Source organism: Mixophyes fleayi, chromosome 12, assembly GCF_038048845.1.
Source record: "Mixophyes fleayi isolate aMixFle1 chromosome 12, aMixFle1.hap1, whole genome shotgun sequence".
NCBI classification, from domain to species: domain Eukaryota; kingdom Metazoa; phylum Chordata; class Amphibia; order Anura; family Limnodynastidae; genus Mixophyes; species Mixophyes fleayi.
The window spans coordinates 7,297,992-7,442,170 of record NC_134413.1 but is presented as its reverse complement, the minus strand read 5'-3'; the positions used below and the strand labels follow the sequence as shown (position 1 = coordinate 7,442,170).

The 144,179-nt window shown below is 41.2% G+C and overlaps 4 protein-coding genes across 6 annotated transcripts in view; 3 read left to right on the top strand and 1 right to left on the bottom strand.

Annotated features, from left to right (window-relative positions):
• Positions 1-12,079, top strand: part of LOC142109144 (uncharacterized) — a 12,242-nt gene extending 163 nt beyond the window's left edge. Inside the window, exons 2-4 of the mRNA XM_075193210.1 lie at positions 6,614-6,641; positions 7,559-8,741; positions 9,487-12,079. Of these exons, the coding sequence (XP_075049311.1) occupies positions 7,695-8,741; positions 9,487-9,498 (1,059 nt within the window). The 5' untranslated portion in view covers positions 6,614-6,641; positions 7,559-7,694 and the 3' untranslated portion in view covers positions 9,499-12,079. The remainder of the gene's footprint in view (positions 1-6,613; positions 6,642-7,558; positions 8,742-9,486) is intronic.
• Positions 12,080-25,375: 13,296 nt separating this feature from the next.
• On the top strand, positions 25,376-46,972 carry ERO1A (endoplasmic reticulum oxidoreductase 1 alpha). The gene is made up of 16 exons (XM_075192804.1): positions 25,376-25,581; positions 25,979-26,098; positions 28,225-28,308; positions 29,671-29,709; positions 33,827-33,909; positions 34,118-34,194; positions 36,517-36,637; positions 39,257-39,303; positions 40,160-40,171; positions 40,802-40,828; positions 41,454-41,546; positions 42,524-42,770; positions 43,177-43,246; positions 43,727-43,813; positions 43,896-44,029; positions 44,937-46,972. The coding sequence occupies exons 1-16, from the start codon at positions 25,459-25,461 to the stop codon at positions 44,992-44,994; spliced, it is 1,422 nt and encodes a 473-aa protein (XP_075048905.1). The 5' UTR covers positions 25,376-25,458; the 3' UTR covers positions 44,995-46,972.
• Positions 46,973-50,057: 3,085 nt separating this feature from the next.
• GPR137C (G protein-coupled receptor 137C) lies at positions 50,058-67,339 on the bottom strand. The gene is made up of 7 exons (XM_075192887.1): positions 66,866-67,339; positions 63,269-63,312; positions 62,111-62,333; positions 60,670-60,816; positions 59,186-59,311; positions 58,730-58,854; positions 50,058-56,090 (listed from the first exon to the last, which is right to left on the bottom strand). The coding sequence occupies exons 1-7, from the start codon at positions 67,181-67,183 to the stop codon at positions 55,949-55,951; spliced, it is 1,125 nt and encodes a 374-aa protein (XP_075048988.1). The 5' UTR covers positions 67,184-67,339; the 3' UTR covers positions 50,058-55,948.
• Positions 67,340-67,589: 250 nt separating this feature from the next.
• On the top strand, positions 67,590-119,426 carry TXNDC16 (thioredoxin domain containing 16). 3 transcript variants are annotated; one of them, XM_075192885.1, is made up of 23 exons: positions 67,590-67,760; positions 70,819-70,926; positions 81,289-81,365; positions 85,971-86,036; positions 87,261-87,461; positions 87,571-87,653; positions 88,778-88,839; positions 89,311-89,385; positions 90,929-91,050; positions 91,264-91,354; positions 93,494-93,650; positions 94,076-94,242; positions 95,541-95,601; positions 95,690-95,798; positions 97,834-97,980; positions 99,673-99,732; positions 103,625-103,793; positions 106,572-106,708; positions 107,348-107,432; positions 111,317-111,455; positions 114,325-114,485; positions 116,852-117,042; positions 118,258-119,426. In XM_075192885.1, exons 5-23 carry the CDS (start codon positions 87,308-87,310, stop codon positions 118,506-118,508), a joined length of 2,421 nt encoding a protein of 806 aa, XP_075048986.1. In that variant the 5' UTR covers positions 67,590-67,760; positions 70,819-70,926; positions 81,289-81,365; positions 85,971-86,036; positions 87,261-87,307; the 3' UTR covers positions 118,509-119,426. The 3 variants fall into 3 exon arrangements, with proteins under 3 accessions (XP_075048986.1, XP_075048987.1, XP_075048985.1); XM_075192886.1 differs by lacking the exon at positions 70,819-70,926 and having other exon boundaries at positions 67,590-67,756; positions 107,351-107,432; XM_075192884.1 differs by lacking the exon at positions 70,819-70,926 and having other exon boundaries at positions 67,590-67,756.
• The last annotated feature ends 24,753 nt before the right edge of the window (positions 119,427-144,179 follow it).

Genomic DNA, 144,179 nt, shown 5'->3' with positions numbered 1-144,179 from the left:
GGGCAGCACTTCTAAATAACTCCAGTCTGGTTCCCACTGCAGGTAAAGTTTACACAGGGCTGGGAGCCGGCTAACCTTACATAACACACTTATATAATACTTTTATTTCAGTTTATTTACACATGTAAATCTCCTTTCGGTTTATTATTAATATAAAGCTGCCCACACGCGTTGTCTATTTCCTCATATTGCTTTTATATCATCAGATCTTACTAAAGATCGTTCCGAGATGTGATTGAAGTTAATTAGGTATTGGGTGCACCAAGTGTTCAGCATTTACCTGAATAACTAAAGTAGCTGCTATTTATAGTAAAATAATGTGTGTGTGTGTATGTATGTATATATATATATATATATATATATATATATATATATATATATATATTTTATTTTATTTTCATTTTGTGGGAGAGAGTGTCATGATTCAGATCACTATTCTGATTTTGATTTAAACTAATTATCATTTGTTGCACTTGTTATAGAGGGCCAGTGAGCCTAAATTACAACTTGCCTTTTTTAAAATAAATATTCAAGCAAAAGCTTAAGTTAAAAGATATGTTTCTGAGATTTTCCTACAAAACAAAATCATGGTAAGTAATGGCACTTATGGAAACTGCAGCCATCGACTTTTGAGCTGATAACGGAGTAATATTTTGTCTATCTAACGAATGTAAATGCAATGTCAAATATCTTGAGGTATGGGAACTTTTACATACATTTCTGTATATTAATGAATATTAAAAACTATATATAAGGAGATATGTATTGTAGGTTAACTGGCCCAATACAGCAGTTTATAAATAGTTTATTTCTTACAAGGAATTGTATCAATAATTTTAATGAGCATGTTGGGCAACTGGGATGTGCTGATTGCCATGTATGGAGTCAGGAAGGACCATCCCCCAAATAAGCTGGTGCTTCTGGTGGTTTTTGTTTTGCAGTCCTCCGGATCAGCACATCCAGAATTTAGAAATGGTTAAACGTAATGGACTTGTGTCTTTTGGCAAACTCTACAAATGTAAATATTACTGATGGAAGGCTTACCTGCTTGGGAACAGTTTAAACCAGTGATGGGCAGCCTGATAGAATTCAGGGGCCACGTGGACTGCTCTCTAACCTTCTAAAGGGCCACACATTACCGTTAGTCTCAGTAATAAGTTAAAATTAGGTTTAATCAAAGAAAGAGACACCTATCTGTAATAACGTATCGGCAGCATTCTGAATAAGTGTTACTCTATAACAAACAGATCTGACCATAAAGCAGGAAGGAGCTGGGGGCCGCAGGTGAAGGCTGCATGTGGCCCTAGGGCCAGTTGTTGCCCATCGCTGGTTTAGACCAGTGTCTCTTAAACCCAGTCCTCAGGAACCCTAACAGTGCAGGTTCTCCATATCTCCTTGCTGGAGCACAGGTGTAATCAATACTGACTGATACATTGTAACAGATCCACAGGTATAATCATTACTGACTGATACATTGTAACAGATCCACAGGTGTAATAATTAGTGACTGATACATTGTAACAGATCCACAATTGTAATAATTACTGACTGATACATTGTAACAGATCCACAGGTGCAATCATTAGTGACTGATACAATGTAACAAATCCACAGGTGTAATCATTACTGACTGATACAATGTAACAGATTCACAGGTGTAATCGTTACTGTCTGATACAATGTAACAGATCCACAGCTGTAATCATTAATGACTGATACATTGTAACAGATCCACAGGTGGAATCATTACTGACTGATACAATGTAACAGATCCACAGCTGTAATCATTACTGACTGATACAATGTAACAGATCCACAGGTGGTATAATTATTTACCTTGTCATCTGGAAAACCTACTCTGTTAGGGGGCACTGAGGACTTAATTTGAGAAACACTGTTCCTTCAGTCTGTTATCTGCTTATGGGGCTGAGCTAATTTATTAGACAGAAAATTAGCTTTTAAATGAACAAAAGGGATTATTTAATTAAAATGAGCAGTAACTTGATGCCAGAGCAGGCCTGGCCAAACTGGCTCTCCAGTTGTTTTCAAACTACAAGTCCCAGCATATCGTGCCAGCTATAGGCTGACTCTCAGCTGGCAAAGCATGTTGGGACTTGTAGTTTCACAACACCTGGATATCCACAAGTTGGCCCAGCCGGTGCCAGTATTTACATGCACATAACCTGTTACCTTTTATGTATTTCCCATCCTGTAAGTACGGTAACTGTAGGTGCACCAAGCTAGAGAACGCACTAGTAATCCCAGTTTATACAATTAAAAAAAATCAACGTCTCTTTACTTTGTTTTAAAACCTGAAATATTTGTTAGTAAATAGGTCAAGATACAATTTATAGGATAGCCGGGGAAATGAGTTCTGGATAAGTGGTAATATTGTCTGTGAGGTGGGTTAATGTGAGATAACTATAGCTCCATTTCTATATGCACTGACCTGTTACATCTAGTTCTGCATCTACAGGTCAGCCTGGGTGTAGTCTCTGTCTCAGGATAGTGTTAGCTCATGTGTAATATCAGATTTTTTTATTTTTTTTTATAAATGTAACTTATATCATCATCATCATCACCATTTATTTATATAGCACCACTGATTCTGCAGCGCTGTAAAGAGAACTCATTCACATCAGTCCCTGCCCCATTGGAGCTTACAGTCTAAATTCCCTAATATAGACAGACAGACAGATAGAGAGAGAGACTGAGACCAGGGTCAATTTTGATGGCAGCCAATTAACCTACCAGTATGTTTTTGGAGTGTGGGAGGAAACCGGAGGAAACCCACGCAAACACAGGGAGAACATACAAACTCCAAACAGATAAGGCCATGGTTGGGAATTGAACTCAGGACCCCAGTGCTGTGAGGCAGAAGTGCTAACCACCATATATATATATATATGTATATGTGTATTCAGTTAAGCAGGTCTCCATACTCTCTCCCTTCTCCTCAGCAATTTGCCATGTTAGGAAAGAGGTGCTTCTTTGTCATTCTAGGTCAGAATGACTGACCACTTGGCAGATGTGCCTTGCAGAAATGCACTGTGTAGATTCATACACTGGAGCAAGATGGTTATGTTACAGTAGCTTAAATGACTGCAATCTCAACTCTTATATGTGTTTTAGGTCCCAGTAAAATCTTTGGGAAGCTTAAACTCTGTCTGGAATGGAATGGGTAGCGGACACCTTAATTTGTAACAGAGCTGCAGTCAGGGTAACGCTGAACAGTGTATTTTATTGCAATGGTTCATTCCCAAAAAAATATTAATTTGGGAGGTTAATGGTCCTTTTAAGGTTTGTGGCTTCTTGGAGCAATCTTCTAGCTAAAGTATTGGATTCTCAAATTGGTGGAAAATATAAATTCTTGGTATTAGGTGATATTGAAGTATCAATTGGTGCAAACAAGGATCCTTTGCACGGGTATTTAGTGGTGCACAAAAATTTCAAACTGGTTTGAAATTCAGTCGAATGTCCCAAACATTTTCATGGTGCATTTAGACCCCAATTCAAACGGTGGGTTTGAAATTTGTGTCTTGCCTTTGTGGTTTGCGTTAAAATGAGTGTTTTGGTATTTTTTTGTAAATAAATAACAATTTTAAAATAATAGCATTTTAACTTTAAAAAAACAAAAACATTTATGGCCTCGAATATGCTCCACCCTGTCGAACCTGTACTTTTTTTAAAAAAATGTAAAAAAAATAATTTTGTAATGGTTCTGAAAATTCAAGAAATTCCGGCGGCTTTTAGAACTTATCGGTTGCGGCGGCTAAAGCATCTCTGCGGGTAAGTAAGTCAGCTGTCTGATTGGATCTCTAGGTTTCTATATAACAATATTTCCATTGTTAACTAAAGAAAATAATAAATGGACACCTCCTTCTTTATATGTAGCAGAATATAGGTGAGAGATTAGATAAGCTCGGAATGTAAACTTGTGGACTTTGTTCTCTGTAACATTTCTCATTATTTCCATATGGCTGCGGTGACCTCCAGGAACAGGTTGGATTCTGCAATTGATACTTTCTTTAGTGATAGCTGAGTACTTTAGGTTCTGATCTTCTTGAAACTGCAGCAGTCCCTGTCTCAAAGAGCTTGCAATCTATGTAGCGGAGGAAGCATAAGGAATAAGAAACAAAATACCTGGTCCAGAGAAATGGGTAGGATATTAATAACGATAATTTTAAAAAGTCTGCCGAAGAAATAAAGAACAAAATTCAGAGACAATAATGGTCACTGGGTGGTAGAAAATATTTTGGAGGAGAGGAGGAAGCCATCCATTCATTAGGAACTTGTGACCACTGAGCCATGAGGCAATTGATGCCTCGTGTCACAATAATATCATTAGCCCTATGATAGACTGAATTACTGCCTTCCCTGTGTTTAGTTGACATGTTAATAAGTGGATGAGAGATAATATAATATTGACACTCACAAAAAAACTTTAATTTTCAACTCTTTTAAACAATTGCCCATCTGTTCTATGTATCCCTCGAATCTCTCACATGTGACCAAAAAGAGTTCGTAAATACAATTACAAAGTTGCACCTGTTGATTCATACTTCTATTTAAACTAAACATACATAGATCACTTTGGACCTAAATAATCATCAGTCTGATACTAATGTTGCACTTGGACGATTATCGTGCTTAGTAAATAGCCATTTCCACGGCTCCAGAGTGTAGTTTGGATACGGAGATCTGCTGATGAGTTGTGAATAGAATCATGATGTCATGTCTAATTTAACCGGACAGCAGAGCCTGGATTACTAAGGGTTGGGCGCTTCCAAATTTAGTCTAGTTATATTTTGCCTCTAGAGTTACAAAGCATCCATAATAAAAATAGATTGAGGATTATTTGGATTGGCTTTCAAAACATGGTCCTATTTATTTTCTCTTTAACTGTATCCTGTCTTCCTCGCGGTCAAAGCGGTAAATTTATCAAGCTGCGGGTTTGAAAGGTGGAGATGTTGCCTATAGCAACCAATCAGATTATAGTTATTTGTTTATTTAGTACATTCTACAAAATGACGGATACAATCTGGTTGCTATAGGCAACATCTCCACTTTTTCTTAAAAGCAAGAATTTATTGTATTACTTGTCTGTTTCGCTTGTTATTTTTAAAACTTGGTGTATCTGATACCTAGAGACGGCCTTTTTGTGGTCCAAAGCAATATTCAGACTATATTTACTGAGACCTAATGAGGCGCGTGAATGTTAGTGTAGCACAGACAACGTCTGCCTCCAGTTTGGGTTGACGACTGATCCACTCTAAATGCTCCTTCCGTACGTGACATCCCTGCATTTGAATTCGGATCACATGAGTTAGTTTTATTTTTAAGATGGTCAAACTAGTTTTTTTTTATTAGTTGCATAGTTGACATTTTTACAGGGCTGCACCCCAAGGTTTACCGTAAATAAAACAAGGCAAGACTTGGCAGTCCCGGATTGTTCACAAAGCAGCGTAATAATAGTTATAGAGTTGCCGGGGAACACGTCACAGGGCTGGAGTGTACTTTGGTTAGTGAAGGCTTATCACTCACAGAAAGCACAATCTATGTGCTGCGGAGAGTTTCACTGTGTGAATTTAATGCTGCAGCGGGAGGTCTACAGCCGTTGACCTTAAAACATCGGTGTAATTATCATCATCGTCTTGATTATGTACCCAGTCACAGGAGGCAGGCTGTATAGCAGGCCTGGACAACCTCTGGCTTTCCAGATGTTGTGAAACTACAAGTCCCAGCATGACCTGCCAGGCGTCAGCTGGCTATTGGCTGGCAAAGCATACCAGGGATTGTATTTCTGGGCTCTGTCAGAATAGATCTTATATATGTTTCTTATATACTGTGTGTAGTATTTGTAGACTGTGTATACTTATAGACTATAAGAATTGATGTGGAAGGCGAGTTTGGAATCTCGTTTGTCAAAATCTAGCATCCTAGGCATCTTCTGCCAACCCCTAAAGACCTAATTATACCCTAAATGACTTTAATATTTGTTCCTCAGCAGCGTCTACACCATTTGTCATTTATAATGTGTGCAGAAAAAAATACTTTTAGTTTATTGACCGCGCACTATCTAGTTAACTCTCAACGAATTGCCCATAACCACAGTACGTTATTTTATTATTTAGGACGTGCGGGTCTTGCTCCAGTGTCGGGGTTTAGATTGGCGAGATCGGTTGATACTTTGTGCTATCGGCCAGCCTTCCGCCATTGTCCTGTATCTTCTCTCTGCATTCTGCTCAACCTGGATTTGATACCAGAAAATCTTGTTTGTTATATGAACCAAGGACTTTTTAAAGTGCACTCGTCTGCAGAATTTGGAGGCAGTCATTTTGTGCTTAGGCTGCCTTTTTGTTAGTGACTAGGAACCGGTACCTCAGTGATGTCATTGGTTCCTGGTAAATATTATATAATATAATATGCTATTGGCTGCACCCACAAAAAATGGCTGCCTCCACAGGGCAGAATGTTTTTTTTTTTGTTTTTTTTGCTCCCTCTTGAGGTTTTAAAAGTGAAAATATTGAAGCAGTGTTTTTAATTTTCATATACATTGACATTTTTTTTTTTTAGTTTCTTTTGTTTAATAACCATTTTATTTGTCTTTTAGAACAATGTCTGGAGCAGATGAATTCTCGGTAAGTTCTAAAATGTCACGTGTGCGATTTGTGCTGTTAGACACTGAGGAAAGCTCTCTGAACTGGACCTGTCAGCTACTGACAGTGAGGCAGCCATTTTGTGGGAGGAGCCAGTGGTCAGCTGATGCATTTTCTAGGAACCAATGGCGTCACTGAGATGTTGCCTGACTTATTCTTGTCAGTTGTTGGCTCCTAATGACTAGCCAGGCTGCATTCTCAGGAACATTAGTCCTGCCAAGAAAATGGCCGCCTCCACGGCCTGTTTTAAAATGCTAAATTGCTTTTAAAGATTACCCTGTCTTTTTCCACACTGCGCTAGAATTCCTCTCCTCATGAACTTGTATTGCAGTGCTCCTGCAGTGATTGTAGGAGGGGCTCATTGTCTGTGTATATTGTATTACCTCCTCTGTGTAGCAATCCAACACGGTTATCTCAGGAAAGACATTCCTCCCTCATTACCTTTTGCAGCAGAGCTCCTCAAAGTGACTGTATAGGAGTCACACATGATCCTTCCTAGTTTGACATCGCCCTCCTCGTTACCTTGAGTGACAGTGCCCTTTGCAGCTACTATAGGAGATGATTGTTAATTATGTCTGTGTATTCAGTTCTACTCCTTGTTAGCTTGTGTAGCAGCACTCCTCACAGTGACTGTATGGGTAGAGATGGGTATATGACTTCACTATGTTCACTATGTTGTTCTTTATGGCACAAACGTTAGTTTTCCAGGTTTGTCCTAGTTATGCCGGCATATATCATTGTGTCAATGATATAGTCAATAAAGTTATATACAATAGGCCGTGGAGGCTATCGATTAAGCTGGGGCCACAAAAGTTCTGAAAGGCTTTATGTGGCCCTTGTATTATCTGATAAACTGATCTGAACATAGAATGACATTTCTTTCTTCCTCCCCCTTTAAGCTGGAAGATGCTTTACCAGATAAATCATCTAGCAAAACACAGACTGTAAGCAACCAAAGAGACGGTCAGCAGCCAGGAGGCTGGCCCGGATCAAACCCCTGGAGCTCTGGGCCTAGCGCCCCGGCTGCCACACCTTATGGTCAAGGTCAAGGCGGGCAATATTCTGGGGGTGGGCCATATTCTGGGGCCGGACCTCAACCAACTGCCCCAACACAGCCATATCCATCTGGACCCCAGCCAGGAGCACCAAATGCCCCGTATTCTTCAGGACCCACCGGGCCGTATCCAGGAGCAGCACCTGGGCAACAGCCTTCTGCACCAAATGCCCCATATTCTTCTGGACCCACCGGACCTTACCCAGGAGCACCTGCTGGACAGCAACCACCTGCACCAAATGCCCCATATTCTTCTGGACCCACCGGACCTTACCCAGGAGCACCTGCTGGACAGCAACCACCTGCACCAAATGCCCCATATTCTTCTGGACCCACTGGACCGTACCCAGGAGCACCTGCTGGACAGCAACAACCTGCCCCATATTCTTCTGGACCCACTGGACCTTATCCAGGCGTACCAGCTGGGCAGCAGCCGACTGCACCAAATGCCCCATACTCTTCAGGCCCCTACCCAGGAGCTCCTGCTGGGCAGAACCCAACAGCACCAAATCCCCAGTATCCTTCAGGACCTACTGGTCCTTATTCAGGAGGTCCTTCTGGACCACAGCCAGGAGCTCCAACTGGGCCCTATCCTACAGCACCCGGGGGGAAGTATCCTGCTGGGCCCTATTCTTCAGGTCCTTCCGGAATGCCAGGATCATATCCTAACCCTTCTGGATCTTCTGGTCAACAATACCCAAATCCTTCAGGACAAGGTCCTTCATCTGGTGGTTCTTATCCTGGTCAGTCGGGTCCTACAGGACCTTCACAGGGTGGGCCTTGGGGCTCTAGTCCATGGAGCTCCCAGGGTGGGCAATACCCCACTCCCCCAAATATGCCATACCCAGCCACTTGCCCGTTCCCAAATCCTGGTGCTGCGTCGTCCATACCATGGGGTAATGTACCCGCTGGCCAGTGGGGACCATCAGCTTCATTTCCTGGAGGTCCTGGATCATACCCAAATCCAGGATCCTATCCTTGAAGCTGCCCGTTTCCAGAGATCTCTTCCAGACCCAGCCACCTACCTTGTGAGTACTCTCTCTCCTTTTTCCTGATTAATAGTATTTTCTGTCACTGTTTACACTGTAAAATGTAAAAAGAGAGGCAGCTTTGATATAGTCTGAAATATATATATATTTAGTATACTGGGACTTTTAGTTCCCAAAGAGCAGAAGAGGCACAAATTACCTAAGCCTGCAGTACAAAAATTTAACGGGAGCTATAGGGTCAAATAGAGAAGGTAGAAATGATAGCTGTCAGGTAAATTGGGTGTGGTCCAGTAGCATAAAGGTCTTGTCATGGTTGGTTTTTGAGGCGAAGCTGGGAGTTATGTGGGGACTGTTTTGCTGCACAAAAGGATATCCGAGAAGGTAAATGATGATCCGGAGAGATATATAGATATAATATATTTCCCTAAAAATACTTAAAAGACGAGGCTCCGTTCTTTGAAACAATGGATCTCATCATAGGATTTAAGGGAACAGAGAGAGATTTTGGGGGTATTTTATATCCATGTTCTGCTATTAGTGAGTGTACACATACACTGGGGGTGGGGTCAGGCAAATGCCCATTTGTTAGGACTGCCCAAATGCCCACACAGCATGGCAAAGGAGGTAATTATTGCCATATCGGCCTTTGCCACTGAATGGTGCATCGGACCAAGGCGGAAAAACGGATGCCAGGCAAAGCTTAGTTTTTATTTTTCATATTAAATTGATATTTAAGTTTTTAGAGACTATGTGCATTGTAATAGTTTCTGTTTTACTTTTCCAGATCTCCCTGTAATGGAAAAAACAACAACTTTTTCTACAAGAATTGTCCAGACCATCTAATGACTTAAGAAAATGATAATGAGATTATAAAGAGAAATATGTTTAATCAACGGTGGATTTGAAAGTCGCCTAAATCATAAATGATAAGATTGTCCGTAGACAATTTAGGCCTGTTTTCTATAAAGGAACGAAGCCCCAAAATTTATATATTTGAAATAAAAAAAATATATATATATATTTTTTTTTTTTTGCCCTCTTGCTAATGCTGTGTCTGAGCTATACTTTACGTAAACCTCTACAGAATGTAATAGATAAAATAATGTATGCTGTTCTGATATTGCACAATATAGGTAGAGTATTTCTTTCTGATCTTGTTTCTCCTGCATTTTTTTGAAATATGCAATCACTGAGCTTTAAACATTACTGCACGTTGCCAAAAAGTTTAAACGACTGTCCTAGAAGCTGATGTGTAACCGATCCTTCGTCATTAATGGTCCCTCCTTTGGGGAACCGAAGCAGCCAATTAACAGGGAGGTGAGTGGGGTAATTATTAAATATGTAAGCTCAGGAACTGAATTTGGAGTGTTTTTTTGTTTGCTTGTCCTGTATCCAATAACCAGCGTGATCTGACACCTCCCAGGGCCTAGCGTGCCTTTTTGTGTTTTTGGTTTGTGACCTCACTTAAGCTGCACGTTCTCCTGTTTGCGGATGGATCATAAAGAGATCAATTAGGTTCCGATAGAGCAGATCTCAGCACTGCGGCTTCTGTTGTCCGTGTCAACAAAATATTGCTCGGGATCAATATCCAGTTCTGGTTGAGCTCCGGTCTGACGATGGCTGCACATAGGACGCTGGGCGATAAGCACATCCGATCTGGATGTGCCCAAAAATGTCACAATTGACCATCCAAATTGCAGCCTAACCATCTGATCTGAATTCCTAGAAAGTTAAATATACTAATGTTGCCCAAATATGCAAATCTACTGTAAAACCATAGCATTTAATTAGACAGAATTTGCTGGCATACACTGGTCACGCTGCCTGGCCTTCGGGCATCCAGATCTGGGTCATAGGCGCACAGCGTCTATGGGCACGCTAACTTGCCCTAGTCTGAATAAAGCTCGTTGCTTTTTACTTGCTATGGGTTTTAGTGCACATTTGCGCCTTTTCAGCAATGTCCTTAAATAAGTCTCAGTGGCTGCAATTTTATGAATATTTCCAATTATCTGTTACTTCCGGGGACAAATATTACAGCTGTCACCCGACTCTAGTGGGCTCCGTATCTGAGGGGTAACAGTGTTTACATCCAAATTCATTCAGAAATAGGAACCATCTGTAACAGGAATTTCATTTGTCAGTGTTACTAAACATTACAGATGTAATTAACGCAGTTTCTTTTTGTGGAGCTTTAATTAAGTCATTACGTGGATTGAACGAACCTAGTGTGCTTTTAGTGAGATGCTATAGATAACTGGTGCATAGGAAAAATTTGGTGTTGCCTAGAACCTATTATATTATACGACGTGTATATAGTTGAAGTTCATAAAATAAAAGCAAACATCCAGTTGGTTACTGTGGGCAACAATACATTTTTCCCTTGCACCAGTTTTCATTATTCTTGACGGGAGCTGGTTTTCAAGTTGACATCTGACTTTTCGCTGTAGAGAACTTAGCTCCCGCTGTGTATTTCAGTATGTCCATACTGTACAGGTTTAGAAGACACAGAGGCTGACCCGTTCTAACGCTTTGGACTGGTCTTAAAGACTTAAAAGTAAATGTATCAAGCTGAGAGTTTCCGGTGGGTTTGAAAAGTGGAGGTGTTGCCTATAGCAACCAATCAGATTCTAACTGTCATATTGTATAATGTACTAAATAAATGATAACTAGAATCTGGTTGCTATAGGCAACATATCCACTTTTCAAACCCAACAGAAACTTTCAGCTTGATACATTTATTCCTTAATGTTTTTTTTTTTTTTTCTTAAGACTGATATCTTCACTTTCTACATATCCTGTGCTGCTTATCTTACTTATCCTACGAGCTAGATGGACTTTGGGAGAAATTCTTGAGTATGAGACAATCTGTGTATATTAATAAGTTACGGATGGTGGGATTGCCGTAATGTTCCAATCAACGCTTTAACGCAAGTTGAGTATATTAATAACCTAGGAGTGTGAACAGATGTGGGAAGATTATATTTTTTTTGGGGGGGGGGAGGACATGGCCTGAGAACCAGAGGCCAATGATTGTGAGTTTTAATCTCTGACTGAGGATACAGAAATGCAGACTGTCATGTTAGACATACAGGGATAAAACTATTTATAAAGTTAAATGTCCAGTTAGATCTTCAGTTAGTTAATGTGCCATAGTGATGTTGCCGTTTCCTAGTGAATTAAAAGGCTGCAATCTCATGAATATTGACTCCACCCACAAAATGGCTGCCTCCAATGTTGGCAGGTGACACGTTTAATTTAAGTTTGCCAAATAAATATTTTGTTCCCATAGAGGGTACTCAAAGTAATTTTTTTTATTTTCTACACATGCCCCCTGCCCCCCACCCCCTCTTTCACATAGTGGTCCCAATGTAGATTTGATCCCCATGTAGCAACTCCAAAAGGGCTTAAAACAAAGCCCTGCTTGAACTCAGGTGATTGTCCCACTTCTATGCCATTGGACGTCCCTTGTCTTGAACCAAATTTCCCCTCGCCCACCAAAGAGGTAAGTTGTAGGTAGGTGCCACATATATTGCACATAAATATTTATGGTGTGTGCGACAGAGGTTTACACGTTGCATTATTGCTGAATTAGATATACTAACTTAATTGGGTGATTATTGCTTTGAAATGTTACTATATTCGAGAAACTTTTTTTTTTTTTTTTTTAAATCGGCTTGTATAAATTATGCACTGTATTTTATAACAGTAATTCAATAAAGTTTGCTTATGTAATTGAGTTGTAATTGGTGCATTTTCCTATATATGTGAAGTGAAGCAGAAAGTATGTAATGATTTCTACCCAGTTTATCTGCTCTAGAGATGAATTTGAGTTTGTTATATTTTTTTCCCTCGCTGGAGCAAAAATATATCTCTTGCTATTGAATACTTGCCCACAGGACCAATTGTCCCGGGAGAGTCCTGGGTATTTTGCACCCAAAAGAGGCGTGGCATTGCCCCAAACTAGTTTGAATTAGGGTGTGGCTTAATGTGTCCTGATTGTCCAATGCAGAATTTTGCCACATCTGCCACTATTGTAATGAAATACAGTAAAATTAAAGTGACTTCTGTTCCGTTTTAAGCTACAATACAGGAGCTTCCACTTTGAATAATGAAAATGTTTGAGGCGACTTCATAATCTGTCCAGACCACGTGAGAGTTATTTTATTCAGATGTAGTCTCGAATCAAAATTACATTTTTATTCTCTTTCCAAAGTTTCCCATCAAACAAATAATACTGAATATTTGTAATCTGTAGGGAAAGCGATGTTTCATATCCACCAGCGCGAGGAACCACGGACGTATCCAGATTACATGCCGAGCTGTCCAGATAACAAATCGATGTGATTGCGTGGACAGCGTTTCATAGAATCCGTGGCCACTCATTCTTGTAGACACTAATATCACTTTCCCTACAGAATACGTGGAGCCAGATGCAGATCTCTGGGGTGATGAGATTACAATTACCGGCTACTTTTATGATCCATAAATACAACATTTGCACCCCAAATGTCAGTAACAAATTATGCACGCGTAAAAAAAGCGCATTAACCTGTATATGTGTTTAGTCAGATACATCCTGTTGCGCATCCCTAGCGCATGTGGGTGGTGTACGCACCACCGTAGCCTAGAGAAAGAGACGTTCATTGACCACGATAGTAAATGCTAAAGTTGCTTTATCCTAATTGAGCATAATATAATAATATAATAATGTAATAAGTGTTATACACGAGAGTATAGTATCTAGACAGTGCTATTAATGTGAAAGATGTATTTACCATATAAATTATAATTTAAGTAATTTATATTAAATACAATAAATTAGTGTATTTTTTTTTTTTTTTTTGCTGTTTTTAAAATTTAAAGTGAAACTCGTCTTTCAATCTCCTGATCCAAATGGAAATCTCCATTGAGCTTGGTGTAGAGGAGGTCACATGACTCGGAATCTTACTCTCTGCTCGAGAGCGAGGTCAGATCAGGACGCAGAGCTTTGGCCCTCTGACCCCCTGTTACCCACCACCTCTATATAACCTTCCCAAAACTAGAAGAAAATTACACGTTTGGTATCAAGTTAAACAGGAAGATTAGTGGAACACAAATAGCATACAGTATCCCTAGGAAGACTCTGCTTGAAGATAATCATTGGATTTATTTTTGTCAAATTTTTAAAAACTCTAATAGATGGGAATATCGAAAACTGTGACTAAAATAAAGCCCCATGTGCCACAAAATATAAAATATAATATATATATATATATATATATATATATATCTTTTTTCCCTTCTCCTTAAAAGTAACTTTTTGGTTTAGCCCAGTGGATTCCAAACTTTCTTAGTTTGAGGCACCCTTAGGGTCTCCATAATTTATTAGAAGGCATCCCTAAGCCAAAATAGTTACCAAGTAGTCACCAGCCTTGCTTACCATCAGCCCTGGCCGCGGCACCCAGTTTGGGAACCACTGGTTTAGCCTCATCCCCCCTGTTAACAGGTGTAGCAATAGCGACACCTGCAGGATGTTAGAAGGTACTACAAGAGCACTTTCAGTGGGACAGATGTCAAATGATCCATTACTGAGGAACAGCACAATCCCTTCTGCATCATGGAGCTGTCAGTTCCCCAGATCAATAATTCCGTTTATGATATTTATAGATGATAAACTGCATAAACCACAACAGACCAAAGTCCCAAATTTTCAGGGATAAGACCAGTATTAAAAATATATACTTACAAAATGTGTCCCTGGGAATGTCCCTATTATTTTCAACTTTGATCAACAGTACAGTACACGTTCTCCTATTCATGTCACATGCATTGTCCTGAGGATGAAAAGCTCACTAGACAACCGTATGGTGTCTCAATAATTGTATTTTTTCAACATAAACAAACCCAAAGTATCTAGTCTGTCTGTATATTATTGTTGGTTATCAACAGTATTTTTTTTTTATTATTATAAACTGGTTTATTGCCAGAGAGTCTCCCGTAATGATGTAAAATGTTGAAGAGCAGGAGATCCTGTTAAAAACCTTCTCAGCATCAAAAGCAAGAATAATGGCCGAAGTCTTCCTGGTATTGATGACATGAATCGGATCCTGGTGTTATCTCTGGCCTGGTGGCCCAGGCTGAAGCCAATCTGGTCATAATAGACATGGAAGGGGAGTACCGAATTCAATCTATTGACATGCAGGTTTTTTAGACCCAGTGCAGAGGACACTGTGCTAGTTGTACCTATGGGATGTAATCTCCGTATCATCCTTATACTGTATGTTGTATAAATGGGGATCTATTGAATTGGCGTTCTGAAAATACATCGGAACTCTGATTAAAATATGTCCAGTCTCATCCTACCTGCCCTCTATAGTGCTTTACGATGAGGTCCCCTCAGTTGTTTCTTATGATACTTATCATGCAGTACACACATAAATAACATTTGCTGCATGACCTCAACCCCCCCCCCCCCCCCCTCCTGGCACATTACTGGGCACTATCACTACTACTAGTGTCACATTACTGGGCACTTATCACTACTACTAGTGTCACATTACTGGGCACTTATCACTACTACTAGTGTCACATTACTCTGCACTATCACTACTACTAGTGTCACATTACTCTGCACTATCACTACTACTAGTGTCACATTACTGGGCACTATCACTACTACTAGTGTCACATTACTCTGCACTATCACTACTACTAGTGTCATATTACTGGACACTATCACTACTACTAGTGTCACATTACTGGGCACTATCACTACTACTAGTGTCACATTACTGGGCACTATCACTACTACTAGTGTCATATTACTGGACACTATCACTACTACTAGTGTCACATTACTGGGCACTATCACTACTACTAGTGTCACATTACTGGGCACTATCACTACTACTAGTGTCACATTACTGGGCACTATTACTACTACTAGTGTCACATTACTGGGCACTTATCACTACTACTAGTGTCACATTACTGGACACTATCACTACTACTAGTGTCACATTACTGGACACTATCACTACTACTAGTGTCACATTACTGGGCACTTATCACTACTACTAGTGTCACATTACTCTGCACTATCACTACTACTAGTGTCGCATTACTGGGCACTATCACTACTACTAGTGTCACACTACTGGGCACTATCACTACTACTAGTGTCACATTACTGGACACTATCACTACTACTAGTGTCACATTACTGGGCACTTATCACTACTACTAGCGTCACGTTACTGGGCACTACTGCTGCTGGCACACTACTGGGCACTATCACTACTACTAGTGTCACACTACTGGGCACTATCACAACTACTAGCATCACGTTACTGGGCACTATCACTACTACTTGTGTCACATTACTGGACACTATCACTACTACTAGTGTCACATTACTCTGTACTATCACTACTACTAGTGTCACATTACTGGGCACTATCACTACTACTAGTGTCACATTACTCTGTACTATCACTACTACTAGTGTCACATTACTGGGCACTATCACTACTACTAGTGTCACATTACTGGGCACTTATCACTACTACTAGTGTCACATTACTGGGCACTATCACTACTACTAGTGTCACATTACTCTGCACTATCACTACTACTAGTGTCACATTACTGGACACTATCACTACTACTAGTGTCACATTACTCTGCACTATCAGTACTACTAGTGTCACATTACTGGACACTATTACTACTACTAGTGTCACATTACTGGGCACTTATCACTACTACTAGTGTCACATTACTGGGAACTATCACTACTACTAGTGTCACATTACTGGGCACTACTGCTGCTGGCACACTACTGGACACTATCACTACTACTAGTGTCACATTACTGGGCACTATCACTACTACTAGTGTCACATTACTCTGCACTATCACTACTACTAGTGTCACATTACTGGACACTATCACTACTACTAGTGTCACATTACTGGGCACTTATCACTACTACTAGTGTCACATTACTGGGAACTATCACTACTACTAGTGTCACATTACTGGGCACTTTTGCTTCTGCTGATGAAGATTTGCGTCAAATGAGCAGCAAATAGGAAATATCCAATTCCCTTCCTAGATGGGGATCTTTGCCCTGAACATGTGCGACACTATCATCCATGTCACGAACGCCCAGCCTGTGCCAGATACAGCAAATTGAACAGCTGGCTGTGACTAGCGTCACCTTAGTTAATTAACAATGAATACACCTTTTCTGCCACCACAAAGGATTTATTATGGTGTCCTTACGTTCACCAAAACCACTTATTAAAGTTTCACACTTACATCATGTACACATGTAGCATGAGCCTTCCTGGGCATCGTAAGTTCATAAAGAATCATGGAGAAACACATTAGATTAAATATGTTTAATCTGAAATATATTTCCAAAGCTTATTTATAAAAAGGTAATAAACCGACATACAATAGGTTGCACATAAGTTTCAAAAAATAAAATAAAATCAGAGTACTACTTACGAGGGAGTCTTGCTGTGTGTGAGGGAACACGATAGAAAAGTCTGAGACATTTCAGTCTTGATAGACCCCTCATGAAATGCACAATTTGATGTCTAAGGCAGAAGATTTAAAACCGTTCTTACAGGCTCTTCTAGGAATTTACACTTTCAATTAAGACAGATTGATTCCCAAAATGACAGAAGTAAATTATCTCTCACTAAGATAAATGTTTGGGCACCTCAGATAGTCTCTCATCATCATCATCACCATTTATTTATATAGCGCCACTGATTCCGCAGCGCTGTACAGAAAACGCATTCACATCTGTCCCTGCCCCATTGGAGCTTACAGTCTAAATTCCCTACTATAGACACACACTTACACACAGACAGAGAGGTAGAGACTAGGGTAGCCAATTAACCTACCAGTATGTTTTTGGAGTGTGGGAGGAAACCAGAGTACCCGAAAGGAAATCACGCAAACATGAGGAGAACATACAAACTCCACACAGATAAGGCCATGGTTGGGAATTGAACTCATGACCCCAGTGCTGTGAGGCAGAAGTGCTAACCACTGAGCCACCACCGTGCTGCCCTCTCATCTCTGCTCTGCTTGAGTGGCTAGATGCTTTACAACTTTGGGGCCTCAAACTCCCCCGAGATCCTTATCTATCTGGCTAGTTTTAAAAGACTCTTTGTTAATTGCACAGGTCACCTAGGTCAGTCAGCAAAGCATACTTTGAGAGGTTACACAAAATATACATTGTCATGCATGTATTCAACAGGAAATAACAATCCGTCATTAGATATACTACATTTCTTCACAGTCCACAGATTCAGTTGTAACAACCAGAACTGGCCGTGTCCGATCAGCTCTCTGTGTGTGTCTGATATTCGTTCAGACATATATATAAGGAGGGAAAGTAAAGGAGATATTACATACTGCAAGAGGAGCATAATGTGTGTCTTATTTCATCACATGACAATAACAGAACATGATATATATATATATATATATATATATATATATATATATATAAAATCACTTCCCTTGCACTAGCATTGTATCACGACTCATTTATGGTCACACCCAGTTAGGACAACACCTGCTGATGGTCTGAGCTTACATATGACTCACCATTGCTGTATATGGATATATTACGTGCTGGATCCCAGCTGCAGTCAGACAGGAATCCTGCACGTATGCTGGACCTTTGAATCAACATGATGAAACATCAAGACATGGATGTTCTATGTGTTTTACTTCCACATAATTGTTATGAACTTGCTCAGTTTCAATTTCTATAATTCGCTGCATTAATAGTCCCGTAAAGAAAGTTCTGTGGAAGCCGGAACTATATCTCAGCGCTCGCAAATAACTAGATTATCTGATATCAAACTGTATAATTCATAGAATTGTTTCAGAGATTAAGTCCAGGACGTGGTTAAGCCACTTCCTATTACCCCACTTCACTGCTGGTTTAACACAGTTCTCAATATTGTGGTCTTAAATTAAACTGTCAAGTTCTTCACTTATTTACAACATTGCAAGTACATTTCCGCCACATTAGTAACAACATATGAAAACTCAATTTATTATTTTAAACCTGTCTCCCTGTCCCTTACCCATGACAGGAGTAACCAATTAAAAGAGAGCAAAAAAAAAAGGGAAAAAATGTACGTTTGCAATCTTATTATAAGGTACTATTTGTCATTTGTTCTATAGTTCCTTCTAAGGGAGAGAAAGGGAAGTGGAATCGTGATGAAATCTGCCACATGGAAATGTATGTTCTGAGAAAATGATCCCCTTTGTGAAAACAGGTCTAAGAATGCTATATTATATCAGGTCAGATAACTTCCTTACCAGCAGCGATAAAGGTCACAGAGTCTGCGGCACATGCGTTACAGCCCCCAGACACCCATGGCGGAAGATTGACTAAAGCTGGGTACACACTACAGAAATTTCAACCAACTTTTTATGCCGAGCGATTTTACATGCGATCGATGTTCCGATCGCTCGGTCCATGGACTGCATACACACTAGCCTTGTTTAGGACTATAAAGGGAAGAGCGGACGTCCCGTTAGCGACTTTTTACAGCCATGTTGTCGTGAGCAATGACTGTAATTTCGTACTCACTGTTGTGGATCGGACGGAAGTTTATACACACTACACAGCGGAAACGAGATTGTAACGAAAATATTAAACGGTACGACCAACCAAATGAGGCAACAATCGTCCATTTGGGCAGACTTTCGACCATCGTGTCACTGCACACACTGACCCGACTTTTGAACGAGCGGTCGTATGTCGGCTGTTTGAGACGATTATTGGATGAAAACTGTGTAGTGTGTACCCAGCTTAACACTGGATACATACTACAGGTTTTTTACCCAATTATTGTGCCAATCACACGATAAATAAACGATAGGTCCGATATCGCATTACTGTGTACGCTCCAATGATAATGTTTTATCGTTCCAATGTATTGTTTAATTTGATTTTATAAACAGACTAAAAATCTCTATATATGTTGGAAGGATGTCGGGCAAATATGGCAGTGTGTACACACTCACGACCAGCAGTGTAGGCAGATATCTGTACAGTGTACAGCGTCAGGATCTTTTCAGCAGATGGTTATGAGAGATGAAGATCACAGATCTGACGGTAAATGGTGTAGGTGTGTACACAGGAATCAAGACTTTCAAGTTGTCGGTAAAATGGTTACAGATATCTCATCGTAAGAAATTTTCTGCAGTGTGTGTACACAGCCTTATCCCCCTCCAGGGGCGGATCTAGACTTTATGTTTAGGGGGGGGCGATTTTGCATAATCACGCCCCTCCTTTGCTCTGATTGGCTGGCCTGCGTTAACCCCGCCTTCCGCCCGCGATTGGCCCCGCCCCCTCCCGTTGTGGTCGCTGGCTGGGACCACTCCTATTGGCTGGCCCACATTTAGCCCCACCCCCCGCTCACACTTAGCCCCGCCCCTCCCATTTTAATCGGCGGCTGGGACCTAGCTTTTTGCTGCTAGGGGGAGGCGAATGCCCCGATCGCCCCCCCCCTGGATCCGCCACTGTCCCCCTCCAGGTTCATTGGAGGTAATTGCTTTATCAGAAGGTGAATTGTAGAAAGAACAAATTAAGGAGATACTTCATGTCGCAAAACATTAGTTTGTACATAAGGAACCTGATAGGATATTGTGGAAGACCTGAATACTTCTGTCTCATTGCCGATTCATTCCAGGATGGAAGATCTCATCAAGGATGAGTGATCCCAACCAGAGAAGTAATTCTTTCTCATTAAAAGAGTAACCAAGAGGTACCCTTTAATGGAAAACCAGACAGGATGCTGGTTTAGTCCTCTGAAAGTGTATTTGGTCATTATGAGTTTGGCTCATTCTTACCTATCGATAATGATGTTAGGGACCATATAGAAAGGAGACAAGACACAATCCTATAAAGAGCCTATACTGTGGCAGTCGGGACACGTCATCCAACAATGGCTTCTAGGTCTTTAGCTAGAAGGACTACATTCTGGATGCAAGACCTTGAGGAGACCCTATACAACCTTACCAGGAGAGAAGACATTATCGGGTCTCTCAGCATTAAGCTGACAATTTTATTTTTATTGCTGAAGCCGCTGCCTAACAGCGAAGTCCGTGGCGTAAAGTTACTATCGTACGATTTTGTGTTTGGTTTCAAAGCCGTCACCTATTTTTAGATTTGCTATCTTGCGGTTTTGAGGCCTCCGATTGCATGCAATGTGTGGCGGATTTAAAACTCCAAAATTGCCTGCGGTTTAGGGCGAACCGCCTGGTAAAATGGTTGGAAAACATCCGGTATTACCATACATTAGCTTCTAGCCCAGCGCCACTCAGTGCCACTCAGCTCCTAATCCGTCGTCTGTGAGCACAAGTATAAAATATGCTTAACTCTATGGACTCAAGTTGTGGTCATGCACCGTGTGACAAAGTTTGTGCACGTTGCATTTGTATGCGGTGCAAATGGACATCTGACTCTAAATCACGCCTTTAATGCACAAAAGTTACTTTAGAATGCAGTCATTTGACCCCACAATACAGTGACTGATTTTATTTTTTTTCATGATACAATCACTTTAAATAACAAGTTTTAGTCCGCTGTGTTATTGCGCTCATCAAGTCATTGAGCTTCAACTACAGTTATCTAAATGAGCATAGCAAAGACTTATTCATAATAATATACCTTAGCTATGTAATCCCTTAATTATCCCTTCATTATAATCTATATCTTATAATTAACACCATGTATTGCCTCACCCTACTGTTGCCTCCAGGAACCAGGTACTCCCTTCATAATCGATTAGAGCTGCCTGTACCTTTAAACTGTTCCCCCAGCCCACCTCTGGATTCGGCCCACCTTAGTCATTTGCAGGGGTGTTACTAGCCACTGAGAGCAGGACTGATCCTTGTCTCAAACAGGGTGCTTTATCTTATACATTGTAATATTAATATAGATTTCCATGGTGCGTTATCCTGATAGAGACCGTAATATGTGAAAATCCCAAGAGATCAGAAGTTTCTCAGACACTCAAACCGCCCCGTCTGGCACCAACAATCATTCTATGGTCAAAGTCACTTATTTGAAATTTCTTCCTCATTCCGGTGTTTGGTCTAAACAACCTCTGAACCTCTTGACCATGTCTGCATGCTTTTATGCACCTGACTGGCTGATTAGATATTTGCATTAACCAGCAGGTGTACAGGTGTACCCAAAAAAGTGCCAACTGAGGGTATGTTTTATTGTATTAGCCAGCTTTCTTCCTGGTGCTCCAGTTTCATCCTGCAGTCCAAAGACATCTGAGTATGTTCATTGGTTTCTTAGAAGACTGACCCTTGTGTTTTTGATTGTGTTCTTGCGGTAGAGAAATTAGATTGTAGGGTCCACTGAGGCACGTGCATTTGAATACAGTGATCTGAATAACAGTGCTGCGTAATATTGATGCTATATAAAGTTAACAAAGGTTAATAGTAATAACAATAAAATATTACTGATAATAATAATAAATATCATATAGTTTCCTATTAAATCTCATAAAACAAAGATCGGTTGTGTACCATAAATATAGTGGACCGTTTACTTTCCCTAACATGCAGTTCTTAAGAAAACGTTATACTTTAAAATACTTTCGGACACATATTTGACTCTCCCATTCCCCCAACGTGGTAGTGCAGCTTTAAGAGGAGCCATTTAATTTACTTATAATGTACAAATATGCATTAGCTCAACATCAACCAATCAGCCATATGCTTTCTTTGTCTGACTTGCACTAAATCAGTTAGCACTCTCCTGATTGGTTGCCAAGGATTACTGGCGTCTTGCTCGTAGTCAATAACACCTATTGTTTTTTTTTGTTTTTTTTACTGTTTTTTTTTATGTATTTGTGTTTAATTAATGTTATAGGAATATCTATATTTTCAGTGGCATCCGAGTAGTTAACAAGTACCAGCAATTTTATTTGTAGAATAGTCATTTTACAGCAGCCATAGTAATGTTATAGCGATATGAATAAAGGTTATGTTTTCACATATTTACTCTAGTAACTAGTCTCTATAGTAGTCTCGATGTTTAATTACATGTTCTTTCCGGGTGAATTAACGATTTGTAAAGTAAAAGCAAACACAAAGGACAAACTGTCTACATCGGAGGTTTTTATATCAATAAACATAGCACTGCTAAGCAAAATTAATTAGAGAACAGCTCAGTTCTTTAATTATCTGTCTGAAATAGTTGCAATCTGACAATTATACTACATGCTCCTCCAATGGCGGAGTCTCGCTGCATTTTTGTTGCCTAGAAACCACGATTGACTGAGTTACCGGTCTCCATTTATATACAGGGAATACATTGCTTGTAATTATTACAGAAGAACTCAATTTAACAGGCATGACTCATTGTCTTCAGCCTTTACCCCATGGGAACACGTCCAGATTTTACTTTAATTTTTCTTTTTTACTTTGAAAAACAACTATTATCTTATATTTTTAAATGAATATCAGTTTATACCTCTCCCTGATGCCAATTTTGTGCCACCCCCCAAAGCCTTGCGCCTTAGGCTGCAGCCTATATGATAATTAGGGTCCTTGTCCTACTTGTGGACAGTGGAAAACTTATCCTGCTATATTGTCATAGATAAGTGACTGCAAGATAGAGGGTTGTATTCATGATTTCCAACCATTAGTAAATTTACTAACAGTTACTGAAAAGTAAGTGAAAGTTGGCGCTTCGGTGAATATACAGAGGTCAGTAGAACATCCTACGGATTCTACTAAGCTGCACATAACGTACTCCAACGTTTGTGTATCGATTTTTATGATTTTACAACAGTAAAATTGGAGGTTGTCAATGCTTTTCTTAAAAAAACAAAAGCAAAAAAAAATTATTAATATTTTTTTTTTAAGGGTTGGCTGTATTCATTTATATAACACAGTACTGGTAGTTCTGCCATTGGCTGGGGAGGATTGGAACATTGCTAAAAGGCCATAAAGGAGTGTTAAAAACCCTAAATTGCAGGATTGATCACAAAGCTTATTAATACTGAGGTGCTCCCCCTCCATTGCATTGGAATTAGGGGGCAGTATATAAAATATATACAGGGGCGCACGCAGGATTGCTAGGGGGGGGGGGGTTCCCCCCCCACCGAATAAAAAAAAGCCCAAAAAAAAGCGAGAGCAGCAGCTTCGTTTCGGCAGCACTGTACTATCCAGCAGCCGCGGCGCTGTCAAAGAAGCGTCCGCGGCAGTGCTATATACAATACAGCTTCGCCGCGGACGCTTCTTTGACAGCGCTGCGGCTGCTGTATAGGACAGTGCCGTTATGTGGGGCACTTCGTTAGCGGAGGGGGGGTTCTGGAGACCCAGAGACCCCCCCTGTGTGCGCCACTGATATATAAGTAGGCAAGGTGGTGGGATAAAAGCGATCCTTCTTACCTGGCACCCTGTATTCTGGGACCCTCTCCCTGACCCACGATTCCCACCCACCTCCCCTGGCACCTTGTCCCCTCCTCTGGGATTCTGTCCCCTGGCACCTTGTGCTCTGGGACCCAAGTGTTACATTTAGGAGAAAGTTCGGACCTCGGTATAGAAACTTCTTGGGGCCTATTGCACAGCTCATGAAATAGCGCAGTGACACCAGGTTTGGTGGCTCCTCCCACTACACCAATAGTCCATGGCCCCCTAGGCAGGCCTGGGCCCCGGCACTTTGTACCTCCTGCCCCCCTCTCAGCGCCCCCTGGCAGCATGCTATAACAAAGAAATCTAGCAATAAAGCAGGAAGGAGCTGGGGGCCACAAGAGAAGGCTCTGAGTGCCACATGATGCCCTAGGACTGCTTGTAGTCCATCAATGTGTTATAAAACATTATTATTACTATTATAATTATTCAGGATACTGCATAACAATTCAGTTACAGCCTGCATGTACACTGTGCTGTGCAGTTAAACAGAACATCCTAAATAAATGATAATAATAGTAATAATAATGTTTATAAACACTGCAGGGATGCAGCATGTGTCACATGTACTGACAGCTGTATATTATACCAATCCCTGATATATATATCCGGATACAGAGATAGATATCAGACTATTACTACACATCAGACGGGCAATCAGGTTACAACATAGCAGAATGCAGTGTGCTCATCATGATGCAACCTCTGCAGCCGCAGCCAATCAGAGGAGACCACCGCTTGGTGGGCGTGGCGTCCCCGTGTTTATAGACACGTCCTGAGCTCTGCGCTGCGGAGTGAGTGACAGCTCTGACCCCGCCCCTCGCCCCGACCCCTGAATGCTGAGCTCTGCGCTGCGCAGTGAGTGACAGCTCTGACTCCGCCCCTCGTCCCGCCCGCTGACTGCTGAGTACTGCGCTGCGGAGTGAGTGACAGCTCTGATCCCGCCCCTCGCCCCCTGACTGATGAGCTCTGCGCTGCGCAGTGAGTGACAGCTCTGATCCCGCCCCTCGCCCCCTGACTGATGAGCTCTGCGCTGCTCTAGTGAGTGACATCTCTGACCCCGCCCCCTGAGCTCTGAGCTACGCAGTGAGTGACAGCTATGACCCCCGCCCCTCTCCCCGCCCCCTGACTGCTGAGCTCTGCGATACGCAGTGAGTGACAGCTCTGCCCCCGCCCCTCGCCCCGCCCATTGACTGCTGAGCTCTGGGCTGCGCAGAGAGTGACAGCTCTGGCCCCGCCTCTCGCCCCGCCCCCGGACTCAGGGCCTCTTCCTGGTTGTGGCTGAGAGCTGGGACTGATGCTGCTGCAGAGACCCGGGATGGACCTCAGCTCCCTCCTTGTCCTTGTCCTGTGCTTCCTGCTGCCCTGGAGGTCCCAGCTGCAGGGCCCCGGCTCTGCTGCCCATGGCTGCTTCTGTCAGGTGACATCAGATGATACAATGTTACTTCATATAGTCCCTTAATTCATATATTAATTATCTTATATAATGTGTTGTGGGAATAGCAGCTACAAGCTTCACAATCTGCATAATCCTGACTGCATGGGGCCAATTTGTATCTTGGATTTACCTCCCTATTGACTAATATTGTCCTTGGCTACATTAACAGTCTCTTCCTCTTAGAAGTGTCCACTATAATTCACTGCTGATGTGTTATATATATATAATTGTATGTTTTATATATAATTGTAATGATAGATGGAACCCTGGAAAATGAATTTGTGCTTTATCTGATGTTAATGTTTTACCAAGGTGAGCGCACAGTCTGCGGCTTGTTTGCATTGTGTAACACTACTCCCCCCTCATTGTGTGTTTTTAGGTCGCTGGCTACCTGGACGACTGCACGTGTGATGTGGAGACTATAGATGGTTTCAATAATGAGAAGCTGTTCCCTAAATTGCAGAAACTGCTGGAAACTGACTATTTTCGGTACTACAAGGTAACCCACCTGCCCTCTCATTGGCTGGAATGGTAGTTGTTACTTGGTGGGAGCTCTCGGCTGTGGGTGGTGGGTGTGTTGTGTTTAGTTACTGTTATTACATTTGTTCTCAGGAATACACCTCATGTATGTTCTAATATGTTACGTAAAACCAGAGAAAAAAATAAGCCCACGCTCTGTTAATCCCATATTATACATGGAACCAGCTGCATTGTAATATAAACGCCCTATGGGGCAGATTTAATTAGTAAAAGAAATTGTTGCATTGTGTCCCAGAACGGCCGTGAGATACTATGGGGCTTCTGCTCGCACTCCCTAGAGGTGCGAATGTAAGTAACGCATATTTTTTACTGTATTAACGGTAATTAATCGTGGTGCGATATTCTCAGCAACATCGCGGCCAATTGAATCTGCCCCTATATGTATACAATGAAATACAGTTGTCAGCGCTTATCCTAACACTGCACATGTGTGTATCTAGCAAAATGAAAAACATGAGGTATTAGAAATATATGTAGGATAACTCTGGTATTTTGATCCTATTGGAAAGGGCATACAGTATAAGGTGCATTGCATGGCTGTGTTTCAGTTTATTGGATGTTTTATCAGGATGTATGTGTCTGTGTGTAGAATATTGGGATCACTGTACGTTATAAGGATGTCTGTATCCTCAGAGCTCTACACAAAAAACCTCAGCGACGTATAACGTGTTTTATATATTAACACCAGTGATGTGAAAGTGTAATTATCACACCCTGCTGATGACTGACTGCAGCTGTTTATATTACAAGTAATTCTCCGATTATATTCAGAATTTTTACTTTTTTTTTTTTTAAATCGGTTTTATATGTATAGTACAAGTCACCTAGGTATTTGTGATAATATACATGTCTGGAAATCTGAACAATTTTCTCATAACCTTATGTACAGTAGAAGTTTGTTCTTTATAATTTACAGCTTGTGATTTAATCTCTTGTGTGTCTTTATGTTTGTTATATCGGGGAGATGCTTTCATATAGAAGGAAACATAATTCTATTCGTCCACACGTGTGTGTGTGTGTGTGTATACTGTATATTATAGTGTGTATACTGTTATATATATATATATATATATATATATATATATATATATATATATATATATACTATATATATATATATATACTATATATATATATATATACTATATATACATTAATATACAGTATATATGCATATTTACACTGTATATTAATGTGTATACTCTGTATATTGTGATGTTGGTGAGTCATCACTAAAATATTAAGAGTGATGTCACTGCTGTGTAACTTTTTATATTTGGAGAGTAGTTACGTCCCATGACTCATTATAGTGATGAATATATCTGCCAGTGAGGATGAAACACTTGGTTGTAGAGGTCACATCGTACATGTATTTTGTCTTGTTTCAATTTGAATATTATAAGGAACCTCTTCTTTTTTTTTTTTTTTTTTGTCGTTCCTGTAAAACTCCCTCTGCTGCGTACATGTGATCTGTACGGTCGCAGGATATAATCCCTGTTCCTGTAATACAATACATATTATATTATCATCATTCTTCTTATCCTTGGGGCAGATATGAACATACAGTGATGATCGTACAATGATACAGATGGTAGGAAGTGTAAAGGGAAGTTACTGGTTATTATAACCGCCTGGGCTTCCTGTGACTGTGCGGAAAACGACCTGTTTATTGTAATACCCCCAAAAAAACGTAACTGCTAACGTTACTCTGTAAGGAGAAGTCACCTGAGGAGTTATGTGACCGTATATAGTCTACAATCTACAGGTCCTGAACTCGGAGGTGACGCTCGATATTTATATTATTCCCTATATTATATATGTTTAATGGGAAACAAACCAGATCACTTGTGTAGCCAGATGTGTTTCCTGTGTATATTTATGTCCCAGGATATTTTCCTAAATGTGTCCTGTGCCGTCACTTCTCTCCAAACGTGACCGTTACAAGAGGGTCTACACTCATATCTATGTATTGTAACCAACCAATAATCCACTATGACGCTTGGGCTGTATGTGCATGGGGTCAGCATTGACAAATATACTGGCTCAAGCTACCTGCGTAGCTGAAATAATGTTTTATATTTATAGGCCAATCTGAAGAAGCCTTGTCCGTTCTGGAACGACAGCAGCCATTGCGGGATCAGAGACTGCGCCGTACAGCCGTGTCCGACTGTAAGATTGTTATTCCTTCTGCTCTGTGTATAGTGTTGTGTAATAAGTTTTATATACAGACTCTCGTGGTGCCGAAGCAGTGATGATTTTTTTTAAGTGCTTGCTGAGGCAGCGTGTGGGACTCCAAGGCATGCTGGAACTTGTAGTACCCCAACAGCTGGAGATCCACACGCCGCTTAGGCCCGCTGTAGAGTCCCCTAATTCCCTCAGTAAGGTAGGGCAGGTAACCTCCCATGTAGCAGCTGCTGTTGTTCAGAAGGTCCCGTGGGAACTGTAGTTTAGCAACAGATGAGGGAGGGGGCTGGACGACCTGCAGTTTCGCACTTGTAGAAAGATTAAAGCTCTGAGGTGGTTATTAGCAATCTGCCTTTTCACAGCTTTGTTATTTCATAGATATTCCCTGGTCTAATATGGATCAAATGAAAAGGGCGAAATATCCGTTGTTGTTTTCCAATAATTCCCTGTTTTTTTTTTAAAAACTCCATAGTAATTTTGTGTTTAAATGATTTAGTTTTTTTGCAATCCTTATTATCCAGTCCTGTATCTCCTATGAGCTCTAAGGAAGGTCTGGCTAACCTGTGTCTCTCCTTACGTTGTGAAACAACAAGCCCCCAGCTTGCTCTGGCAGAGGGTATGCTGGGACTTGTAGTTTCACAACACCTGGAGAGCCATAGGTTGGCCTGTAAAGCCTTTATTTCCAGTTTCCTTCATATCTCGTTAATGTGGGGTAAAGGATAGGAGGGGGTGCGTTTAAATTTTTATAGCCCCCTATTTTGTGACAGCTCATTTTGCATTGGGTTTCTGTGTCCCCCTAATAGGCTTCAAAGAATTGGTTTAACGTTACATATAGCATTGTTATTTAGGACATTAACATAAGTTTGCAGAGAAAAAAGTTCTGTATTAGATGTCTGACCGTGTAATCTGCTGCACAATTAAAATATGAAGTGGGTAGGATATGCTTTTGGTACTCCGATCGCTGCTGAACTACATCTCCCACAATGCTTTGCCAGTTGGTTCCCAGTGGATAGGTGACCGACCAACCGGGATACCAAATGTTGTCCATTGTAGAAGATATCTATTATTTTGTGATTGGTAGCAATAACTTCTTACTGACACTAATAAACTACAATGTACCAGACGAGAGGTTTGCACCCTATGTAGGATTGCAAGTTATGTATTTAGATTTTTGTAGATATTGTATTGCTGATGACTTATATATATTTTTTTTTAACATAAGTCTGTCCATTTTCATGTAAAGATTGTCAGCCCTGATGGCGAGTGACTGGTTTCCATGTTAAGACATAATACCAAGTGACTGTGTAAGTTAATAGCTATGCGTTAATCTCCTATCTTTATTTTTAGGATGCTGTTCCGCTTGGCATAAAATCTCCTGGTTTTAAGGTATGTGCAGCTTAACTTTTAATTTCTACATCTTTAAAATCATATTTAAACTTTTTATTTTTTGACCTCTAATTTCCAAGTGAATTCGGCTATATATTGTGACTTGGTAGATGCATGCGTTGCATTACAGCCCTATCTGGAACCCAGGTCTTACCGTGTGGTAAGACTAAGACGCCTTCCATGAGGAATCTGCTTTGTCAGCCATTTTGGCCTCTGCTTCTGTTATTATTACTCTATAACAATGGTGTCACACTGGTATTTTCAGTGAAGGTAGGTCTAGCTAGGAAGCTCAGCATACAGCGGCTGTGGAGAAGTGTGTATGCTGTTATATTATATTCCGGGAATGCTGTATTCCTGTCACATGACCGTGCGCCCACAGATGGTGGAGGCGGCCATTTTGTCATCTGGAGCGATAATCCGAAGATCACAGCCTATTATTGCTCCGTAAACCAGTGTCCTCACTGAGTCGGTTTGTCACTGTCGTGTAATGGATCGTTGGTTACGATTTGATAAACATTTCTTCATCTCTTTAAAATGTTTGCCCTAGGAAGGTCCCTGTGAGACATCACTCATTTATTTTCTATACAGACTGACCTAAAATGCCGGTAATATATAGACACTATCCAGTAATCCTAAAGTACTGGGTTAGTTTGTCCTATTGTGCTGTCCAAAGTCCACTCCTTGCTAATTTATTTTTTGGCTAAGTCGGTTTCATTTGTTATTTCTGTCATGTTCTAACGCCATAAGAATGTTGTCAGACTTGTGTGATAATTCTTCATTCCATAAAGCCATAAACGTGAATTAAAAAAACAAAAAAACCCAAAAAACAATCCCCAGTCCTGAACTTCTAATTTCATGGTCGTTTTTTTTTTGTTGTTAAAGGGGGTGCATTGGGGAAACTCAAATCAATATAATATTTCATAATCTTGTGGGGATTTTGCTTTTACAGTATGTGTTAGCCTAAAGCTGGGTACACGCCTATGTAATATTACTTCAGATACAGTCTCTGGTGGTTTCACCAACGACTGAAAGTCCCGATGATCATGCCGATTCCTGTGTACACACCTACACCATTTACCGTCAGATCTGTGATCTTCATCTCTCATAACCATCTGCTGAACAGATCCTGACTGTACACTGTACAGATATCTGCCTACGTTGCTGGTTGTAAGTGCGTACACACTTCCATATTAGCACATCGTTCCATCGTTATGTTGAGTTTTAGGAAGTTTATAAAACTAAATCAACAGATATGATTGTGGGGGTGTACACACTAATGCAATATCTGAACAAACTGACGTTTAACGTTTGATCGGCACGAGAATTGCATGGATGTGTACCCAGCTTAGGCGTTGCAAAACTTCCTTTAATATCTGTGTTTGACACTGTATCACCCAATGATCTTGTGCAAGACTACAGATTGTGAGGACAGGGACAAGAGCCTAAGGTCTCAGATCAATGTAGGTTGTTGCATCAGGAAACTGTGGCAATTACTGCAGTGTCTGATAGTGGCGACTTCCGCTAATCGGCACTACAAGAAGTACAGCCAGGCCGGGGGTTTTGTCATTTAATGGGTCTAATAATATAGAAGTTAATTTCTACTATTTTTAGAACCCTGGGGCTCAAAGAGGAACCAGGTCTTTAGAATAAACAAGATGTCACAGATGCGCTCAGTAACTTGATAAGATTAAGCAGATGATGAATTTTAAATGAGGCTTCATGTGACGTTCTCAGCTGACCTGTTACAGATCTACACAAGAAGCTGCAGAATCGCTGCAAAATGGAATGAGGTCTCCATTTACTGCAAAACTAGCTGGCAGCCCGTTATAGACTTTATATATAGGGCCTATTAGTGTTGGACTGGTTGATGGTCGTCCTGGTGATCATCTGACCTTTAATGGCTGTAGGTGATGTTTTGCTTCTGTTACAGAATAATCACCTGACTGATCAGGATAGAACAGTTTTATTCCATGTCTGACCAAGTCCAGATGTCCGATACTGAGGGGCATTCATGAAACTTGGTGCACAGGAAAGCTGTTTTTTGCCTTTGGCAGCCAATGAGTGTTTCACAAACCTGATACTCGGGTAGCCCTAACAGTACAGGATTTCCATATCTCCTTGCTGGAGCACAGGTGTAATCATTACTGGCTGATACAATGTTACAGATCCACAGATGTGATCATTACTGGCTGATACAATGTAACAGATCCACAGGTGGTCTAATTAAGTCACTGGTCACCTAGAAAACCTGCACTATTAGGAGGGCTGGATTTGGGAAGTGCTGGCACATAGGAATAGACCCGTTAGTGAGCAGGTTCTATTGAGGGGATTGCGGGTCATAGATATATAGATGTAGAGATTTGCCCATTTTTTTTCTTTCTTTTTAAAAGATTAACTATTTTATATTCTGATTGGTGGTATCTTTGTGTGCACACAAAACCACCCCTGTCTGAAGATGATCGTTTATGGCTTGATTTGAGTCTACGCTTGCAAAGATTGGTAGAATGGTGGCTTAATGGTTAGCACTTCCGCCTCACTAACGCATCATGAGTTCGATTCCCGACCATGACCTTATCCGTGTGGAGTTTGTATGTTCTCCATGTGTTTGCGTGGGTTTCCTCCGGGTGCTCTGGTTTCCTCCCACATTCCAAAAACATACTAGTAGGTTAATTGGCTGCTATCAAATTGACCCTATTCTCTGTCTGTCTGTCTGTGTGTGTGTGTTAGGGAAATTAGACTGTAAGCTCCAATGGGGCAGGGACTGATGTGAGTGAGTTCTCTGTACAGCGCTGTGGAATTAGTGGCGCTATATAAATAGCTGATGCTTATGATCCAAAGATTTGCGCACTCCCCCCTTTCGCCTAAATACTTTGAGTGTGAATGGACAGATAAGATCATTGCTTATTGACTAATCACTTTTTGCGCCATCTTTTTGTAAATTCCCTATTGACAAGTCCTGTCCCCTTTCTGCGCAAAAAACACACCTGGATATGATGTCCCCCCCCCCCCCCCCCTTGTACTAGTAGTAATGTGTTAATAATAACAGTGCATACATTGGCTACAGCACTTGAAGGTCACAGTAAACCTAGATTGTTTACTTAGTTTTCAGGTAATCTAGAAAGGTTATGGAAAGTTATGTTGCCACGTGGATTAAATGATTGTTTTGGAAGCTTATGAAGGAGAAAATAATCTCTCTTTTCAGGTGAAAACTAACTATAGTTAAACCATGCGGACTTGTGGGCAGATGGAATGTGTCTGCTCGGGTATTCAGAAACCGCTTACATATGTTGCATGTGAATACCAGTTCATATTTCTTCTTGCACAATCCTTAGCACACTCCATCAGCCCCGCACCATGCAATCTCCCCCTTTTACCGCGTTTTACTTAATACTCACTTCTCCATGTTGCTATAAGTGTAATACAGTAAAGGTATTATGTGTCTGTGCAGGAAAATCCAGCAATCAACCGGAGTAATAGGGTGGGGAGAGTCTTGTCTAACCTGGTCATTCATGGGCTTATGTGGAGTTTAAATGGACTTTATTAACTTGTTGCCACTTGCCCCAAAACTATTGTTCCACCTGTAAGGTTGCCTCCAGACTTCAAGTAGACTTTTATCAGCGTTGTCGTGTTTGCGGCCGGCCGTGCGACATTTGGGATTTATTCGCGATTGCCCAAACTGGCTTTGTATCTCTGGAAGTAAATCACTTTTACAGACCTGTCCCCAGCAATACGTGTACAGTGACGGCTTTTACATGGACCAATTGCAGACTTTAACGTGGCCTCCTGTATGGTTTCTAGAATGTTTTCTGCATACGATAGTGTTATATTTAGAGGCGTAGTCGGCAGTGAGTGCGTTGTACATCTTGTTTGTTATAACCTCCAGCAAACGCCACCTGCCCCTTCGCAGCTCCGTAATGGTTATATAAATAGATATTTACATACTGGAGGCTGGTTTGTACCTTGTTACATACGTCACATTGGCAGTTACAGTACCACAGTCACGAATGAACTAAAATTGGTCATTGTCCATAAGGACCCACTGTGAAGCCTATCCTGGGGGTGTATTTATATTCGCTGTATAATAAACATCAGACTAATGAGTTCTTATATTTTACAGTATACAGAAGCTGCCAACTCCGGCAACGGAGAACTGGAGTGTGAGAAAGAGAAGCGGCTGGGAGCCGTGGATGAGTCCTTGAGGTGAGTGAAGCTGCGTCTGACCACGAGGGCCGGTGATGAGACCAGCGGTAGCAGTGTGTCTGGTCTCTCTCCGCCGCGTCCCTTTCACACTTATATCGTGGTCGATTGTCCTCTTTCTGCTTCTTCAGACCGGCTGTACGTGATACCTCACAGTGCAGAGCTCTCTATGTAAATAGATTTAGATGACTGTTTGGATCTCTGTTTGCAGCGATGCCGCCCAGGAAGCGTTCTCACAGTGGAACCAACACGACGATTCCTCCGATGATAACTTCTGTGAGCTTGATGGTAAGTAGCGGGTCTTAGATAAGATCGCAGAACGGTCCGTGCACCAGGCCTAGGTCATACGCTGATTGTCTTTGATTGTTTCCGTCTCCTATGTGCTCTTCACTGTTATCTGTTGTAATCTTTGCTGATTTAGGCAAACTGTTGGCGTGTGCTCTTAGTCTGATACTACACGGGGTGCGTGCTCTTAGTCTGATACTACACGGGGTGCGCGCTTATCTAGTAATGAGCACACGCTAAGCATGACTTTATAAAAGCAGTTTTTTTTTTCCTTCCTATATCTGTGGCTTTGATATCTGTCTCTTAAAAGGGGATTTCCACCACCACAAGACTTTAAATTAGTGCTTTAGTAATGAAAAAAAAAATAGATATCCTGTCACTGAAACACTATGTTCTCAAGTGGCTGATCTGTGGTCCAATATCCGCATTCTGTACAGAACCTGCTGAGGGTTCTAAAAGAGAGCAAACAACAAACAGAAATGACAGCACTGGAATACTGGATCACCACCAACCCAATAACTGAATCCGCAATGCTGATTGGCTGCTCGAAAATCATTTTATTCCATTACATATAACAATGATTAAAACATATATATGACTTGTACCAATACCCTGGTGTATAAACCACACAAAAAGAAAATAGATCATAAAAAATATAATAAAAAATAAAAATGGTTAAACATGCATCGGAATGCTATATAACCAAAAATTTAAATGTTCTCAATTATCACTTGTGTAAATGATGAGCCATAAAAATAGATGCATCACAATAAATATACTAGGTGTGTTAACCCTTTATCTCCTCCAATACTTGTAAGATTTATCTTAATGAGGTCAGCAGCTGAGAATTAAATGCCTTCCTAATAGCAGATTCATACACGGTATGGTGTTATAGCTAATAGTGTCAAAATACCACATTGCTGTATACTTCCATGTTAAAATAGACCTGTGCTCATCCACAATCGATTGTTAGTTAGTATAGAAAGCGGAATGAACTTCTGTGAATATATCACCTACACCTTACACCGCTGATATACTTGTGTCCATCTTAGCTCTATTAGATCAATGCCGATCATGAATATAAGCTGGGAAGTGTATCCAGTTGATAAGCAAGTGGTAATAAATATATCAAAGAGTTTGTGAATAATGTGTTACTTTCCTGCAGCCATAGATCACCAATTCTTGTAATCAGGGAAATCAAACACTTCCTCCGAACCGGCATCCAAAGTGGTGCTACGCGGCTAAGAGCCGCTCTGTAAATTGCTCCACTCGGAGGTGGGCGATAATCAGTGCTGACTTCCCTGAGTGCCTCATCGTCTCCTAAATTGAAGGGACGTAATCGAAGGCATCTATCTCATACGAGTTTTCAGTTAGTGTTTTGTGTAGCCAAGATGTCTCCTTGCTGACGCGTTTCTTCACTTACAGGTGTTTTCATCAGAGAGCAAGTAGAGTCATAGTCGGAAGCAAGTCGTCTTTTGTAAACTAACAGATTACTTCATCATCTGTTGCAAATCAAATGTCTCGGCACAGATATGTGTTTAAATCATCATAGGCAAACCGAGAGGGGGTTTCCTAGTGCCTGGAAACCCCCATCCAAGCCTGGGGTACTGTATAATTGAGGTGGCTGGACCTTGTCCCCGCTTCACACGGCTCTGCTTGAAAAGGGAGAGCTGTGTGCACCTAACAGTAGTGCACACAGCATTGTCCATGTATATTATGGGGATAGGAAGAGTTGGAGAGCAGCCAAGCACTGTCTATAATTATAGCTACGCCCCCATGCCTGCTGGTCACGCCCCCTGGCGGCGTGGTGTGGAAACCCCCCCTCTACAAATCCTGTGTTTGCCCCTGATCATGGCTAATTCATTTATCAATCATTTCATAAAAAACCTAAAATATAAACATATTTTGAGAAGTATATGCAGCCATTAAATATGATGTACTAATTGTTGATTGATGTCTAAGTTTTAACCCTAATAAAACCCATCACTTAGTAATCACACTACTGCAACTTTTTATTACCTATACTGCTGTATCTTTGGGGCATACCTCTGTGCTTTTCACTCTGTTATAGAATGAGAGTTCGTTATTCTAACTTTATCTTCATTGGATATATTACTATCCGGAGAACAACTTTGTCCTATATGCCAGGGCAGTGAAAATAAACTCTTCCTGTTTTTAACAGATGACTAAAAACATCGGAGAGAAAATCACAAATATAAAAGAATGTATTTATTTGAAGTTGTAGAATGTGTACAAGTCAATAAAATCAAGTTGTATGAAGGTGCGGTGGGAGTAACTGTCCGTACCGCCTGTGTCTGCTTTCAGATGAGGAGTCTCCGGATTCGGAATATGTCGATCTTCTCATTAACCCCGAACGATATACCGGGTACAAGGGAGCCGACGCCTGGAAGATCTGGAACAGTATCTACGAAGAAAACTGTTTCAAGTATGTGACAAAAAAAACAACCTAAAAACTAAAAATAAGTGACGAGTCTTTTAAATGTGTAAAAATAATGATTAACTTTATATATATATAGATGTGATTTGCTAATACTGGAGTTTCAGGATTTCCCAGAGTTCCCTGGTTTATACGGGGATCACATGACTTTAGAAGCCATGTTTGATCTCTGGATCTGCCTGTACAGTTGCTCTAGTCCATTATTGTTTTTTAACGTCTGCAGATTGGAATTGGTTTAGCGTGACCTGTGTTCTAGGCGTTTGCTATTTATTTTGGTAGCTGGTGTAAAGCTTACTGTTTGCATACTGAAACAAACACACTTCCCAGCAGTAATTTCATCCAAGTCAAATACAGAACAATGACAAGGACACCCGAGAGCCGTAACCTAATAAAAATAAATAAATGACAAATGACAGGATATATCAATCTCCTGCTTCAGTGATACAAGCCGACCTGCCGCAATATCTGTCTATTTTGGAAAATTGATTCTGAGATTGTATCTCAAAAGAACCGTAATGTAGTAGATGGATCGTTATCGGACATATTGGTAAATTTGGTGGGGAAAAGACGGCGTTATCTGGCCCCTTCTCACCGGGTGGGCTCCTGTCTCTCGTGGACACATAGTACGTTGATTCTGTCCGCCCGTGTGTGGCCGTTTCGTCTTTAAACCTTTCTTCTGTCTAAAGCTGGTCTCGTACGTTGTCAGAAATCTGTTGTTGGAGAATCATCCAGTACACTCAAATCCAAATGCTAAAATCAATCATAAATCCGTTCTTCTTGGCTGGAAAATTTTCATTTGAAAATCAAAGTACAGTGAGGTCGGTCGATGTGAATTAAACGCTGATTGTGCCATAAATCAAATTTATTCTACGTGAGGCGATCGCAGCGGTAGAAAATAAGCAGCTGGTGAATGGGACTGAAATTGGGATTATTGCATAAAACAGGCCAGTTGTTCAGATGGGGGGACCTGATTGTCGTTTTCTTACCTGGAACCTTGGAAAACGTAGCTGGCATAGTATTTATATGGTGAATTTGGAACTAGCTAGAAAGCGTATATAATATATATATTTTTTGATATAAACATTTGCATTTCTGGGATAAAAGGCTAAATTTAAAAAGGCTTCCGATTTGTCTTTGAGAAGCTTTCCTAAAATCACCAGGTCAAAAAGGATTTTGGTGACTCCTTTACTTCCTGATTTGTGCTTATTGAGATTGGTGAGGTTACAGCAGGCACTGATACAGACATCGGGTCCTGGGATATTTCTACCTTCATGGTTGAGCATTGGGGCGCTAAAACTACGCTGAAGTTAAATGTTGTTTTAAATTATAATTTGTTGCAAAAGGAAAATTCTAAGAGTAATTAAGGGCCATATATAATATTCAAAAAGGAGTAGAGGACAAATAAGGGAATTTCAGGGATGAACACAAGGGGGGTCTCTAATAACCAGCGCACAACTCCTCGTATGGTGTAATCTCGTCAACCTTTCAGAGTTTTGCTTTAATTTTCCATGCGTCACTGTAGTGATGAAAGCCAACATCTGATTGGCTGTTATCGGTTACAGCACGTGTGGATTCATGCCTAGGATGGAGGAGTTGGTGTTTTGTTTTTTGTTTTTTTGTTTTTTCTGTAAAAAGAAAAAAACGCTCTTTAGTTTGAGTGTGTTTTTTAAATTTATAGTTAAAAATGATTTAAATGCTCAGCTATGTAACATAGTGCACTGACCTTCACTGAATATAGAGCAGATTACAATTGTGTTGAATTTCTCAACCTTCCAGACGTTGCCACATTAATTGCACGATAATATAGTGTATTGCGTCACAAATGCTGACACAACGGCATGAGATAGGCAGAGGTCGCACAGTCCTGGAGGGGAAGTGACCTTGTATCCTCTCCAGGACTAATCCAATCCCAGACTGGCAGGAATACGGCCGCCTGATCTGACTGTACCTAATACACAGCTGTAGTTATCAGAATATGAAGCTTTATTTAATAACATATGGTGCAAACTCTCATTCGTCTAGTGCATGTTAATCATATAGACACTTGTTGTCATGGTCTAATATAGCTTATAGCATATCTTCTATTTGCATTCAGGTAGGTCCCTTTTGCATCCCCTGTCCCCGTTGCCCCTGATCTTACTGTGCGTATCCTCCCATTGTCTAAACACAAACAGAATGTACATTTGTAAAATGAGATTGTAAGCTCCATTGGGACAGGGACTGATGTGAATGAATTAACCATCTCTGAGGGTAAAGCACTGGGATGTGCTACCACTGCGTATTAATACTTAAATTAAATTGGTTATCCACCCAAAAATAGAAAAATTATATATATATATATATATATTATTATAATTATAATCTCGGAACATTTATGAGCGCTGGTGCATAAGATAAACGGAGATCTCGCACAGAACTACCAGTCTAATTTGTTTTTAACAAGAACTAAAGTTATGATAAACACCTTTTTCTCATGCACCTGTTTTTTAATAAATGTTATAAAATGCAGGTATTTAGTACAGAAGCAGATATGTTTATGGTGACAGAATCATCTCACCGTTCCATGTATAAATAATCAAAAATGTATAATTTTTATTTATCCTGTAGGCCAAAAGCCGTGAATAGACCGCTGAATCCAATGGCGTCTGGACGAGGTACGTTTTTATAATCTGGAGAATGAATTATGTTGGTGCTACATCTCATCCCTAATTATTACTGATTTAAGACCTAATAAAACTTTCTTCTACTCTGCCATTAAGAATCTCACATTCGTACCCCTGGTTTTGTTTTGCTACAGACGTGAATGTGTTATAACACATAAGAAAACAAGTAAAAGTGTGCACTGATAATGGCTTCATAAGCCTGCAATTGTGTACTTAGATTCTTGGGTTTATTGTCCCTTTAAACTTGTTATCTGGAACTATAATAATCCAACGGGTCAGCTAAATGCATTGTGATTTCCTCTCCATGGGGCTATAAGATGACAGGTGTCTGGCTGAGAAGCTGGAACTCTATCCTAGTATTGCTGTAGGTAACGAGTGGATGTATGGTTTGAAAAAGTGGAGATGTTGCCTATAGCAACCAATCAGATTCTAGCTGTCATTTATTTAGTTCATTCTACAAAATGACAGCTAGAATCTGATTGGTTGCTATAGGCAACATCTCCACTTTGTCAAACCTGCAGTTTAGTAAATACACCCCTTATTGAAACTCTTAAAAAAAAGGAGGATGAAGAAATTCAATACAGCATTACAGCCTCGCAGCACTGGGGTCATGAGTTCCATTCCCAATCTGTGTGTAGTTTGTATGTTCTCCCCATGTTTTTATGTGTTTCCTTCCACACTTCAAAAACATACTGCTGACTTAAAAAAATAAAATAATGGGTGTGTGATTTAGATTGTAAGCTCCAATGGTGCAGTGAATGATTCCTTATCCTCTATACATTGCTGCTTGTAAACAATTAATAATATACTGGAGTATGTGACCTATTTTTTTTTGTTTTGTTTTTAGGTGAAAATGACGGTAAGCAGATTATCATTTTATTATTTTTTGTTTTCCCCATAGAACTTCCCAGGTAACAACTTATTGAACCTAATTTTTAGGCCCCCTCATGAGCCAGGCTCCATGACAGTACAGGCCTGTAGAGGGCGACAACGAGTCAGCCTGTGCGGACGGCTATTATTGCTGTTTCATTTGACATATTAAATTTTGTTTTTTCTACGTTTCTGTTAAGCTACAAAAGAAGAGCTTTGTGTGTGGAGATGTCTCATACTGGTGTTTGGGAATCTCAAAATGAAATAATTTAGGTGATAAATTTTGGGGAATACGCTGATTTTACAGAAGTTACTTTTATTTAATAAGCGGTATTAAATTATGTGTTTTGTTTTGGTTTTTTTTTGTGCCCCTAGTGATCTGTTCTGGTCATTTTTGCCCCCCCTTACAATAACTTTGTAGTTTAAATCCCATTGTCCCCTTGTGAGCACAAGGTAACTTTATCTCCCTGTGTCTAACATGCTAAATATTGGATTGTAAGCTCCAAGGGTTTAGTAATTTTACCTGAGTGCAGCTATGGGCAGCAGAGTTTGTTAGTTGGAGATTATTATACATTTTCAGCGAACGTATCACAAGATGTAACTGGTTATTTCTTTACAGAGACCATGTTCTACAGCTGGCTGGAAGGTAAGTTCCACAATTTATTGGTAACTGATAATAAGAGGGGTATTAGGCAGAAACCGGTATCTTACCTGTGAGGCGCCTCCGTTCCTGCACACACTCTGGCGGTATTGGGTCATTGTAACCAGGAGTTAAAACTAAGATTTACAAGTGTCAGACACTCTGCAGAATATATATGTTAAAATGTAAATTAAACAGAGCAACGTCGCACAGATCTATAGTATCTTACACTTTATTCATATAGAAAATCGAATCCTTTGCAACGGAAAAGTGTTGGCACAAGTTTGAGATGTGCATGCCGTAGTACCGAGGGGAACAGATGAATTAATCCTGGTGTAATATAAAACTATGGTTATTCACCAGATTGTTTGGCGTCGGCTACATACACTGATGTAGTAATCTTCCATAGATGTGTGTTTTGCCTTAAAGAATATTAGTTAACTACACGCGGTGGCCATAATTGTGCGGTAAATAAATAGTACTGAGAATTTGGGCAATCCCTTTTATTAGGAACTATTTGTATTGAATGGCTGAATCCTCATTTTGGCTATTTAAGCTTTTCTTTTTTTTTTTTTTTTCCCGTTTAAGTCTCTTACAGGCTTTTTAAACCTTTTTTAAATTCGTCTTTCAGGCCTATGTGTGGAGAAAAGGGCTTTCTACAGACTGATTTCTGGTTTACACGCAAGCATCAACATTCATCTGAGTGCACGATATCTTCTGCAAGGTAAGGAGAACACACTGTTCTCTGCATGTAGCTGTCTGATCTGTGTAAATGTCTTTAAATGGAACGCTCCAGAATATTTGTTTAACCCGGAGTAAAATTCTTCTTCGTGGTCCGATGGTCCCTCGATATCCTGTTACCTCTAGGGTTTCCCACGTTGTCTATGAATGGGTATACTGGTTAGTCTGTGTCTCTTCAACTATTATGGAGCTGAAAAGCCCAGTAAAATCCCACTGGGATGTGCAAATTAGTTAACAAAAATCAAACTGCGCAGGCGTCCCTCCGCCTCCACTCTGTCTATTCTCTGCACAAATGTGCGTGCAAATTCTTTCCTCCCGTTATGTTGCACCATTGGTCAGGGAGGTACAATCGTTCTAAAGAGGAACCATATTTGGTTATTTCAGCAGGGAGTGGAGGGAGCTGAACAAAAGTATTTTGAATAGATTTGGAAGTTCTAGGACCCTGTTATCCTAAAGAGGTTGTCTCTGCAAAACGCGTTGGTCACTTGTTGCTGGTTAACTGGGATTTGCTATTTTTACGGTGGAATCTACAAATGTTCTACATAGGATAATATTATTTATTTGGTCTTTTAAATCTCGCACTCACTCACTTTCTTGCTTTTATAATCTGTGTGATTTATTGAAAATACCTTATGTCTGCACCCTCCAACTTTTTGATTATCTCCCCATATATTATGTTCTACCGCTGGGACTGCCTGAAATCAGAGGAGCGTTGATTTCAGAGGAGCATTTATATGTTGGAGTTATGCACACTGATTTTGTGTGTTAACACTTGTTTTAAATGGCTGCTTTTCAGGACTTTCTGGATATTTTTGCAGATAATAGAGGCTTCTTTATGAAGGAAGAGTGTAGGGAAATTAGGATCCTAATTCTATATTTATCCTGTAACTGCAGAGATTAGATGTAAGATAATGGAGTAATGATACCACAGCTTATTATATATCCATTTCCTCATTGCAGACACTTGGATGAATAAAAGGTGGGGCCACAATGTGACCGAGTTCCAGAACCGCTTTGATGCCACCCAAACCCAGAATGAAGGCCCCAGGAGACTGAAGAACTTGTATTTCATTTACCTGATTGAGCTACGGGCCATCTCCAAGGTTCTGCCGTTCTTCGAACGTCAGTCTTTTCTGTTGTATACGGGAAACAAGACTCAGGACCTGGCAACTAAGCAGCTTCTGATCGATATTCTTCAGGATGCGAAGTACGTCCAGCGCTGTGTGACCATTTATTAACCGGAAACGTCTCCTTTATGATGTCCATACACAGACCGATCCGGCTGCTAATCCTTACTGTTAGTGTGAGGGCAACGTTGGAGTAGACGGACTATGCAGTCATCCTCCGACTGGATTTAATCTCCGTCCCCTCTTGATATCTGATAGGTCTCTAAATCTGAGGTGCGGCCGTCCTAGGACCCTACACTGCGAATTGCGGCCAACTAGGTCATTTTAGAACTAAACGGCTGTGAATCGCAATGTGTACGGGCATCTTTATTGGAGAGAACGTCACTAGCGAACTTGGTTCTTGAGGGTCATTGCGTTTGTTTGGTTTTGCCAACCGCAGGACTGACGCAGCTTCTATGTCTAAATGATTGTACTTCTTTATTACAGAACTTTCCCTCTGCACTTTGATGAGAATTCCCTGTTTGCTGGGGATAAGAAGGAAGCGGATCGTCTAAAGGTAACCAAACCCTTGTCCTACTGAAATAAATGAAGGGTCCACCTACAAGACTGTTTGGCAGCACGGTGGCTCAGTGGTTAGCATTGCAGCCTCACAGCGCTGGGGTCATGAGTTCAATTCCCGACCATGGCCTTATCTGTGTGGAGTTTGTATGTTCTCCCCGTGTTTGCGTGGGTTTCCTCCGGGTGCTCCGGTTTCCTCCCACACTCCAAAAACCTACTGGTAGGTTAATTGGCAGATATTAAATTGACCATAGTCTGTGTCTGTGTGTTAGGAAATTTAGATTGTAAGCTCCAGTGGGGCAGACACTGATGTGTGAGAGTTATCTGTACAGCGCTGCGGCATTAGGTGTGCTATTATATTATATTATATATTTTTTTTATTTTTTTTACAGTAATGTAAAATGACCTATTGATTTCCACCCCGTTGTTGTAGTTCTGCTCCTGCAGCAAATGATCGCAATTTAATTTATTCACATAGGCGGATTTCAGGCAACATTTCCGAAACATCTCACGGATAATGGACTGTGTTGGTTGCATTAAATGTCGCCTTTGGGGAAAGCTCCAGGTCAGTATCTTGGAATATACTACATTACAATATACCTGTGTATTGTATTAATGTAACATCTCCTTCCTTGTACAATCTGTAGACTCAGGGATTGGGCACAGCCCTGAAAATCCTCTTCTCTGAAAAACAAATTCAGAACATGCCCGAAATAGGACCGTCTTACGGATTCCATTTGAAGCGTCAGGAAATTGTGGCCCTTCTCAATGCTTTTGGAAGGTCAGTAGGTGTGAAGTCATTTCAGATTCTCCCAGCACAAGACCAAATCTCTGTTTACTTAGAAAACTAGTTTTGGTGTTTGTTCATTCGCCTTCGTCTGCCTTCTCCCTTCAGGGGCAGACGCAGGATTTGTAGAGGGGGGTTTCCACACCACGCCGCCAGGGGGCGTGACCAGCTTGCATGGGGACGTGGCTATAATTTTAGACAGTGCTTGGCTGCTCTCCAACGCTTCCTATCCCCATAATAAACATGGGCAATGCTGCGTGCACTACTGTTAGGTGCACACAGCTCTCCCTTTTCAAGCAGAGCCGTGTGAAACGGGGGCAGGGTCCAGCCACCTCAATTATACAGTGCCTCAGGCTTGGAGGGGGTTTTCCATGCACTAGGAAACCCCCCTCGGTTTGCCTATGCCCTTGGTAGCACCTTGAAATATCGGGGCGTCAGCTCGGCCAGCTTAAATGATATAAGGGTCCTCCTACACCATGACTTTTGCTGCTTCCACAATATTTCATATAGAAAGTTCACTGTATTTACTAAACTGGCAGCGCTGATCCCCCAGCAGTCCCCAGAACAGAAGAATAGTCCAGGGGGGTAAATGTATCAAGCTGAGAGCTTTCCGGCGGGTTTGAAAAACCAATCAGATTCTAGCTGTCATTTATTTAGTACATTCTACAAAATGACAGCTAGAATCTGATTGGTTGCTATAGGCAACATCTCCAATTTTCAAACCCGCCGGAAAACTCTCAGCTTGATACATTTACCCCCAGGACTACCTGAGACTTCCTTCTCAAAAAATATTGATTCGGTTTCCTCTGTGTCAAGGTAACAGGTATCGTTACTTGCTGGATGTTGTATTGGTCCCATGTTTGTAGGCTCACGCCCTCTTGACTTCTATCTCTTCCCGCAGAATTTCTACAAGTATTAAAGAATTGGAAAACTTTAAAAGACTTCTACAGGATTTGTGACGGAGAAGGAAGACTCAGGGGGGACGGAACTTTGCACTATCCTGGCCCGCGCATATTTGACAATAAACCTTGGTCAAAGTCTGAGAATCTACATTCTCACTGTGAAAACTGGTCCTTGAAGGACCTTCCTGTGTATATTGTAAAATAAAAAATGCTTAAGATTTTCTATCTACTATGACTTGTAACTGCAGCTCTACGGAATGTCCTAACCAAGTACTAAGCACCTCTTTGTATATAGGATAGCTTTTGTCTATTCTAAGAGAGAAACAAAAGGTTTTGACTAGTTTAATCCCATATGCCTTGACAGTTTCTGTCCGGTATATATCAAACCTCTACCCCTCCAGTCCTCACCCAATTACTTCTATACAGAACCCTAGTGCCCCCAGCCCAATTATTACCAAATGGCCTATAGTTGGGACCCTTTGATACAACTGATTTGGAAGTATACTAAGCTGATTGGATGAGACTTGCGTCTATTTTGCAATAAGCCTCGAACATCCCAGCTTGCTATAGCCACCGCTTCTAGATTAAGTAAAGACTGGTGCAGCCATAAATAGGAATACTGCAAAGTGACAAGTTCTGTTTAATCTCTATGTGTGAATACTGTGTAGCCTTTGCAATTTCTCTTTAAATTTTATTTTTTTCAAATATTTTTCTCTCCGGAGTGTGTTTGGGGGAGAGACGGGTGGGTGTTGTATACTATTGGTACTCAGGGACCACAGTCGGGTCAGATTTTTCGGATACCCCTGTTGTTGAAGTGCGGTTTAATAAATGAGCGATTGTTCTATTGGCTGAGATCCGTGCAGGTAATCTTTCATTTGGAGCATGCTGAGGTTGCCCTCTAGTGGAGAGTATGAGATGGCACATAACTGCATTGTAACGGAACATTTACTCATACCTTAGAGGAATTTATTAAATTAGTATCTGCATGTAACTACAATTGTTTTAAAGGGGGCATTTTTATTTGTTCTCTATTCCAGTTTTAATTTTAAGGATTTTTGTTAGTTACCCTAACTCTTCAGGATTTAACAAGCTGTTTTAATGGTGTCTGTATTGAAACTGGTTCCTTTTTATCCATCCATATTATTGCTTGTTTGATAATGTTTGTAGTAAATTACAGATCATGTGTAATTGCTACAGGTTGATTTTATGTTGCGCTTTGTTACTGCTGAATGGTTACAGGACTCTGCATTCCAGCCTGATTGGGTCTAGTTACAAATAATAAACCACCAAGGATCAATGTTTCATATAAACGCGTAACATCTACCACATTTGAAACACATAAAGCCTTAGCGTGTTGCCAATGTGTCTAAGACACCAGACTCTTCAGACTATTATGTGCACTTACTGTAAAAGGTGGGCTTATATTTGTTTTCCCTATACCAAACCAGAAAGGGAAACCTGTACTATTATCTATCCTAGATTGAGTGATCTATATGAGGGTGTTAGGAAATCTTGTGCACCAGAAAAAGGTACTGTGATTCTCAACAGCCAATGATGTTTACTTGCACTTTAGCAAATGACGCTGAGAAAAATACAGTAAGTGATTGGCTGCTGTTCCCCAGTTCTTACCACTAGGACTGATAGAGTTGAACACAGTTTCACATTTATGGCTCTCCCAGTTGTAGAATTGCAGTGCATGCTGGGATAGAGAATTCCTTGAGGTCCCTAATTCAGACTACTCAGTTTGTTCTGTAACTAAACCATCATCACTGTCCATTTTCCGACTACTCGTCCCATTCTCCATTATGTTGTTTCCAGCTCTGTGTACATACAGAGCATCTATGATGCCTTCACAATGCAACCACAATCTTTCACGTTGTTCTGTCTCTAGATTGTAAGCTCAGACGAGCAGTCGCCTACATTTTGTATCTGTCTGTATGCAATGTTTGTGTATTTATTACCCCTGCCCCCTCTCATTCCCCCAACTACAGAACTGTAGAGAATGTTGGTGCATTGAAATAAAAGTTGTTAATTTAATTATTGATCTGTGATTATACTGAGGGCAAAAATATTGCTTGCTCAGGTTTGCAGGATCTTGTAATATAAGGATAATACATGATGCAAGTTTATAAAACAGAAAGGGAGGGTGTTCTAACTTAAAGGGATATTTTGGCCCCCTTTGCCTATAGTAAATTGGCTCCATTACCCCCTCTCAGCCAGTAGTGAAATTGCCACCTCCTGGTATGTGGGTGTATATTTAGCTGCCCAGTTAAGGTTCCAGTTTCCCAATGCAGCATTACTAGTATAGATGTGTTCCAAAGTTCAAAGAAACCATGAAAGAAAAACATTTTAATCTTGACTCATCAACACTTATATAGCGCCAGCAGATTCTGTAGCGCTTTACAATTGGGAACAGTAATAAATCAATACATACAGAGAGATAAGAGGGCCCTGCTCACAAGCTTACAATCTATGGGACAATGGGAGTTTGATAAATGAGGATAAGTGCTATATATTACATATTGGTCCAGTCAGACTGCAAAGGTAAAAAAAGTGCCTGGTGGGCTGTATGATCCAGTCGCACAGCAATGTTGGTCAGAGGGTTGTCATCTTGTAAGAGGATGGTTGAGGAATATTATAAGCTTGCCCAAAGAGGTGGGTTTTCAGTGAATGTTTGAACACAAGAGCAAAGTCTTATTGTGTGAGGGTGGTAATTCCACAGAGGGTACAGCCTGAAAAAAGTCCTGTAACCAGGAATGGGCGCATGTGATGAGCCATGGAACAGAGGTGTCCAGGTGGGAGATATTGAGTCAAGTGAAGGGATGCATGTCATAGTCTAGTATGTTAGAAGTATTTTATATTGGATTCGGTGAAAAACAGGCGACCAATGTAAAGACAGTGGCTCAGTAGAGGAAGAATTATTTGCAAGGAAAATGAGTCTGGCTGCTGCATGCAAAATAGATTGCAGGGATGAGAGTGATTTGGAGAAGACCAGTAAGGCAGTAATTGCAATAGTCAATGCTGGAGTGAAGGAATTAGTTTTCCTGGATATTTTTTTTAAATGTATGTAACATGATTTAGATAGAGTTGATGTGGGGAATAAATGACAGTTGTGAGTCAAGGATTACACCTAGGCAGCGAACTTGCAGGGTGGGATTTATGGTCATGTCAACAGAAATAGAAGTGTCAGATATGTAATGTCTGTAGGCAGGTTAACTGTTTTAAAACGTTTAAGTGGGCAAGAGGCCATCCAAGATGAGATGGCACGACACCACTGATGGCGAAAGATCAGGAGAGGATAGATACAGGTATCATCCACACAGATGTTACTGAAAGCCAAAAATGAGCTTTAGTTTTCCCAATAGAAATGGAATAGAGACCAGCTAAGGACCTAGGACTGAGCCTTATGGTGCTCCAACTGAGAAAGGAGTCAGAGGTGGATCCAGAGAAGTTACCACTGAAAGAGCAATTATATAGGTACAATAAGAACTGGGATTCTAGTGTTTGTATGAGGAGCGAGTGATCAACAGTGTTGAATGTAGCAGAGAGATCCAGGAGAATTAGAAGAGAGTAATCCCCTTTAGTTTTAACAGTGCCCAAATCATTGACAACCTTGGTCAACTTAGTCTTGTTAATAAAAGCCTGACTGAAGTGGACTCAACAGGAATTTTGCAGAGACTGTGGGGCGAGTGTACGCAATTCTCAAGAAGCTTTGAGGGAGTTGAGAAATGGGACAGTAATTTTCTGCACGGTGAAGACAGCGAGTCATCCACACGTATGAACAAGTAGGAGAGATAAGGATGGTGACAAAACGCAGATGCGAGAGCCTCTTTCAGTAGCGCTCGTTCACACCCGTTTTGTGATAGTTCTGAAGTTAATGGGGAAAAAAAAAAAAGTGACAAACTGCCACAACTCTTTTAAAAAGCCAAGTGATGCTCTATCTTGAAATCTTGGGAACAGACATTAGTTGGTGGGGTGGAAAGAAGCGGATTTTAAATGAAGGTCTAGTTGCATTTTACCTACAGCATATTAGCCTGGTGGGAAATGTGAGGGGAGCCTATGCGCTTAGGGCAGCCTGAACCAGGCCCTACATTTAAAAAATATATATGCACCCCCCAAATTTAAGGGGGGGGGGGTCATGGTCTGTGCTACACAGAAATTGCATGGGTTTTATCCACCTGGGGTAATCTGTAATGGCAGATGTGAGAACTAATGGATTCTCAGAAACCGCTCAGCAGATAATTACAGCTTTAACGGGTATTAAGTACAGGTTGTGGCTTTACAGTTCACCAGGAGGATTCCCACAGGAGGGCCAGTACATTGTATCTGCCAAAAGCAGAAAGGCAAAGTCCTATCAAATCACAACCTATTCATGGGACAGACCTGTGGCTCCTAATTGCACCCCCTTCCAATTCCCAGTCACAGGTTATATTCCTCAGTATTACAATGGTGGTGGGGCTAAAGGAGGGCAGACCAAGTGGCAGGTTATAATAGACAGGTCATAAGACCTAGATATCCTCCCCACGGTGATATGGACCAGTGATTTACTCTGTAGCAGGTGCTCAGGAGTCTAATCCTGGTTACTAGTGGAACAAGACCATTGTTGGCTAAACATACATTTAACCCAGATGTCTCTTCCTCTTCTACCTCTAACTTATTAACCCACCGTGGGACATTTAAGAATGTCCTGTCCGATTCTATTAATATAAATATGCAATAGTGCGTTACCCACATGCACAACAGTAACAAATAAAATCTAGAACAAAAAGGTAAAAGTTTAAGATCGAGGGTTGTTGTGAGTTTAATCACCTGCATTATGTGGTCTTACGTCCCACTAACCTCAAGGACACCAGACCATCTCAATAACCAATCACTCAAGAGTCTCCTGCTAAAGCTGTCAGTTATATTAAATATTACCCAAGAGCTGACACTTAGGGATGTATTAATCTTTTCACACTACATTTGTGTTAGTAACCACAGAGTCACACTGACACGTTAGTTGAGGGCACAAGATGGTCAAAGTAGGCCTGTCGGCTGCAGACGTCCAAGTCTTTCCTTAAATACATTAAAATGTAGATTTGTAACAAGCAGTAAGTCACACAAACAAGACACGGAAAGAGTTGAGTGCAGATAAGTTTATTTCAGTACGTAAATACTTCTTTACATGTTTAGTGTATAGACCTCCCATACATTCATTGGCCACTGTACATATACAAACCAGTGAGTAGAGGACATTGGTAAGTCTCTGCTCACAGAGGGGTCTGATTACATTGACCCTGTGATGGTCACCAAGCACCATTGCAAAGATTACAGCACCACCCCCACCTCCCCCAGTTTTGTAGCTACAGTTTGTGTATCCAAAACGTAAGAGACAGGCAGCCATTTTGGAGGTCCAGAGGCAGCGATGTTACATTCCAAGCCAAATATTAGTCCAGCCCACAAAATGGCTGCCCCCACTGTGTGCCTGTAACAAGTCTCTTCTCACCAACACAAGCAGGAACCAGACAACTACCCTGCCTTATTAGCATAGATCAACGAGGTAAAAAAAAAAAAAAAAAAGCCTTGGCGTCAATTTATACTCAAAAAAACCCAAAAACCACACATTGCAGAAGACTCTTGCGCTCAAACGTTCCTTAAAGTGCACTAAGTGCTTCAGATTTTGTATAGAGAAAAATCCAATGTTTAACTCTTTGGCGACTTCTACCACGATACATGTAGGCCAGTTACTCATCAGATCGGATGAGGCACAATGTAAGGGTTCCTAGGCTTACCTCCATCATTAAACGCCCCCCATGTCACTTCTAGAACCAGATTACAGCAGGCGTAGTCAACCTGCAGCTCTCCAGCTGTTGTGGAAGACCCAGCATGCTTTGCCAGTAGATCGCTAGCAGGGCATGCTGCGCCTTAGCAACACCTGAAGAGCCACGTGGCCCAAGTCTGGTTTACAACTTGGTCAAAATTGAAAAACATTTCCTGGGTTTTTCCATGCAGAAACAGAGGTTTGTGCATCAATATAGCTATAGTTACAGCTATACAGCACTTGTTATATCCTAAATGAACTGTGCCTGGAAGATGAAGTTGTCTGAAGGTGGCCAACTGATGTCAAACAGGAGTTTGAGCATACCAGTCAATTAACTGTTAAGGGATCAAAACATGGATCCAAAAATTAGTGCAAAAATTACTCTCCAGGTACAGGATAAAGGGATATTTAAAACCACCGCCTCTCTGACCAGGAAGCTAGTGTTGGAGTGCTAGACTCTCCTCGGTGTAACTGTATCCAGCCAGAGTATTTTAGTTTTCAAAACGCTGTGTGGTCACCGACCTGCTCTAGCGGGACCGGACAGGTGGGGGTTTGGTCTGGGAGCGGCGTTCCCAATTTGAAACTACGCAGAGGAAGCGTCGTCACTTCAGAATGCTACGGATTCTGATCGCTGAAGTTGTCTGTTGGGCATTGCCCATAGTGCAAGACTGAATGTAAAAACCCCCTCACCACACTCTGCCCCCAGTTGTGAATCAGCCAACACAAAGAACGTTTGTTTAACATTGTACAACCAAAAAGAAAAAAAACCACCAATAAGAAATTAGGCCTTGTTGGCTCTGCATTAAATAAGCTTTAAAATGAGAATCACATCCTTCTGAAAGTGTACCAGTGGTGGCAGACATTTTGTGGCTGACCAACCTGTGGCTCCACAGATGTTGTGAAACTACAAGTCCCAGCATGCTCTGCCAGCTATCAGCTGGCTATCTACAGGCAAAGCATGCATGGGCTTGTAGTTTCACAACACCTGGAGAGCCACAAGTTGGCCAGACAATGACTGCCTCCATGAAGGCTCATCCTCCAGTCAAGAATATAAATACAACATGCAAGTCTATGGTCATTGGTTGGATTCTCTAGACGGCTACACAGTATTTCTATATAACCTCCCACACACTGTATGTTGTTCACAGCTCTGGTTTGTAAAGCAAGATTTACAAGAATACTCGTTACAGCAACAAATTCCTTCAAATAAAAAGTCAAAATGGCTAAAGAGGAAGTTTTACACGGCCTAAAACCCACAACATTACTAATAACTGGTATTGAAGTACGTCCATCTACGCACTGAAGGCGGCCATGTTGTAGCCTGAACCCACCTTCACAGCCCTTCAATTCATAGACTATACCACTGTGGCATGAACACAAGGGTAACAGTGTATTATGCTGCATTTTCATTGGCTCAGCTCATAAAATATCTGCCTCTGAGCGTCAGCAACAGGCAAGTTATTTTTTTTTGGTCGCCATCTGTAGCTTGTCCTGAAAAACGCTTCATATAAAATTGTGCTTTTGAAAAAGCTGCAGATGGGAATTGAAAGATAAATACAGAATTTGGCAGCTCAGTTACCCGTGTTAAATTAGTCATGTGACCAGCATGCGGTAGATGACCAAAATTTGGCAGCCTTTAGGCAGAATTACATCTCATGAGGACCAAGCTTTAGGTAAGATAAGAAGCTGTAATGCAACAGTCATTAGTAAGGGGGTAAAAACTATTGGGGACAAGTTTCACCCCACAAAGAGTTCAGACATTACTGGGCAATTACATCAAACTTGGAGGGTACGAGCCAGTATCTTAGACATGCACTACAGCCGCTTCTGGAGGGAAGCTATAACATAAGGCAATGTTCTTTAATTATAGAATCGAATAAGTTAGTTCACATGCAAGACGAGAGGTGCTCTAAGGTGGCACAAGACCTTCAGACAGCTCTCACCGGAAGAGAAAGTACAGCGGACAAAATGAACAAGTTCCACCACTAGAATCCTTATGACGCTATGATCTGACAACCAAGAGGGGTTAGTAATAACACATTACCGGCTGTTATTAAAACATAATCAATCGGTAAAAGGCTCACACAGATGTGAGGGACGCAGGGGAGATTTTGGACGCCAAGGAAAGGACTAAAATTAAAACTAATATAGCTAAAAGTTCAATATCTGAGGGTCAAAGTCGTCCCACAAGATATTATACAGGTGGTATCCTGTCCCAACACTCATACGCTCTAATCTTCCATCCTCCTCCGACTTATGCTGCAGAGACATGATGCAATCAACTCTAACCAATATCCAGAAACACAATAAATTCTGCCAAGTGTCAAATTGTCCAAGAAAACCGTCCTATTGAAATTCAAGAGAAGACCGTTCCGGACTCATCAAAGTTGCCTTTGGCTCAATAGCAGGGCACACAGAACGTGTACACACCAACGCAACTGTACGCTCATCTATGGCTTAAAGTGAATTATTTAGGTTCTATATAGATGCAAGTTTTGTATGTGAGCACCCTCTGATTTCTAGCAAACTGCAGGACAGGATGCATCTTCATGCATATGCTATACTGCTCTATAGGTGCTTATGGAGTGAAGATATCAGTTATAAAATAAGGAACCATTAATTATAGAACAGAGTAAATTAATTTACTTGCACAACAATGTGTCCATAGGTTGGTGGCGTGAAGTATTTTGTTGTATTTGTCAGCTTATGGTTTAGGAGGGGGAAGGTCATCGTACAAGACAAATGTAAAATGACAATATGGCCCCTTAAACGGATCATGAATTTTGGCCCAGTAAGTTATTACACATCCAGCTTGAGATGTACATTTTATTCCCCTCTACCCAGGCCCACACCAGAGGTGTCCGTCACCCCCATGTCTAGGATCTTGGCACATATTAAACACTGCCAAATTGCATCAAACTAGAAACAGACTGAGCCCCCTCAGAAAGACATAAGGGTTATACTGCCAAAAAACAACAATAGCATTTGTTTCCTTTGGACCAATCACAGGAGACCAAACCCAGCTACATTTTAGCCGTCTTACTAAAGATTAGAACTAGTTCGTAGAGTGTCCCCAATCTCCTTCTCTCCGTCACTTTGATAGATCACCACACTGGGATTCAGCCAACACATGCAATCTATGAGTACATAGTACAAAGACTGGTTAGTTTTTCCCCTGGACCTGTAGATCCTATACAATGTTTAAGTTACTGAAATGGAATCGTCAGTCTCTACCACCTCCCGTTTCTCTGTAGACACCCTCTCAAAAAAAACCAAAAAAAAAAAAACCCACAAAGTTTAAAACAGAGTGAAAAGGGGCAATTGTAGGAGATTAAGCTTCCCATATGGCCAGCCTGTTAAACATACAGTAAACTCGCTGAGATATGGTCTTATGTAGATTTATCACCTGCGTTTTCAAATCTGGACTGAGCCCACAAGATAGCTGCCATCATTGTGCAGTTTAATGCTAAACCAGTTTGTGTGTTACCATTTCAATTTGTCTCTGATTTTATGGAGGACCAGCATACACGTCCTGCAGGGTAATAACTAGGAATCATTAGGAGCCAAGTGTAATATACGCAGGCTAAAATTTACTGCATGTTCAACACTGACACCTGCAGGTTATAAGTTGTACTACAATCCAGTTAAAGCCTCATGTTTGAACAGGAAGACCTATTATACAAGATGCCTAGACAAGGAAATCCTAAAATCCTGTTTGAGATCCCACATTAGAAAGATTAGTTTCTGGTAGACAAGTCTACAGATGGGATACTCATATTCCCAGATCATACAGGGTCATCATTTCAACTACAACATTACACTGCAATAAGTAGTAAGTCTACAGGACCAGGCTCATCATTTAAAGGGCAGCATTTAATGAAGCTATAACGACTGAATTCAATGAAAAGCTTCTTAACTACAACATGTCCCCCTTCCACCCCATACAAAATGCTCTGCACCTGAAACAGACACTTAAATTCAGCATTGGTAACAGCTATAACTACATGAGACTGGTGATGTTACTTAGCATAGGTCCCTGCAATAGTCAATTAAATTGGAAATTTGGGAGCTGAACATTTTTTTTACCAGGCGGAAGGGCTCACGATGGAAGGCAGAGCAGCCACAAACATTCAAGAGATGGCTAAAAAGACGACAAAGTCCAGTTTTCAGGAAATTAAAGTTGTTTGTGCATTAATAGAGGGGGGGGGGGGGGGGAAATCACTTTAAGATCTGATCGTCTCTGCTTGTTATGTGCAGGATCTGGGACCTTTCCTACACAGCCTGAGAAACTGCAGCAACTTCAATTTCTAGGGACAAGCTGCCAACTAGTGTCCTTCATTCATAAGTCATAAACTACATCTTTCTGAGGCTGCACACAAAAATACAAAATCACTCTGGTAGATAAACGGCTTTATATGGATAGACCTCATCCATGTACAGTAGGACAGCGACCTGGGGAACACAGCAGGAGAATCAGTTTCCCTGTTGTACACTAGGGGCAGTGTCTGTACTGGGGTAGATCAGCCACAAGAATGCATCATCCATTGTTTAGTTGGCATAGACAGCTCCAGGTTACCGCAACACAAGCGCTGTGGGCAGTGCTCATAGAATGTAACCACCACAGGGTCATTAACCCGGTATTCACACTGCCCGACGTACGCAGACAAACAGCCGCAGCGTTATACGCACGACTACGAAACGCCAACTATAAGCAGCTATGTTGTGCGTTCATTACAGATCTGCCCCAGATGTTTTAAACACAAAATAAAGTTGAAACACTAATTAGAGGGCAACTTCATTATAAATAGAAAAACAGACCGTGAATCACGTTGAACTGTTTGCCTTCAATTGCGGTTTAATGTGTATCCTTTTTCAAAATGTCTTAAGTCGGTAGAAATTAGTCTTTCCACATGAAATACATATGTGAAGAGACAAAAAACAAACAAAACCAAAAAAAAAAAAATATATGTTACATAATTCCTTAAGTGAGGGTCACCAGCTGCCGTTACGCTCCTCCAGTCCTCTAGTACCTCCGCAAGTCTCAAGGACGTTGCATCCAAGACCAGGTTTCAGCCTCAGGAACGGAATGTGTATGCGCAGACGCAGCGTTATCTGAACGTAAACAAAAAGCTATCGGACGCCGCTTACGGCGTCCCAAAGAGTGCAGGTGTATCGCCCCAGCGGCAGGGGGGGGGGGGTGGGGAGGGGGCGTCACGCCAGTGTGTTTGCTCCACATGTGAAGAGGATGGGGGTCCCTGATGGAGGTTCGTTCAGTAGAGATGGTGCCAGGGCGCAGCCACTGGTCGGGCATATTGCTCCATACCACCCAGAGGATTTTGGGGTGGACGACAAGCTGTAGAAAGAAAAGAAATTAAAAAAAAATAAGGTTCTGTACAATCATTGATATACAGTTTATAGACTTTACTTCAGATTGAATGACAATGCATGTAAACTGTAAGGAAGCTCCAAGACTTAAGACTTAACCTGTGAGCCGACATGAACCACTTTAATCAAATAGTTTCAGATAAAATGATTCACAGTAGCTTTGATTATACAGGTATATCAGTAACCCAAATTATGCAAGATTAAAAATAGTCAAGATTGCTATAAAGAAACAGGTAGATTAGGTTTCATTGTATTAAATAACCACTGGACGGAACACATTTCATAGAAGTGTACAAGTTGTATGTATGTATATATATAAAAAAAAAACCACTATGGAGGTGGTTTGAAAATGACCAATCATCTGTCACTACAGAGTGCATGCAGCAGACATATGTGCGCAAAACCTAAAGATATAACCAAGATAATCATATCCCACATTCAATATAGTGGTTTGGTCAAATGCTAAAAACTACAAGGACAGCTAATGAGGCCCCCAATTGCCTATTTCTTACACCCATCTCTATGCATCCAGTTCCTTATTTCTTCCTTGTAACTGAAGAAGGTTCTTATCCTGTCCTCCGACCTTTAGAGGCCATTTCTTCACACTGAGGAGAAGAAACTGTTGTGTTTGGGCTTAGGACTAGGTCTTCCTTTTTGAAGGATCAAAACCACCTTGAGAAAGAACCAGATCCAGTTTTGGTTCCACCTAGTCATCCTGGATCAATAAATAAGGATCTGACAGTAGAGATTGAAAGATGCTTTGTAAGGGTTCAGGGAGAGCAACCCAGGCAGAACCCAGAGTAAGTGAAACCTTTATTTCTAGGTCAGCGCCAACTTACAGGTCATTTTGCGGAATCTTTGTATTAAAGAATGTTCTGCTAAATTTGTTACCATAGAACACACTTTATATAGGAGCCCTACAAGGGGAGAATTAAAAAAAACCCACACTTCTTTCAGTACTTCTGGGACCAACGTCAGAGGGGAGACCACTAAACCAGCTTGGACATCTACTTCAGCAGCAGGATGTCCACTGTCATTGTTTGAAACCAGCAACTTTCTATTCTGGACTACAGACTATCGCTGCCTTTAGACCCTTCCAGACAGCTGGAAGCAGTAGTTCATCTGGGGATGTTTCCCACGGTCTACAGATCCGCTCTATAGGTTGTCATCTGGAGGGATCACAATGCCATTCTGGATGGCCCAAAGAATACTCCTCTGAAAGTGCCTTCCACAAGTCTAGGGAGGCCTACGACAGAGCACATTTCAGGTTACAGGAGGAAAGAACACATTCCTGAAGGGGGTCTTGTGGAATTAAGCCCCTGTTTTTGTTCTGGGCATGGGGAAGATTTCCTGGTTTAGAAATTAGGACCATGGAAGCATTTTTTTGGGGGATTTTTTTTGCCCCATACTTTACTAGGGTTGAATAAGAACCCTCTGCTTCTGCCACCTCTTGGGAGATGCCCCCCTCCCAAACAAAAAAGGAGCAGGATGAAAACTAAAAGGAGACTGGAGATGATCTAATCTCTGCCCAACACCTGATGAGTGAACTAGCAGCGATGTGGAAAGAGGGGATATGTATTTAACACACCAGCCCCTCTAAATAGTTGTACTTAAACTGCATGCTTGTGCACCTTGCAGAATGAGTGTTAACTGTACTGATTTGCATTCAATTATAAGACAGGCTGGTGGAAACCAGGTCCGCTATTTACAGACACTTCCTCCGGAGAGGTCATGCAATGTTGCATTCAAGTGAAGACTGACGGCATCGGCAGACAAACACCGTCTGGAAACACCCACTAATTCCTCTAAACAGGAGCACAAGTGCTATTAAGCAGATCTTTGTTTCTTCTGTGACACCTGAACAGCAGCACCAAGCTGTAAAGTCATTTTTAGTTAGAACAGGATACAGATATCAATGTGCAGAACACAGTGTGGATGGCAGCAAGAACCACAATATCAGTTTGCTTCATGCCCTAGTAGATTTTTTGTTTAAGTGAGCAAAGCCACAGGATGTGCACCCTCACCAACTGGTAACAGACAAATATATGAACCAGAACATACAATACACTGATGAGGAATCAGTGTCAATATCTTTGCCAATGCAGGATGCATGCAAGGACAACAGAGGGGTTACACGAGATCTTGTAAGTTCAGCACTTCAGGTATTTTTCTCTTTTGGGAATAATCACCCTGTTCCCCAATTTATCATCTCACCTCCACCCACTTGCCCTATGTGTCAAATGGAGATTTAATGGTGCAACACTCAATAGAGTAGGGTAAAATGAAATACAAGCAGAGGTCAGGACATTTAAATTGACCGGTTTACCCCAGTGTTCAAAGATTAAACTTGAGATTCTGGGGAAAATTGTTGAAGCTACATAAGATTTTCTCTATATTTTTTAATGCTCAATGACAAGCACTATATGGATCTTTTGAATGTGTCAGAAAAACTTGGCTGGAATGTTTAAAGTCATATGAGGAAATAACCAGGATCCCCCCCTCCCACAAACAGATTCTTTAGCTTTAAAAGTTGTTAAATAGCGTCTCACATGGATGTTTTATGCACAAGTTAAACCTTGAACACACTAAGCTTTAAGACAGACTCACCTGCCTCTCTCCCCTCTGGGGTTTGCCAATCTGGGCAAGTCTTCATCGCTGTCGTATCTCCTGGGATTGTCAAAAAAGTATGCTCTTGACCCAAAGCTGTGACTATTTACCATGCCAGCAGCTTCCTGCAGAAGGAGAGAAAGAAACTGGAGTAAGGGACCCTTATGTATTCACAATAATACCCGTCTAGTGCGGCTGATCAGAGAGTTAAAGACGATGCTCTGGGTAAGTACATAACCCATGGAGCACTACACTAATAGTTGTTAACTGGTAGACTTTATGCAACAGGGGGCATTACATGCTGAACTGATACTCAATTGGGGGGTCTAATGACTTAGGTGTAGTGCAAATAATGGGGATTGGAGTGTTGCCATTTAGAGATGGCGTTTGTCATGAGGGAAGTTTACAATTTGTGGTAACATTTTGTCGTCTTATGTCATTAAGACCACATCTCACCAAGTTCTGGCCCAGCTTCTTGGCACGGAAGAAATAAGTCATCAAGCACATGGGCAGGAACTCACAGAGTAGAAGAACGATCACAAAGATGAGATATTCCAAACCAATGGTCCCCTCAGTTACCACCTAGGGGGTGAGATGGGCACGTTAAGTTCATGCGTCAATCGTCAAAATAATTTCCTTTGTCCATCAGATGCAGATTACAGGGGTGGATTTACTAAAACTTCTTAAAAGTGGAGGCGTTGCCCATAGCAACCAGCCAGATTCTCTCATCTAGTATATTCTAAGACAGGAGTTAGAATCCGATTGGTTGCTATGGGCAACACCTCCACTTTTCATGTATGTATGGACATTCTAGAAGACTTACCCCTACAGTGTTACATTCCTGGCAACAGAACGTATGACAGATCTAAGGCAGGTCTTTAAACAAAAACAAACAAAAAAAAAAAACGACAGAGGCAGAAGTACATAAAGCACGGACAGAGAAGGACATTAATTCTAAGGTCAGCGACACTATACTATAACCAGCTTATATCAGACACATGAGCCCAGGGTTTCTGTTCCCTTGCACACAGTGTAAATAGCAGGTTACAATAGTAGTTTGCCAACACCCTTAAGCTGGGTACACTACCGAAATTTCGACCAACTTTTTATGCCGAGCGGTTTTACATGCGACCGATGGTCCGATCGCTCGCTCCATGGACTGCATACACACTAGCCTTGTTTAGGACGATAAAGGGAAGAGCGGACGTCCCGTTAGCGACTTTTTTACAGGCATGTTGTCGTGAGCAATGACTAATTTCGTAGTCACTGTTGTGGATCGGTCGGAAGTTTATACACCCTACACAGCGGAAACGAGATTGGAACGAAAATATTAAACGGTACGACCAACCAAATGAGGCGATAATCATCCATTTGGGCAGACTTTCGACCATCGTGTCACTGCACACACTGACCTGACTTTTGAACGAGCGGTCGTATGTCGGCTGATTGAGCCGATTATTGGATGAAAATTGTAGTGTGTACCCAGCTTTAGAGAGAGAAACACAGGGTACATTATGCAACTGCCTAATAAACATGTAATAATGTCTACTTATAGACCAGACGCCTGACTGCATTTCTACTTTTAGGATAAAGATGCATCAGATTGCACTAGCTTAGTTTTTGTATAAGACTCCCTGAAAACAGGAAGCGATTACTACAAAGTTACATGAGATTCCCCTCAATCATCTTCTCCAAGATAGATTTTAGAGGTTAGGACGGCTTCTATGCCAAAATTAAAAGGGACCAAGGGCTGAACAGCATCCACCCCCCCCCTCCCCGAATACCAGATGTATGGGGGGGGTCACAAGAGAGGTAGGAAGCTGTGTTACACACATATCAATGGTGCTTTGGGAGTTAGGATAGGTCTTGTCCTTGAGCAGAGTACTATATATCTAGGGGGGGCCTTCTGTACCAATACCAGATGATGCTCAATTACTTACGTGATTATGGACCCCATTAAAGCCATAGCTGAAGGGACTTGGCTTGTTTTCTGGCTGGATGGAAACTACAAAGTTGTACAAAGCTCTCAACAAATAGAGAGTGCAGATAAATGAACCAGTCACAACTGCTTGGTTTCCAGACGTGCCCTAAGCAAGAACAGAAGACAGAAGTGGGTCAAAGCTTTTAAAAAAACAAAAATGCACAAAGTGTTTAATCCAGAATTACGTCATGAAAGCCGTCGGGCACAGAACCCATTTGACAGATTCTGCAGGTACTGAAAGCCGTTCATCTTCCGCCCCCTCGGGGTGGAGGGCGCCGATGACCGGAGCTAGAACTGGCCTTACAACCCATGAGCTGTGCTCGTTTACCTGCACATCGTACGACCATTCCGCCACCAGTCATCTGAACCCGTTGCCAAAATGGGTTTTATTGCAGAGCTAAATATCCTGCCTGTCCATTAATACCAGACAGAGGTTATTCAGCGTACTAGTGGCAGTGTCCGCATACCTATGAGACATTTAGCACCATTAGACTATTAAAACCTGTGCAATTGACAGCAAGGAGTATAGTGATTAAATGCTATTAAGACAAAACACACATTTTTTGGTGACCCCATAACCACTCATATTTATTAGTATTTGGGGACATTGTGTTTCCCCACCCAAATAGAACCTTGTTCCGTTCACAAGTAAACACATCGGGGAATGACAATGACAATGTGCCTGCAAATAATCCTTTGCTTACTGAGAAATGTATAATTTGTGGAAGCCGTTCCTGAGAGTGGATAAGAGGGGGCATCATTCAGACACAAACCAGATAGTCTGTAGTGTCCACTGGGAGAGTATTTTACATTAATTTGCTTTCCAATTGGTCAATGCAACTAGATGGTGACCAATATAGGCAGCGTATGTGCAGGTATCTTCACTGCACTGACTAAGTGAAGCCAAAAGATCTGAGCTTGCCAAATGGTAATAACCATCCACCTACTTGTGGCTAAATTAGGCAATGATCCACCACTCCTGTGCTCAACCAGAACAGCAGGATTAGTCTGTGTGGCTAGTTTCAATCTGTGGCTTCCTGCTGCCTCCATTCCCCTCCTCACATCATGTCACTGCCCCTGTCACATGCAGCCCTGTCCTCACGAACACATCACTCATCTCCTGATATACTCTGTGCTGCTGGAGGACCCTGCACATTCTACTTTGCAGTCATCTCATTAGCCAAGGCCAATTGTTCATATATTTCATACTTCAAGGACTGACCATGACCATGTAGAGATCCCTCCCCCACCTGTTGGAGCATTAACCCATTAACCCCCCCCCCCTCCACCCCAAACAAAATCCCAAATACAATCCATTATAATAAAAGGTCCTGAAAAAAAATAAAAAATAGGTAAATAAATAATCCTGATTGGCATAACATACAATAAACAATGGTTACCTTAGACTCTAGATAGACATATGCGGGTGATGTGTTAGCGATCTTGTAGGTGTTATTGGCCAAACAAACTGAACAGGCAGCAAAAAGAAAGTCACTAAATATCATCCTAGTCATGGTGATCCATCCGTGGGGGTCATCGGACCCACTCCCGAACATGATGCAAGATAAGTTCACTATTAAGAAGGCGAGACCAACGAGGAAAAATCCAAAATGCAGAGGAATCCTATAGGAGGAAAGAGACATTCAGTCATTTAAAGGGGAAGAAAATGCAGCCAATACCATTTACGTTGTGATATAATGAAGGGACAATCCTCACCCACCCCCCAATTATAGAGCTTTACTCAGTTTCTAAGATTATGGCATCCACAGACTTCAAACCTACCAACACTTCAGAACACTCAAGGCTTTTTCAATACCAGCCTACTCCACCTTCTTCCCAGTGCTTCACACTTCCCCCTGCAGGCCCCAAAATGTTATTCCTTCATTCTCCTCTGCAATGCCACCAAGAATGAAGTTGAGGCTCCCATCTCACCCCTGGCACGTTCTTATCCTACTTTAAACTCAGGTTCATCTCACCAGACTTAAAGCCATCTCTTGACCCAGCCCTTCTCCAACCTTCAGCCCATTTCTCTCCTCCCCTTTGCCTCCAAATTACTTGGGTGGCTTGTGAGTACCACCTCACCAACCCTGCTCACTCCAGTCTTGTGCAATTGGCTTCAAATTGGTCTTAACCCTCTACATTTCTCACTGTAGACTTCTCTTGTAAAACTATACCACCTCTGATGACGATACCCCAAACCCACCTCACCTTTAATGAGCCAAGACCTTCTCTGCAATCTCATGTAACCAACTGTGCCAGCTATTTTCACATGGATGCCCCCCTAGAGGCATTTCCTCTACTCTAAACACTAGTCAAAATCACAGTTACACGAGTCTCCACTGCCTTAATCATCCACTTTACTCCTCACATCCACCCTCCTTGCTTCTTGTTTGCTCACCTGCATTATCTTATTTGTATGTCCCAGTTTCATCAAAGTATCAATTAATTACAGTACTAAACAAGATTGTATTTGTTTTGTTTATGGTCTTTGTAAACCATCTGAATATGCAAATAGGAGACCGTGACAGTAGTTATCTGGATTAAATTGTGAAACTTACTTGTATCTATTGAATTCTGGAGAACAGCGGGCTTTAAAAATAACCTGTAGGGAAATAAAACCAAATGCATTAAATATTGTGCCATGGCCCCTAGTATAGTGTTCTCTAGAAGTCAGACACATACTGAGAGAGATCTGAATACAGAACTTTGCTAGAACTTAAGAGGTAAGGAAGGTCAGTTTATGAACGGAGCAGATGATTAGAGTATAAAGCATTTAGAAGTGACAGTATGCAGGGTTTGGACATAGCACACAATAAGTGGGGCACTTGGAATCAAAGCAAAGTTACATTTAACCTACAGTACATATCCTAGACTCTTGTAGAGCCATATGGTGAAGCCTCACAAGTTAGGCACTGTGTGACGTTTGCATCAATCTTTACGGGAACGCAACCCATCAGTTTACCAGGCGAAAGAGGGACATCGCAGACATGAACCACAGCGACAGGCATGCCTAGTGAATGGACGGCTATATTCTAATATTGCTTCAGCTCACAAGATAATTGCCTCCACGTTACGTAGCTTTCATATACAATGTTGAAATGTCATTGGCTACATTATGCAAATGAGTCAAATTCAGAAGTACAGTGTTAAAAAAACAAAAACAAACTGCCCTTTGTCAGAGGAGGTTTGGAAATATGCTAGAATATCAACAGCAAGAATTTGGAGTAAACAAGTCCTGGCCCGCATTCACCAATAAGTACAGATCCATTTCATTTATCCACACATCATATTGTTGAGATTACACTTGAATGGCAGCTTTTTAGGCATTACAAGACAGCAATAAGAATCAAGTTAGTCAGTTCCAAATATATTGGCAACAATGAATTTCTCATTAGATAACTCAATTTCCTCTGAAGATAAAAGTTGACATTAACAGTATAGGGTCCCCACATTTCTCTACCAATACACAGAACCTTTGTATAGGATTCTGAATTTAATACTGTAGTGTATATCCTTTGAAGTCAGAAAATGAAGAGACAGGCTATTGCCAAAATTGACGCCCCAAATTTTGGCCAAAATAACAGCAGTCAGCTTCCTAGTCATGGATGAGCTTTCTGCACCTCTAACAGCTTGGGCCACTGTTAAGCAAACTGCTCCAATTCTCTAAGATTTGAAGGGTGTCTTCTCCTAACTGCTGTTCTCTGATCTCTCCACAGGTGCTCTATGGAATTTAGGTCAGGACTCATTGCTGGCCACTTCAAAACAGCCCAGCGACTTGTCTTGGACCATTCCTGGGAGCCTTTTGAAGGGTGTTTGAGATCATTCTCCTCCTGGAAGACCCATGACCTTCAACTAAGACCCAGCTCTCCAACACTGGGTTAAATGTTGCGCTTCACAACGGCCTGGAAATCTCCATATATCATGCTATGCACACATTCATGGCACCCAGTGCCATATGGCGCACAGCATCCCCAAAACATCACTGAACCTCCTCATAAAACCGGAGATCATTAATTTTTTTGCTTTGAGACAGTTAAAAGACAAACTACCAAAACACTAAGGCTGAAAACCCCCACTCTACAAGAACAATTGTGTTTTCATGACTACTTTGTGTCTATTATCCATGCTATACATTTCCTGCTACAGAACATTAAGTTGTTGAGAAGGTCTTCATGTATAACAAATGGAGATTAACCATTTGGTTGATTAAGAGGACTGAAGGCAACGGCCAAGTGTCATTAGTGCAGCTAACAACCATCCATTACCAAGACAATAGGCTGAAATTACTCATCAAAAACCACCATTCAATACCTGGCATGCTGGAAGTGACGGGTGATACACAATACAGGAGGAGGCAGTAAGCAGCTTACACTGGAGTTAAAATGCAGCAACAACAGAATACAAGGAGATGGGTGACGTGATGGCTGGAAGGAATCCAGAAGGACTGACACAGGGGGTCTATCACTTTGTAGGGATGATTCGTTTTTGTTGAGGGTACTGTGTCTCTGGCTATAACAAAGAGCTCCATGTCCTTCCTCTGGCCTGCCAGCTCTACATCATTTATATCCGAATCTTTATCCTTTAATCACCTTTAGCAAACCTATCAGATAAGCTGTGATATGGTCAGTACTTTCTCAGGATTTCACTTTTAAATATCAAAAAACTGGTTACAACAGAAAGCAATCTCTGCCTGCATACTTTACATGAGCAGCACAGATTTAGTCCATAGCTCACTTGACTTAGGGGGGTGTGGAGGGACGTTTATGAAGATTTAAAGCCGCAAATGGAAGTAATCCATAGCACTAGGCGAGAGAAACCCTTAGCCCAAAGCACATTACATTAATATAGCCTACAGTCTAACAGGACAACATCTCACAGGCAAACAATCACATTACTAGCTTGGCTATGGGAGATCACTTAAATATATATCTCAAATAAGGATTTGTTTTTTTTTCTTAATGAGTTTCCTCTCTGCAGATCTCTTCAGTGTAGCTGGTTGCTAACCCATTTGAAAATATTTGGGTACTTTACTGAACCTCTTATGTAGATGTATGAAGTTACTTTGTTCTATGGATTGATCATAATTTGCAAATACAATTTTTTTTAAAGTAATTTTTATTGGGTTTTTTCAAAACAAAGAGATTGAAACACACCAAGAGAATGTATAAACACTGTATACATATGAAATTCAATAGAGTTTGCAAATACAATTTTAATAGTAGTATACAGGACAGCACATGTAGAGTCTTGTAGGAATATCAATAATACCTTTAGTCCCAAACTGCATAACATAATGTATAAGAGGAGCTCAGTAAACAGATGGTTAGCAAATACGTAAAGTGGAATTATCAAAAGGGTTAGTAATCCTTAAGAGATCCACAGAAAGAAACCTCCAGGGGAAACAGAGACAACACTACCCTGCTCTGGAAATAAATAATTGGGAGACAGACTTCAGAGAGGTTGTGCAGCAGCTGACGACAGGTCCATAAGCACATTTACTTTGAGCAGGATCTATAAACACATCTGTTAATCTGCAAGAAACTAGCACACACCCTCCATGCAGGTCAGTACATGAATAATCTTTATTCCAGGGTGAGCAGAGAGTCAACCAGTGATGTCACTCAATGCCACACAGATTTACCAGTGACAAATAAGATGTTGATGAGATAAACCAGGATCAATAAGGGACCATCACTCCCCTTTATTCAGCATGAACATAGCACGCCTCCTGCAGGCTAGAGGACAACACACACAGCTCACTTGTGAGCAAAGTTAACCAGTGATGTCACCCACTACTGCACATAGGCTAACAAAAGAAATTAAAAAAACTTGTCTAGGCTGATGAATGAAAATAGAATCTACACAACAGTATTAAACCTTATATTATAGAGGGAGTTAGCACGCCCCCTGCAGGTCAGATGATGAACTGCTAATTTAAAGCTCCAGGATGAGCAGAGAGTTAACCAGTGATGTCACCCATTGCTGCACAGAGGAAAACAAGAAGTTACCTGTGAGGACAGAGACTGGGAGAGCAGATTAGGAACAATAAGGCATCACCCCAATGCTCTATGCTGGAGGTGGCTAGCACGCCCCCTGCAGGTCATAGGGGGAACTACCACCCCCAGCAGAGTTACCCAGTGATGTCACCCACCTACCTGGGAGAAATAGAGGTTGAGGAGACACAGGGTGAAGAACTGCAGGCAGATGGGGGAGCAGTAGAGCAGCCAGAGAGGAAAGGGCTGCAGGTCCCCGGCCAGGGCACAGTTGGTCAGATGGAAGGAGAAGAGGACGGTCCTGAGGGCAGCCCAGAGCAGGCACAGGAACAGCAGCAGGCTCTGGTAGCTCAGTCTCTTCTGCTTGTAGTGCAGGAGCAGCCAGAGCTGCACGTAGACCACCAAGAAGAGCAGCGAGCACAGCACCGTGCACAGCACCGTCAGCCCCAGCTCCACTGCCCAGGGGATGGCAACTTTCATGGTGAGTCAGGCAGGAGGGTGCATGTCTGTGACACCGTGCTCCCCCCGCTCTCCTGCTCTGCAGTTCTGCTGCCTCTTCAAAAACAACTCCGCTGGAAGACATCAGCTGAGCTCCGACCATTTGAGGCGCTCGCCTCTCACTCCGCGCGCAGCTGATTGGCCTCTGGCGGTGCCGCCCAGCAGCCCTGATAGGACGTGAGGCGGATCAATCAGCACAGCGGGGGCAGCCTCCCCGGCTCATGGACAGTGAGCGGAGGTGATTGGACAGATGCGACCCCGCCCAGCGGCTAAAAGGGATGTCATTGGGCACGTCGCACGCCTGTCACTTCTTTGTCTCGGGTTAGGTGCCGCCCCCCGCTGGATTTCGATTGGTCACGGTTGGTGGGTTCTGGTGAGCGGTGGGCGGGGCGTTACCTGGAGCTGTCAGTCTGGCAGTTAGTGGTACCCGGGCTGCTGGGTGAGGTGGGGGCAGCCCCGGGGGGCAGAGGGCAGCGGGGAGCTGCGCACGCAGCCGGCTGGAGGCAGGAAGTGGGGTCACCAGGAGAGAATGACGCCTGTGAGGAGACTGAGGAGGTGAGTGAGCTGTGGTGATGGTGGTAAGTCTGGTGAGACAGTATGGGGTCAGTGTAGGAAGATGGCTCATGCCATGCAACTCATCATAGTATGTCTAGGTGCCAGCATGGGGTCAGTGACAGGAAGATGGCTCATGCCATGCAACTCATCATAGTCTGTCTAGGTGCCAACATGGGGTCAGTGACTGCCCAGTGTAGGAAGGTGGCTCATGCCATGTAACTCATCATAGTCTGTCTAGGTGCCAGCATGGGGTCAGTACAGGAAGATGGCTCATGCCATGCAACTCATCATAGTATGTCTAGGTGCCAACATGGGGTCAGTGACTGCCCGGTGCAGGAAGGTGGCTCATGCCATGTAACTCATCATAGTCTGTCTAGGTGCCAACATGGGGTCAGTGACTGCCCAGTACAAGAAGATGGCTCATGCCATGCACCTTATCATAGTATGTCTAGATGCCAACATGGGGTCAGTACAGTAAGGTGGCTCATGCCATGCAGCTCATCATAGTATGTCTAGGTGCCAACATAGGGTCAGTGACTGCCCAGTGCAGGAAGGTGGCTCATGCCATGTAACTCATCATAGTCTGTCTAGGTGCCAACATGGGGTCAGTGACTGCCCAGTACAAGAAGATGGCTCATGCCATGCACCTTATCATAGTATGTCTAGATGCCAACATGGGGTCAGTACAGTAAGGTGGCTCATGCCATGCAGCTCATCATAGTATGTCTAGGTGCCAACATGGGGTCAGTGACTGCCCGGTGCAGGAAGGTGGCTCATGCCATGTAACTCATCATAGTCTGTCTAGGTGCCAACATGGGGTCAGTGACTGCCCAGTACAAGAAGATGGCTCATGCCATGCACCTTATCATAGTATGTCTAGATGCCAACATGGGGTCAGTACAGTAAGGTGGCTCATGCCATGCAGCTCATCATAGTATGTCTAGGTGCCAACATGGGGTCAGTGACTGCCCAGTGCAGGAAGGTGGCTCATGCCATGTAACTCATCATAGTCTGTCTAGGTGCCAACATGGGGTCAGTGACTGCCCAGTACAAGAAGATGGCTCATGCCATGCACCTTATCATAGTATGTCTAGATGCCAACATGGGGTCAGTACAGTAAGGTGGCTCATGCCATGCAGCTCATCATAGTATGTCTAGGTGCCAACATAGGGTCAGTGACTGCCCAGTGCAGGAAAGTGGGTCATGCCATGTAACTTATGATAGTTTGTCTAGGTGCCAACATGGGGTCGGTGACTGCCCAGTGCAGGAAGGTGGCTCATGCCATGTAACTCATCATAGTATGTCTAGGTGACAACATGGGGTCAGTGACTGCCCAGTACAGGAAGGTGGCTCATGCCATGCAACTTATCATAGTCTGTCTAGGTGCCAACATGGGTCAGTGACTGCCTCATACAAGAAGGTTGCTCATGCCATGCAACTCATCATAGTCTGTCTAGATGCCAACATGGGGTCAGTGACTGCCCAGTACAAGAAGATGGCTCATGCCATGTAACTCATCATAGTCTGTCTAGGTGCCAACATGGGGTCACTGACTGCCCAGTACAAGAAGATGGCTCATGCCATGCAACTCATCATAGTATATCTAGATGCCAACATGGGTCAGTGACTGCCTCGTACAAGAAGATGGCTCATGCCATGCAACTCATCATAGTCTGTCTAGATGCCAACATGGGGTCAGTGACTGCCTCGTACAAGAAGATGGCTCATGCCATGCAACTCATCATAGTATATCTAGATGCCAACATGGGTCAGAATCTGCCCAGTGCAGGAATATGTCTCATGCCATGCAACTCATCATAGTATATCTAGGTGCCAACATGGGGTCAGTGACTGCCCAGTACAGGAAGATGGCTCATGCCATGCAGCTCATCGTATGTCTAGATGCCAACATGGGGGTCAGTGACTGCCCAGTACAGGAAGATGGCTCATGCCATGCAGCTCATCGTATGTCTAGATGCCAACATGGGGGTCAGTGACTGCCCAGTACAGGAAGATGGCTCCTTCCATGCACCTTATCATACTATGCCTAGATGCAAATAATTACTTATCAGCCTTGTCCAATCTCAGCCCCTCCAGCTGTTGTGGAACTACAAACCCCAGCATGCTCTAATGTTAAGTTCCCAAGCCATAGGTTGCTCATTTTTGGGTTATATGCCCTTGAATGAGAATAGTTCAGCATGCTTCATTCAGGCATACTATATATGTATTATATATATAGAGAGAGAGATAGTAATATAGTTATTGTGCCACTTTGTATTTCCAATAACTGGTAAATGTAAAGCTGGGTACACACCTATGCAGTCTTACTTCAGATACAATGTCTCTAACGATTTGACCAACGATTGAAAGTCCCGATGATCATGCCGATTCATGTGTACATACCTACACCATTTACCTTCAGATCTGTGATCTTCATCTCTCATAACCATCTGCTGAAAAGACATTGTCACATTATTGACCGTGATTTTTAGGAAGTTTATAAAACCAAACCAGCAGCTGTGATTTGTTTTGGTGCGATATAACATGATCGTGGGAGCGTACACACTCCCGCAACATCTGACCAAACTCTCGTGAATCGTGTGATCTGCAGGATGCAGGATCTGCAGGATGATGGCATAGATGTGTACCCAGCTTAAGATGTAATTTTAAAGCCGATTTTTCTTAACTCTTTGCTGTAATTGTTTTGCCTTAACACATTACAAACGCTTCAAGTTAAATTGCAAAATTATAGCGGACATTCAAAATGAATCCATAACTCTAGTATGTCATGTATAGTCAAAATATATCCTCAAAGCTTAAACAAACTAAGTATAGTTTATCAATAATTGATAAAAGCTATCAAGGCCTTAAAATGTAAATTATAAATGTATTATAAAATCAGTTCTAGGCAATTCCAAATAGCTTGAGTTTCTCTTATATGTCTGTACCCTTAGCAGAAGTCCTCTAGTGTTTAGTCTTTTACCATTACTTTATATATTTTCTTATACACCATCTTTATCCTTTTATTCCACAGGATAATAAATTTAAGGAAAGGGATAGAGGACGTGTATATGAAAAGCTGCTTTTCTTTTCTCCCTTTCTGATTTTACCCTGTTCCTCTGATTTCTGTATTGTAGTGGGGAAATCTAATTCTTCAAAGCATTCTGCAAGTAAGTATGAATCCAGATATCATGTAACATAGTAGTATAAGATTAAGGAAGACTATCATTGCATGTAATGGCAGTACTCATGCTTCTTTCCAGTTAGAGCATCTCAAAATATAATCCTCCAATTGCTGCTGTACCTCTTCTGACTAGTCAGTATGTTGAGTTAGAGCCACATAATCTTTCTGCTTCAGCACCGTCACCAAGTATCTCTGGGGACATACCAGACAAGTATAGTGCTTCTTTTGTTCTGTGGAGGAATTTGATTAGCTACATCTAGACTTTCTGCTCTTTGGACCTCAGATAGTCGTGTCTCTTCCATTTCCGTCAGATGTACGTACATAAGATAGCCTTGTTCCATTGTCTATTTGTTTCTCCGATGTGAGACGTACTTCCTCTTTCTGGGTCTCCAGTTGATCAGACAGTGACCCTGGATCATTCTTTCCAGGCTTTCATCCAAGCCATTTCAGTGTCATGGGTTTGTTCCCTAATTTCTCTGTTATGAGGTAAGGACCCTCCCATCCTGCATCCTACACTCCTGACATTTTTACCACAACCTGTTTTTCAACAACAAAGTTTTTAACAAAGTCCACCTTGTTGGTGGTTGCTGTACATCTGTACAAGGTCCATCTTGTTGGAGGTTGCTGTACATCTGTACAAGGTCCATCTTGTTGGTGGTTGCTGAACATCTGTACAAGGTCCACCATGTTGGCGGTTGCTGTACGTCTGTACAAGGTCCACCTTGTTGGTGGTTGCTGAACATCTGTACAAGGTCCATCATGTTGGCGGTTGCTGTACGTCTGTACAAGGTCCACCTTGTTGGTGGTTGCTGTACGTCTGTACAAGGTCCACCTTGTTGGCGGTTGCTGTACATCTGTACAAGGTTCACCTTGTTGGCGGTTGCTGTACATCTGTACAAGGTCCATCTTGTTGGTGGTTGCTGTACATCTGTACAAGGTCCACCTTGTTGGAGGTTGCTGTACATCTGTACAAGGTCCACCTTGTTGGCGGTTGCTGTACATCTGTACAAGGTCCATCATGTTGGCGGTTGCTGTACATCTGTACAAGGTCCACCTTGTTGGCGGTTGCTGTACATCTGTACAAGGTCCATCATGTTGGCGGTTGCTGTATGTCTGTACAAGGTCCATCATGTTGGCGGTTGCTGTATGTCTGTACAAGGTCCACCCTGTTTGCGGTTGCTGTATGTCTGTACAAGGTCCATCTTGTTGGCGGTTGCTGTATGTCTGTACAAGGTCCATCTTGTTGGTGGTTGCTGTATGTCTGTACAAGGTCCACCTTGTTGGCGGTTGCTGTATGTCTGTACAAGGTCCATCTTGTTGACGGTTGCTGTACATCTGTACAAGGTCCACCTTGTTGGTGGTTGCTGTACGTCTGTACAAGGTCCACCTTGTTGGTGGTTGCTGTGCGTCTGAACAAGGTCTAGCTTGATGGCGGTTGCTGTACGTCTGTACAAGGTCCACCTTGTTGGTGGTTGCTGTGCGTCTGAACAAGGTCCATCTTGTTGACGGTTGCTGTACATCTGTACAAGGTCCACCTTGTTGGTGGTTGCTGTACGTCTGTACAAGGTCCACCTTGTTGGTGGTTGCTGTACGTCTGTACAAGGTCCATCTTGTTGGTGGTTGCTGTACATCTGTACAAGGTCCACCTTGTTGGCGGTTGCTGTACATCTGTACAAGGTCCATCATGTTGGCGGTTGCTGTATGTCTGTACAAGGTCCATCATGTTGGCGGTTGCTGTACGTCTGAACAAGGTCCATCCCTTAGTTCTGTGTTGAGCCGGTAGCCAGAGAAGATTAGTTGGAGAGTGAGGGTCAGTCTAAGATTTTCTATCTCTGGCTATCTTAAGCTTGAAGAATGGAGATGACATAATGATGATGATGATATTAGTTGGGACGATCTGAAAATACCCCAGCAGGGGACTGATAAGCCCCCATCTAAATTCGTCCTCATCATAACATCTCTGTTGACGATGCAGGTTATTAATTTTGTATTGGTGCGACCCAACCAAGATATCGAGTATTTGTTCAATAATTGAACACCTTTTCTAAGTGTTGCATTGTGGATTGTAATTGCCATTGTTTTGGGAAGAGGAGGGGGGTAATGTGAACCCTAAGATATTGTAGGGAACATTTTTGAAGTTGATTTCAAGTAACTTGACAATATTGGTAGGACTATTGAGCGTCGCTGTCTTGCTAAAATTTTATTTTTGCATCCCAAGATTCCATAATATTTGACAAGGTGGTTGAACAGGTTGGGGAGGGATTGAAAAGAACTGCTTACCGAAATACAGTGCGTCACCTGCAAATATAGATACTTTGTAATCTTGGTCTACCGCCCATATCTTTTTTTTGGAGAAGACTAATTGGGCCATGGGTTTAATGCAAAAGTTAAAAAAGAGGAAGGACAGGGGGTACCCCTGTTTTGTGCCGTTAGCTATTGGAAGCTGCCTGACTGAATGAACTGCAGAGACCACTGTAGTTGTTGGACCCTTATAGAACACAACTATTGTTTGACTATAACTTAGAGTGAAGTCGGTGGCATATAGTAAAACCTGCGTGTATCTTCAGTTGACTCTTATCGAACGAACGCCTTTACTGTATCTAGGGCCAAGTGTCCAGTGACATTGAGCATGAATGTATTAGTTAACAGAATGTTACAGATATTGTCTATTATGCTTTTCTGGCTGCTGTATCCTGTCTGATCTGGGTGTTTCAAAGAAACCATAATTCTGTTTAGCCTGGAAGCCCAAAGTTTGCCTATTTTTGTTGTCATTATTAATTAGCGAAAAGGGTTGGTAGCGCTCACACATAAGAGGGTCTTTGCTTGGCTTAGGACAAACCACTGTGTTGGCACGTTGGCGGTCTGGATGCATTGTAACTCAACTGTGAGATGGGCAGCTTGATCCGAGGTTAAGATGGGCAATTGACAGGGAGTCAGGCAAGATCTTATCAGCAAAGTTTTGATAAGTTCTGTTTTTTTTCTCTCCATCATATAGTTTTGCGTAGTCAATGAAGCAGTTAATTATTTCTCCTGAAGTGTTTGCCGAGTTGTGTTTTTGGATGGGAGATATAGTGTTTGCATTAGCTTGGATTTAATAAATGCACTAACATTGAATCAAGCTCGTTGCTTTTATGATAACAGGGACTCTAGGTAAATGTCGTGCCCTTTATAGCTGTCAAAAGAATGACTATTTGCCCCTTGGCATCATGAGTTCATGACGGTATTCAAGTAGAAAGTTGACCGTATAAACTTGAGAGGTTCTGAATGTCTCCCATCTTTTCTCTCTTAAGTCTAAAACTGGTTTTAATAAGGATATCCTTGATGGCTGCCTTGTGGGCAATACTATTTCTGTATCTGTTTGAAATACGTACAGTCTCCTCCCGTCCCTTCCTGGGAAGTGTAAAGGTCAAGCAAAAGACTCATTTAGTCTCCATAATTTCTGTGTGCCATCCAGTTTAATATATTTTGACCATTGCATTGTTGGACCAAATAATTGGATGTAGTTTGACATTCCGGAGAAAAGAGAATCATTCTGTATTCAGGAATAAGTCATTGTTATGAGTGTATGAGTCATGAGGAGTGAAGCAAAATCAGTATTCACTGGTGTTTGGGTTAAGGAGTCTCTATCTGTACGTTGATAATATATTATGAGAGATTCTATAGTTTTAGGAGCTGCAGAGTGGACATTAATCATAGACTGTGAGGATTCAGTGGTTCAACTAAAACTGGGTGCACACTACAGCTTTTTCATCCAATTATCGCGCCAACACACGACACGCAACCGTTAAGTAAGATATCGCGTTAGAGTGTACGCTCCCACGATCATGTTTTATCGTACCAAAACTTATCGTATCATTTGGTTTTATAAACTTCCTAAACATCACGATCAGTGATGGAACGATCTCAGGCAAATGTGGCAGTGTGTACGCACTAACCACCAGCAGTGTAGGCAGATATCTGTACAGTGTACAGAGGCAGGATCTTTTCAGCAGATGGTTATGGGAGATGAAGATCACAGATCTGAAGGTAAATGGTGTAGGTGTGTACACAGGAATCTGCATGCTGATAGGGACTTTCAGTCGTTGGTAATATCATCACAGAAATCGCTTCTGCAGTAATTTTCTGTAGCCTGTATCCAGTTTTCCTCTCCTCCTAAGAGTATAGGGCTCATCTGCGAGAGAAGAAGTTGTGGAAGAATTTTGCTTGTTGTGTGTTGGGATCTTAGACATTTATAATTGTTACTTGTGGTTGATGTAATAATCCCAATAAAATAATTTATCTCCCCTGTGGGTCTTTTCAGAATTTTGTTTTCTGAACATATGTGGATTTGGGGATTAGTTTAGCTAAACCCTTCGTTTCTGTGTTGTCTGAAGCCTCAAATATCTGTGGATGGTTACGGTGCCAAAACTTGGGTTCATGGCCTGTTATATGATGTGTCTTCAGCAGGAAGATGATACCAGCATGGTGTGGAGCGCAGTCAGGACGGACCTGAGCTCTTTTTGGTGGGCTGTTGAGGCCTTTGATGTTGTGGGAAATGATTTAGGTCTTTTCAAATGTTCTCCCAGGCTGTGGTCTTTTCTAACTTGAACTTGAACTTGAAGACATCTCTTGGATCTACAGTGGAGTTTGTATGTTCTCCCCGTGTTTGCGTGGGTTTCCTCCAGGTGCTCCGGTTTCCTCCCACACTCCAAAAACATACTGGTAGGTTAATTGGCTGCTATCAAATTGACCCCATGTTCTCCTGCTGTCCTATAGTGAAGGGTCTGCATAAAATGTGTGAGGACATCCAGTATGACACAGTTCGGTAAATGTCTTTATTGTCTAGTGCAGGCTGAGCCAACCTATGTCTCTCCAGGTGTTGTGAAACTGCAAGTCCCAGCATGCCTTGCCAGCTCTCTGCTGGCTATCTACTGGCAATGCATGCTGGGGCTTGTAGTTTCACAACACCTGGAGAGCCACAGGTTGACCAAGCCTGGTCTAGTGGATTTGTTGAGTTGATTACTACACCCATAAATTATTAAGTAATTGTTCAAGTCCTCTGTATTATGAGGGACCTCCGTCAGCCTTAATATTGTGGCTTTGGGACCTGTTTTCTAGGGATAATTAAACCCCCCATAGGGCAGCATGGTGGCGTAGTGGTTAGCACTTCTGCCTTACAGCACTGGGGTCATGAGTTCAATTCCTGACCATGGCCTTATCTGTGAGGAGTTTGTATGTTCTCCCCGTGTTTGCGTGGGTTTCCTCCGGGTGCTCCGGCTTCCTCCCACACTCCAAAAACATACTGGTAGGTTAATTGGCTACTAACAAATTTACCCTAGTCTGTGTCTGTCTGTCTGTGTGTATGTTAGGGAATTTAGACTGTAAGCTCCAATGGGGCAGAGACTGATGTGAGTGAGTTCTCTGTACAGCGCTGCGGAATTAGTGGTGCTATATAAATAAATGGTGATGATGATCCCAGATCTCTAATTTGCATTCTCCCAAGTTAGCAATCATGTCATCAAATGTCATCTGTGCAGGCAAATAGCTGCAGTCCTTGGTTAGCACACTGTACAGTAATATTGTTATTAATGGCTTGACATGATAAAACATTTCCAGGTCTTCTTGGCTTGTTGCATGACATACTGACACATCTCTTTATAAGTCCACCTCATGCAGAACATTGGTTACAGCTACTTCCATACACTACTCTGTCAGCAGCTTCAGTCTATGACTCAGCAGAACCTTTGTTTTTCCTGTTTACAGAACTAATGTTTTTAAACAGCCAGTAATACAGGAAAGCAGAGCTCCACATGCGTTATAACGTACCACAGATCAGTGACATCATAGGGAACAAGTTAGTGCGGCCTGTCGCCTGCCTGCTGATAAATGTATGTATTAGATGAGAGCTAAACCTTTACATGAACAAACTTCTTAGAGCAAAAATAATATATCTAGTGCACTGCACATAGCAAAGTGATAGAATAAAGTGGTATGTTGTCCGTACAGCATCACCGGTGTCTCAGGTTAACACAGCAAAAAAACAAAATATATTTACATGTAAATATTGTGAAACGTTTATCCGACATACACAGTTACTTACTGCGCACTAAAGTAAATATTTCCTGTGTTCACTATGGTAAAAAATAATAAACGGTGAAGATTTTCTATATAATAGATGTCTGTATATAACATCACATATCTCTATATAGCCAATATACCTCCGTAGAGTCTCCTATGACCACATAGCCAGTATACCTCTATATAGCCTCATATGACCATATAGCCAGTATACCTCTATATAGCTTCATATGACCATATAGCCAGTATACCTCTATATAGCCTCATATGACCATATAGCCGGTATACCTCTATATAGCCTCATATGACCATATAGCCAGTATACCTCTATATAGCTTCATATGACCATATAGCCAGTATACCTCTATATAGCCTCATATGACCATATAGCCAGTATACCTCCATATAGCCTCATATGACCATATAGCCAGTATACATCTATATAGCCTCATATGACCATATAGCCAGTATACCTCTATATAGCCTCATATGACCATATAGCCAGTATACCTCCATATAGCCTCATATGACCACATAGCCAGTATACCTCTATATAGCCTCATATGACCATATAGCCAGTATACCTCCATATAGCCTCACATGACCATATAGCCAGTATACCTCCATATAGCCTCATATGACCATATAGCCAGTATACCTCCATATAGCCTCATATGACCATATAGCAATGTACCTCCATATAGCCTCATATGACCATATAGCAATGTACCTCCATATAGCCTCATATGACCATATAGCAATATACCTGCATATAGCCTCATATGAACGTATAGCCAGTATACCTCCATATAGCCTCATATGACCATATAGCCAGTATACCTCCATATAGCCTCATATGACCATATAGCCAGTATACCTCCATATAGCTTCATATGACCACGTAGCCAGTATACCTCCATATAGCTTCATATGACCATATAGCCAGTATACCTCCATATAGTCTCATATGAACGTATAGCCAGTATACCTCTATATAGCTTCATATGACCACGTAGCCAGTATACCTCCATATAGCTTCATATGACCATATAGCCAGTATACCTCCATATAGTCTCATATGAACGTATAGCCAGTATACCTCCATATAGCTTCATATGACCACGTAGCCAGTATACCTCCATATAGCTTCATGTGACCAGATAGCCAGCATACCTGCATATAGCTTCATATGACCATAGAGCCAGTATACCTCCATATAGCCTCATATGACCAGATAGCCAGTATACCTCCATATAGCTTCATATGACCACGTAGCCAGTATCCCTCCATATAGCCTCATAGGACCATATAACCAGTATACCTCCATATAACCTCATATACCCGTGCAGTTTCAATGTGCCGGATGGTGTCCGTCGGAGCAGCCATGGTGGCAGTCACGTCATTGTCCTCTCTTTGCCCCGCCCTGCTCCAGCCTCTGTTCATTTTAAAGCAGAGCAGGGGGCGGAAGTGAATTGTTGAAGGTTCAGACAACATCACAAGAGACTCTGAATGGCCCATAGGCCGGTTGCCCCTCTCCCCAAAAACCCCCTAAACAAAATTAACATGATTAGTGAAGTTCAGTTTGGAAGACATTGTCCCAAACCCTGATACGGTGGAAGCACGAGTCTCGGCTGGTCTGAAACTGTTTGTCCTGCATTGAACAAGGCATCTCCTAGGCAGTGAATAGTTGGTCTGCAGAAATGGTAGAAGTCAGTATTTGTAATTAAGCTACTCACAGAGCTACTCACAGAGCCACTCACAGAGCTACTCACAGAGCTACTCACAGAGCTACTCACAGAGCTACTCACAGAGCTACTCACAGAGCTACTCACAGAGCCACTCACAGAGCCACTCACAGAGCTACTCACAGAGCCACTCACAGAGCCACTCACAGAGCTACTCACAGAGCTACTCACAGAGCTACTCACAGAGCCACTCACAGAGCTACTCACAGAGCCACTCACAGAGCCACTCACAGAGCCACTCACAGAGCTACTCACAGAGCTACTCACAGAGCTACTCACAGAGCCACTCACAGAGCCACTCACAGAGCTACTCACAGAGCTACTCACAGAGCCACTCACAGAGCCACTCACAGAGCCACTCACAGAGCTACTCACAGAGCCACTCACAGAGCCACTCACAGAGCTACTCACAGAGCTACTCACAGAGCTACTCACAGAGCTACTCACAGAGCCTGTATATACTGGGTGTCTGAAACAAGTCTTAATGGTATTCTCATTTTTTTTTTGCATTTCGTTCTGCTAATTATTTACCATAGTAGCTTCTGCCGTACACTCTCTAGTAGACAAGTGCCCTCTATTAAGTGACAGATTCCTAACATTACAGTGTTAGCATTGCAGTGGAAAGAATGTACTTTTCACTATTGAAAATGGCAAAGAAGCAAAACATCTCTTGTAGAATGAAGTGTATGTTTACAGACCTTTATAGAGGTGACGTGGGTCCTGCCACCTATGGCAGTACTCGCCCACATCTCGCCCCACTTCTGTCACATCACTCCGCTTTAAATGTCGGAATCACTGAGGGCAAATAAAGATTACTTGTTCAGAAACGTTGCTAACTCTCCCCTATTGGTGATTTAAAGATTTGTCCTTGGAAATGTCCCAATTTTATATTATTGACCAATAGCACAGTGTATTACCTCTTATTTTACCATCTATAAGTCTATGTTTAGCTTACTAATCTTCCTAACATAAACAGGCAATCACGCACCACAACCAGTTTAGCCACAAATCAAATTAAAGGCCCACTAAAATCCCAAAATGTAAACTTTCAGATACGGTCTATAAATGTAAAATACTTTGTACAGCGATAACCTCCGATGCGGCTCGGTTATAAGTTAAGTATTGCAGCCCCGACTCCATTGCAGGTGGCTCCGACTGTCCCCATATCTTTGGACATTGTCCTAATGAATGTGATACACTATAAAAAGCTGACATTGCAATTATTTCAGTTGCTGTTATTATTAACTGCTGTTATATTCCTTGCCCTGCCCCTGCTGTGTATAAGTTCACACATCTACACTGTCTGCTAGTCACCTATTTGTATAGTGAACATATCTTGTTATAACAGTAATGCCATAAAAAATGATGTGTGATATTTTGTTTGTTTTGAAGTTTTTCATTTATCTTTGATGTTTTTCTTTAACCTGCTATTACTGATTTACAGTCTGCTAAGTGTCTTACAATTACTCTAAAAACTACATTCTCATGACAAGTAGAGAGGCTTTCAAACTCCATCTTCTCAGCCTGCACTTTCTCAGCACAATCCCCCCTTCTACTCCATTCTCTTCCATCACCTGACCACTGAGGAGCTTCCTGACTGACTGGCTCTAACTCAGACATCTGATTACATTCTCCTAATGACTGTGCTTTAGAGCTAAAACCAAATGATGGAATTAGTAACCGTAATTTAAGGCAAAACAAACCTTAATAGGAGAATCACTGCTTTAACTTGGTTTCTTATTGAAGATAAATTACAAATATTCTTTCCAGTCCCCTTTCTAACCATTTCATTTAGCTTTGTGATGTGTTGGCTGTATATATTTGGACTGTCTATCATATTAAAGGCACCCTTATCCTATGTTTTTTTTTTGTTTCTTTTTTTGACATTTTGCAGAACTTTTTCTAGCATCTATATAAGTGTTACCAAAATGAAGCAAGTTACTTCTCACTAGATTTTAATTGTGTCTCTGTATATATTTCCGTTAATTTATATAGTGTACATAAACATAGACCAGAGTAAATTGTTTGTCACCATCTAATTAACCTACCAGTATTTTTTGGGAGAACATACAAACTCCATGCAGATAGGGCCCTGGTCAGAATCGAAATCGTAACTCCAGTGCTGTGAGGCAGCAATACTAACCACTGTGCCAGAGTATAAATAATCTCTTTATCTACTTTGAAAACCCTTGTGTAAATCTTATTCATATTTTATAATCTCCTCCCAATGCAATGAATTATGGGTGTGGTTTAGTGGCAGGGGGTGGGTCCGTGAACAGGGTAAGAATTACCGGTAAGTAAAACTGTTTAATGATTGAGTGCCTGTTAATGTCCTTATGTCTGTGTTTCTGTCTGCTGTATAGATTAAATGTGTGGTAGGTTCAAGAATGTTTTAAGTGGAAAAATAGAACCTTTCAATTTCATTGTATTCATTGTATACTTCCACCGAATATCTCTCTCTCTCTAGATATATATATATATATATATATATATATATATATATATATATATATAAACATAATATAATTATTTTTTTTATCTTTCAGGCCATTGAATGATGATGGTTGACGCGGCTTCTGTTCTCGGAAAATAAGATGCATATTTGTGTATTTTTTACAAATAGGTAAGGTTCACAGACAGTGACATATTTACTATGGTTAACGTACAGCTTGGAATATATGTTGATAGCAAATAGCAGCTGTCCATCTGCATGGTAACTCAACATCATTGCTTACATGATGTGTATGATCATCTTATATGTAGGATGTGCCCATGTAGTTTCCATGTTGTTTGTCTGTAACGCTGCTACTAAATATAGAGTACACGCATGTACGTTTTTCAAATTCATCATTCATGCTATTCATATAGCGCCACTAATTCCGCAGCGCTGTACAGAGAACTCATTCACATCAGTCCCTGCCCCATTGGGGCTTACAGTATAATTCCCTAATACACACACACACAGACAGACACACACACACACACACATTAGGGTCAATTTGTTAGCAGCCAATTAACCTACCAGGATGTTTTTGGTGTGTGGGAGGAAACCGGAGCACCCGGAGGAAACCCACGCAAACACGGGGAGAACATACAAACTCCACACATCTAAGACCATGGTCGGGAATTGAACTCATGACCCCAATGCTGTGAGGCAGAAGTGCTAACCACTAAGCCACTGTGCTGCCCGTATTCAGCACGGAATCCAATATTGATACATTTTGGGTCTGATCTCGAGTTAGGTTCAAATGTTGCCTGAGTGCAGAATTTGTCATCAAGCACATCACTTTACACTACGAGGGGTGAGATACAAACATGCAGGGCAAATACACACGTACCAGCCAGGTCTACTTTTACACTGCATTTTAGGCTGGGCTAGGCCACATCCCCACTACAGACCAATACTAGATTATTCATTTTACTTTTTCCAACCTGTGACTATAAAAAGAAAAGCGTAGCGTCCGTTTAGCGACGTTTTATTAAGTGATCTAGTAGCCACGCAGACCAGGGAACTGAGAGCCACTGTGGCCCTCGTCCTCATAATCTCCATCTATAGGACTCCCAGGAAGAGACGTAAAATAATAAATCAAAAATATAGTATAGTATTTGCTAAAAATGTTTATTAATACAATTTATATTAAAACAGCTTACTGGAAAAGTGCATAGCGCTGAGTATGTAGCCAGCCTGTCTGGATTCTTTACCAGTCCGTAATGCCCGAAACACAGTCCTATAGCAACCAATCAGATTCTAGCTGTCATTTTGTAGACTGTACTAAATAAATGATAACTTGAATCTGATTGGTTGCTATAGGGAACATCTCCACTTTTTCAAACCTGCAGTTTAGTAAATATACCCCCTGGGGTGAGATGTTTCACAAATCCTATTTCTCCTCTGCAGAACAAGGAATGTCCGTGTGTCATCTATATAAAGACTTCAACGGGGAGATAGGAAACAATCCTTTATTTATTTTTTATTTGGGTTCTTGTTCACGTGTCACAAGTTCACTGAACAACACTTCAACATCTCTTCTATATTCACAGATTTATGACACTTGTAAACACAGCAGGTGTCTTTGTGGCTGCTACTCTGTGAGAGTTTATATACAGCGTGACTGAAGTTCACCAAAGGGACTTTTATGTCGGTGTTGACTAACATAGCGCCTATCGCACGTACATCTGCGTTTACTTATAATATCATTGTTTACATGAATACCATTTGCAACTTTTTTCGCTCCTAATACTTTCTCCGTTTAATAATCACCTGGTAAATGAATCACTGGTTCATTAAGGCAGGCAAAACGTCCGTAATGTGCAATTTATTTTGATAACGCACGTAATTTGGGCATTCGTACACCCGTGTTCAACTACTAGCGGATCTGAAGAAACGTCTCTTGCTGATTACGGATGTACGTCCGTTCTGCCTGTGCGGCACTTGCCGTATTTATCAGACACAACAAACTGCAGGATACGGACTATACATAGTTGGAATATAAAGCATAGAATCATAACATATTTATGACAATTCTTTTTATGCTAGAACTACGACGTTGTACATCCCTTTGAAATTGTTTAATAAGATTTGTGCATTAAGTACATCTATTATATATTTATGTATTTGCATATTTATATATACTTTGGTACAGATATAATAATATATGTTTGTAAAGTGGAGTGTGCAGTGTGGTGGTGGGACTCAGATTGGTTACAATTCATTGCTTTATTACACTTTGCTCGTTTTCTCTGTTTTTCTGTTTTCCCTGATTGATGAGATGATCCCATACGTCTAAACCAGGGTTTCCCAAACCCAGTCCTCAGGGCTCCACAACAGTGCAGGTTTTCCGGATCACATGTGACATAATTATACCAGCTGTGGATCTGTCACAATGTATCAGTCAGTAATGATTACACCTGTGCTCTAACAGGGAGATATGGAAAACCTGCACTGTTAGGGCTCCCTGAGGACTGGGTTTGGGAAACCCTGCTCTAAGGAGTAGACCGTAGTGGTCCTGCACAGTAAACCTGCTAATGTGCGCATGTTTCTTGGTATATTTGGTACACATGTGGGAACATTATTTGGAAGCAATACACTGTTAGGCCCCCATCCCGTTGGTTCTTATATCTGGTTTTGATTTATCTGGACTTACCACCCGGTGATTTTGGGAGTGAGCAGCCACCTGTACATGTGGAGTGTTTTATAATTATCGATGAACTAATAACCGGATTATTTAGTAGAGCGCCGATTGTATCTATTTGTGGATTTCTAATAAATATATATATATTTATATAATTATTGGTCCTGCGATGTACGTGTCAGAATTTCAGCCTCCTGCTTCTGGTCTAAAGACCTGCATTAAAAAAAGTGCATCAAAAAGCAACAGAGAACGACAGTGACAGGAAAGCAACTATTATTAGAATTTAAAATATATTTTTAGTAATCACTGACTATATCATTTCAGTTATGGCAGAAGCTTAAAAAGCAGAAAACCAACCTCATTTTTTGAGAGATTTGGCATTTCCCTACTGAATGTAGAGAGGAACTATACATATATAGATAGAGACATAGATATATATATATATATATATATATTATAGATAATTCTTATTTTAGCTCCTGGATTGTAATAATGTCAGACTGACATTATTCATTCACTTACTTTATTACATTACATTCCTAATCCAGGTTTTAGCTTCAGACTAGTTGAATTTGTTTGGTTTTAGATCATTTGTAGCAATGTTACTACAAGGTTACTCTTGGATGCTTGAAGAACATCATATATATCAAAAAGTAACTAATGGAATGAAATAAACACTAACGACAGAGATCAGTAAAGTAAAGTTTGCCTTTACAAGCCATCGCCGCTTTCAATTTTTACTGCAAAGTCTCCAATTTCCGGCCACTTGCAGAAATCGAAGGATCATACATTTACCCCCAGATGTAATATTCAAGCCCCGTGCATCTGTGAAGTGGGTGCATACTTTCAGATAACATATCCAGTAACTGAGTAAAAATACTTTTTCCTGTATTAGCTATAATCTCTATTTCCTGTTGAATATTTTTTTTTGCTTTCTTAAGGGATATTCTACTGGAAAACATAAATTGTTTTGTAATGTGGTTTGCAAAGTAAAACAGGGATACTGCCATACTAGTTTTTAATTCCTTGGTTAGCACAAGGTGATATTCTATAACTTTGATTATAGTTCAGCTGTTTGGAACATCAGTCAATTTGTGAGTCTGTGGAAATTTTATATCAAGTGCTCCCCTGCTTTCAATTGTCTGTATTTTTAAGAGTATTAGATTCTTCATAGGGCTAAATTAATTTCTAGCCAATCAGAACATTAGAATGCTCACAGGGCTAAATCAACCTTTAGCCAATCAGAGTATTAAAACATTTTGGGGCATATTCAATTACCCACGGACGTCGCGGCTGCACACGCCATTAGTTAATACGGTAATGAAACAACGTGGATTTCCCTTCGCAATCCAATGGGGGGTGAAGGGAAATCGGCGATGTTGCGGTAATGTGGAATGTCTCCGGAATGGGAGTTAAGGGCACTCCGCGGGTAACTGAATATGCCCCTTAAGCTCAAAAGAACATTATACCCAATGATGATACAATGGTATTTGTTCAGGAATTTCCCGTTCATGCAGCTTGATCAACCTGCAGCAATCTGATGATGACAACGTTCACCTCACAAAAGTTATCTGAACAAACTGCAGGGAAATTTTGGGCACAATATTATTTAAAGTGGAAAAAACTATTTTCATATATCCATCTTTACACTGTATATTACATTTGTTAATGGTCAGTATCTGCCATGTGTATCGCTGTACCAAGCGGAAATTAAGCCGTATTCATAGATTTCAATGGACAGGTACCGCATGGACCATTGTGAAAATGTCATTACCAAGCAGTTGGTCTCAGACAAACCATCGCTCACACATGGAATCCCCTGGATGTAGGTTGAAGATAACGGGGTAGATTTCTGTAAAAGGAAAAGTGGAGGCGTTGCCCATAGCAACCAATCAGATTCTCTCTGTCAATCTTCTAGTACACGCTAGAAAATGATAGCTAGAATCTGATTGGTTGATATATCTACCCCAACATGTGTTGTTTTTGAAATACACATTTTTCAGAATAACGTCTCCTTGCAAAGTTTTCTTCTATTGAAATAAATTTATTTTATGCTGTGCAATAGTTTTTCAGCAACTCTGTGCTTCCACTTACAGTTCTTGATGTCTGCATCAAAAGATGAAGCTGTTATCGATCCAGGATCCTGGTCACTGCTGAGCTTGGTGAGAGTCTTTTTATATATGTGACTGTGGGGTCGATTCAATACGTCCGCGTTATTCTAGGAATAACGCGACCTGTGCACTATTACCGTTACTACTGTAAAAGTGTGCAGTATTACCGTTAATACGATAATTTTAATGCTGATTTTTGATTGCAGCCCACGGGACCGCGAGCAAAAATCAGAGTTAAAATTACCGTATTATAGGTAATATTATTAGGGCTGCGTTGTTCCTACCTTAACGTGGCCGAATTGAATTGGCCCCTATAGCTGAGGTTTGGAAAGTCAATGTCTTCGTAAACAACCAGAGAGTATTCAGAATAGAGGTGGCCATATAATATTAATAGGCAATATCTACCCCTGTCCATCCCGCCGTAAATAGTGCCTCTCACCCGCATTTAGAGGCAGGTAAAGGTCCTGGACACCTCTCATAACACTACAATTGCTGCTGGAAGTCCTCCAGTAGCTGTGTAGTGAGTACCGCACCTGTGGATGGATGCAGCTACAATGTCACAGACAGACATGTCACGCTGGGTATGTTGCTAAAATCTTCTCTGTTACATTAATTTAAGAAACTAAAGGTCATGCAGAAGTTCCTTAGTCTGCTTCCTACATTAAGAGCATGTTCAGATGTATCCATAAGCAAACCGATGGGGGGTTCCTAGTGCCTGGAAACCCCCCTCCAAGCCAGAGGCACTGTATAATTGAGGTGGCTGAACCCTGCCCCTGCTTCACACGGCTCTGCTTGAAAAGGGAGAGCTGTGTGCACCTAACAGTAGTGCACACAGCATTGTCCATGTATATTATGGGGATTGGAAGAGTTGGAGAGCAGCCAAGTACTGTCTAAAATTATAGCTACGCCCCCATATATGCTGTTCACGCCCACTGGCGGCGTGGTGTGGAAACCCCCCTCTACAAATCCTGCGTTTGCCCCTGGTATCTGCTATTTTTTCGTTGTTGGCAATAATACAACACTACACAATGGTATGTTTGCATCTATCCCTCTTTCAGTGCATCACAATATTTTGCTTTTCCACGGTAATATCTTCCCAGTATTGGCAGCTATAGTCGTATTGTAGCACTTGTTTTTCCTAAGGGAAATTAATGTTTGAATGTATTTATCTTAGTAAATAAATAACAGCATTCTTTAAATATAACCCAGTTCTACCCAATGATATTATGTTGTCATTATTTTATGTGTCTTTGTTCCGTTGTTTCTCCGTATTAGCGCCTTCGATTCACATCGCTGCTGCCTGATATCCTCCCAAACTGAAGATGATGATTTGTCCGGGACTCTTCCTGCTGCTTCTGAGTGTAAATGGATCCTTTATGGTGAAAGCAAAAAATGTTCTCCATGAATTAAGCACCAACAGCTACTCCAGCGCCCTGGTGCCGGGGAGAACGTCACTGCTGTACTTCAGCAGCGCTGGTGAGAGATCAGTCTCTGGTGGTCCCATAAAATGCTGGACCCCCTGTTAGCTGAGGTTCACAGTCTGTCGTTATCACATGGATATATAGTATTATATATTACTTTTCAGGGGCTTCCAATAATGTCATTTTCCTGGAAGAATTACAGAAGTCGTCTGGGGCCCTAGAGGATTATGGGATTTACGTAGCGAAGGTAAAGAAACTCTGATTATTGTTAATGTTTTGGAATAAACGCAAGAACGACACGTTAAATGTGTGATTGGCTGCTGGTTTAGTGTAAATTGTATATCTTAGTACAATGTAAATTACTGAGCCCTCAAATGTAGGGACACTGTTTAATTCAACAACATTTGTCTGCGAAACATATAGGGATAATTTTAAATGGCAATGTGAGTATAATATCCCTCTAATTATTTGTGGACTGAATACACTCTATGACTCTTTTTTGTCATAGAGGGTGCACTGCATTGTCTTACCCATCTTTGGATTTCAGTGCAGCTCTGCTTTTATTCAAGCTGCTCAAAGCACACTGCCATATTTCTGCAAATGTCCATTTCACTTCCAAAGTTACCAACGTGAGTGAGTAAATAAGGGACAATGGCAGTGTCATGGTGTGAGAAAGGGAATGGAGGATGCCACAGACTGAGAGTTATATAGTGGAAGGAGCAGGCTCCTCCAGCAGCACAGAGTATATCAGTAGATGAGTGATGTGTTAGTGAGGACATGGCTGCATGTGACAGGGGCAGTGACATGATGTGAGGAGGGGAATGGAGGCAGCAGGAAGCCACAGACTGAGAGTTATATAGTGGAAGGAGCAGGGTCCTCCAGCAGCACAGAGTATATCAGGAGATGAGTGATGTGTTAGTGAGGACAGGGCTGCATGTGACAGGGGCAGTGACATGATGTGAGGAGGGGAATGGAGGCAGCAGGAAGCCACAGACTGAGAGTTATATAGTGAAATGAGCAGGGTCCCCCAGCAGCACATAGTATATCAGGAGATGAGTGATGTGTTAGTGAGGACAGGGCACAGACTGAGAGTTATATAGTGGAAGGAGCAGGGTCCTCCAGCAGCACAGAGTATATCAGGAGATGAGTGATGTCTTAGTGAGGACAGGGCTGCATGTGACAGGAGCAGTGACATGATGTGAGGAGGGGAATGGAGGCAGCAGGAAGCCACAGACTGAGAGTTATATAGTGAAATCAGCAGGGACAACAGAAGTGACTCTTATTACAATTGATGCAGGGAGATTGGGATGTCAAACCTCTATATTAAACAAATTTCATAAATACAACTTGTTATATGTCTTTATCCATTAGGTTAATTGTATCAAAGAAGACATGCTAAAGTTCTGTGCGGAGGAGAGTGCGTATTTATTCAGGTATAATACAAAACAATCCATCAATAAACTGACGTCTGCATATAAACCATTCCACGCGCAGGCAATGTACTGTGTCACAGATGTGGCGATAGAGAATAGTGATTGGGCAGCCATTTTGTAGCCTGAACCAATGTTCATGTGAATCCAGCCAATCATCAGTAATGCCGCTAGTTCCCAGTGAGATGATTGATTTTGCCTTCATGTGACTTCTGATTCATTACCACAAGATGGCTGCCACAGTGTGTAGGCGCACTGTAAGCACCCAATTATAAATTCAGGTGAAGAACGGGGAAAGAATATTTATTAACCTATGGATGTTAATTTATGCTGCTTCAGCTATCACCACTGTTAGTAATAATTGCTATATTTTGAATACTCGATTGATCCACTGTAGTTTAATGAGCAGCTAATTAATGACAAACATGAACATAATAACGCTGCTTAATCACTTTACTATTTCTTGTTCTTTAGGGGAAATAAGTTATTGAGGGAATTCCCCACAGATACGCTGTTTGATGTCAACGCCATCGTTGCTAATGTTTTATTGTGAGTAGATTCAGAAATCTGTATTTTTTTTCCGCTACTTGTTTTCATTAATCCTAAAGTTCCAAATACAATCTGTTGTTTCTCAGTGATAAATGTAACATAAATAGGGTAATACCTGGTTACGGTGTTAGTGATCTGTGACAATATGTGAAAGGAAACATTTTCTTGATTTTAATGAATATAATTTGAGACATTCTTGGAACTGATGTTGATGTTTTATTTCTACTATTAAGCTGATAGTTGACCTTTTTTTCCCCCAACATTTTACACACAAACGGTAAATAACATCAAATTTGACATTAGCACACATTTTTTGATGTTTATTGGTACAACTTTACCGACAAAAACCCTGACTGAGGGGTAGATTTATCAAACCTATTAAAATAAATAAGTGGAGGTGTTGCCCATAGCAACCAATCAGATTCTAGCTCTCATTTTCTAGAATGCACTTGATAAGTGATAGCTAGAATCTGATTGGTTGCTATGGGCAACACCTCCACTTGTCCTTTGTAGAAGGATTGATACATCTACCCCTTAATGTTTGTAAACATGATTTAAATTGCATTTTTATTTGTTTTGATATTAAAAATGTTCATTTAAAGAGTAAATAAAGCCGCTATATGAATTTAGTATGTAGGATGTGTGTTACTGAGGTGAATAATGCTGTCATGTTAGTAGCGAGGGGCTTCTCTAATTAGCAGAGTTTGAGTGACAGCTTTGCAGAGTTACTGTGCAGAAATGCTCTGTGTGGATTGGTGGAATCATACAGAGGGGCGGGGCTAGTGATGTCACAGCTTTTTAACCTATTAAAGATCCTATCAGGACAATGTACTAAAGATGTGGAAATTGCAGGAATATGAAAAGGATTTATACCCCCATCCTCCACCTCACAAACACATTCACTTAAACATAATTTTCGAAATGTAGAAATGAGTGGAAGTTATTTTATTCCTACCCCCATTGACCTCCTGGATTGTGATATCACTGATTGCTTTTAAATTATAGGCTTATTTAAATAAAAAATAAAAAAGGTCAGGTTCAGCCCATAAAATATCTACCTCCGCTGTGCGCTGTGTAAACGGCAGACGCTGTATAGCTTAATTCTCTCCTCACTTAAACCTGTTTCCATCTCGTCACCAATGGCTCCACTCGTAGCTTATCATTGTCAATATTAGGACGCGGCTCTCACACTTATTGAGTGAGTTGATTGATTTACTGTGTGTGTCCTTTCACAAGGGATAATATTACATTAAGCTACAGGAAATGGTTACATTATTCATGCAGGGATAACATATTTTACTAGGTTCATTTATTTAGCCCAAATGACTCTAGAAACACTTTATAAATTGATTGAGCTACGTGTAATAAATATTTAATAACAATGTGCAATCATACGTGTCATTTCCTCACTAGCAATTTCTTTTAAAATAGTTCCCACGTGTAATATCTACAGTGACCAGTAGGGGTCAGCGCAGGAATATTTTCTGTTATTTGGAACATTATAAGAAAACTTTAGGCACTAATCCAGGCGCCTTTCTTCCAGCGTTCTGCTTTATAATGATGTCAAATATGTCACCTCCATTCTGGAACTACAGAAATTAGAAGATGCAATGAAAGGGAAGAAAGATGTTGTTTTTATTTATGTCCAAGCTATTGGGACGCCAGGTACTGTATAATTTATATCAGGACTTTCTGAAAATGTGCAGTGGTTTAATTCATCACATGAATAAGTCTCAGCTAATTTTGAATGTTTGAAAGCTCCACCGATGTCATTATATTACCGCATCTGTTACAGTAATTATACACGCAGTCATTCATTAATTCTAAGGTGCCCTTTTATTGTTTTAGTTTATTGTCCTTTTTTGTATTTGTCTGCAGAACACCGGTCTGTGATGGAAGCTGCTTTTGTGCATGGATCCACATACCAGTTCGTTTTAACTACAGAAACCAATTTACTGAAAAATATAAGGTAAGCACTTTACTTGTAGTGAGAGGGACGGGACCACTGAGAGGCGGGACCACTGAGGGGCGGGGCCACAGACTTCTGATGTGGCCCTGCAGTGAGAGGGGTGGGACCACTGAGGGGCGGGACCACAGACTTCTGATGTGGCCCTGTAGTGAGAGGGGCGGGACCACTGAGGGGCGGGACCACAGACTTCTGATGTGGCCCTGCAGTGAGAGGGGTGGGACCACCAGTGGCGCACGCAGGGGGGGTTTCTGAGTCTCTAGAAACCCCCCCCCTGCGCTAACTAAGTGGCCACTGTCCTATACAGCAGCCGCGGCGCTGTCAAAGAAGCGTCCGTGGCGGTGCTGTATTGTATACAGCACCGCTGCAGACGCTTCTTAGACAGCGCCGCGGCTGCTGTATAGGACAGCGCTGGCGAAACGGAGCAGCAGCTCTCTCTCGGTTTTTTTTTTTTGGGTCAGCGGGGCGAAACCCCCCCCACCGACAATCCTTCGTGCGCCGCTGACCACTGAGGGGCGGGACCACAGACTTCTGATGTGGCCCTGCAGTGAGAGGGGCGGGACCACTGAGGAGCGGGACCACAGACTTCTGATGTGGCCCTGCAGTGAGAGGGGTGGGACCACTGAGGGGAGGGACCACAGAATTCTGATGTGGCCCTGCAGTGAGAGGGGCGGGACCACAGACTTCTGATGTGGCCCTGCAGTGAGAGGGGCGGGACCACAGACTTCTGATGTGGCCCTGCAGAGAGAGGGGCGGGACCACTGACTTATGATATGAGTGGGACAATGAGAGTGGAAAGGTTGGGACTACTAATATATCCCTGCGTTTAGATGAGGTTAAGAACACGCCCACCAACTCCTGTCCATATCCCAGTAAGTTAGTAAAGAAGCAGGAAAAGTGACCCTGGTTTAAAGTGCATCTGTCGGCCAGAACAGGGACAACACTGAGACATGTCCCTGTTTTCTAGAAACTTGACCTGCTGAGTTCCCATGAACATTCCTTCAACACCTAAATATCTTCTTCCGCTGGGTGTAGTCAACAGGTTCCCTTTAAACAAACAATCCTCTGTAATCCCAGCAAATAGACTTGTGAAAAGCTGATTGAAAAATCTTTCACACCATAAGGAACTGTTCTCTTCTCAGTACTCCTGTAATATAAGTAGAGGATTTAATTTTTTGGGCACAACAAAATGTTTTATGGTGTGAACCTTTCTCTGGGTCTGTTCTCCCTTCTTCCAGCAGAGGGCGCAGTTGCACCACTTACATTTTAAAATTAGATTTTTCTAATAATTACAATAAGCATTGTCTGTGCTAGCGACTAGGAAAGTCTCATCTCAAAGTTAGAAAGGTGTTTTGTTTTGTTTTTGAGGAAATTTACTTCCTAACCTGTGGTCACAGCTGAAAAAAGGGCATTTAAGATTTGTTATTATAATCCATTGGAAAAAGGTCTGTCATGGAAATTCAGCAAAGTCCTATCTTAATGTTACAAAGTCATCTCTTATTTTTTTGTTTGTTTTAAATCCAGTGTTTTCTTTATTTGTCAACAAAAACAGAAAATCAAAACAAACATCACATATTGTACATAACAAAGTTGTATATAATATAATATTGATTATAAAGATGGTATTATGAGTTATATGAGAGCGTCTACATTCATATTTCTTACAGAATAATAAAATATAAAGACTATAGAATACAAAATGCTCATAATATAGACAACAGATTATAAATAAAACATTAATACATTATCATGGGTGCCCGGGGGTTTAATCCATGTCAGAAGATCTCTACATGGAGGGTGTAGCATAAGGGGGGTTTAACAACCACCCCAAATGTTTTCATATGTTAAAGGCATTTCCTGCTGGTATTTACAAATCGTTTACAAATTGTGTAATTTACAAAGTTAATCTAAATTAACATCTCTTAATATTTATATTATACAAATACAAACAGGGAAATAAAAATATTTTGTATATGATTTCTACATTTTTGATACAGTGAGAAGGGTAATCCTAATATAGTTATGTTTTACTATACTCTTTATAATGGAATCTGTTTTTTAATGAGCACTAGTATCAGGCTCTTGCTGCCTAAGTTATGCTATTCTGCAGTATAATTATTATTCTGTACCATTACTTTATAGCGCTGAGGACCACAGCCTGGTACCCGGAAAATTGGTTTTTAGCCATTGCAAATCCCTGACGAGCGTCACCCAGACATGTCGGAGAACAGCTCTGCAGCCGCCTCTAACGACCCTCAATATTCATCGCTTTCTGAAACTGATGGGGGCCCCTTTAGTGGTAAGTGTGGGACATCTTACTCCACTAATACACCAGAGACTGTAACCTCGGGGACACCCCACATTGTAATGTGTATGTCACTTATTTCTTGTTTCGTTGCCTCTTTTATGTTGGTTGCAGGTTTTTGTTTGTTTATTTTAATATAAGATAGCATTACGTTTGTCCTATGCAACATTTTATCTATGTGATTGTATGAGTGCCGGCCATGTATGTTAGGGCTCGTTCTGTAATATAATTAGTTCCTCGTGGGTCCCTTGTAACGCTATAGGAGGCCACTTACCGCTGATATTTTAGGCACTAGGTGGACATATCAGTAGACTCTGACATCACTGAGCCTCCAGGAACGTAGAGAGTAAAGTCCTACGCGGACCGCTGGTTGTGCATTATAACGGAGACTGATAACGGTTACGTCTGTGGTTATCCAGGTCGAGGCTTCCGGTGACCCAGATAAATTCACCAGCGTTCACCTTCAGTTCGGTCTGCCCGTGGTCTTCATCCTGAGCCAACGGGAGACGTATGAAGCAGATATGGAGACGGCGGAAGAGGTGGCCTGGCAGCTGCTGGGGAGAGCCGGAGTGGCCACGTTACTGAGGTACCCAAACTGCGTATTAGGACAGTAAGGGCCTAAGTCATCTTCAAACGCAATGTGAGCGCTAAATAAAAACGTAACTTGTGCACCAGAGTTCAGGTACAAGCGGATCTCAAGAAACGTTTCCATTTGAATCTTGGTATAAGTACTCTCTGGCTATACGGTACTTGCCGTATGTAGACAGAACGCACATGTATATATGTGTACTATAAAGTCGCATCAGAAATGCATGCAAAACAAATGTATAAAACTATTTTACAACTCTTAATACTATAATCATTAATACAAATACATGTCAAAAATATATCCTCTAAAATATATTCTGTAAACGCCGTTCCGTACTGTATTTGTAGCTTTTAATTTTGCAGAACTTATAGGGGCGCGAGGTGTGTCCGGAACGTTTCCGGTGATGTCCGCGTTTGCCACATTGCCGGCAGTATCCCCCATAGTCTATGAATAGACCTGGGACCACTGTGGTCTGTTCATTCTGGTGTGCAGTGGGGTTGTGCTAAACTGAGGCCAAATTCTGCCGGCGTAATGTGCAAAACTTGACATCCAAGTGCAGAACGGTGGCTCAGTGGTTAGCACTTCTGCCTCACAGCACTGGGGTTATGAGTTTGATTCCTAACCATGGCCTTATCTGTGTGGAGTTTGTATGTTCTCCCCGTGTTTGCGTGGGTTTCTTCCGGGTGCTCCGGTTTCCTCCCATACTCCAAAAACATACTGGTAGGTTAATTGGCTACTAACAAATTGGCCCTAGTCTCTCTCTATGTCTGTCGGTCTGTGTGTGTGTTAGGAAATTTAGACTGTAAGCTCCAATGGGGCAGAGACTGATGTCAGTGAGGTCTCTGTACAGCGCTGGGGAATTAGTGGTACTATATAAATAAATGATGATGATGATGATGATGAAATATGTTGCAAAACTGTTTTCAAAATTTCGCACATCTCCTGTTCATAATAAAGCCAGTGAAACGACATTGACATTATTCAGCCATTTACAAAACATTTCAGCTGTTAACTTTTTTTATCAAGACGGAAATAACTGTTGTACATGCACTGAAGCTGCTGCCAAGGTAGTAGATAATATATTCATCAGACTTTTTCAACAGACAATCCCGGACTGACAGCCAAGAAAACATAAGACATTGCTATCCTGTAAATTAGCATTATGAATAAAAATGATTCAAATATGATAATATCATAAGTAGAAATATATATATATATATAATTTTTTTGAAAATGTTTTGAAAGGTGACTTGTAAATTGTGGCATTAATTAGTTTATTTTGTTTTTTCTTCCAGGGACACGTGTGGGGTACAGATTCCTCTCACGTCCAACGTGGCTATAAAGAGGTCAGAGGAAGTGAGTGTTATGTATCTACCCCGTGACGTCCGGCAGCACCGCCCCCACCACCACGCTATGTAATTGTGACCCCTCTCTATGTTTTCAGAACACGCCAGTGAAGTACATGACGCTGGAGGAGACGCAGCAAATCCTAGACCTCATAGACGTTACTAAAGACAAGTCTGACAAACCTGAAGAAAAAGGGGGCGACCCAGGTACCCTAAAAAATGTCCCTTCACCCTTCCAGGACCATAACAAACAGCCGCTGTGCTGGGCGTTTTATTACTACGTTGTTCCCAGTTGTAAAGCGTTAAGGAATGTGCTGGCGCTATGTAAACGTTAATAATAATAATAATGTACAATTAAAGGTCACATCAGAACGCATAAAACTTTTATTTGTTCATAAAATAACGTAACAACTGTTGCCAGGACAATCATTTAGATACATATTAATGTTCACATGCAATATTTTTTAATTTTGAATATTTTTTTTTTTACATCAGTTACTTAAATAAAGACACTTTCAGTGCATACTGTACAGACAATGCATTTTTGTAGTATATCTTAACAAGAAGACAGTTGTCACTGCATATCTGTGTGTCCAGCAAAATGAAAACATGAGGTATTGGTTCATATTTTGATCAAAACATTTAAGCCTGCATCCCAACATCAAGGGAACCTCATTATATGCAGGTCCTACACTGACCTATATGCTTTAAACACTATTAAAATGCAGTTAAAATCAGATGCACTCACCTCCCAGGTATAGGGGTTTACATCTAGCTAGGGCTGGCTTGTGAGCCACACCCAAATGTGCCTTAAATAGGCTTGATGGACAGCTGCTAAGACAATAAGACAATATTTTGAAACAAAGCCAGAGAAAAAACAAACCCGCGCTCGGTATATCCCACATTATATATGGTACTAGCTGCTTGGCAATAAGCCCACGCTCGGTATATCCCATATTGTATGTGGTACCAGTTGCATGGCAATATAAATCCCCATATATGTATACAAAACAAGAAGACAGTTGAAGACATGAGTTATTAGTTCATATTTTGATGAAAATATTTAAGCTGGGATGCAGGCTTAAAAGTTTTGATCAAAATATGAACCAATACCTCATGTTTTCATTTTGCTAGACACACACAGATATGCAGCGTAAAGGATAAGTGCTGACAACTGTCTTTTTGTTTTGTATACATATATGGGCATTTATATTGCCATGCAGCTGGTACCACATACAATATGGGATATACCGAGCGCAGGCTTGTTTTTTCTCTAGTATATCTTAGTTGCATACTGTAGCTCTGTGCCATATAGCGGCACGCTGGTATAATCAAAGACTCTGCCGTGTCGGTCATCACCTCAGTCAGCACTTACACCGGCCCTGTAGTGAGTGCAAATGCTGAAATCAAACATACTTACGATAAACACAGGACTTCAGCAGTATCTTCATTGAATCGCCCTTGACACGCCCTTACTGCCAATGTTAACCCGCCCCCACTTCCCCGTTCAGCCCCCATTGTAATGCTGGTGTACCAGAAATATATGGGGAAATTATAAAGGGACAATTTGGTTCTAAAGGAAAGTTCTAGTTTACTATACGTCCACCGACACTTAAATAGTTATGTCCATTACAGTTTAAAAATGTTATATTGTGTGGTAGCGTAAGAGTATTTAAAGGGCAGTAAAGTTGGTTTATATAACACAAACAATTATGTAAAAGTTTCTGGAACGTATCACACAGGGTCACAGTTGAAGTTCTGATAGTGGGGGGAGATTTTTTCTTGCACACAGCAGACTTCCTGTTAGTAATCCTACTGAAGGATAATGCAGTTAGTACCGTTTAGCTGATTTAGCTATGGGGATTAATTAATTGGTCCCCCATAGTTCTGTTAGTTGGGAGTAGAAGGGGGTAAATATGGACATATCGTGTAAAGTTGTTAGAATACTCTTCAAAGGCTTCTATTTACAAATGTCAGATTGTAGCATCATCATGTTTATTTTTTTGTATTATAATATTATATTAGCATCTATTTTTTATTATTGTACATTTTTCCCATTTCCGTCACAGATACAGCAGTAATTGTCGCTCAGATCCCAGGCTTCCAGTCAGGGCTATGAATGGGTCCTGTCATGGGGGTCTTGAAGGAAGAATTGTGGTTTAGTTTTCCTTTGTGGGATTAAAACATAAACACCTGTCAGTCATGTATAAATATTTAGGCTCTGTACATTTTCCTGCTGCAGAGGTTCAGGATGATGAGGTAGCGGAGGCCGTTTACAGACACAGAAAGCGCAGCGTGGACTTACAGCTGATACCTCAGCTGACAGATGACACTTTCAAGATGGTTCTCTCCAGCCCCCGTCATACGGCCGTTCTCTTCTACATGAGCTGTAAGTTCTCTTCTACATGAGCTGTAAGTTCTCTTCTACATGAGCTGTAAGTTCTCTTCTACATGAGCTGTAAGTTCTACTCTACATGAGCTGTAAGTTCTCTTCTACATGAGCTGTAAGTTCTCTTCTACATGAGCTGTAAGTTCTCTTCCTTCCGGGAGGTAGAAGTCATCCTGACGTGACAGTGTAAATATATGTCAGAGTGTTTAACTGTGAGCTAATCCTCTAACCCAGTGTATACATCACTTCTACTGAGGGGTCCTCAGATATATGTGGATGAATCTTACACTTACCTCATTGTCTTCTCTCTCTCCTATTCATTCTCTTACTCTCTCTTGCTCTCTCATTCTCTTACTCTCTCTCTTGCTCTCTCATTCTCTTACTCTCTCTCTTACTCTCTCATTCTCTCTCTCATTTTATATCTCTCTGTCTCTTTTTCTCTCTCTCTCTCTCTCTCTCTCTCTCTCTTTCTCTCGATCCCTCATTAAATCTCTTTCATTCACTTACTCTCTTTTGCACTCTTTCTCTCTCTCTCATTCTCTCAATCTGTTTATCTAGCTCTCTCTCATTTTAGTGGGCTCTTTTATCTCTGTCTCTTTCCCTATTTATCTCTATTTTCTCCCTCTCTCTTCCTCTCACTCCTCTTTCTCGGCATCATCATCACCATTTTTTTATATAGCGCCACTGATTCCGCAGCGCTGTACAAAGAGTATTTGTTATTTACATCGATCTCTGCCCAATGTAGCTTACAGTCTAAATTTCCTAACACACACACACACACACACACACACACACACACAGAGCAACTAAGGTCCATTTTTAATAGCAGCCAATTAACCTACCAGTATGTTTTTGGAGTGTGGGAGGAAACAGGAGCACCCGGAGGAAACCCACGCAGACACGGGGCGGTTGCAACGTGATAGTAATCAATTATAAGAATTTTCTTATTCTTTTAATTCTTCCCTTTTTTAGTGATGGACATAGAAATAAGCATCTTGCTAACTGTAACACACACGGACATTTAATCTCATCCTGTCACCTGTTTCAGCCCCCAGTTCTCATTTCTCGGAACTACCCGGCCTGATCCGCGCTCCTAACATCAGAAGGACCCGTCATTTGTCCCTGTACATATGGGCACAATGGCGCAAAATCAATCTTCTAATGCCCCAAACGTTTGGCCTGGCAGCAGTGACATTACCGAGACACGGAATGCACACGTCTCATACGTGTCCTCTACACTGACCCATGACCGTGCTGCACGCTAGTACTAACTATGTATATTTCCTGCTATGACTGTGCTTAGAGCATACGCTGATAATTGGGGTCAGTAAAGCAGACTGACAATAAATCCTATTCCCAATCCTTCTGGGAGAATTCAGTATTTAATTATCCTCATTTCCCAAGGAAATATTTCAGATAAACATGACAGGTTCTGTAGTTTAGTTATGTTGTCTCCCTACACATTACAGTAGTAGTTTTGCTGTCTACCTCTATATGTCACTGTTGCTGTGTTTGTCTATGGAAAGCACTTATTCTGTACAGTATAGAATAAGTTCCTCCCCAATCTACAGATGAGGAGAGATGTAATTATATTGTTACATACTAAACATATTTTTGTGCTAACTTACCGTTTAGATTTGTTTTTGGGATATAACGTTTATTTCAGTATTTGTAATTATTTATTTCCTGTAGGGGACCACGTGTCAGTCACAGTGCTCCGGTCCTTTGTGGAGATGGCAGAAAGATATAAAGGTACATAATGTATTTATTCTTGTACAGACCAGTAATTGGAGCGTCACTGAATGCAAAATGTGTTTACAGCAGGTTTGACTAAGGGATAGATGTTTTACAATCGGCACAGATCGCCGGAGATTGGATTTTGGAAACTTTGCACCTAAAATCACCAGCAATCTCGAGTGATTTGCTGTGATTTTGAAATCGCTGAAAAAAATCACAACTTGATACAGTTATTTACCCCTGGGAGTAACTTTTACCTCCTGGAGTTGAGTTCATGGTGGATTTGCACTTTCTTTTGAATGAACAGAACGGGGAACAGGAATTCAATGCCACAGACCTTGTTCTCTATTTATCCAAATGATTACATGACTAAATTGTCTCACCTTACAATAGATTTCTTTCTGGAAAGTAATAATTTACCTCCTATAAATACATAGGATTAATCTGAGCTATAAAGGATTTTGTGACAGGATTTTACATCTGAAATAATATCCGTCTTGCTTCCGCATGACCTGAAGCACAGACAACTGAATCGCTATTACCAGTCACTTATAAATCATAATGAATGTGCTCTCTCGTGGCGTCACCGCTTCGTTCAGAGAAACTGGCTTTCGGATGCAGCCGGTGAACGCCTTCGCGGTGTAAGTTGGTTCATTTGCCGCACGTGAGATTGGCGAGAAATGACGGTCTTAAGACGCTTGTGAGAATGTCCTGTATACAGTGTCTGGGCTCTGTTTATCTGAGTCATATACAAGATCTGTTTAATGACCCATCTGTTTATCTGAAACAGAGTAAGATGTAATTCTCCATGATTAACACAGGTTCACATCCACTCTATACCGTTACTGACGCTGGTTATTCCTGTGCGGTACCGTATAGCGTGACAGTAGGGCTGAAACACGTCATTGAGCTGTTACACATTCATATAAGTTACTAAAAGTAACTTATAATTAGGCAGATGTCTCAGTCCGTTTATAAAATGTACATTTTCTGAACTAATATTCATAGGAGTACAATCTATCAATCTACTAGGTAGAGAGTCATAGATATAAACAGGCCTCATGAATATTAGTCAAAAAGTGCTTCAGTGATTCATAGTGAATATACCAAGGTGCTGTTCAGGGGCAAACGCAGGATTTGTAGATGGGGGTTTCCACACCACGCCGCCAGTGGGCGTGACCAGCATGCATGGGGGCGAGGCTATAATTTTAGATAGTGCTTGGCTGCTCTCCAACTCTTCCTATCCCTATAATATACATGGGCAATGCTGCGTGCACTACTGTTAGGTGCAGCTCTATCTTTTCAAGCAGAGCCGTGTGAAGCAGGAGCAGGGTCCAGCCACCTCAATTATACAGTGCCTCAGGCTTGGAGGGGGGTTTCCAGGCACTAGGACCCCCCCCCCCCCTCGGTTTGCCTGTGCTGTTTAAAGTAGCACTAATTGTACCTTGCAGCGTACGCTCACTAAGGTTTATGTGTACTTAATTTGTTGTATAATATTACAGTATATTACAGCATTCATGCCTAATTGTCCTCCGTGTAGGCAGACAGTTCCCTACTCTGTATGGGGTGATTGCTAACTCTTGTGACAGTCCCACCGGTTCCCAACGCACAACTCACAATGGCCATATCTCCTAACCTTACCAATTTAGGCAGGACGGTCCTGAGGAGCAGGCTCTGTCCTGCCATCCCAGTCGGGGCAGCTTTGTCCCACGGCTGGGAAATTTGGGAGTCTTGTGTCCATTCAGCAGTGAACGGGTGGTGTTTGGAGGGGAATACGGGGGGCACCCTAGCACCTCAAAAGTGATGGACACGCCCCAGAGGTGGCCACGCCCCCATCACAACATAGCCACACACCCTGCTCCAAAGCCGGATAACCTAAATGTTGGGAGGTACGCAGTGGCTCACACGTACATGGGAATATAATCATAGAGAGCACACCAAGAATGGGGGTGATCATTTGGGTCATTCATCCCTATAGTGACCGGACCACACATTGCGCAAACTTGCAACAAATAGTTTATGTTACAGTGTGATGAAAACATATATACACGATAGATGAAGGGCAGGTGAACCTGTAACTGAATGCCTGTTTCCATAGTTAGGGCTGATTGACACCTAGGGGTACATTTACTAGAACCTCTAAAAAGTAAAAGTGGAGGTGTGGCCTATAGCAGCCAATCAGATTCTAGCTGTCATTTATCGAGTACATTCTAGAACATGAAAGCTGGAATCTGATTGGTAGCATGGTCACAGATCTTATACCGTAATAACTCTACGCTCGCCTCACATAGAGGTACCTGTGTCACCAAAGCAGCCAATCACAAGGCAGCATTACAGAGTACACCTGTGTCAGGTGTGAGCGCGCACTGAAGTCCTCATTCCCACGCGTGGCATTGGGAAATTAAATTCTGCTCTCGTGGCGCTCCAGTTGTTGTGAAACCATAAGTCTGCGTTGGTGGGTAGGGCATGCTGGTTATTGTAGTTCCTCCACAGTTGTAGAGCCTCAGGTTGTCATGATTTAGGGACGAGGGGCACTGAACCCTCAAAGTCATGCTAACAAGCCCAGATTGGTTAGTACATTAGCCAGTTATACCAGGGGAGTGGGACATTCATAATTATTAATAATCTGTTTTCAGATTATTTTGTTACAAGATATTATGCAAATTGCACTTATTTAATTGATGAAACGGACAAAATAGACTGTAGTCTGAATATAGGAAGTATTCTTCTGAATGGTTTGCATATATCTGTTTTACTATTAGCGTGAATATGTATTTATAGATTACATGCAGTTTACCCAATGTAAGTCACTTAATAGCATTAGGTATCTTAATAGTCAGAGAGAAAATGACCTTAGCCAGAGATTTAATAAACATATTCTACAGTACGTCCGGGAATGCAGCCAAAATCTGATGGGAAAGTTGTGCAGCGTTTTATAGATGATTTCCTGTCATATTTGTGCAGACGTGTTTTCAGTAGTTTTGTTCATTACCAAAGTTACTAGAATAATGCTGAAAATACCCTGTAAAATCTAACGTTTTACTATATAGTAATTTGCTATATAATGACTCTTTCAAGAATATTTAGTTTTGGGTGGAATTCAAGGAATTAGCATTGAAACTAGAGATGCTCACTGACCCCCGTGAACTGGTTTTGGATCTGTATTCGCTTCGTGTTTTGGTTTTTATTTTGGTAAAAATGCCCTCGTATGTTTTGGTTTTGGATCTGTATTTTTTTTTTTAGAAAAAAATCCTAAAATATGCTAAAATCACATAATTTTGCTCTTTTTTGTTCCTACATTATTATTACCCTCAATAGCACTAATTTCAAGTCATTTGCAGTCAATTTTGACCACCTCACAGATCACAATATTATTTCCATACACTTTCGGACAAATACTGCAGCGACCTGGCTGGATGGTAAGCGACAGAGCAATGACACAAACACACGGCAGTTCCTAGCACATCTAGGACACATTGGCACACAGCAGTGGCAGAAAAGAAAAACGGGGGTCCGCCCTCCCTCCCACCCCTCCCTATGTTGGATCTTAAAAAGGAATTCAAAACTCACTCAAAGGTCCTGAATATGTATTAATATGTGATAACAATTGTGGCCTCCACAAGATATCATCATTGTAAATTATTGGACATAACTCCAGAACAATACAAAACACTTGGAGGTATATTTACTAAACTGCGGGTTTGGAAAAGTGGGGATGTTGCCTATAGCAACCAATCAGATTCTAGCTATCATTTATTTAGTGCATTCCACACAATGACAGCTAGAATCTGATTGGTTGCTATAGGCAACATCTCCATTTTTCAAACCCGCAGCTTAGTAAATATACCCCTTGATCTCTCTTTTCCTTTAATGTAAATCTATTTTCTGGGTTTTCTCCTTTTTGTAGAAATCCTGGATGTGTCTTTGGGCAGAGTGAACTGCGCTGACTGGACTTATGTCTGCACTAAGGAGAATATCACTATTTTTCCTACGGTAAAGCTATACCAGGCGGAACTGGAGCCAATTGTCTATACGGGTATGATGGGAGCGGAGGAGTTGGCCAAATTTCTCATGTTGTAAGTACATAGGTGTTTTAAAGGGACTTTACACTGTAACATGACTTGTATATAAAAACAACACAATGATTTACTCTACTAAATGACCACTGGGGGCACTGTTCTGTAAAAGTCTATTTTATCTCGGCCAAGTAGCCAGAATGTCAGCTCCTACTTACACATATAACTGAGAATGTACTAAGTAATGTGACTCACTCTGCAATGGGATTTTTACCGGACATTTAAAAACAATCTCACGTTATGTGTCTGTAATCTGTGTATCTCATTACAATGAAATGAATGAAACTATCCTAATAAACATTGTGTAAAATACGTATTTCTCTGCCAACATTTTTAATTACAGAGTGTTTGATTTGGGAAGCATAATAATGCAGACCACATGTGAAACGTGACTGGGCCTTTACATATATAATCACACGTAATTCCTGATGTCTGTAAGATGATATTCCGCTCTGATTGTCATCATGATCAGCAAATTAGGGGAAGTTGAATAAGGCAGTAATAAAATAAGGAAGTAGAAAGTGATAAACAGAGTTCTGGGTAAATGCAGAATTAAATAGCGATGGTTTAAAATAGCATCATGCTTTGATTCAGTATACTAGATTTATTTCATTTTTAGCCAGAAATTCATTGCATCAGATTTATCATGAGTCATAGTATTATTTTTCTGTGCTGATTTATATAGCATTAATGTTAGTAGAATATTATAGTTGTATAATATTTATTGGAACAGTAGTCCTCAAAGATGCTGCGTGGATACAGTTGTATCTGATGAGCAGAGATGTGTCGTATCCGGGGGCAATAGGAATGAGCTGCCTGGCCGGATTATATAAATGCATGGCTGAAAAACACAGCAGTGGGCCAGTGAGATGAAGCAATATGCCAATACAGTCATATGAAGGTGAAAACCCCTTTTAAATATTTACGTTTCCACCTCACCTTATCTGTCATCCCAAAAATAAGCACTGTGGTTCAGTGGTTAGCACTTCTGCCTCACAGCACTGGGGTCATGAGTTCGATTCCCGATCATGGCCTTATCTGTGTGGGGTTTGTATGTTCTCCCCGTGTTTGCGTGGGTTTCCTCCCATTTTCCAAAAACATACTGGTAGGTTAATTGCCTGCTATTAAAAATTGACCCTAGTGTGTGTGTCTCTCTCTCTCTCTCTTATCAAAATGCGCAACGCTATATATACACATTCATTTACCACAAATGTAATGATTTTTTTCTGAGTACAGACACCACATATTTGGTACAGTAACAGAAGGAAGAAACAGGCGGTTTTGTTTTCTGCTTTAACATTATTATTTATTTAAAGCTTTTAGCAGTCAGAGGAGACTTCAGGTGGTCTCCACTATTGTCAGCATTTGAGTGTACCCACTAAGCAGCCGAGATGTGTTACTGCTGGTTGGCCCTAACCTAACCTGGCTGTCTTTGTGGGAATGTCTAAGTGGTATCAGTCCAGGAACCTTCGATTGCCAGTCCAGGAACCTGCGATTGTCAGTCCAGGAACCTGCGATTGTCAGTCCAGGAACCTGCGATTGTCAGTTCAGGAACCATTCCTGACCAGGTCTGTCAGTGTTATTAGCAGCCCACTGCCGGCGGAGTGCACGGCAGATATGGGACTTCCACAGTCAGACGGGGTAATAAGCATGAGGGCAGTTGTACATATGCCCCCTGTGTGTACAGACTTTCCAGTGTACGTGATGCCTACATGCAGTGTGAAAACCTGCTATGCTTAAACTACGTAAATACTTTTGTGACGTGGCGGAGATACAATACACCTGTTGTGTTTGCAAGATCCGTCTGCGGTAAAATGCTTTATGAATAAATAACCGGGACATCCCTCAGGCACGGCACATAACTCTTTTCTTCCTTTTGTCTTTATTACATTGTATGACTGTTAAATATTCATGTGCGAGTGTGACAAGTAGCGTTAGAACAGAGGATCTACTGGAATAGACACTAAATCCATTTCAGAAATCTAGATCCCCTCCCCCCCTCATTATGCCTATTTGGGAGTGCACAAAGCTGCAATGTTGGCACAGTAGTTAGCATTGCTGCCTCACAGCACTGGGGTCATGAGTTTGATTCCGACCAGGTCCCTATCCGTGTGCAGTTTGTATCTTCTCCCAGTGTCTGTGTGAGTTTCTTCCCACAGTCCATTAACATACCGGTGAGTTAACTGGCTGCTGACAAAATGCTCCTGTGTTTAGAAATTTAGATTGTAAGCTCCGAGGGGGCAGGGACTGACGTCAATGATTACATATTCTCAGCGCAGCGTAATGTGATTGGCGCTATATAAAAAATAATAAGGTTATAAGATGTTATGTTTTACCGTAGACCTCAGTTGATGTTTCTTGCAATGTAATGAATGAGTAACTATTAAATAATTAATATAATGTAGTCTGTGGCAACATGGCTTGAGATGATTAATCTGTAGAAATCGAGAGACCCAGTGAGAGCTGAGATTGATGTAACCTGCCGGGATGGATCAACCGTTTCCCCGGTGAAGTCAGACAAACAGCGGATATATTAACACATTGCACCTGTAAATTCATGAATTTAATAGTGACTAGTTTGTCATATACAGATTTTCATATACATTAAACAATGCTTGTATTTCAGAGAAATGCTCCGTATAATTATCCTGATAATTGTTACACCCTCATCGTTACATTATTACCCTGTGTTTGCCATTAGGAGTCTTGTGGACCGTTCTGCCCGCTGTAGTTGAACTTTGCCAATATTAATGCCAAATTATTATTTTACTTTTTTAGGATAAAGTTGGAATGCCCCCTGCAGTTACTGACTGTGGAGGATTCAGAAGACTATATAAGTGGGAAGATGCACAAGGATTTAGTAGCCTATCATAACCTTTCCATACTAGGAATATTTACTCCCACTTTGAAAGAAGGTACCAGACATACAGATAGAGAAGCTGGACAAATTGTATCTGTTATTTTATATTCCTATAATATGTGTCTGAATGTGGGGGATATTGGGGAGTATAGAAAGGGGTTGTTCTTGCATCATTTTAGCATTTATTTTAAGTGTTGTAGTTTTGTTGTAGCATTGTGACCTGTGCTGAAATTCTGATTAAATTAAATGTTGATGAACTGTATTATTGGCCACAACACGGATGACCTGATTTAATAACTTCTGAAAATTAACGTGGATATGACTGAACTGCTCTTTTAAATCAAAACTAAAGCCAAAAATACCCCAAAAAATTGTACACACACTTGGAAGCACTCGCTGATTTTTCCCTTTGATTCTTAGCTCTTATTAACAAGTTCAATGCTCCTGATTATCTTCCCCCTCACCCTCTCTATAGCTCCATATTGTGTCTGAAGCCCTGCCCCTGGATTGCATCGGTGACCTGAGTTGACAATCACTATTTACAGGGAACAAATGTTTTATACGTTGATCTGAATTGCACCAGTGACTCGAGTCTTGTTGGATGTTAAGAAACATAAATGTCTTTGTTTAAAAACAAAAAGTTAATAACTTGTTAATGATCTTAATTCTCCTCTTTTTTCCTTTTTAAACGTAGCAGCCGATGAGTTTATCAGTGCCGGGAAAAATCTACGGGGTTTTGCAGTTGTGGGAATTTACATAGGAGAGAAAACATCTGTCCTGTGAGTCAACTTTGTCTTCATTATTTTCTTGTTAATACTTGTGCATTGGTGCAGAATTCAGAAGTCGGCCCTTTTTATATTAAGTGGAAGTAACTTTAATTGTACCATTAGACAGTGGATACAATGCCTTTATTACTCTTAAGGGAATAGCTGGAAGACAATTCCTGTGCTGGCAACACATCAGTTAATAGTCTATACACATAAGTATCACTATATCTAAAAGTAATATAACAATAAAAAATGACTAAAACGTTCCTTATGCTTCTTGTATATAGTAAATATGTCATCATAAGAGATTCTTAAGACTGTTTCTTATATAAGCCCTTACAATACTCCATATATAGATGGATCAGCGTATATTTTTTCCGGGTTTCCGCGTAGGATAAAATCAGGACTCACTGTGGCCCTGTTAATTGGCTGCTATCAAATTGACCCTAGTCTCTCTCTGTCTGTCTGTCTGTCTGTCTGTCTGTCTGTCTGTGTGTATGTTAGGAAATTTAGACTGTAAGCTCCAATGGGGCAGGGATTGATGTGAGTTCTCTGTACAGCGCTGTGGAATTAGTGCCGCTATATAAATAAATGATGATGATCACATGACCTCACGGCAGAGAAGAAAAGTCGCCTGGGATCTGTTACATTTGACATTAATAACCCCTATTAGTTTTGAGAAAATCAACAGCAATAAAAATATAAAAGCCATTTGGTGTGAATTGTTATACAAACTAAGTAATCTCTGTTTATCAAGTTCTCCCTGATTATGGAAACTTTAATAATAATCTTTTAATTTTACAACATTTTTTTTATGTAGCATTAATGTTGCACACACTATAACGACTGCATACTTTTAATTAGACAGTATCAGTTAGCTGCAATGTGATTGACCTTTCATTATATCATTGCGTCTTGTGCTCCACTTGTGGCTTCATTCGTGGCCTCCTGTCTGCAGGAGATTTATTCTCTGATCATCATGTTATCATGAGGTCTGATAACATCAAGTAACATGAATGATGTTATTACCTCCGTGTTAATGATGCACAGAAGTCAAAACAGAGCTCTCATTATGACTTAGACATCACATCGAAGGAGCTCTGCGGGTTCCACTGTACGTGTACACAGCAAAAGCAACTTGCGGGCTGGGTACTTGACCTATAATTGTTATTTGGTTTCTTTCTAAAAGGCAGGAAATTATTTGATTTTGTTTTTTAATTGAAGTGAACTTTTCCTCATTTTGCAGAAGTTGTTTTTTCCTGCTGCCAAAAGATGAATAAACATGATTAATGTCTGTAATGGAGAAAGCGTAGATCGCATGACAATGTCTGCAGCAGCTGCAGCATATGACTTTCCAACATCCTCTTTTCTGCAGATCACAGTGTAATTTGGAAGTCTGGTTCCTCCTAATTGCCGGGCTCCTGAGCCTGCATTCCATGTGTTTGAAAAAACCCAGAATGCTATAGATCATATAGCCGTGTGAGGGCCTGAGAACGGAGGGTGGGAGCTCGAGCGAAGCTCCTTTTTGAAGAGTGTGGTGGACTGATTTTCTCTTTCTGTGTTAAATCTGGGAAACGGTGAATCCGTGGCTGCGGTTTGCAGTGTTATGTTACCGATGTACAGTTTTGTGTCATGAACTTTGTTCTCTCCAAATATGAGTCACTCTGACCTGACCTAGGCTGTAATTCCTTCTACTTAGTCTTACTGACCACAAAAATTAAGAATCCACAGATTTTGGGGTCAGTAACCAGGGCCATCGTCTGCAATGGATCATTTCTGAATTTTAACACTCTGCTAGAGTCCCACGCGGCACTCCACTCTTCTTTTCCGGCTCAGCCTGTTTGAAACAAGCTGACAAGTTGTCAATGCCCCTCCCCTTTTAATGCCCATGCTGGTGACTAGGAAAATCACAAGATTGGGGGTAATGGGGTATATTCTACACACCGACTTGGTAGAGAAGTGTGGAGTTATTAACTTTCTCCACTCAGTCTATTACTCAGCATTTTGCAAAAGTTGTAAAATCAAACCCCAAAGTAACCAACACACCCTAAAACTTACTGCCCCCATCTAAACACTTTTAATGGATGGCTTTACGACACTGATGTGGTCCAGCAATATTTATTCTCTAAGGAAAGGTCAAGTAATTTTTAACACCAAGAACACAACTTTCATATAAAAAGTACAGGGCTTATATATATATTTTTTTCTTTCAAGAGTATAAAATATTTTGCAACATTTATATTACTACTCGTATTTTAGGATAGGTTTATCCGTAATTATGTCATTAATCTTGAACGTGGTTCCTATGTTCAAGATTTCTTTTTGTATTTGTGTTTTCAGGTTTTTTAAGTACTAATATCCATTGGTGAGCTCTGCCATCCTTATCAATGTCCTATTCTCAGTCTCTCAATATCACTGTTATGATGTGTGTGTGATATAAGGGTATATAATGGCAGAGTATTGTAAGCAAGCCCGATAGAATTTCTCATGTATTATATCTTTATTGTTATTCGCTTTGTTACTTATGTGAAAAAACAAAACATTTACAAAAAAAGGAGTGTAAAATAACATGTAAACATGAGAATTAGCAACAATGTGTTACATCACCAATCAATACAGTCCAAGGCCCAGGATATATATATAATCACTTCAACGTTCGTTTACCCTTCTCCCCTAATCTCCGCAGATTTATATCTGAGGCAGGTTGACGTCATCTTGCATCCTCCCTCCATTGACCTTTCCGACCCCCCATCCTTCCTGTCTATAGAACTGTCCATTGATCAGTACATTCTGGACCCGTGTCTGGAGATTCACTAATGACCACTTGATTTGCTACCTTCCTCTAAATGCAGAATGGGCCATTTTGGAATCTTACCTGCGGGCGTTAAGGCATATAGAGACTTAATCATGGACTTGGCACAAACGTGGAAAAATGTGGTCCAGATGTGGGTCCAGAGTACATCCCCACCCAACCCAAGCATTGTTTAGGGAGAAACTTTTCACATGTTCCTTATTTTTCGATACTTGCGACATAATTATTGATATTCCCTCAAATTCAACCATGGAATGAATTTGGTGACTCTTTCGATGTACCGTATGGCATAAAAACACTCGTGTGCAAATGACCCACCCATCAATTTCTGACTTGGATAAGAGATATCGGATCTTTCAGAGGTGGTTCCCTCGTTCCTCATAACAAGGATCGACGAACGGCCGTCATCTCCGTCGCTGATTTGTTTGAATTGTTTTTGTGTATTGTGGAACACACCTCGTCTGTGTTGATTGATATGTTCCTCAATACATAAAAACATGATTTAAAAAAAAAATACAACATAACTTCTACCCCCAACTAGGGATAATTCTACCCAATAGTTTACCCGTTTCTCTTAACATATTATAACAGTCAGATATAGAAATAGGAGGGGGATTATATGGCGGTATATAGACTCAGATAGTCCCGTTATCTTGTCCGACTCTCTTCACACTTTTCCTTGTGCTGTTTTCACCAATGTCCTCTAGAGTCCTCTTCACCACTTAGTAACGCACATCCTCGCAGTTACCCACCCTGCAAACGTCCTCTCTGATGTGTGTCAGGCATGTATTACTTTATATAGATACATTTCTGTGCCCCTTTGGATGTTTCCTAAATGACGTTCCTGTGTATATAAACTGGACACTACATCACTTCTGGTTGTCATACATATATAAGCATAGTTATATGTTCATGCCCCCGGTTGCACTTGACATAACCCTGATACCTCTTAGGACTCCTAAGTTATCGACTCTAAAGTTAGGAAAATTAACTTAGAACTTATCGTAACAAGACATGTGTGTTCACTGTATGTTTGTGCTACTTAGAAGATTAATATGTTAACAATTTATTTCCCTTGTTTCAGGGCAGAGAAGTATGGGACGCTTCCCCCCGCCGTGCTATTCTCCAGACACGATATCCAGAAAGTGCGCGCCGTCTCTCTCCAGAACGCTCCTGCGGGCGAGATCCTCCCACTGCTAAGACGGGAAATACTTGGAGAGTTTGTGAGTGCAGCATGTTTAATAAATAATCAAGAGTAAATAATGGAGACTTCATAGGAAAGTGTGAATTAAAGACGTGTATCCTCCAGCAGCATAGGGGTTCCATCGAATACCTGGGTGTTACACTGTATCCTATAAATACACAGAGATACTGAAGGATATAAAGCAAGTGGTCCGTGTTTCTGGATTATATTACACAACGGTCTGTAATGTAAACAGAACTCTCGCTTTCATTCAGATTTGTTTGGACAGAGTAACCTAAACCTCACCAAATATATTTCCTCTAGGATTTTAACCATTTATACGACATGCATCATATATGGTGTCGGGCATCGGAGTTAGAGGGATAGTAGGTATCGTACTCTTTTCAGCAGACCCTCGTGGTCATAAGTCAGTTTGCCCAGTGAAAGTTCAGTTCTCTGTGTTGATTAATTGACATAAATGGAAACTGACAGTCTGATTCCTCGGTCGAGGCGAAGTAAAATATTTTTCACAGGTGCTCATTACCGAAGCACGAAACAGCCGTCGCCCAGCGCAAATACCACTGAGGGTCTCGATTTGTGCAAATACCCCAATATTGCCACAGAGGGCGTATAGGTTAGCGGAGGTAGCAATATGCAGCGGCCATTGTGCCCCTGCCACCCCCAAATCCCTAACTGGCATCAGGGCTAATTTACAATGTAACATATGCAGGATATCCCTCTGCAATAGTAACAACTAACCCTAGTCTGGCTCAATGGAGTGGAAGGGAACAAGGACCAAAAAAAGTAACCCAATACCCCCCCCTCCCCCCAAAGGCTGCCGCCATTTTTTCTCTCTCTCGCCATAAGACACTTGTAGACAATAAGATGTTGAACTGTTGGTACAGTATTTATAAACTTTATGTATAATATTGACAGGCGCGATGATCTCAATGTATCTTGTAATGTGATTATTTATTCACCCACTGAAGCCGGTAATTAGGTTGTCTCACCACTGATGTATAAATGTAAGAAAAAATGAGATATACAATGGTACAATTAAGAAGTAGACGTATGCCAAGACCTTCATTAGAGGAAGTTATTACGGTGCGTCTAGCGTTTGCCAAGAGATTCATTAGAGGAAACAATTCCGTTCGGCCAGTCCTCATGGGCATATCATCACCAGCGATACTGTAAACCATGTCACAGTTGGCGTTCGTTAATAAGTTATTCTTAGGCCTTGGTTTATTTTCCATTTCTTATTGCTGCAATATAAAAGTGATCTGATCTTATGATCCGAAATATCTATACAATATCTAAGTGTCTTTTTCAAGCTAACGTATACAGACTCTCCATTTACACTGACGCTAAATATATAAAGCCCCCATCCCTCCCCTCTCCTCATCTTATAGTGAAGCAAACAGAGGCAATTGCCTTGGGTACGAGGATTTGGGAGTTAAGTCTACTGTGTTCTAGTTATATGTGCACAATACAACTTCTCGTATTCAGTGTTCTACATCTGACTCGTGTATCCTAGTTCTGTATGTATAGAGAACAGCACAGTACAACTTCTTTTATTCTGTGTTCTACATCTGACTCTTATGTATCCTAATTCTGTATGTATAGAGAACAGCACAGTACCACTCCTCTTCCATATATTGTGGTTACAACTGTTATTATCAATGTAGGAGTAACTACACAGTACCACTTCTCATGTAAGTCATGGTTCATGGAAGGAAGATGTATGAAATGCAGCAGAAGTTTAGAATTCTGTCCAGTACTGATGTTATGTTGGAGGTTAAAATGCGTAATGTCTGCCTACGGCGTACCCCATGTAACATGCATGAATACATCATAATCCTGTATACATACACACAATGTATTGCGCTCAATTACCAAAAAATGCAAGTATACACTGATCAAATGTTAGTGGGTAATAAGTGTAAGTACATGTAGACCAGTACTAATAATAAATATTCACCAGAATGCAATTAAGACTAATGTTGTCAAATATAAACCATAAACCATTCTATTGGGATTCCCTGTGTAAGGGTTCATTCTGGAACCCTCTTGGACTCTAAGATTGACTTTTTACTGATATTCTTTATTTTAATGTACTACTGTTTTTATTTTGTGGAAACTTGATGTTTCATTGTTTTATTTTAATCCACCTCAGTGTATGACCATCTGCTGATTAAACCCTTGGTCATTACCATTTAGACTGGTTTTATTACATCTCATTTTATTCTTTTTGGATTTGGTCTCATATTCTAGTGGCCCCTCAGTAACAGTCACCTAATTTTGAGACATATATTTGACAACATTGGTCTTAATTGCATTCTGGTGAATATTTATTATTAGTACTGGTCTACATGTACTTACACTTATTACCCACTAACATTTGATCAGTGTATACTTGCATTTTTTGGTAATTGAGCGCAATACATTGTGTGTATGTATATGTTGTGATTCACAGGAAGGGATTCCTGAGTATTGCTGCTCTTGCCTGTTTTGGGGTTGAGCGCAGCCCTCCTATTGTGTCATTCATAATCCTGTGCCTGGTTATTGTAATTAAAGCTATGCTACGCTTTTTAGCCGCTAAACTACAGAGGCCAAGGGTCAGATGATATCTCCGGTTTACATACGGGATATATCCAGGTGGAATTATATTAGGGGGGGGGGCTGTAGCCAGGAAAGCATTTAAAGCCACTGGAAACAGTTTCATGTTCCAATATAAACATTTATCCTCTTCACATGGTTTTGCATTTTCATCTTCCTCCGGGAACCTCTCTTTCTTTATTTTGACTAAAGATTAATCCGTTCCCCCCCCCCAGCCAAACTTTGACTGCACAAGATGCCAAACTCTGAGCTGGTCTTCCCACAAATAACCCGTGTCTCTGCTTCCCCTGCAGCCAGAAGTGACCGTGGATTCACTCCCCTCCCTCCTGAAGAGACAGGAACCCCTCCTCATCCTCTTCTCAGACGCCCGCCCCAATCCCAGTGATGAAAAACACATTTTAAGTCTGGAGAGAGGGAAATATTTAGAGCAGTATTTGACTTGCTGGTTAAATCTGTAAGTAACCGTCATGTAATATTTATATCAATGTAACATATTGTCAATACAGGAGATATTTTGTCAATGAATCCCCTCCCTCCTATTAGAAGCACTCTGAGGCTTCCCACGGCCCCCCTGCACCCATCCAGTGCTCACCCATGGATCACTGAAGGTTTAAATGAAGATTGTGAGCAGTGAGGGAATGTCAGCTGATTGGTTAAGCCGTGGCCGTTGTCCAATCAGCTGGAGCAACCACCTTCCACTGATCACTTGCTTTCAATCTTCTCTAGTAGAGGAAGAGTTTCTAGTTGGGGAGGAGGGGAAGGCTTCATTGTCAAAAACAAACATCTTTGGCCGGAGTTATATACTTATAACTGAATGCAGTTTGCTTTACTAACAGCTTATTGTTCTGGAAACAATTTTTTTGTACGTCAATAAATCAACCTCAAAATACAAATTGATCCAACATGAAAAGCCATATTGTACTTTCACAAATGTCTACGTAAATGTTCTATGCAAAGATAATTTGGGGGGGTTTGATTTGCAAACCAACGTTGTTACGTTAACAGCCATTATCCGGTCTGAATGATTATTCTCTGTGTCATTTAATAAGGTTTTAAAGAAGAAAAAAAAAATCTTGCTGCCCTAATGACGATTTTCTCATATATCTTCAGTAGTGATATAGATCCTGAAACCCATACAGACATTTGCACATATATACATTTATTTGAAATGTATTTTTTGCTTTCATACAGCACTTAGAGCTTCTTTGTGGCCTTTACGAATAGCAACTGTTGACAATGATTATTTAATACTTTAATACTCCTGATTCTGTGATTTGCTATATTCTTACAGTAGAGCAGAACAGGAAGTCTGTTGTGGATTATTATTATTATATACTTTATTTATAAGGCGCCACAAGGGGTCTGCAGCTCCGTACAGAGAATATACAGTAAGACATAACAAGGAAGAACATGACAAAACATTATAGACAAAACGGTACAATGATAACAAAGGCACAACACTACAATAAGAACAAAACAAGGTACCTAGCATTGAGGAGGTTGCGGGGATAGGGGTAAAACATAAGGCATGGGACGAGGGGGGAATAAAAGGGAGTAAAACAGCACTAAGTGAGCCTGTATCTGGTATAGTTGACGCAGCAAACAGGATCAGAGTCCTTGCAATGCTGGTGGTAACGAAAGTGGAGGAGGGAGGGAAGAGGACTTTGCTCATGCTAAAGGGAGGGGTAAGCAAACGGGAGTGAGACAAGGGGTGAGTTAGGAGAGCTGATAGGCTGGGGTTTAAAAGCCTGCTTGAAGTCATGGAGAGAGGTAGAGAGCTTAATTGGAGAGGGAGTGAGTTTCAGAGGAGGGGAGCAGCACGGGAGAAGTTTTGGAGACAAAAGTACAAGGTGGTAATGAGTGAGGAGAGGCAATGGTCATTGGTTACAAATCCTCCACTCCTGAAGGGCATCTTGAGTATTTTCAATTCATATTTGTGAAGGTTACTTAATACCATTTCATACAAAAGCAACTTGTATTATCAATTTCAAAGTCCTTTAATAATGTACACGAACAACAAATAATACTGCATAATGTAACCGTAGCTTGATTGCTTTGAAATTGATTAAATCATTGAGCACAATAATAAGTAAGATTAATGAAATTGCAGTAATATGCTGGACTAACCGCTCCTATAGGAGAATCTCTTCAGAATCTGTCACCTATTAGATAATACTTGTTTTACAGAGTTCTTAGTGCTCGGTCTAAGTGAGAGCAGGAAGGGGGGTTGGCGCGTCCTGTATGAAAATTCGGAAACTTGTGGTGTCACTTTCTGCAGTATTTTCATACCAGGGCACTGTCCTCGCCAGTCTCCTCTGTCTGAACCACTCATTTTCAGAGTGCCTAAAACGCTCTATGTGACAGGGTCTGCCGCGATAAAATGCTTCCCTGTGGCACACAGACATTTGTCCAATTTAGCGATTAACGTGCTCCTATTACACCCTATAAATACAGATTAATGTGGATATTGAATAATAATAAAATGCGTTATTGTGACACCATCCTTAGGAAAAGTTTGAAAAACCATCAATACATCAAGGACCAGTTATATTTGACTTTGACAGATTTTAGTTTCATACACACAGAGAGACAGAGGTGTATTCAGTAGAAGGCAGTAAATTAAAGTGATCTGAGGGCGACAGAATCTACTCCCGCTATTCCTACAATCTATTTAAACATTCTTGGCACATTATATGTCTAGTTCCTGCGGGGCTCTGTGCTCTATGATAATTTATAGCGCTGTTAGAAGCTTTCACTGTTTACGTTGCATAACAATGTATATATTGAATAGCAACTAGTTTTCTTTCTGTTTTCTTGTAGAAAAAACACTCCGGCTGGGAATCTCGTTCTGAAGAAATACTTTGGAATATTCCCCAATTTGCCAGTACTGGTCCTGATTACTTTTGACTCACTGGGGCAGGTCTTTGCTTTTCCTACAGATCAGCAGATCACAGAAGTCAACATCTTGTATTGGTTGGAAATGATAAAAGCTGGAGAGGAAACGCCAGTCTGTGAGTTGTTGTCCTTTATCTGTTGGTAGCAACAGGCCGTAATCATCATCATCCTCATCAACATTAACATTTATTTATATAGCGCCAGCAAATTTCGCAGCGCTTTACAATTGGCCACACACATACTGGGATATCGGCAGTGATATGAGGCATTTGGTCTTTTATTGCTGTGTGTGTGGCCCCACAGATGCCCAATAATCTGATGGAAGCAGATTAGATCGTCTTTGGACATGTTGTCAGACAGAGGTTGACCATCGGGCTTTGTGTGCAGTCATTGGCCGACCACACAACTAGACTCCTGGACGTTATCCGCCCACCTGTCTCTTACGGCTGGATCTCACAGTGATTGCAGCTTCTGATTGGTCCTCCTTCTCACACCCCCCTCCGCAGACACTTTAAAGTGTTAAACGCATATATATTTCTCCAGTAGGGAAAGCAGAAGGTTGATAACGTTTATCGAATAAGGTTTATTGCATTGGATTTAAGATCGATAAAGTGGAAGACACTTTTTCCACTGACAAACTAAAATTCCTTGAAGTTTTAATTTCTCACAGTTTCCTGTCCTATGTGTTTTAATTATTGTATTTTAATTAATCTGTTCCACAGCATTTCTTTCACACGACCTTTATGGTTTTTTTCTCCCAAAACCCCTTTTTTAAAGATAAGTCACATTTGTTTCATTTATTTAGGATTAAAATATAACCCCCATCCTACGTCTAATGGTTCGCTAGATACACTCGCTTGCAAAGTGTACCTAGCACTTGCCTTTTCTGCAGACTCTCCATCTGCAAGGTCCTCGTTGGCAGCAGTTTGAACCCTGTTGAGGTAATGACTTGTGACTGACGTCCTAAAATACAATCAGTGACCAGTCTCTTCCGCCGTCTCGTAGACGTACCCACAGTCCTTTGCTGTGACCTGCGTCTTGTCCGTACTTTAGTTCCTGTTCAGGAGTAAGTGTTACTTTAAACTGAGTGTTAATATTTTAACTCACAGCTCTCTAGGTCACAGCTCCTGATTCAGACCTGTAAAGTTCTCAGAATCTGACACATGTATCATGTTGTTACATTTCCGTATTTTCTGTTACCCGAAATTGGTTGTTTCTGCTGTCGGTTATAAGCAGCTGCTGATAGAAATATCTGTGTCTTCTCAGACCTTATTGAATGTCATAGTTATGGCTGTACGTTCTAGCCAATGCTTTTATTGTATCGATTCCAGATTCTTTATCTAAGGAGGATTGGACGGCTCCACTTCCACACTACGATTTCCTTGCCATGATGGATGAAGCTGATCCCAACTTTGCTGCTCAGAAAATCCGGATACGTATGAAACCCGCCAGAAGTATGAAAGCCGAGTTTTCCCCTGATGTTGACGGCTCCAAACGACATCGGACAGTAACAAGTTTACGTGGAACGGTCCCAAAGTTCCTACAGAGTGAGGAGGAGTCTGAGGAGCACACGGAGCTCTGAATGTAGAGCGAAGAGCGGCAGATGTCCCTTGTCACAGTAATTATTCTATAGTATTGTCCCTTTGATATTAGTGTTATGTTCATTTCATTCCTCACATTATTCCGGATTGCAATAATGGGACAAATTAGGCTACGTCACCAATACACCAAAGGTTCGGCTTTGCAGCCGTGTAATTATAAACTCCCAAGGATTCTCCATCAAATTTGGTTTTATTTAGTTTTGTACATTAATGCAAACAGACAGTGGGACACAGCCGGTCCCACATAAACACGACATAAATCATATGGTACCTAGAGTGGATACACCAATGATGTGACCATCACTTATAGGCTTCATAATATCGCATAGTTCTGGGAGCACGTGAATACACATGCAGATCTACCGATGGAGAACAATGGTGGGAACAATTAAATGCAGAATACAGTATCAAACTGCTTTGGTTTCCTGCAAACATATTGGATGTAAGGACTGTAGCTCTCCGTTTACTGCAGATCCATATTACGGCACAAGAAGACTTATCAAACCAGGAGATATGACGTATAATATTTCGCAACTATGGACTGGACGCACAGGAGCGCCAAGATGGCGGCTGGCTCCCCCAGCTACTATCACATATGGCGATTCAGTCCAACAAATACGTGTATAATTTATCTCACAGTACCTGCTGCTCTCTCCTGTCTTAACTGTTTCATTGACTGGAGCTATCCGAATATATACCCAAATATTCATACCCTGGGACCTAACAAGGGGACGCCAACACCATGCCGAAAACTTTGTATCTTCACACATTCCCGCAGTAGCTGCCAGAATGAACCCGTTTCAGCCCCATATTTGGGACAATTTGGCCTATTTCCCCTTCCAAACTTCATGAGATAATCATTTAAAATAAAAGTATGTAACATTGATTTTTATTTATAATTAAGTTCTCTTAATATATGTCATTCGATTAAATCTCGTCATGCCCTGTAGAAGGGAGGATGAAGCGTAGTAGAGGATGGAGGGGAAGGGACGTGGGATGTAAAGAGAATAAGTAGAAGTTATGGGGGTAGCTGGGCAGGGGGATTATGGAGGAGGAGGAAGCTTGGGGTGAAGTGGGAGATGCATACGGCAGTGTGTTGAGGCTGTAGAGATCTTCAGCTTAATGTGGGTGGTGGTCCGGATTCAGAGAGGTCAAAGCAGACAGAGGATACCGGTATAATCCATGGTCATCTGGTCCGAGGGCGACATATAAATGTCTTCAGTAAACCCATTTGCAGACTCATGTTAAAATGATTCTTACACTTTCAGATACATCATATCTTAAACGGGTGTTATCGGTGCTGTAAACACCGACACTGTTTACTCCTACATAATTATTCCGATAATGAACAGAGGAACGTAGAAAAAATAACTACTTACCAGTAAAGCGACACAGAGGGAATCCGATGAGAGGACATCGCGACACTTCCAAATGACGTCCGTTGCGTGCACGACTTTGTTTTTTGTTTGTTTTTTTAAAGTGGCAATGGACTATGGTAATATTAATTTTATTTCTAACCCTAACTCCTAACGTAAAGGTAATACTTACCTGGGTCCGTGCTTTGCCGCTTTAAAAGCCAAAATTTCCAAGTCGCGCACGCAACTGACGTCATCTGGAAGTGTCGCGATGTCCTCTGTGATGTCCTCTCATCGGATTTCCTCTGTGTCTCTTTCCTGGTAAGTAGTTATTTTTTCTATGTTCCTCTGTTCATTATCGGAATAATTATGTAGGAGTGAACAATGTCGGTGTTTACAGCACCAATAACTTGTTTACCACCATCTCAAACCATCACACCAGGTTATCACATCCCCGACTTGTAATGTTGGTTCAAAGATAAATATATGAGCAATATTTGAATTTGTGTGTTGCCCCCAAGACACTTAATGATACAGGGAAAGAAAAAGCCAAAGACAAGAGAATGTGTCATAAATGGGCCACTCATTAATTGGCCACTCATTAATGGGCCACTCATTAATGGAGCACTCAGTAATGACACATTCTCCTCTCTGACTATTTCTATACTTTTACATACTTCTCAGTGAAGGGTCACGGATCACTTCCTATTGGTTCGCACGGCTACACCCCACTTGGCTGACTGGATCACTGGCACAGAGCCCCCGGGTAAAACTGTGCCCTGGACCCAATAAATCTGGTGGATTTCATTGTAGATGATCCCAGGAGAGAAAGCAGAAGAGACATCTGTAATGTTCTTCAGTGTAAAACTCAAAGAGCAGATGTCGGTGCTTCTAAAGATTTCTTAAACTAAATGTTTCCTAGAATGTCTGCCGTGTTCCCCTGTCTTGATAAATACGTCTCCTGGGAGCAGTGTGGGAACTTTGGCCAAACCAGCTCCAGGTTTACATTAGATGTTCTAATCCTTTATATGATACAGACCATTCAGTCCTGTGTTGCTTCATTTAAATCTGCGCTACTGTAAAGCTGAACTCAACATAACAGCCACAGACAGAAAGGCAACAACTGCACAGGTTCAGGGGATTAAAACCCCCCAGCAAAAATGCGACATTTATTGCAAATGTGGGAAGCACTAGGCAGCAGTGGAAGTCTCTGGCCAAAGGAAAGGTCCTGGGTTAGGATGTCAGCTGATCACATGGGGCCTGGTTCGTGGTCAGACGCAACTTACGTTTTACAGAAGAACACGGAACTTGTGCATAGTTCTGATTGTATTCAAATCCAAACGTATCTCAAGACGGGTTTCGATTTGAATCTGGGTGTAAGTACGTTCTGCAGACAGAAATCTGCAGTATACACACAATCAGCGTCTATACACTAAGAGGTCACATCAGTACACCAAAAAATTCAATTATAACTAAATGAACAACTCAATATAATCGTTAATAAAAATATGGATTTTAACAAAATATATTGTTTTGTACATTAAATACAAAAATCAAATGTGTGCTTATACAATGTGTTTAGATAGTCAACCTTCCTTGCGTACACACGTTCTGTGCTATCTTGTGGCACGCACACGTGCAGTGTTCAATACAAAGACTGTGCCAAGCCAGTCATCACTATCAGCACCTACACCTGCTCTGTAGATGGTGCGAGTGATATGGCTGAAACTAGATGTACTGATGACAAACACAGGAGTTGAATCGTTGCATCTGCGTCGGAACGGACTTACTGTACATTACTGCATGTATGCAAATAAGCAAGTTGAACAGTGATGTTACACTGTATCCTTAGCTGATACCTTGTGAGAAATTTTACATAACAAAAAAAGTTTTTTTAGTTTTTCCCCAACAACCTTTATGTCACCTTTTCTCATATAGACCGTAGTTATGTCTCAACATTTACTACATTTAGTATTTAGAAGAGTTTTTTGTTTTGTTTTGTATTGTTTGTTTTTTTCAAACTAACCTTTATTAAGGTTTGGGAGCCCCACAAAGTAATTTACGTTCGCTTGATTCCAACAGTCTCTCAACTTAAAAAGAAAATAATTTGAACGTGTGGCTACGTTCCAACCTGATTTGGAAAACTGAACATGTTCAGTCCCTTTAGACCATTATATTAAACACATTTTAAAGAAAAAAAAAAACATCTAGGGCTAGATTTACTAAGCTGCGGGTTTGAAAAAGTGGGGATGTTGCCTATAGCAACCAATCAGATTCTAGCTTTCATTTATTTAGTACAGATTTAGATTTGATTCAGAATCCATACAAGATAATATTTCTGTAATCCACAAACCAGACAAGGACCATTATGATTATTATCATTTTAGGCCAGTGTCACTAATTAACATAGATGCTACAATTGTAGCTAATGGTCTGAATGTACTAACGCCGCCTTATACATAGGGATCAGGCGTGATTTGTAGGAGACGATGACTGCAGATTGAACCAACCTGATAAAGACTGACGCACAATGGAACATTTCCTCTGTGCTGTAAACTCTTCATTACACAAAGTATTTGATTCCCTCTTGTGGGACTAACTTTATTTCATATGTTCATTATTTATTTATACATTTAAGATTTGTTATTGTTTTCTGTATATGTAATCTAGAATTCATTTTGTTTGTCGATTTTATTTATTTTTTTTACATTTTATTTAAGCTATGAATTTTAGCCATACGGTCAGTGCTATAATCCGATGTTTTCTATCTAGTTTGACATTTTAATACAATTGCTTGGGACATTTGATGTCAAGTCCTAAAACCCTTTGGGGAATACTAGGAAAACAAATCAGAGAAATCATTTTTCCCCCCTGTCGCTGTTAAGAGAGGACTGTTTGGAATCTACGTTGCCTAAATCGGTGCCAAACACTTTGACCGCTTCTCTAAGTGATATAAATAGTTTATTTGACAAAGTTCAGTGCGGCCATGTGTTTTGATTCGTAGATTAAACGAGAAAACCTTTGTACCTTGGAAATGTGAGATAGCGATCTACATGTGGGTGTAGGGTTATAGGAAATGATTCAGAAAACACGATAGTGAGTCTAAGTAAAGGTTTCCTGACCTACGCTACCCCTTTATCAGACAAGAAGTGCGTAAACTTTTCCTTTTACCCTACTCCCATAGACGCAGTATTGTCTTACTCCTTTTGTACACAACTTCCCTGTGAATAGTTTGTTTGGAATTGTGAATGTCGTTTTTTTTTTATGTGACTCAACTCTCCAGACTCGCATATCGTAGAAAGAAACAATTTGACAGCATAAAATATTGTATAGGTGCATCTAGTTCTAGTCTCTTTTGTTTGTGTTTTATTTTCCCGTTGTTTTGTTTAATTTTTGGTTTCTTAATATTTTCAAAATGTTAATAGCCATATATATATCCCATGTATACTTGAATTCATTTACTGTCTGAGACGCAAATGCTGGAAGATTGTTCCATCGATCCATCACCCTTTCTGTAAAAAGAAGTTCTTCCTTACGTTCCCATTCACTCTTCCTCCAATTCCAAAGTTTGTTCCTTTGTCCTTGAAATCCTCTTATTTTTAAAGATACTGCCATCCCGAACTTCATGTGCGTTTGACGTACTGATAGTATAACGATACTGGTGGTATTATCTGAAGCTCAATAGCCAAGTAGATATCCAGAGAGTAGTCAGACGTTTGCCGGGTCGGTAACCAAGAGGTTAGTCAGACGTTTGCCGGGTCGGTACACAAGCAGGTAGTCAGACGTTTGCCAGGTCGGTACACAAGCGGGTAGTCAGACGTTTGCCAGGTCGGTACACAAGCGGGTAGTCAGACGTTTGCCAGGTCGGTACACAAGCGGGTAGTCAGACGTTTGCCGGGTCGGTACACATGCGGGTAGTCAGACGTTTGCCAGGTCGGTACACATGCGGGTAGTCAGACGTTTGCCAGGTCGGTACACATGCGGGTAGTCAGACGTTTGCCAGGTCGGTACACAAGCGGGTAGTCAGACGTTTGCCAGGCCGGTACACATGCGGGTAGTCAGACATTTGCCAGGTCGGTACACATGCGGGTAGTCAGACGTTTGCCAGGTCGGTACACAAGCGGGTAGTCAGACGTTTGCCAGGTCGGTACACATGCGGGTAGTCAGACGTTTGCCAGGTCGGTACACATGCGGGTAGTCAGACGTTTGCCAGGTCGGTACACATGCGGGTAGTCAGACGTTTGCCAGGTCGGTACACAAGCGGGTAGTCAGACGTTTGCCAGGTCGGTACACAAGCGGGTAGTCAGACGTTTGCCAGGTCGGTACACATGCGGGTAGTCAGACATTTGCCAGGTCGGTACACAAGCGGGTAGTCAGACGTTTGCCAGGTCGGTACACAAGCGGGTAGTCAGACGTTTGCCAGGTCGGTATACATGCGGGTAGTCAGACGTTTGCCAGGTCGGTACACAAGCGGGTAGTCAGACGTTTGCCAGGTTGGTACACAAGCGGGTAGTCAGACGTTTGCCAGGTCGGTAAACATGCGGGTAGTCAGACGTTTGCCAGGTCGGTACACAAGCGGGTAGTCAGACGTTTGCCAGGTCGGTACACAAGCGGGTAGCCAGACGTTTGCCAGGTCGGTACACATGCGGGTAGTCAGACGTTTGCCAGGTCGGTACACAAGCATGGTAGTCACAGATGCAAGGTAGAGTCGCAAGTAGCAGGAGCTGAGCAAGCAGAATACTCAAGCACATGTCTGAACCACCAATCTGCCATCTTGGATAAAGGCAAATCTAAGGGCAAGTTTGCAAATACAGAGACCTCTAGTGGTCGGAGGTGCAAATGTCAAAGTAATTCCTTACAGGTATGTTAAATCCTAGTGTGTGTAGGTGTTTGTGTGATTGTGACAGTTAAATTAGAGTGCAAGCTCCACTGGCACAGTGACTGATGGACATGAATTGTCTGATTGGACAGTTCTGCAGAATTATGTCACATTATATTGCAAAGTTACATAGTTTCATGGTAAGGTTGAAAAAAAAGACACAAGTGCCTCACATTCAACCTTTAATGAATTCTAGTTGTGTTGATCTAGACAAAAGTTAGTGCCATGTACATTAAGGACAATAAAACTATACAACGTGCTGTTTGATCTATCGCTTACAGCCACGTCCGATCCAAGCTCTGGACATCTCAAAGCTTCTTGTTTTTCTGCCGTATCTCTTGCTCTAGATACAGGTCTGGTCTAAGTCCTGATTACTAGTGATGACGGCTATGTGTGCATGCTATAACATGTGTTTGCAAACAGGAGCAACTGTAAAAATGTATATTATGTTCAGTAGACATTAAGCTCATCCTAATGTATTTCATGGTAGAAAAACATATATATAAAAAAACACTTTTTTTTTAAACTGTTTTGTCATTAATGCCTATATTATTTTCTATGCATTCTGTTGCAAATCTCACCCTCAATCTCTAAATGCCATTGGTCTCTTTGTTGTTTCCCCATTGGATAAACACCCTCTTTCCATACGAATCCTTAATGCGGCCAGATGCCTGGTAACAAAACATTAGAAATGTCCGAGACCCTCTTCCCGGGAGCAGGTTCACAATAAAATATGGTACATAGCAACAATGCAGAAAATGCATATTTAACTAACAAACCCCACAAATATACCCATATTTGATGTGGTTGGTTCATGTACAACAGTCCCTCTACCCAAAGAGACCCTTCTCGGGGATCAGACCGTCTATAGCTTTAATTGTTTTGGTTTTGTAGTTAACCACATAGGTAAACCGAGGGGAGGGGGGTGCCTGGAAACCCCACTCCAAGCCTGGGGCACTGTATAATTGTGGTGGCTGGACCCTGCCCCCGCTTCACATGGCTCTGTTTGAAAAGGGAGAGCTGCGTGCACCTAACAGTAGTGCACGCAGCATTGCCCATGTATATTATGGGGATAGGAAGTGTTGGAGAGCAGCCAAGCACTGTCTAATATTATAGCCACGCCCCTATGCATGCTGGTCACGCCCACTGGCGGCATGGTGTGGAAACCCCCCTCTACAAATCCTGCGTTTGCCCCTGAACCATCATCTATGCTAGTTTAATGTAGCCTCTTGTTACATACAAATGCTTCTATTCCCCCATAGAGCACCTGGGGGATTATTACTCTGGTCTTTGGTAATTGTTATTGCTTTTTGTAATTTATTCGAAAATATAAATACAATTCATCATCATCATCATCATCATCATACAATTCTTGGAAAAAAAAAAATTTGTCCATATTTTGAACACTGTAGAAGAAAAGCGTCAGTGTTTTAATGTGTGGCACAGTGATTAGCATTGCTTAACAGATACAAACTTCAGCCCAACAGGGTGGAGTTTGTATGTTCTCCCCGTGTAATTGGCACAGTGTCACACACCAAGGTTAAAAGACACCTCCCCTGGACATCCTGTGCCTGTTCTTTTAGTCACCCCTTGGTGCTAGATGTGGCTTTCCTCAAGTGTCCGGCTAGACTGCAGAGCTGACGCTCCATCCACTGTACCTATGTGCTATTCTATTTGTCCGCAGAGCTGACCCTCTACAGTTGTCAAGGCTGATTCTCTCCACTCCATTCCTGTGGGGTAATCGGCTAGACTGCAGGGCTGTCGCTCCATCTGCTGTTCCAGTGTCTTTACCTTATTCTTCAGCAGTGCTGACTATTCCTTCTACCATTCCATCTCATCTGACCTCCCCAAAGGGTTTCGCTCAGTACTCTTAGCGGGGGCCGTGACCTGCGAGTCAGACGCAGCTAAGACCATACTGCTTTGCGGCGGTTCCTGGTGAACACCGTCTCCTCGTTAGATTCTGCGCCCTGCTGGAGTAGCACTAAACTGTACAGACCCTAGGATTCGCATCATAAAGCCCTGACCTCTCATGTGGAACCGTCACAAACAGACAATCCTGCAATTTGAAAAGTCTCTGTAATGTCACATGTATCCACTTATCAATAGTTTGCGCCACTTTTTAACGAGGAATTGTCACCAGGTTTTATGGTGTTATTATTTTTTAGCTTTACTACACAGTGCCTTGTACACATATGTAAATAGTTTACTGCTACGACGCATTACTATTACATATAATCTAAACTTTAGGTTCTAAAGGGATATACAGTACGTAATATACCCGTGAATGTACGCGCCACAAGTGGATGCTGACAAGTTTGTCAAACTATTTCATTTATTTTACTGGTCATTTTCTTTACATGCGGTATGTTCAAATATAAACATTCATTCTTACACCACACAAAAGTGTGTATGTATTTGAGATATGACTAATGCCGGCGCGTGTGTCGGTAACTTTGCCTACGGTAGATTGTATTACGTCATTCCACCACCTGGCTCTTTGCTTCCTGCTAATACCAATTACTTTTCTCCCACTCATCCGCTTGGTTCTTCCTTTGTCATCTAGGAAAGTAGGAGATCCCTGAATAAAACAAAACTTCCAAAACAAAGCGTGCGCTCTAAAATGAAATGCACTTTATCTGTAGTTGGCAAAGTGGGTGCACCGCAGGTTATAATTGTGCTTTGGTTTCCTTTATTTTATTGCAGCTGTCTGATAACGTATCTTATACAACAATGTGTGCAGGGCTGAACGGATGTGGGGACTTAGGCTTAAAATAGAACTCAAAAACAAAAATGAAAATGCTTCTTTTAAAACTCTGTGTAAGAGTCAGATAAATTAGCATTTTAATGACTGGGAGCGACCTTGATGATATATTATGCGGTATATGAGCATTATATCATAGTAATGGAATTGAACTGCTCTGTTTATGAACTATACAGTATCATTTAAACTAAAAACTAGGGATGTGCACCGGCCACTTTTGGTGTCTCGTGTTTTGTGTTTTGGATTCGGATTTGCTTGAGGTTTTGGGTTTGGATTTGTTTCGCAAAACACCTGAGGAAAGGTTTTGGTTCGGATTTAAGGTTTTGGATTCGGATTTATTTTGAAAAAAACATAAAAAGTGTTAAAATCAAGTTTTTGGGTTTATTTTCACTCCTACGCTATTATTACCTCAATAACATTCAATAACAATCATTTCCACTAATTCCCAGTCTATTCTGCAGAATCAGTGAACTTTGTAATATTGCAGTACCAATGGACTTATACTGCAGGATTGTTTTTGGATATTTTTTTTTAATTTCTTTTTTTTATAATTATTTATTTTTTATTTTTTTTATAACTTTTTTTAAAAATTTTCGTGCTGTGCTGTGTCCTTTTAAGGGCATTGTTATTTCCCTAGCACAGCACGAGATATAGCAGGACAGAGGACCACCTAACACAACCTCCCTCTACCCTGATCAATGCCCGAGTGAAGATGGCGGCGGTTAGGGGTGAATTTATAGGGTCCGAGTATCGCGAGATCCGACAGCGGGATTGTGACTCAGAGCCTCGGTTTCAGTTTTGCAATTGGCGGGAATACCCGGATCTGTCTCGGATCCGGCTCGGATCGGCAACGTTCGGGTGGGCTCGGATTTCAGATATCCGAGCCCGCTCATCTCTACTAAAAACTGGATAAAAATAGTCTATTGTAGCGTAAGTTACTGAAGTGGAATAGACTTTGATGGAATTATGACAATGGACAGTAAGCAACTTTATAGTATACTTTCAAGAGATACATAGTTCAGTTTGCAACACAGAGCATTTGGGTCTTTTATATTTGTCTTTTATCGGAATGTTCGTGTGATTCCGTCCTGGATCTCACTCATTTCATTATTAAAGTGGACGGAGGCGTGGCTTGATGATGTGATTCACAGCAGGGGGCAGGGCCTAGTGACGTTATCAGGCACCCTATCCTGGTGGTATTGGTAGAATGCATTAATTTCTTTTATACAGATATATTGTGGTGGGGATTGGGGGCATAGGATGAGAACAGAGCAGTAGACTTGGGGGGTTAAAAATAAAGCATAAAAGCGACCCGGCCCATTTAGAATCCTGTAAATAACAGGACAGACGCACTGAGTTGTTATCTTCATTTTATGTCTCTAGAGAATAAAATACTCCACTCATTTTACTATGAAAACATTGTCCATTCAAATTTTATTACCAATCCATTCAGGCTCGTTTCCTTACCACTTCATTTTACTATGAAGCTCCGGAGATGTTGTGGACACAGATTTAGCCGCACATTATCTCTAATTTACATTTTTATTTGCAAGACTATTACAGCCAAGATAAATACAAGGCCAATATGAAAACGCTTCTTGCAACATCACCAAATGCGTTGTGTTAAAGATTCTAAACAGTGGCGGAGGCCAAAGTAATTGTCGTTATTGTACGGAGGCTATTATTTTGCAATGTACACAAATCAAATCGGAAACTGATCAGATGTTAGATTTAATTTTTAAACTATAATATGGGCAGCTGTGATTGGTTGCAATTATTTCGTATTTTTGTTTTATGCAAATCTGATTGTTAAAACTGTACAATACTTATGAAAGAGGGTTCCAACTTACAGTATTTCGGGGCTCCCTATAAGAGCTCATACACACAGCTGCTTCCCTGTGTTACATTTGCAGGCTATTCGTCCGAAATGTAGAGTAGAGGAATTCCTCTGGTGAAGTTGCCCAGAGTAGCGACGAAATGCGCTAGAGGTTACCCTGTGACCTAAGGATCCACCTCAGATCTCTCTCCTTGTAACGCTCTTTTTTTCCCCCTCCAATTATATTTGGGTGCTGTAGGAAGCTCAACATTTTTGGATAAAAACCCTGCATCGGTAAAGAAGCATATTATGAGGACTCTGATGCAGAATCTGCACAGGCGGAGAAGTGGACTTGACCTTGAAATTGCCAAGTGCTGACGTACTACCTACCTGCTGCACTGTTCAATCCAGTTTTATACTCCACTATGGTATATATTTATCATTTGCCTTTGCGCTGTACATTATTTTTTTTTTCTAATCTGTTTTTTTGCAGACATACTGTGTCAATCTGTGGTTCCCTATAAGGGCATCTCAGTGCTGAGTTCAAGATGACTCCCGAGTCGCCCCCTGTTGGACCTGTTCCCCGTTCACATGCCGCAAGCTGCAGAGAAGTCTTGGGTGGAGGCATTGCACCAGAGGTCAGAGGTTAGATAAAGTATTATTTATACTTTGTGTTCCACAACACCCACTAAAGTGCAGGTCCGGGGGTGCTACAGGCAAAATTTAGTTTCCGAGTCCCCCCTCTGACAGTCCGTGGATGTATCTGAGTTATTAATAACGTTTGTTTCATGACTGCAAAAACAAACCAAAACAAAGTCCAAACTCTGCTACTGGGGATACAGTTAATCTTATTCTAAATACCGTACTTGGCTCGGCGGTCGAGAAAACGATGGGAACGAGTGTAACTTATGATCCGCAAGGTAGAGATCCCAGCTGTCTGTCTAAGAGATCCAACAATCTTTCTATATGAGGATCCTTTCACCAGGTTTCTTCACTCATAAGTGCGAAAAATTCCAGAGTAAAGAAGAATAGATCATTTTTCTTTGTTAACCAATGTAAGTTTGGAATCATTACCTAATTTTGCAGCAGAGCGCTTATAAAGTAAAACACTAGTGTTGTACTTCATCAACTCACATTAATATTATTGTAGTAAAATTAAAAAATACCTGATTACATTCCATATAAGGGACGTCTTCACATTAAAAACACCTGAGATTAGAGCTTTGACCAGGATCAGTTTGTCTCCTGATGGCTGACTACTGTTAGGTGCACGCAGCTCTCTCTTTTGGAGCAGAGCCGTGGGAAGCGGGGGCAGGGTCCAGCCACCTCAATTACACAGTGCCCCAGGCTTTGAGGGGGGTTTCCAGGCACTAGGAACCTGTTTTAAACTACACCCCCATGCAGATAGGCCCCAACCCCTCCAGACAGAATTACTGGACAGTACGAGATATTCCCCCAAGTGTAATGACATTTTTTAAATGCGTCGGATGAAACTGCGTTCTAAAACTCTTTGGCGGGTTTGGACGGTCCCTTTAACGTTTTGTCTGTGGCGAATGTCTTTAATCTGTTTGTATGGACTCAAAGCGCAAACTACACCCACTTTCAGCTCTCAGGAGGAGTTCCAAGTGTAATGTGCACCATGATGCCAGCAGTAGGCGTGGAGTGTGATTGATTGTTTACTAAGAACTAAAACAATTTAAAACAATGGTGCCATGGGATTCCTATGTAAAAAACAAGCAGCCAAAAATGCGTCACATTTTTATGGGAAAACCAGGGATCCTACTCTGGTCTCTGTGTGTTTATGACAATTGTCCTGATAGAACCTTTTGTGGGAAAATGAACATCTAAAATCCCTAAAAAGTTTTAATTATACAACCAGCAGTCGTAATCCCCAGCGATAACCACAGATTACAGCTGTACACATGTCTCAGAATATTTATCTAAGGATCTCCTATCATGTATGGACCTCACACATAGACTAGGATATGATGATCTAAACATAGGGATGTTTGTTGTGAATCACTGTGGGATGTGATCGCAGCTTGTTCAATCAGAACGTGAACGCCGTCTACGTACTGCGCAACCAACCGCATGAAAACACTACGTCAGAGCTGCATTTTCATGACTTTCCCCGACCTCTCTAATGCACTATGAAGGGCTTTATTTCATAATACAGAGTGACTTTCTCATGCTGTAACCAATCAGAGCAGATTTCTCCCACTGTAACCAATCAGATCAGCATTCTTACGCTGTAACCAATTAGAGCAGCGTTTTCTCCCGCTGTAACCAATAAGAGCTGCTTTCTCATACTGTAACCAATCAGAGCAGCTTTTCTCACACACTAACCAATCAGAGCAGCTTTCTCACGCTGTAACCAATCCTGACAGGTTTTCTCACGCTGTAACCAATAAGAGCTGCTTTCTCATACTGTAACCAATCAGAGCAGCTTTTCTCACACACTAACCAATCAGAGCGGCTTTCTCACGCTGTAACCAATCAGAGCAGTATTCTCCCGCTGTAACCAATCGAAGTGACATTCTCACTCTAACCAATCAGAGTGGCTTTCTCCCGCTGTAGCCAATCAGAGCATCTTTCTCACGCTGTAGCCAGTCAGAGCGAAACCACTCTGTATGGATTAATTTCTGAACAGGCCTTTTGACCTGTCATTCGTGTTGTGTGATAATATGGTGAACAAGGGAGTATTTATTTTATATTTAATTAAAAGAATTTGCCTATGGTGTCTGTGTTTTTATTTACATTTTTTTTCCTGTGTGGCACCATTTGCTTCCACCTCTGAACGAGGGCCATCAATACATAATAATATAGGTGGAATTACAATGGGAGTTGTCTGTCCCACTGGCATGTCATCCAATTCACCAAAGGTGAAGAAGCATTTGCTGTACATTCCATACCACGGGCGTTAGTGTGCCTGTGTTCAATGGTTGTTTTCGGATTTTTAAATCTCTCCGGGGCCTGAATGGCAGAGCCCCTAATGATAGCTTTAAGGGTTTAAGTAAATCTAAAGGCATTTATGCACAGAGTTGGTGTGTGAGAAGAGGTCTAACGGGGATTTGAAGGCCCGACGGGTATCATCGGTGTAGGGACTCTCCAAAGTCATGGGGTTAGACCAAGTCATAGGTAGAATTATAAATCTAGAGACTATTTTGGAGGATATGAATACCTGAGTATGTGCTGAGGGTGTATAGTCCTCCGAATATCATACAGGTCATATTCAACCAGCAGGGTTATGAGACCTGTGGATTGCTTGGCAAATCTATACTCCCGGCCATGATGAAAGGGTAGACTAGATTATGGATCTGGGGGGGATTAAAGACTGGGCAGTAGGTATTGGGGTAATTATTATTAATAGTCAGCTGACTCTTACTGACTGTTTCTAACAACCAACCGCTCACGTCCTGATATAAATCTTTACAAACCGCCTTCATGCGACTGATTAATTTAATATGTTCCCTCAATCATAACCCAATCTGAAAGGATTTCCTTTTTACTTAGAAGAGATACAAGCGCACAGGAAAATATGTCTGGCATTTCCTATGTTTAAAGTGTAATATACATTCTTACAATCTTATTGTTGGCATCACGACACGACCAATACGGTGACAGGTGTTTTGTATTAAAGTTTATGGGCAGCAATGCTGAGCCATGGAATTTATGTTCAACTTATATTTCACATCAATTTACAAATTTTTCTTTAACTCTTTAAAGGCCAGTTTGGGACAAGCCAAAGTGACTATAGGTGGTATGTGGTGGTTAGGACACAAATAATCGGTTGTTTCCGTTAATAAGCTACCATGGGATATTCTTTGTACATCTCTGTGTAATATGGTAGCACTATATGAATAAATAATAATAAAATTAATACAAGGCTGTTAACAGAGCCATTTACTATTGATGCTAATGAGTGACTGAGAATATAGTTAGGACTATCACAGAAATGATCTGGGGCCTGATTCATTAAGGATCTTAACTTGAGAAACTTCTTATTTCAGTCTCCTTGACAAAACCATGTTACAATGCAAGGGGAGCAAATTAGTATTTTGTTTTGCACATAAGTTAAATACTGACTGTTTTTTCATATAGCATGACAAATATCAACTTTAAATGTCAGTGTACAAATAAGCTATCAAGTATGTGTGTGCTACATGAAAAAACAGTCAGTATTTAACTTATGTGCAAAATAAAATACTAATTTGCACCCCTTGCATTGTAACATGGTTTTGTCCAGGAGACTGAAATTAGAAGTTTCTCAAGACTCATATCCTAGCTTTTCTAACATTCAAAGAAAGGCAATAACTTATAACGTTCCTCTTTTGCAAACCTTTTTTTAGTCAACCATAAAAATACCATTAAGTTCATTTTATTGATACTTTGTCATTGGATCCTAATGAATTAACAAGTTGCATTCTCCTGGTTTAAGGATATATAAACAGCCGCATTCCTTTACCTACTATGTATCACCAGACCACCAGGGGTGACCCACAAATTGAAAAATTGAGGTGATCCAGACATTTTTTTTACTTTTTTTTTCATCACATTTTCCAAAAAGGGAATTCTGTTTGGTGACATCTGGGTAATATTAGTGAAGTATTAATTCTGCCAGTGGAGTCGTAGGAAAACTATTGCAATATTTGCTAAAAAGTACAAGAAAATAACATTCCACATGTGGTAGAAGCTGATTGTTTAAAGATGCGATTGGTAGACATTATTTTAAGGACTGTGACTTTTTTTGCAACACATGTCTGAAAACAACATACCCAACTAAACCAAATTTAAAAATAAGAACAAAACAAGCTTAGAGCATACAATAAGTTACCCACTAAAAAGTATGCAGTGAGATAGCTGTTCATTTTACAAGCCAGGAAGCTGAATGGATATGAATGGTTTATTATATTTTAAGCTTATGTCCAGCCTGAATTATATTCTGCAATGATGAATTCTGTTGTGGAAATCTTGAAACTTTTTGAACAGCTAAAAAATATAGTATCATATTATTACTAGAGCAACATTTTCTATCAGTACTGATCAGTTTTGGGTAATTTGTAGAAGTTATAGTGCAACTATAGTCATTGTGCAACAGTGCATGACTGAGCTAAATTAAATGTATAAAATAACTGGACTGTGTATACTAAATATGTTTACCATACTCTCTCTCACCCCTCTGAAGCAGGTTACCATGTTGGGAGGGAGGAGCTTCTCTAACACAACAGACAAAGAGTGACTGACCACTTTCCTGACTTGTTTTGCAGAAATGCAGTGTGTGGATTGGTTGATTTATATGGAGGGGAGGGGCCAGTGGAAAAACTACATCCTCAGTTTTTTGACGTGCATCAATTAAAATAAAAAGCTAACACTAAAAGAGTGCACTACATCTGATGGCTAATATATAATGGACACATAATCATGTTAGCAATTATTTTAAAATATGTCAGTGTTACTTTAAATATATGTCTATTTATTCTATAAACAGCTGAACAAATATAAAACTACTCTATATAATTAAGCGAGGTAGGGAGTGTAAAATCACAATACTTCAATGAGTTTATATCAGTTCAAAACATGTCTTAGAAAAATAAACACAATTCCCAAGTAGGGACTTCCGAATTTTGTAAGGTGGCAACATTTGGAACTTACAGAAAACCATGTAGCCTAATGGATGAGAAGATTGAGAGTTCAAGTCCCTTCGTAGATTGAACATTTCTTCCTTCAAGGAATTAAAATCTTCAAACTCTGTTTTGAATTGAAACACAAACTGTGATAAAAGCTTTTGTGTTGCTACACTGAATGTGGGAGATGTTTTTACCTTCGTATTGGAGCTCTGATTTAATCGGAATCTGAAAACTTGGGAGTAAGAACGGCAGACTGGTGAGATTACTATAATGGGATCATCTATTGTTCATTCGTTAGAGTTATTACCGGTGAGACTTGTTTCCTACAAGTTCCGAATGTTGCCACCTCTCCTGCTTGCATTTAAGAGATGGAATTGTCATCTGTTTCTGATTTAAGATACAAGCACTTTTTGGACACTCTTTGTTCCAGGATTACAAGTATTTTATTGTGGCTGGAACTATTTGTTCCGTTTTCTAAGACTTCTTTTGAACTGATATGCTCCTCATTGAAGTATTGTGAGTGTATTCTACCTAAGGGCCCTATTTATGAATGGCTGCATATTCCCCCCATTAAATATCATTCCTTATCGCAATGATAACGGATGATATTTCGAAGATCCCTCTTGTGCGATGCTATCCCCATAGGGTAGAATGGCTAACTCCATTTTCATATAGCATTAGATATTGGGGTGAAGCTACGAAAAGCTAGGCTTTTTTGAGCTTGTTAAATTGCCCCAGACCGCAGTCCCTATTGAAAATGATGGAGAGTGCGGTTTAATGCATAACTTAGCCTAATGCAGGAGATATCTATGATTTCTCCTGCGTTAGGCTTTTGTTGGATAGAGGTGCTACTTAAAAATGCTAAACTATGAGGAAAAAAAAGTTTTCGCATAGTCTATAGTAAATAGGCCCCTAAATCTCTTAAAGTAGTTTTATATTTGTTTAGCTGTTTATTGAATAACAAGACATATGTTATGTATAATTAACGGCTACTGGTTTCTTTTAAATAATATGCTAGCATGATTGTTACATATTTATTATTTAATGGCTATCAGGTATAGAGAGATTTTACCACTGCCTTTTTATTGTAACTGTTTCACTATTGTTTTTCTAGGCTTTGCAGAAGCTTTTGGATTTAGCTTATTTTTCAGTGCACATTGCCATATTCAGAATTATTATCAGCACCTGTGGTATTTTGTTGCTTCTGCCTTCTACCACCCGACATTACGCAGATGTCTAATCTACTATTTAACAGGAGTCATACCAATGACATTTTAAAAGACAATAATATGCAGGTAGCCCATTGACCCAGCCCAAGGTAGCCCAAGCCTGGGGCACAGTATAATTGAGGTGGCTGGACCCTGCCCCCGCTTCACAGGGCTCTGCTTGAAAAGGGAGAGCTGCGTGCACCTAACAGTAGTGCACGCAGCATTGCCCATGTATATTATGGGGATAGGAAGAGTTGGAGAGCAGCCAAGCACAGTCTAAAATTATAGCCACGCCCCCATGAATGCTGGTCACGCCCACTGGCGGCGTGGTGTGGAAACCCCCCCTCTACAAATCCTGCGTTTACCCCTGCGGCCCAGGGGGCAGATGAAGCCCCCTGCCCCACCCCAGGCCAGCCAGCCCCTGAGTAATACAAAACCATTAACAAAGGACGATTAAGTCTATGTAGTTTTATGTAACATTAAAACCAGCATTTTTGTTGCACCAGATAACTAGCTATGTCTTCTCATATTAACGAGTGTTCTTGTGATTTGTAAATACAATATAATTAACGTTTACATTGCATGTTCAACTTAAGAACAGCTGCTGTTTTTTTACAAGAGACCCCATTCTTAGAAACCACCCCCCCCCCCACAAATATAAACGATCGAAGCACATGCAAGCAATTCACGTCTAAGGCAACGGTATTTCTCACGTCCGAACAAACTCTATGTAGACACTTTATGAGCTTGTTGCTCGATTTCCTAAATTCCTGGTTGACTTACTGCATAAAGTGGAAAAGACCGAACATGTGACGGGTGACTGGCTCAGTACTTCCAGACTGACATGTTTTGCAGAACAAAATAAACAAGAGTTCCAATGTGTGCTGGCTTCTCCGTGTGATCAGATGTATACTCTGTTACTGTCTGTGTTACTGCTATCAGGGGTGGGAGGGAGAGAAGTGCCTTGGGACATAAGGGCACAGGAGCAACAGCACCGTGGTAAAATAATGCTTTATATATAAAATGTAATATCAAACATACAATATAGCTATAAGCAACAGTCAGTGCTGATCCTTATTGTGACATTTTTGGAGGTGTTTGGGGTCTTTCCCGGTATTCAGCTGCTTTGGCGATCATGATCTGGAGTGGTAAGAGTTCAACACGAAAGAAGATGATTTCTTAAATAGTGTCTGCAATACCAAAGTCATGGGCTGCGGCGTTCTATGCTCCCAGGGAGTGACACTGTGGAGACGTGCTCATAGCGTCACTCCCTTGGTGCGAATACCAATAATTCTCCCAATAACTGTAGTAAAATTAGATTTAAGTTGATTCCCCATAGATTTGTGTTTGACACATAACTCATGTTGTCGGGTGCATGGGAAGAAGATATAGGTTCAATTCCCATCCTTTCCCATCCCTCCCTGTCCCATGACTTCCCCACTCTCTCCCACTTTCTCTTCATATATTCTGTACCTCCCACTATTAGCATACATTATGTGTCATCTAAAATCAGGGGGTAAATGTATGAAGCTCCGAGTTCTTCAACACCCGCGAGTCCGGCGTCTTCAGCGCTTAAATTTAAAGCGGCGTTGCCTTATAAAGGGAACCTTACAAGGCAGCGCCGCTTTAAATTTAAGCGCTGAAGACGCCGAACTCGTGGGTGTTGAAGAACCCGGAGCTTCATACATTTACCCCCTGGTGTTACCCAACCTAACGTCCTATTACCTCACCCTGTATCTACATACTTCATGTACAATGCACAGCAGGTTTGGGGGACATGATACAGACAGTGAGAGGGAGGGTCGAAAATGGATGACAGGGTGGCGGGATTTTGTGACTTGTCCCAACTGCGGAGTCAGTGGGAAAGCGGAAAGGTATTCTCTGAACAATGCAAGGCAGCATGAAGGACGAGGCGTATGTAGCAAATTAAGGTGCACGCAGCCTTACATGGGAGAATGGAGGGGGCTGGAGGAGTTAATCATCATCATCTATTTATTTCCATAGCGCCACTAATTCCGCAGCGCTGTACAGAGAACTCAGATCAGTCCCTGCCTCATTGGAGCTTACAGTCTAAATTCCCTAACACACACACACACAGAGACTAGGGTCAATTTGACAGCAGCCAATTAACCGATTAGCAGGCTGTTAGTACACACACCGGTACACCTGACATACGTCTCATGTAGAATTGCTGCCGTGTTTCCAGTTGGTCGTGCAACACAACATACGAACGTAAATCCGTGATTTTTGCAATAGAATGTTATAATAAAGTCATAAATAATATAAGATGGAAATATCAGGACTTTGCTAAATAGAGAATGTGAGTGTAGCCTGCCTTTATATTCACTTATATTTAGTTCCAGTGACATGTGATGATTGATAATATCCTGCTATGACGCATTTGTAGCTATTTAGTTAAAATTCTCTCAAGATTTTCTGCGCTACCAGAATAGTGAGTAAAATAATAAGAAAGCATAAAAAATAAACTTACTGGTACAACCGTAGAAGTACCGATCTCATGTGAAGCCTGTAAGAAAAATCATCCCCATTTGCTTATCAGAGATAGTTCTCATATTTAGGGTTTGTCTTAAGTGCTTGTATTTTATATTCCGGTTTCTGACAATTTTTCCAAATGTATAATGACAAGCAAATAGCCATAGCTTTTCTTTAGTACATACTGACACTTTGACTAATAAGTTGAGCACGATGGTATCTTTTTTTTTTTTTTTACATTTGGATAAAGCAGAAGTAAATATCATTTATTTATATAGCGCCAGCATATTCCATAGAGCTTTACAATTGGGAACAACAATACTGGGCAATACAGAGAGAGAGATAAGAGGGCCCTGCTCACAAGCTTACAATCTATAGGATGATGGGAGTTTGATAAATGAGGATAAGTACTTTATGTTACATATTGGTCCAGCCAGATTGCAAAACTAAAAAGTGCTTAGTGGGCTGTATGATACAGTCACACAGCAATGTTGATCAGGGGCTCAGAGAGTTATTGTCTTGTGTGAACTGTATAAAGGGTGGTAATAGGGTAACCTAGAGGAGTTAATAGATGATTGAGGAATATTATAAGCTTGCCTGAAGAGGTGGGTTTACAGAGAACGCTTGAAGGTTTGTAGACCAGAGGAAAGTCTTACTGTGCGAGGGAGGGAATTCCATAGAGTGGGTGCAGCCCGAAAAAAAATCCTGTAATTGGGATTAAGGGGAAAGGTAATGTGTGTGGAAGAGAGATGCAGATCTTGTGCACAACAGAGGTGTCGAGTTGGGAGATATTTTGAGATAAGTGAGGAGATGTATTATTCATACTTGCCAACTCTCCCAGCATGTCCGGGAGACTCATGAAATCCGGGTAGGTCTCCTGGACTCCTGGGAGAGCAGGCAAGTCTTCCGCATCCCACAAGTTGTTAGTCAAAATAACGCGATTTGCAGTGAATTGCGTCGTCCCCTGCAACAAAATGACGTTTTCACCGTGGGGGACGGGGCCAAAATGACGCGATTCACCATGCCCCACCCACTCACGCACTCCGGTCACGCCCCCTGTTCGGGATCTCCCAGATTTCAGCATGTGAAAGTAGGCAAGTATGGTATTATTGGTGCAGTTTTAGATGGGTTGGGGTTCGGCAGGGAGAGCCTTCCCCGAGCCCTGGTTTCCCCTGTTATGTTATAGTCCTAATTTAACATTGAAGTTGTTTTCGTTTGATTCCCGCTGCATTAAGACACTATATTTCTCCATGTTTGCAGTTTAGTTATTTTACTATCAAAATGGATTTCCTGTAAAATTTTGAACCAATTGTTCCTAACTTGTATAACAATGGGAATATCAATTGGAGTTGAAACGGTGGTAGCCAAACAATGTGCGAGTTGGCAGTTTTGGACTGTGCATCAACAGTATGTAAAGCTGAAGATAGGTGTAGTTGATGTATCTTCATCCATGGGTCTCTTATCCTCCAACACTCCAACCATGGTTTCCAGATCATCATTGTTCCCCTGCAGACCGCTAAATGATATAGGGCTTCCTTTGAAAGAACCATAGGGCTGCGAGCACCAGTATGTTGGAGGTCACTGGACCATTTTGGTGGCTCGTGCCTGGGTGGACCACCTTCCCCCCCCCCCCCCCCTCCGTCCCCTTGTGTGATCATATTACAGAGAGATGAGGATTAAAATATCCCAATTGGAGTGAGTCAATAATCTGCTCATGTTTTCCCAGATCTTGTCCAACTGCAATAAACTGCCCTGGATTCATGTTTAAGTGCTGCATAACTAGAGACAGGTGTAGATAGTAAAACGAATAACCAATATGGATAAAGAACATACTTGCCTACTCTCTCGGAATTTCCAGGAGGCTCCCGAATTTTGGGGAGTCCTCCCGGGCAACCCTCCCAGATCCCAAAAAAATGCCAAAGTTCACAGCATTGAATAGCGGGGTGTGTGGCTTAACATTATCATTAAGTCCCACCCCCGCTATTTAATGGGGTGATTTTAGGCATCTTATAGTAGTAGGGGCGTGGCTATGGTGACGCTAAGTGGTCACCACGCCCCTCCTACCCCTGACCTCTCCTCCCGGAGGACAGAGTCACAAAGTCAGCAATTATGATAAAGAGTGAATAGACAATAATAAAGTGATTAAAGAAATATGAATAAAAAGCAGACGTCTAAAAGTATGTGATATACTTATTGGAGAGAGAAGGGGGATAATAGAGTGTAACGGTAATGGATTGAATAAAAGTTTCTAGTGGGATAAATTCTGAATAAGAGGTAGTGAGTATTAGGGGTAACACAACTAAGGAGTGGATAATGGGTAGGTGTGTGTAATAATGAATGGAGAGGTGGAGGTGGAGTAGGTCAGGGGAATGATGGGAATAAAAAACTGTTGAAACGTTAAATACAGTTATATTCTATGTGGCAGCCTCCCTACCCTATAATACATGGATGAAGGGCTATATGAGTGAGGCGATAAGTTAAAGAATAAATGTGATAATAATAACAGATATTGGAAAATGTTAGTATGTTAGCTTGTGTATAAATAAAATGTATTATATGCACAGGAAATGAGTAAACACAAGAATTAAGATAAGCAATTGAGATAAATAGCAACGTGACTAAATAGACATATTATATAGATATAGGAAGAAGAAGATAATTTAATATATTTAGTGTAATGCAGTGCAAAGTAAAATTCTATCTCTTAGTCTTTCGCTGCACCAGCTTGTTCCCTGGGATCTTCCGAATTTTGCAGGTCTGCATATCTTTAACCGTTACAGCAGCAATCCCACTTATATATTTGCCTGTTCTTTAAATAGCAAGTTAAGCACCGTTTAAGCATGAATCTGATTTTAGTTTTTCAGAGGGACGTTTCAAAGTCTCTCTGCTCACTACATTGTGCCACGTAACTGTGGTTGCCATGGTAGTCCAGAAACATAAATCAATAAGCAGCCTAAAGAAAACAAAACAAAGAAAACCAAAGGAAAATGTTAAATTTCAACATGCTTCTTATAACCTGCTCGATTTATGTTAAAAACATGTTGTAAATGTTATTGATTTTTGTCATGGGATTGCTGCTTTAACATCAATTAATTAAATATAAATATTAATTAAATATTCCAATCTTATAAACAAACAAAAGCAGACCATTATGTACCTGGTGAAATTGGATCTGTTGCAAGGTATGGAGGTATAATTCCATACACTAGTTATTATTTATTTGCGATAGGGAACCTCTACAGCAGAGGGGAACCAATATTGAGGCTTTATATCTGGGGGGCACTTCCTGTATGTGGCACCAGCTTCCTGCCTCTCAATTTTGTTGCAGGTAAACCTGAAATGTCTGGTGCATGTGAATAGTTATAGCAAATAGGTGATATTATAGTAATATGACAATAAATAAAGTATGTAGTTTGTTAGGGCAGTAATAAAATGTTTGTGGTCAGAGGCAGGTGACCTGGGGCTGGCAGGGCATGCTGGGAATTGTAGTCCCACAGCATCTGGAGTGTAAGCCTGCTAAGTGGTAGTGTTATATAAACTACAGGGAGATTCTGCTTTATGGTAAACTCTGCCACTAAAATACATCTCTGAAATAATAGAAAAGGGCAAACACAGGATTACTAGATTGCAAATGCTGGATTTTGGAACAAAACTGGAAAAAAACAACCTTGTTGCAATAGAAGCCTAATGTGGTCATATTGCTTTACTGTAAATAACAAGCACGGCTGAGTCACAAAGTGGTGCTTATTGTAAGATGTTATCCAACAAGATGAGTGAAACTAACGTTAAAATATTTCATTTTTGGAAAACATTTTCTCAGAAACTTCCAACGATTAAGGTGTGTTTGTGGTTAGTATATACAACAATATTTATGTTTTATGCCACATGGGGTTACTTTAAATCTATTGCCATAAAGAAATAATGCAAAGCGAAGATGATGTCGGAGGAACTGATAACAATTGTGTTTTTTTTTTATATAGAGAATGAGGGTTTTTACACACTATACATTTTACCATAGAGACCAAACATCTCTAGCATAGTTATAGCATAGTTGGCTACTGTACCCTGGAATGTTCGGGAGGCATTCCAGGGTATATATATATACATATATAGTTAATATATTTACCCTCTGGAGACAAATGGAAATGCATTACATCTTTATAAAAAGCTCTCTCTCATCATACAGTATAATGGGATTTGAACATCAGAAGACAATTTACCATTATGTTGAATTTCCGACAGCCGCCATATAGAGAGAAGTAATTTTACTCCACAAAATAGTTTGTAGTGGAACATTTACTAAACATATATCCCTTCAGTGCTTTGGCAGGCAGAATTGTTTATTTTCATTGCTGTGGGAAATGCATGGGGCTGTATCTTCAGTGCTTTGTGCTATTTTCTAGGGTAATGGAAACAAGTGTATAAATATATAGATAAAAAGTCGCCCAGTTTGAACAAAAGAAGTAAAGTTTGCAGCACACAAGCTGTGTGTACAAGATGATAGATTAAAGTGAACTGGAGGTAGAAGCACCGTTGAACGTACCATCTTCTAGGCAACATAGTAAGTTGACTGTCTTCAACAACAATTCCCAGCTTTACAGTATTTTCTTAGGACACCGGTGACCCCCGGACAGGTTTCTTGCAATTCTGTCTTGGGGGAACTTGGCTCACTACAACAACCAACATATTTTTTATTGTGGATCAGATCAATACATTGTAAATTATTAGTACAATAAAGGAAAATGATAGCAGTCAAATTAATGCATTAAAGTATCCTCACTAAGGAAGACATCAGTGCCTGCTGGGTCAGATAACCTCAATTAATGTTAACGCGGGCAGTACAGTGGCTCAGTGGTTAGCACTTCTGGCTCACAGCGATGGGGTCATGAGTTCAGTTCCCAACCATGGCCTTATCTGTGAGGAGTTTGTATGTTCTCCCCGTGTTTGCGTGGGTTTCCTCCTGGTGCTCCTGTTTCCTCCCACACTCCAAAAACATACTAGTAGGTTAATTGGCTGCTATCAAAATTGACCCTAGTCTCTCTCGGTCTGTCTGTGTGTGTATGTTAGGGAACTTAGACTGTAAGCTCCAATGGGGCAGGGACTGATGTGAATGAGTTCTCTGTACAGCGCTGCGGAATTAGTGGCGCTATGGAAATAAATGGTGATGATGATGATTACAGAGCGCTTAAGCTCCTCCCACATCTGTAGGATGGTGCCCTAATGGGATCTGAAAATGGTCAAAAGGGTGATTTTGAGTTGCTGTGACATCACTGGTCCCGCCCCTGTGCATGAATCAACCAATCCACACCGTGCGTTTCTGCAAAGCAAGTCTGTAAAGCTGTCAGTCACTATGTGCATTGTTTGTTAGAGGAGCTGTTCCCTCTTCCCTGTACACACCTCTTACCTGCTACCGATTTATGTGGAAATGCAGGGGTCTATTTAGGGGGGGTGGGGACGGACTAGTGCTTCAGAATTGCAGGACAACCCAAACACACTCCCACAGGATCCAGTAA

Coding starts and splice junctions, on each gene's coding strand:
- ERO1A (XM_075192804.1), top strand. CDS start 25,459: ATGCTGCTGCAGAGACCCGGGATGGACCTCAGCTCCCTCCTTGTCCTT. Junction 43,247..43,726: donor AGGAAGCGGATCGTCTAAAG/GTAACCAAACCC, acceptor TTATTCACATAG/GCGGATTTCAGGCAACATTT. Junction 43,814..43,895: donor GCCTTTGGGGAAAGCTCCAG/GTCAGTATCTTG, acceptor TACAATCTGTAG/ACTCAGGGATTGGGCACAGC.
- GPR137C (XM_075192887.1), bottom strand. CDS start 67,183: ATGAAAGTTGCCATCCCCTGGGCAGTGGAGCTGGGGCTGACGGTGCTG. Junction 62,334..63,268: donor CCAGAATTCAATAGATACAA/GTAAGTTTCACA, acceptor TTCCTCCTATAG/GATTCCTCTGCATTTTGGAT. Junction 59,312..60,669: donor TTAATGGGGTCCATAATCAC/GTAAGTAATTGA, acceptor CTCACCCCCTAG/GTGGTAACTGAGGGGACCAT.
- TXNDC16 (XM_075192884.1), top strand. CDS start 87,308: ATGATGATTTGTCCGGGACTCTTCCTGCTGCTTCTGAGTGTAAATGGA. Junction 93,651..94,075: donor TGATGGGGGCCCCTTTAGTG/GTAAGTGTGGGA, acceptor GTGGTTATCCAG/GTCGAGGCTTCCGGTGACCC. Junction 107,433..111,316: donor GGAGAGAAAACATCTGTCCT/GTGAGTCAACTT, acceptor CCCTTGTTTCAG/GGCAGAGAAGTATGGGACGC.